Source organism: Stomoxys calcitrans, chromosome 5, assembly GCF_963082655.1.
Source record: "Stomoxys calcitrans chromosome 5, idStoCalc2.1, whole genome shotgun sequence".
Lineage (NCBI taxonomy): Eukaryota > Metazoa > Arthropoda > Insecta > Diptera > Muscidae > Stomoxys > Stomoxys calcitrans.
This window is the reverse complement of record NC_081556.1, coordinates 51,742,436-51,886,614: the sequence shown is the minus strand read 5'-3', so window position 1 is coordinate 51,886,614 and position 144,179 is coordinate 51,742,436. Positions and strand designations below refer to the sequence as shown.

At 39.3% G+C, this 144,179-nt stretch overlaps 1 protein-coding gene across 1 annotated transcript; it reads right to left on the bottom strand.

Annotated features, from left to right (window-relative positions):
• Positions 1 to 38,563: 38,563 nt before the first annotated feature.
• On the bottom strand, positions 38,564 to 132,083 carry LOC106087559 (protein CBFA2T2). The gene is made up of 8 exons (XM_013252642.2): positions 131,002 to 132,083; positions 90,649 to 90,739; positions 55,822 to 56,429; positions 55,376 to 55,753; positions 54,946 to 55,305; positions 54,699 to 54,878; positions 54,498 to 54,605; positions 38,564 to 40,053 (listed from the first exon to the last, which is right to left on the bottom strand). Exons 1-8 carry the CDS (start codon positions 131,968 to 131,970, stop codon positions 39,838 to 39,840), a joined length of 2,910 nt encoding a protein of 969 aa, XP_013108096.1. The 5' UTR covers positions 131,971 to 132,083; the 3' UTR covers positions 38,564 to 39,837.
• Positions 132,084 to 144,179: the final 12,096 nt, after the last annotated feature.

Here is a 144,179-nt window from a genome sequence, read left to right as displayed (position 1 = left end):
ACTGTCACAAACAAAATAATTCATTTTGATTTTAAAAAAATGTTTCTTGGAGTTCATAAATGTGATTTTATTAAAATCCTTAGCAATTTTTACATTCTAGACCGTATAGGTTAGGTTAAAAAGAGGGTGCATATATTAATCCGCCCCATGCTACTATGGATATACACCTAAGACTGTAATCGGCTAGTTGTGCGCTCTAAAAACTATAAAGTAACCTGTAGCATGGAATTCCTAACTTAAAATGTTCTCCTTAGACATTTTAAGTTAGGAATTCCATGCTACTTACAAAATCTTTAATTGTTTTCAATACCACTCTACTAAGTTGGTTCATGTCTGCTATTGTGCCCACACGCGAAAGCCGGGTAATGACATAGGAAATGCTCCAACGTCTCATCATCTTCCCCCCATGCTATCATTTGCCGCACCGATTTTACATAAGTGAGCTCGTAGTCCTATGTGTCCCGTTATGATACCAATAGCTATAATGACCTCCTTCTTACTTCCTTTCAGTAATAGCTTCGTCTTCTCACGATCTGGATCCCCCCATAGGATTTTCGACGTCCCACCGACCATTTCGCTGTTTGACAATGGTGCATGCGCATTCGCCGCTCACTCCCTTAACTCCGACTGCGTCTACCCGAAAGGCTTCAGGTTAACCAAGTTTATCGACAGGAAACCTCTTTCCTTCCTTTCAGGATTCCTATCGTCGCCTTGATTATACCGTGGTGGTATGAGCTGCTCCCATCCTCAATCCATTCTCCCACTGCCTTAAGTCTCATAACCGCAGAGGCTGCCTCACACTTAATCTGTATGTCAATGGGTCGGATATCTAGAATAGTCTCCAGTGCCATAGTGGGCGTGGTCCTCATCGCTCGGCCTATGTCCAGACAAGATGTTCTCTGAATCTGTTGTATGGTCCTTATGTTGCACTTTTTAACCATAGCAGTCCACCAAACTACTGAGACTTAAATATGTATTGCTCTAATCACGCTCCTGTAGAGCCGGTGGACTATCCTCGAATTCAGGCCCCATTTCGAGCCTTCTCAGTACGCTCCTGAATGTGACACTTCCAATTCAGCTCCCTGTCTAATATGGCACCTAAATATTTGACCTTGACAGATATCGAAATGATCGTATTGACGAAACGTGGTGCGTTAAATTGGCCCACCTTTGCCTTCCTCTTAAACAGGCATATTTCAGTCTTCTCTGGATTACATTGAGACCTCTGACTCTAGCCCAGTCATATGCCATATGCAAGACCCTTTAAACCCTTCTCCATAGCTCGTTCAGATCCTTACCCCTTAGAAGTATTGTAACATAGTCTTCGTAGCAGACGGGCTCTGTCCCTCAGTCGGCATCCGTAATCGGTCATTTATGGAGGTTTATCCAGTCTCTAAGGGCCGGGTCCACCCGGTACTGGTTTAAGGATTGGATCAGTGTGTCGGTCCGCACATTGTTAAAAGCCCCCTCGATTTCAATGCATACCGCCAGTGTGTACGTTTTGGATGTCCTGGATGTCCTACTCTTTATCATGGTGTCCACAATATGTTCCATGGTTTTGAGTAGAAAGGACGTAAGGCTTATAGGTCTGAAGGCCTTTGGTGTCGCATAACTTGCCCGGCATGGCTATAAATACCACATTTTTCTCCTGCCAGGCTTTCGGAGTGTATGCAAGTCTCAGACAGCCTATGAAAATATTGGCCAGGTGGGGCGCCAGATAGTCTGCCTCCTTCTGTAGTAACGCCGGAAATATTCCATCAGGTTCGGGTGATTTAAATAGTTTAAAGCTCCTCAAGGATTGTTTCACCATTAATTCTGTAATTATAAACCTTCGATCAACATCATAATTCCAACATTACATATCTGTAACACTGTATGTGTGCTGCATCTAAATATGAACTGATTTTTGCTAAAACTCCTTGCGCTTATGTTTTGGGCCAAAAAAAGTTGATATGTGAAAAATTTCGTTGAAAGGGATACGCGAACAGACGGACATGGCTTAGCCGAATCGGGAAAAATGTATGAGTCAAACCGTAAATTTTATCACAGCTATGCTAGTAATACAGGCTAAAATGATGTTGCTACCATGAAATTAATATTGGGTTGCCCAAAAAGTAATTGCGGATTTTTTAAAAGAAAGTAAATGCATTTTTAATAAATCTTAGAATGAACTTTAATCAAATATTGTTTTTTTTACACTTTTTTTCTAAAGCAAGCTAAAAGTAACAGCTGATAACTGACAGAAGAAAGAATGCAATTACAGAGTCACAAGCTGCGAAAAAATTTGTCAACGCCGACTATATGAAAAATCCGCAATTACTTTTTGGGCAACCCAATATAAATATGTATTTCATGCTATGACCTAAAATTCTCAACTGGTTCGCTTAGAAAGTCTTACAACAACTTTGGAAATCGTTTCGGCACGGGTTATTGTTATCCGATCGCAATTATATTTCGTATTTTGATTTTTTTGGCGTTTAAAGGAAAAAAATTTGGGGTCCTCCACCTTAGGATGGGGTATACAAATTTCGTCATTATGTTTATAATTCCTCGAAATATTCGTCTAAGACTCCATAATGTATATATGCTCTTGATCGTGATGTTTTGGTATCACTTCGAACAATTGTGCCAAGTATGGTCTAAATCGGTTGATAACCTGATATAGAGACCATATAAACCGACATGCGTCATTACTTCTTGAGCTTCTAGTCGGCTCAATTCTTATCCGATTTGGCTGAAATTTTGCATGAAGTGTTCTGGTATGACGCCCAACAACTGTGCCAAGCATGGTCTAAATCAGTTTGTAACCTCATATAGCCGCCATATAAACCGATCTCTTGATTAGACTTCTTGAGCCTCTAGAGGGCGCAATTCCTATCTGATTTGGCTGAAATTTTGTATGACGTGTTCCGTTATGACTTCCAATAACTGTACTAAGATTGGTTTAAATCGGTCTATAACCTGATATAGCTGACATATAAGCCGATCTTGTGTCTCGACTTCTGGAGCTTCTAGAGGGCGCAATTCTTATTCGATTTGGTCGAAATTTTGAATGAAGTGTTTTACTTTGACTTCTAACTACTGTGTTAAGTATGGTCTGTATCAGTCCATATCCTGATATGGCCGCCATATAAATCGATCTCCCGATTAGACTTCTTTGGCTTCTAGAAGGCGCAATTGTTATCCAACATGGTTGAAATGTTGCTTATGCCGTTAGGGTATGACTTCCAATAACTGTTCCAAGTATAATTTAAATCTGTACATAACCTAATATAGCTCCCAATTTGACCTTTTTGAGCCTTTGGAAAGGACAATGTTTACTCGATTTGATTGATATTTAAGAGTTGGTGTTTTTCTATGACTGATGTTTATACCCTACACCACCACTGTGGTACAGGGTATTATATGTTTGTGCATTTGTTTGCAACTCTAAGATGGAGAAGTGCTAGACCCATTGATAAGTATACCGATCGGCTTAGAATCACTTCCTGATTCGATTTAGCTATGTTCGTCTGTTCGTCTGTCTGTCTATGTATTCTTGTGATCAAGGTACAGGTCGCATTTATTGTCCGATTATCTTAAAATTTTGCACATATCGTTTGGCCCAAGGACGAACGCTTTTGATTTTGAGAACATTGGTTCAGATTTAGATATAGCTCCCATATATATCTTTCATCCGATATGGCTTTTTAAGGCTGTAGAAGCCACAATTTTGGTCCGATCTTTACAAAATTTGACATGGGGTGTTTCTTTCAATGTCTTCATATGTGTGCAAAATTTCATAAAAATCTAATCAGATTTAGATACAGCTTCCATAGGTATCTTTGATCCAATATGGACTTTTGAGGCTCTAGAAGCCATAATTTTAGTCCCATCTGTAAACGATTTGGCATGGAGTGTTTTTAGGTCTACATGTGTGTAGGAGGCCACCGTAGCGCAGAGGTTAGCATGTCCGCCTGGGTTCGAATCCTGGCAAGACCATCAGAAAAAATTTGTAGCGGTGGTTTTCCCCTCCTAATGCTGGCAACATTTGTGTGGTACTATGCTATGTAAAACTTCTCTCCAAAGAGGTGTCGCAATGTGGCACGACGTTCGGATTAGGCTATAAAAAAGGAGGCCCCTTATTATTTAGCTTAAAACTTAAATCGGACTGCACTCATTGATATGTGAGAAGTGGAATGTTCATGGGCAAAATGAATATTCGAATGAAAGGGCAGACGATTTGGCGGTGATGGCCGGAGGACTGCCGAAACTTGAAACTTGGTTAACCCGAAGCCTTTTGGGTCGACGCAGTCCGAGTTAAGGGAGTGGGCGACGAATGCGCATGCAACATTGTGGAACAGCGAAACGGTCGGTAGGACGGCGAAAATCCTATGGGGGGATCCACATCGTGAAAACACGAGGCTATTGCTGAAAGGAAGTGAGAAGGAGGTCAGTATAGCTATTGGTATCATAACGGGACACATAAGACTACGAGCTCACTTATATAAAATCGGTGCGGCAAGTGATAACATGTGTAGGGCATGCGGGGACGATGATGAGACGTTCAAGCATTTCCTTTGTCATTGTCCGGCTTTCGCGTCCAATAGATACCGGTACTTAGGTGGAGACACAATATCAGGCATAAACCAACTTAGGGGAGTGGTATTGAAAACAATTAAGGATTTTGTAAGTAGCACGCAATTCCTAACTCAAAATTTTCTTTTTAGAGGTTACTTTATAGTTTTAAGAGCGCACAACAAGCCAATTACTGGCTTATGTGTATGGCCATAGTGGCATGGGGCGGATTAATATCTGCACCCAATTTTCAACCTAACCTAATTTCATTGATGCTATGAAATATTTTCATAAATCGTATAATGTTTCTCCTTGGCTTGCAACTAAGATCGCAGAAAATGTCTTCCTTATCGTTTCTTACCAACTGCAGGGTATTCGTCCGTGCTCTAATTTTCCATCAAGTGGTGTATGAACTGTCATTCATTATTTGTAGTGGACGACGATGAGTAGTGCAAATCGCATAATCGTTGATGCACTTTCATGCATAATGTGCCAAACTCAATCTAACATACATGCATGTATACGAAGGCCAGCTATGGACAAACAGTGATAGTATTAGAATGCAATGAACTATATGCGGCAGAGTGAAATGGAATATTACAATGGTGTGGACTTTTGAACATTAGGGTGAACTTTGTATAACCGCGCTTGCTTGATTTGTTATACCCACCACCACCACCACCATTTATTCATTCCGTTTGCAACACATCGCAATATCAATTTCCGACCCTACAAAGTATATATATTTCAGATCGTCGTAAAATTCTAAGACAATTTAACGACGTCCGTGTGTCTGTCCGTCTATCCGTCCGTCTGTTGTAATCACTCTATAGCCATCAAAAATTTAGACATTGAGCAGAAATTTGACACAGATACATCTTTTTGATGTACGCTGATTGAGTTCTTGAGCGGGCCAAATCGGACCATATTTAGATATAGCTGCTATACAAACTGATTTTCCGATAAAGGGTCTAATGCCCATAAATGTTTTATTTTTCATCCAATTTCGCTGAAATTTGAAACAGTGAGTAGTTGTAAACCTCCCGACATCTGTCCCATATCGGACTATATTTAGATTTAGCTGCCATATAGACCGACCTGCCGATAAAAGGTCTGAAGCCCATAAAAGCTTTATTTTTTCCGATTTCGATGAAATTTGAAACAGTAAATAGTTTAAGGCCACCCGATATCCTACCAAAATATGGTAAAGATCGGACTCTTTTTAGATATAGCTGTCATATAGAGCGATGTGCCGATTAAGAGTCTGAAGCTCATAAAAGCTTTATCTATTACCCGATTTTGTTGAAATTTTAAATACAAAATTCAACAGTGACTTATATTTATTAGCTCACTCAATATCCGTGTCGAATTTGGGTGCATAAGTTATCCAATTTTCACTGGACTGTGCCGAAAGGCCTTTGGATACCCACCACCCGAGGTGGTTCACATAGTTACTACTTTTGACGTAGCAGCGACAAACAAGTAAAATTGTGCAAAGAACGGTCGGGCAGAATCTTAGGAACCTACCACCATGGATTCTGCCACATATTTCCACATATAAACTCAGTTGAACTGCATACTTTACGCGACAAATTTCTCCCAAATCAAGCAAAAATTGATTCTTTGAAAGCTTATCGGATAATCTGTTTATATAGGAGCTATATCTGATAATAAACCGATTTAGACAATGCTAGAGGTGAATATCGTAAGTCTGCAAAGTTCGAGCCAAATCGTACAACAATTGCAGCTTCTAGGGATCAAGAAGTAAAATCGGGAGATAGTCTGATTTGTCTGAAATTTTATTACCTCGGATAAAAATTGTGCCCTGTAGGAGCTCAGAAAATCAGCTCGGAGGATGTCAATTCAACTCCCATCGCTAAAAGTAGGCGTGGTATAGATCGCGTAGACTCCAAATTCTGTTAGTGTATCTTTGATGATCTTACAGAGTCCTAGCTGATCTCGGGAAGACTGTAATACATTTCTATACACATTCTGCATGACTATGCCTTCAAAACCAGAAAAGGAAGTGAAAACTGCGGAGGACATGAACATAATGGTCAAGCGGATCGCGAAGGTCCTAAATGACTCGCTTGTGTCAGAATGTCCTACAACCAAGTCAAGGTACAAACAGCGACCGCCATGGTGGATCTCGGAACTGGTTGGTCTAAGGAAGGGCTGCAGAAAACTTTTCAACAGGGCGAAAGCCAAAAGGGCATACCACGATTGCGACGCCTATAAGGCTGAACTAAGAAAGGCTCAGAACAAATTCTGGGCGGAGTTTTGCAGCTCCGTGGATAATACATTAGAGGCCTCTAAGCTAATGAAGATGCTATCCTCCAAACCTATTACGGTGAGTTTTGTTTAAAAGTCAGAGAATGTATGGACATTGCCCAGTGAGGAAACATTTGAACTACTCACACTTGGAACACATTTCCCGGGAAACTATTCAACGGACAGCATGGCGCCTGAAGAGGGTGACATCGAGGTTATTTGGGAAAATTGTGTCTGAGTCGAAAATCCTTTGGGCGATAACAAGAATTGCAAGCAATGTCCGATAAATACTAATTTACTTATTAAATATGCATTACGGCAAGCTTGAGAACTGTTGATCTAAAAAGATGGGTATAGGCAGCAGAAGAACAAATCATGGAGGTATACTATCTCCTCTTCTTTCGAATGTAGCCATTAACAATAAATTATTGTCTCTGAAAGAAAAGGGTATAAAGTGGTCGCGTATGTTGATGACACGTAGCTATTGCGGTTAGGGGAAAGTATCCCAGCAATCTTGGTGATGTACTTCAGTAAACTCTACGTACGGAAGCGAATTTGGCTACCGAAAGTGGCCTAGGCGTAAGTTCGTGTACACCAGAAATAGTTTTTTTCAGCAGGGGATACAAGTATCTACTATGGCACCTGTCTCCTCGGGAGGAGAGAATGTTCCATTTACTGAAAGCGCAAAACACTTGGGGGATTTGCTGGACAGGAAATTTAACTTATAATGCAGCATTTTGGAAATGGCAAGGAAGGCAAATTTTGCTGTATACACATGGTGGAATGGCTAAGATATAATATCATATCGACGATTGGCATAAATATCTTCTCAGACAGCCCTTAAACCATCTTCAAATGTCGCAGATCTCTCAACGAGATGGCTGAACAGTTTTAAATTCACCTGTTCTGGGTACCGGTCCACAGAGATATCTCAGAGAATTTTGAGCAGACAAACTTGTGAGAACAGGAATTACCTTACACACTCTAGGGAAACTGGAGTCTGTGGGTATGCCTCTAGCGAGTCTTCAGGATCAGGACCGAAGGGCAACGACTTATAGTTGGTTACAAAGGGGGGTTGTGAACATTCCAAAGTTATATGACCTTATCTAGACCGCTTTGCTGCCAGTGTTTAGAACGGACGTTTCTGAATTTGTGTCCGTCGTGACAGGTCACTTTCTGGTCGGAAAACACGCTGCCAGCAACGACTTTTGCCGAAGCTGTGAGGACGTCAAGGAAGAAGACACTATGGAACATCTGCTGTTTGTGTGTCCCACACTGACAGTCAGAAGGAGTTCCTCTGTAGGTTCTCATTTCTTAGAGAAGTTATCTGTTTTACCGGATGTGAACATTCGGGACGTATTGGGCTTTTTAAAGCGATCTGGATGAACTAGACGGCATCTAGACGGCTTCTCCTGTTTCTGTGGTAACACAACACTTAAACTTAAACACAGCTGCTTTCTGGGTTTTAACCCTTCATTGGCCCTTTGGTGCGCTGTCGTGATTTCGAAAGGCGAGTGGCTAGATCGATATACACTCAACGAATTTTGTCTGCTGAAAATGGGGAATCATACATTACTGCAGTTTCAGCAAACATAGGGCTGCGGTTTTAGCAAAAATGTTGGAATGTTATTCAACTAAAAAAAAAACAACTGTTTTTAATACAAAAATCTGCTAAAATATTGAGAACGTATTACTGCTGAACAGACATATTTTTATACCCACCACCGAAATATCCATTTCCGACCCTATAAGTATAAATATATTCTTGATCAGAGTAAAAATCTGAGACGATTTAGACATCACGCTACAGTTTTTAAAAATAGAGATATTGAGCTGAAACTTTGCACAGATTCTTTATTTTTTCAATAAGCAGGTTAAGTTCGAAGATGGGCTATATCTGACTATATATTGATATAGCTCCCATATAGAACGATCCGCCGATTTAGGGTCTTAGGCTGGTAAAAGCCACATTTATTATCCGATTTTGCTGAAATATGGGACAGTGAGTTGTGTTAGGAACTTTGACATCCTTCTTCAATTTGGCTCAGATCGGTCCAGATTTGGATATAGCTGCCATATGGACCGATCCTCCGATTTAGGGTCTTATGCCCATAAAAGCTACATTTATTACCCGATTTCGCTGAAATTTGGGACAGTGAGTTGTGTTAGGCCCTCCAACATCCTTCTTTAATTTGGCCTAGATCGGTCCAGATTTGGATATAACTGCCATATAGAACGATCTCTCGGTTTCAGGTTTTGGGGCCATAAAAGGCGCATTTATTGTCCAATATCGCTAAAATTTGGGACAGTGAGCTGTCTTAGACCCTTCGGTCCAGATTTGGATATAACTGCCATATAGACAGATCCTCCGATTTAGGGTCTTAGGCCCATAAAAGCTACATTTATTACCCGATTTTGCTGAAATTTGGGACAGTGAGTTGTGTTAGGCCCTTCAACATCCTTCTTCAATTTGGCCTAGATCGGTTCAGATTTGGATATACAATAGCTGCCATAAAGACCAATCTCTCGGTTTTAGGTTTTGGGGCCATAAAAGGCGCATTCATTGTCCGGCCATAAATTCAGCATAAATCGCTGAAATTTGAGACAGCGGTAGGCTCTTCGACGTCCTTCCTCAATTTGGCCCAGATTTTTCCAGATTTGAATAGAGCTGCCATATAGACCGATCCCTCCAGTTAAGGTTTTGGGCCCATAAAAGGCGCATTTATAATCCGATTTCACTGAAATTTGACACAGTGACTTATATGACTTATGTTATTATATAGTTAAGATCGGTTTATTTTTAGATATAGCTACTACAAGGACCAATATTTTGTTATACACAATTGAACAATAACTTGTACTGTTTTAATAACTCAAGACACTTTTTCATCTTTTTTGAAAAAATAATAACAAGAAAGAGCTGACGATTTGGTAGTGAAGGCCAGAGGACTGCCGTCAATAAACTTGGGTAACCCGAAGCCTTTCGGGTCAACGCAGTCTGAATTAAGGGCGCGGTCATATATCAGTAATGAAACTTCCTTAAATCTACCTGTGCCCACATTTATTCTTATATTGGACTATGCTGCATGAGCTCCATTACCCACTGGAACACATATCTCTGTTTGCGTATTGTTAAATATCTCATTTATGAAACTTTCTTAAATCTGCCTTTGCCAACTTTCATCCCATTTGGGGGCTACCTTTGTACGTATTTTCAACAGTAAGACAGCTGTTCCGAAATTGCAAACATATAGCTAGGAGCAAGACAGTAGAACTACTGCTTTAATAACAGAAAAATTAACTACCAAAACTGTCAGCAGATAGTGTTTGCTATTATTGGCATGCCTTTTGCTATAAATGTATTGGTTGCCAAAAAGTAATTGCGGATTCTTTAAAAGAAAGTAAATGCATTTTTAATAAAACTTAGAATGAATTTTAATCAAACATACTTTTTTACATTTTTTTCTAAGGCAAGCTAAAAGTAACAGTTGATAACTGACAGAAGAAAGAATGCAATTACAGAGTCACAAGCTGTGAAAAAATTTGTCAACGCTGACTACATGAAAAATCCGCAATTACTTTTTGGGCAACCCAATAGAATGTCAATACGATCAAGAACATATATAGTTTATCGGGTCGCAATTAATTATTTGGAGGTGATGAAAACGGAATGGCTAGGTTAGCTTGATCATTCGAAAATGATTTTAATTTTTCTTTAATTTCCCTATAACATGCTAATAGTGCACTGTCATTTTTAATCTCGAAATCTGCCCTGATGTACCCGTGATGTACTGACACATCCGTTTATGTAGATACACGTAAATGTTGATGGAAATGAGCGATTGTTTGTTTGCATTTTCCGCTAAATTCTACTAAATTTGATTTCGTAAATGTTTTGTGAGATTTGAAACACTTGTTTTCGTCAAAACAAATAAAGCGAATATTTTTCTTCACTGTTTGCAAAGGTTTCACAAAAATAAAACATTAAGGTGTTTTTTGCATTTTGAAAGAACTAACTACAAATGTTTTATACCAATTATGGAAAGGAACCACACCCAGAGAAATTTATGAGTAAAAACTGCAATAAGTTTGCAGTAACAACAGCAAATCTGCCGAAAATTAGACAGTAGTAATTTTTTGCTAAACCAGCAAACATTTTCGGCTGTTTTGAGATGGTAAATAGTTGAAATTATCCAAAATACTTAAAAAATGTGCTATTCATGTTATCAAAATTTTTCAAAATTTCTACAATGATTGTTACGACTTTTAAAGTTAAAATTTAAATAACAGAAAAATTAACTACTTAAAATCATATTTAAACGAAAAAAGAAAATCAATGCTTCAAGTCCCTAGGTACGAATACTGACCAGGCTCGGCCGAATTTATGTTTCAAGTTTTTTGCCTGTTAAGGCGAAGGTAATTTTATTTTACAATTCTCATTTTATTTCTCTTTCTAGGCGAGCTTAATGATCGAAGAATTTTTGCAATAGAAAAGTAAAGCCAGAAGATACCACCACACCAATCATGGTATGATATGATTGCATCTCTTGGTTAAGGAGGTCATTCATCAAAGGGTGATTTTTTTGTTATTATCTTTTTGGCAACACTGGTTTTAACAGCTCACGCACGTTTCGTGTTTGGTTTCACTTTCAAACATCTTCAGTTTGGTCTATAATTTAACCATGACTCGTCTTACAAACGAACAACGCTAGCAAAGTATTGAATTTTATTATCAAAATGCGTGCTCTGTTAAGAAAGTTCATTGTGCGCTTTTCCCATTGAGCGCAGAAGCTCATTTTTGGTACGTAGTTAAGCCGAGCTATCAATGCATCCAGAAAGAGTCACAGTTTGGTGCGGTTTATGGTCTGGTGGCATCATTGGACCGTACTTCTTCAAAGATGATGTGAATCGTAGAATAATTTGGATAGTTTTCCAGCGTTTTTCTTTTTATACCCACCAACGTAGGATATATTCATTTAGTCATTCCGTTTGCAATACATCGCAATATCAATTTCCGACCCTACAACGTACATATATTTCGGATCGTCATTCTAAGACGATTTAACGATGTCCGTGTGTCTGTCCGTCCGTCTGTTGTAATCACTCTGCAGCCTTCAAAAATTGAGATATTGAGCTGAAATTTGGTGCAGATACGCCTTTTTGATGCACGATGGTTGAGTTGTTTTTTTTAGGCCTCCCGACATTTGGCCCAAATATGGCCCATATCGGACTATATTTATATATAACTGCCATATATACCGATCTGCCGATAAAGGGTCTGAAGCCCATAAAAGCCTTATTTATTACCAGATTTCGCTCAAAATTTTAAACAGAGTGTTATCTTAAGTCTCCTGGTATCCCATCGGACTATATTTAGGTATAGCTGCCATATAGACCTATCTCCAGATAAAGGGTTTAAAGCCCATAAAAGCTTTATTTTTTAACCGATTTTGCTGAAATTTGAAACATTGAGTAGTTTTACGCCTCCTTACATAGAACCCAAATATGGTTCAGATCGGACTATATTTAGATATAGCTGTCATATTGACCGATCTGCCGATATAGGGTCTGAAACCCATAAAAGCTTTATTTTATACCCGATTTCGCTGAAATTTGAAACAGAGAGTTATCTTAAGCCTCCTGATATCCGACATAAATATTGATCAAATCGGACTATATTTAGGTATAGCTGCCATATAGACCGATCTCCAGATAAAGGGTTCAAAGCCCAAGAAAGCTTAATTTTTTAACCGATTTTGCTGAAATTTTAAACATTGATCCGTCCCAAATATGGTTCGGATCGGACTATATTTAGGTATAGCTGCCATATAGACTGATATCCCGATAACGAGTCTGAAGCGAATAACAGCTTTATTTTTTTATCCGATTTCGCTTAAATTTGAAACAGTAAGTAGTTTTAGGCCACCCGCTATCCGACCCAAATATGGTAAAGATCGGACTGTATTTAGATATAGCTGTCATATATATTTGAAATACAAAATTCAACAGTGACTTATATTTATTTGAATTTCTGTGCATAAGTTATCCAATTTTCACGGGATTGTGCCGAAAGGGGGTTTTCATATATACCCGAGGTGGTGGGTATCCAAAGTTCAGCCCGTCGGTCATGTCCGTCCCACTGTCAAGTTAGCAAAATTGCCCATGAACATACCCTTGAAGAGCATATCAATGAGTTCTGTTCGACACATGTTAAAGCTTATAATACAAATTAAAATACAATGCAATGAAAATTTGCCTATGAACATTCCATTAAGGAACAAGGACCAACTTCTCACATATGGGACTTCCTTCTTTGACTATTTCGAATGGCTTTCCGCGGAGCTGCACCACTTTAGTGTGGAAGTTTACACGGCTGATTGCCTTGGGTAAATAACTCACTAGGAGGGGATAACCACCTGGATTTTAACCCAGACATGCTAACCTCTGAGCTACGGTGGCCACCACTGTCGAATTTGCGTTTTGTAATTTAATTTTTAACAACGTAGTCTAGATTAGGTTAGACTAGGTCATGTTGTCAAAATTGATGAAAAAGCTCCAGCAAAAAAGTCTTTAGAAGGCAAACACGGCGGTGCACGCAAAGGGGGACGTCCAAAAGAGGTGGGAGACACCTCGAAACCTGGTGTCATAGATTATAGAAGGAGCGAAGAAGATCGAGGCGCTTGGAAGGCAATTCTGAGTTCGACTAATGGGAAAAACGTTCTGTCATAGCTATTTAAAGTAAAATAAAAAGTCTAGATTTCTGCGCTCAATTTTTTTTTCACGTAACCAGCACGCAGGGGATGTCCCCTGTATATGCACAGCATTGCGTTGGCAATTAGGAAAGTTAAGGGTTGGAGGGGGAAAGAGGGAGTAGTGTTTATTGATTTAAGTCTTACATTTCTGAACGCCAATGTCGATGGGATAGACATTAGCCGGAAGTCGATTCCACATACTAATGGTTCAAGCGAAAAATGAATTTTCTCGGTAATGCATGGTTCGGTCGACTGGCCATTCAATTACAAACGGATGTGAGTTCCTCGCAAGTCTTGTATTCTTAGCGAACATGGAACACACGCCATGAAAATAACGATAGAGCAATACAACGCTACCCACATTCCGAAGATGTTCAAGGGAAGCAATAGAGTTGGATACCCTACTGTTCGCAATCAACACCATCGCACTCCGGTCAAGTAGCTTCAAGAATGATTTTGGAGCCCCTGCCCAAATATGGGAGTTATATTCCATCCTCGGCCTGATGTAGGTAGTATAGATATTGAGAACATCAGAACAGCTGAAATATTTCTTGCACCGCTTAAGAAAGCCCAAACACTTGAATTCTTCTTTTGACACTTCGAATACGTGTTTTGACCAGCGTACACCACATTGTATCCTCGTGCCCAGAACATCAAGAGCATCTGACTGTTCAATATTTATACCGTCGATAGATATTGACGATTGAAGTGGGTCAGTGAATCGCTTGTGAGACAAAAACAGCACTGCGTCTTCTGTGCGTTAAAGTCTACTCTTTTCATTCTACCCCACTCGGAAATGGCCAACAAATCCTGGGAGAGCGTCTTATCCATAATGCGCTTCCTGTACACATTTTTTTAAAGATTGGGCCTATCGTCGAATGAATATGAATTACACAGACTACTGTCATCGGCAAATGAGTAGACTGGATTCGAAGTCTGACCCAATAGATCGTCAATGAAAATAAGAAAAAGGGAAGGGGAAAGGACAGAGCTTTGTGTCACACCTGCGGTCAATGTATACTCTTCTGATGAGAACCCATCTGCAACAACTCGTATAGTGCGATCTCAGAGAAAGCTCGATATAAATCGAACGAAGTTATTACCGAATCCAAAAGCGACAAGCTTTGATAAAAGTGCACCGTGCCAGACCCGATCAAATACCTTGGAGATATCCAGAGCCACGAATTTACTCTCACAAAACTGGTGGATAGAGCGACTCCATCGTTCCGACAAAAATGCCATTAGGTCTCCCATAGAGCATACTGTCTGTAGCTAAGAAGGCCATTGGACTCTAAGTATCTGACTAGATGATGGTTAACCATACTCTCTATAACCTTGGAGAGCGCGGAGCATATCGCAATTGGCGGGTAATTCGCAGGGTTGTTCGCCCCACCTTTTTTGGGGATGGGCTGAATGTTCGCAACCTTCCAACGCGTTGGGAAAAATCCCGCACGGCAAGCAAGGTTGGAAAGGTTGCGTGGTGGACGAGAAAGCGTCGAATAACACTTACAAAGGACATAGGGCCCGGAGATTTATTAACGTCGAGATCCGCAAGGACCCTTTTAACTCCACGCGTTCGAAAGAATTTCTGAGGCATCAAACTAGGTACACTATCAATCACGGGGAGTGGTTGATTGCTTAACGGGTCAGTGAATACCTGATCATCCTTAACAAGTGTTGGGATTGACGATGGGTTGCCCTTTACTCTTTTTACGAAAAACCAAAAGCTCCTGCTTCCCCTCGGAGAAGCAATAACTTTGGCACGAAGACGCTGTTCGTAAAGAAACTTTTTTTGTGTCTAAGTACTCTGGCACACGAAGTTCTTCCCTGTTTGCGCAGCATTTCGGTATTGGTATTTTTGTTCAGACGCCAAGTCCTAAATGCATCCTCTTTTGATCTGCCAGCATCTCTGCATGCCCGGTTAAACCAAATTTTATCTTTTGATTTAACAGATAAATTCTAAGTCGGAATGAACGATCTCATTCCTATTAATATTACTTCCTGCACCATATCGGCAGCAGCATTTACGTCACCGTTTAGAAAAGAAAGTTTCCGATTAAAATACTGGAAAAATTCGTTGAGCTCAGCCCAACGTGCTCTTTCGTATACAAAAAATATTTTTGAAGCCTTTTTACAAAACTTAAAAGTACTCTTTCGATCCCAAAAGTTCCTTTTTAGTATGATTTCAAAATTTGTATTTTCCATCCCTGCTGTGAATCCATGATTATGTGCCCAATTTAAATTTTAAGAGGTCTATCGATTTGTTGTCTTTGGATTGAAGAGATATCCCATACATCCATCTGGCAGAAAAACATGCTGATAGACTAAAGGTTACAAGTAACGATTTACTGAAGTTGTGAGAACATGTACGTCATTATAGAAAATTTTCTATATGCGTTTCTCGCAAAGATCACTCTAGATTTCATTTCTTTGGAGGCTTGTCTGAATTAGCCAATGTGAATAATTGCAAGTTATTGGGTTTTTTCAGGTGAGCTGGCTGGTTGACCCGTAGAAACTATGGCCCCATCTATACCCTTTAAAATCCACAAAATTGGAATTACTATCGTATATATCGACTATATCCAATGAAGGTCTTGCAAATAATTTCCAATTTTTTCTACCGTTTTAGGCTCAACTCATCATAACTCTCATTATCCTTGAAAAATATAGAATATAAGAGCACGACAGATAAAGCGTGCTTAGTGCTTACATTCATGTTTAAGCAATTCCAGCAAAAAGAAACATGGAACATTTGTTGCTTTTCCCAGAGTAATCTATCAACTACCTAACCAACCTTTTCCAACCAACGACCACAGTCGTCGATTCTTTGGTTCGAACGAACGGACGAGTGTCTTTTTCTCCTCGTCCTCTTGAAAAACTAAAAAAAAAAATACAAATCTTTTGTTCGCATCACCTGTATTGTTTGCTTGTGGGTGCGTTGTACGGCAATGGGAACATCAAATATGTGTGGGACGATGATGATAATCACCCACATCTACCTTGTTTGTACAAGACAACACATATCATTGCCAATGTGGTCCTGGCACAGTTCGTGAGTTCGGAACGGATGATGGTCTCTTTGGTATGGTGATGACAATGCTTGTTGTCAGCCATACGGTCACAATTCTCACAGGATATTCAAAGGGGACAATTTTGGCCAAGAACTACTGAAAATACATTCGGGTGAGTGATTTTGTTTGAGCATGGGTATATGGCCTTGTAGGGTGGGTGTGTGTGTGTGTGTGGATGGCTGTGTTTGTGACTGGCAACTTCGTTAGTTTATATCTTTTGTGGTTTTGCGCCAGCAGCTGTGTCTCTTCCGAATTCGTTTTTTTTTGTTTGGTTTTCGTTTTGTTTCCAGCTTCTTTTTTGAGATCCTTTGCTTTGAAACGTTGCTTGATGTCAATGTTGCTGCCGTAGTTGTTGTCGCTCCATTGTCATCATCATTCATGTATCCTGTTCATGTCGTTGACACAATGCTTCGTTATGTTATATTACCTGAGTAATTTTCTGCATGTTTGTTCATGTTGTTGTTGGTTTTTAATTCTGAAGAGAATATTTAAAAACTCATGGATTTTTTAACTATCTACCCATTGGTTGCTATAACACAGACTACAACATCAGATTTTTTTACATATATGTACTTCAACCATAGGGTTATCAGGATATACCATCACAGAACGCTTATATACACCACAGCGTAAATCCGGCAATACTAAAATATCAAAATCTAAACCGATTTTTATTGAATCATGCAGATGTCTTTAGATAAAAAAAAACTAGTTATAGTCCGATTCGGGGCTCAAGAAGCAAAATCGGGCGATCGGTTTATATGGGAGCTGTGTCAAGCTATAGATCGATTCAGACCATATTGCACACGTATGTTGAAGGCCATGGGAGAAGCCGTTGTACAAAATGTGTGCCAAATCGGATGAGAATTGCGCTCTCTAGAGGCTCAAGAAGTCAAGATCCCAGATCGGTTTATATGGCAGCTATATCAGGGTGTGAACCGATTTGGACCATACTTCGCATAAATGTGATACCAAAACACCACGTGCAAAATTACAGCCAAATCGGATAGGAATTGCGCCTTCTGAAAGCTTAAGAAATCAAGACCCAAGATCGGTTTATTTGGCAGCTATACCAGGTTATGGACCGATTTGAACCATACCACGCATAGTTGTCAAAGCACTATGTGCAAAATTTCAGTCAAATCGGATAAGAATTCCGCCTTAAAAAAGCTCAAGAAGTCAAGACCCAAAATCGGTTTCTTTGGCAGCTATACCAGGTTATGGACCGATTTGAACCATACTTAGCAATTGTTAGAATTGATATCAAAACACTATGTGTAAAATTTCAGTCAAATCGGACGAGAATTGCGCCCTCTAGAGGCTCAAGAAGTCAAGACCCAAGATCGGTTTAAATTGCAGCTTTATCTAACCATGGACCGATTTGGCCCATTTACAATCCCAACTGACCTACACCAATAAGAAGTATTTTGTAAAATTTCAAGAAGGTAGCTCTACTCTTTCAAAAGTTAGCGTGCTTTCGGCAGACAGACGGACGGACGGACATGGCTAGTTCGACATAAAATGTCACGACGATCAAGAATATATATACTTTATGGGGTCTTAGACGCATATTTCGAGGTGTTACAAACAGAATGACGAAATTAGTACACCCCCATCCTATGGTGGAGGATATAAAAACAATCTGTACACGCAAAAACAAATGCGTTTTATTGGAAAAGTGCTATTTTCATAGTAACTGTGCAATATTTTTCACCACTGTTGAACGTAATTCGTTAATTTGCCATATTTTTATGTAAAAGTAACTTCGACTATGGCAAAACTTTTACGAACTTTGTCTGTGGTCAAGGATAAGTCTTTTATGCGAAAACTCCAAACTTCGTTCAAGTCAAAAATGTTTCGTTTACTGCAAAAGATCGTTTGTTAGACAAAATTATGTTTCGTTTGGTTTATTTATATCTTGTGTCTCTCCCATTTGGCAAAGAGTGTAGCTCAAAAAATCACTAATTTTTCGTTTTCTCATTGAGTAAATCTCCGTCAGCCAGGAGTCATTATTGAAAGGATTTAAGATGTTCACTTTAGTGGAAAAAAACACTGGTACAGGGTACTGGTACAGCGCGAGAGAAACTTACGTATTTTAAACCAGTAAGGATAGGCAAAAGTCGGGCGCGTCCGATTTTATTATACTCTACACTACCGAGTCTACGAACTACTTTTAATACATGGAACCTATGTTGAAATCTAGTCAGACTTTAATTTTGCTTACCTTTTGCGCACATATTAGAACGTTAAATAAAACATCTCATGCAAAATTCATAAAGATCGGTCTGAAATTGTGGTTTCTCCAGTCTTAAAAGACTATATCGGATGAAAGATATGTATAAGAGAGTTGTAGATATTACAACTAATCCAATTTTTTAAAAAATAAATAGCGTTCGTCCTTGGACATAACAATTGGACAACAATTTCGACCTGTAACTTGATCACAAAAATACATGGACGAGGAGACGGATGGCAGATGGCTAAATCGAATCAGGAATTCTAAGCCGATCGTCAAAATTTCAGGCAAATCGGATAAGAATTGCGCCCTCTAGTGGCTCAAGAAGTCAAGATCTAAGATCGGTTTATATGGCAGTTATGTCAAAACATGGGCCGATATAGCCCATTTACAATCCCAACTGACCTACACTAATAGGAAGTATTTGTGCAAAATTTCAAGCGGTTAGTTTTACTCCATCGAGCGTTAGCGTGCTTTCGACAGACAGACTGACGTACGGACATGGCTAGATCGACATAAAATGTCATAACAATCATGAATATATGTTCTTTATGGGGTCTATTATGAATGTTTTGAGTAGTTACAAACAGAATGACGAAATTAGTATACCCTATACCCATACCCTATACCCTTATACCCATCCTATGGTGGAGAATATACAAATTTTGGATATATTTGTAGAACTTTTGAACGGATAAAAAAAATGAAGCCGTTCGATTTATAAATGATTGTTTAGCAAGCAATGCAAAATTTCCATACTCGAGGTGACCAACCTTTAAGCCCCATATATCAGCCTCTAGACCCACTTGGGTAACCGGAGATAAATGCATATGTTATACCCCACAGCTGCTATTTCGATATATGTTCCGATTTGGACCAAATACTAATAAGTACAAGCCATTGTTCAATTGTGCATAACAAAGTATTGGCCTGATCTGAAATATTTATGACACGGATGTCGAACAAGCTAACTGTGTCGAAAAAGTCACTGTGTTAAATTTCAGTGAAATTTGACAATAAATGCGCCTTTTATGGCTTCAAAACCTTAAATCGAGACATCGGTCTATATGGCAGCTATATCCAAATCTGGACTGATCTAGGCCAAATTGAAGAAGGATGTCGAAGGGTTTATCGCAACTCACTGTCCCAAATTTCGGTGACATCGGACCATAAATGCGCCTTTTATTGGCCCAAAACCTTAAATCGAGAGATCGGTCTATATGGAAGCTATATTCAAATCTGAACCAATCTGTACCAAATTTCATCGACATCGGACAATAAATGCGCCTTTTATGGGTCCAAAGCCTTAAATCGAAAGATCGGTCTATATGGCAGCTATATCCAAATTTGGACCGATTTGGGCCAAATTGACGAAGGATGTCGACTGGCTTAGCACAATTCACTGTCCCAAATTTCAGTAAAATCGGAAAATAAATCTGGCTTTTATGGGCCTAAGACCCTAAATCGGCCGATCGGTCTATGTGGGTGCTATTCAAGATATAGTCCGATATAGCCCATCTTCGAACTTAACCTGCTTATGGACAAAAAAAGAATCTGTGCAAAGTTTCATCTCAATTTTTAAAGACTGTAGCGCGATTTCAACAGACAGACGGACGGACATGGCTGGGCCGTCAGAGATTTTTACGCTGATCGAGAATATGTATACTTTATAGGGTCGGAAATGGATATTTCGATATGTTGCAAATGGAACGACAAAATGAATATACCCCCATCCTTCGGTGTTGTTTTGTTTGTCGTAAAAACTTACCAAACGTTTTATGTTTTTGCGTGCAGCATGTATAGGGCATGTGGGAAAGATTATGAGACGTTAGAGCATTTCTTATGCCAATGCCTGACTTTCGTGGATAACATACACCGGTACTTAGCTGGGGACACAATACCAGACATGAACCGACTTAGGGAAACAATTAGGGATTTTGTAAGTAGGATGAAATTCCTGACATAAATTTACCTTTCGAGGTTTTTTTTATACCTTCCACCATAGGATGTGGGTATACTAATTTCGTCATTCTGTTTGTAACACCTCGAAATATGCGTCTGAGACCCCATAAAGTATATATATTCTTGGTCGTCATGTCATTTTAAGTGGATCTAACCATTTCTGTCCGACCGTCCGTCCGTCCGTCTGCCTGTCGAAAGCACGCTAACTTACGAAGGAGTAAAGCTAGCCGCTTGAAATTTCGCACAAATACTTCTTACAAGTGTATTTCGGTTGGGATTGTAAAAGGGGGAAATCGTTCCATGTTTTGATATAGCTGCCATATAAACCGATATTGGGTCTTGACTTCTTGAGCCGCTAGAGGGCGCAATTCTTATCCGATTTGACTGAAATTTTGCACGTGGTGTTTTGGTTCACTTCCAACAACTGCGCTAAGTATGATTCAAATCGGTCCATGTTTTGATATAGCTGCCATATAAACCGATCTTGGGTCTTGAATTCTTGAGCCTGTAGAGGGCGTAATCTTCGTCCGATTTGACTGAAATTTTGCACGTAGTGTTTTGGTATCACTTCCAACAGTTGTGTTTAGCGCGCAATTCTCATCCGATTTGGCTGAAATTTCGCACGAAGTGTTTTGTTATGGCTTCCAATAACTATGCTAAGTATGGCACAAATCGGTACATAACCTGATACAGCTGCCATATAAACCGATCGGGGATATTGACTTCTTGAGCCTCCAGAGGGCGCAATTCCCATACACGGTTTGTACAACGGCGTCTCTCATGACCTTCATCATACATGTCTGAATCGATCAATAGCTGGATACAGCTCCCATATAAACCGATCTCTCGATTTTGCTTCTTGAGTCCCTACAAGGCGCAATACTTATCCGGATGAACTGAAATATTACACAATGACTTCTACAATGTTCAGCATTCATTTATGGTCCGAATCGGACTATAACTTGATATAGCTCCAATAGCATAACAGTTCTTGTTCAATATTCTTTGTTTGCCTAAAAAGAGATACTGCGCATAGAACTCGACAAATGCGATCCATGGTTGAGGGTGTATAAGATTCGACCAGGCCGAACTTAGCACGCTCTTACTTGTTTGGTATTTAAAGTGCACAATAGGTCGGTAAATGGCGTAGTGGACACACACCGCACCCTCTTTTCTTTTAAACCTAAACTAACTATACCAAAAAATTCTTTCCAATAAAACAGATAAATGTATGCAAACCTTTTTAATAATCCTATGCCCTGTTGTGGGTGAGTATTCATCATTGTTAACAATTTACATTGCATTTAACAAATGTTATCGCCTTGAGGACACGTTCCTTTTCTCACACATAACCATACCTACCACTTTAGGCAAAGTTATTGCATACTCCCATCTGAAATTACCGTTCTCATGAAGACGTACTGGATAGAATGGTCCCATCAACTATGTTCATTTCATCTCCCACATCTCAAAAGGTAACCAGCTACCAAGTTTGATTGTCAAAAATATATACATGTCCATTAGGGCGGATTGATTTGGATGGATGAAAAAAAAGTTAACAAGTAAAAGAATGCCGGGTCGAATCTTATATACCCTCCACCATGGATCGCATTTGTCGAGTTCTTTTCCCGGCATCTCTTCTTAGCAAAAAAGGATATAAGAAAAGATTTGCTCTACTATTAGAGCGATATCAAGATATGTCCGGACCACAATTAAATTATATGTTGGAGACCTGTGTAAAATGTCAGCCAATTCGAATAAGAATTGCGCCCTTTGGGTGCTCAAGAAGTAAAATAGGAAGATCGATTTATATGGGAGCTGTATCAGGCTATAGACCGATTCAGACCATAATAAACACGTATGTTGATGGTTATGTGAGGATCCGTCGTACAAAAATTTCAGGCAAATCGGATAATAATTGCGATCTCTAGAGGCTCAAGAAGTCCAGATCCCAGATCGGTTTATATGGTAGCTATATCAGGTTATGAACCGATTTTAACCATATATGGCATAGTTGTTGAAAGTCATAATAAAATACGTCATGCGAAATTTTAGCCAAATCGGATAGGAATTGCGTCCTATAGCTCAAGAAGTTAAGTCCCCAGATCGGTTTATATGGCAGCTATATCTGGTTATGGATCGATTTGAACCGATGATGACGATTATCAACCGATTTGAACCATACTTGGTTCAAATCGATATCATAGCAAAACACGTCGTGCAAAATTTTATTCCAATCGGATAAGAGTTGCGCACTCTTGAGGCTCAAAAATTAAGACCCAAGATCGGTTTATATGGCAGCTTTTTCAAAACATGGACTGATAAGGCCCATTTACAATCCCAACCGACCTATACTAATAAGAAGTATTTGTGCAAAATTTCAAGCGGCTAGCTTTACTCCTTCGAAAGTTAGCGTGCTTTCGACAGACAGACGGACGAACAGACAGGCGGACGGACAGACAGACAAACGGACATGGCTAGTTCGACTTAAAATGTTACGACGATCAAGAATATATATACTTTATGGGGTCTTAGACGCATATTTCGAGGTGTTATAAACAGAATGACGAAATTAGTATGGTGGAGGGTACAAAAGTTAAAAATTGTATGGCAAAAACGTAAACCACATCAAATTTGAGGAAAATTCTCCGCAGAAACCATGGATCCAAAATCAAATCTTAATCCGCGTCTCTCGACTTGGAAAAAGCTATTATTTCTAGTATTTATCAAGTCGAGAGGCGCGGATTAGGATTTTATTTTAGATACATGGTTTCTTCGGAGAAGTTTCTTAGAATTTTATGTAGTGTACGTTTTTGCTATACGATTAAAAGGAAAAACAAATAAAAACTTATTAAATTCGGCCTGGCCGAATATTATATACCCTCCACCATGGATCGCATTTGTTAAGCTCTTTGCCCGTCATCTCTTTATAGGCAGGCAATGGATAAGAATTGCTGTGCTATTGGAGCTATATCAGGTTATGGCCCAATTCGGGCTATACCTGGTTGGGATATTGGAGACCATAGCAGAAGTAATTTCATTCAAATCGAATAAGAATTGCATCCTCTAGGCGCTCATGAAGTGCAAGCGGGAGATCGGTTTACAATGGAGGCATGTATGTTGGAAGTCATAGCAGAAGTCACTGTGCAAAATTTCAGCCACATCGGATAATAATTGCGCCGTTTAGAGGTTCAAGGAATTAAATCTGCCGATCGGTTTATATGGGAGCTACATATATCAGGTTATGGACCTATTTGGACCATACTTGACACGGCTGCTGGAAGTCATAGCTAAACTTTATGTGCATTTTCAACCAAATCGGGTGGTAATTGCGCCTTATAGAGGCTCAAGAAGTCAAATCTGAAGATCGGTTTATATGGCAGCTATATCCGATTATGAACCGATTTAAACCATAACTAGCAAAATTGCAAATTTTGCTCATGAACATTCCACTAAGAAACAGGGGCCAACTTTTCACATATCAATGAGTACAGTCCTATTCAAGTTTAAGCTCATTGACAAGGGGCGTCCTTTTTACAGCCGAGTCTGAACGGCGTGCCACAGTGGGGCACCTCTTTGGAGTGAAGTTTTGCATGGCATAGGACCTCACAAATGTTGCCAGCATTAGGAGGGGAAAACAACCACAGAAAATTTTTTTCTGATGGTCTCGCCAGGATTCGAACTCAGGCGTTCAGCGTCATAGGCGGACATGCTAACCTCTGCGCTACAGTGGCCTCCAAAAAATAAAACCATAACTAGCACAGTTGTCAAAACAAAATACCTTGTTCAAAATTTCTGCCAAATCGTATAAAAATTGCACAAACAAGAGGCGCAAGAACACAAAATCCAAGATCGGTTTATATGTCAGCTATATCAGGTCATGAACCGATTTGAACTATATTTGGCAGCAGTGTTGGAAATCAGAGCAAAACGGCAATACTCAAATTTAAGTCAAATCGGTTAAGAATCCCAATCGACCTACACTAATAGGAAGTATTTGTACAAAATTTCAAGCGGCTAGTTTAATTCCTTCGAAAGTTAGCAGACATGGCTAAATCGACTAAGAATGCCAAGACGCTCAAGAATATGTAGTGTATATACATACTTTGTTGGGTCTCAGATCAATTTTTCGATGTGTTACAAACGGAATTGTGGATGGTATACAATTTGACCCGCCCTAATGTCCATGCATATACTCAAACATTTACTAACATCCCCTTAAACTTCTAACGTAACCACATTCAACGAGACAAGCTGTTGCTGTTGATAGGGGGAAATTGTTGTTGCTGTTTGCATGGTCGTTGATGTCCCCTTTGTTGTTTTTAGAATTGTTTTGTTTCAGAATAGCCCTGTACTGGATTCAGTGCGTGTACATGTATGAGTGCATATAATAGAGAGAGAGTGTGTGTGTGTGTGTGTGTGTGTATATAGTGGAAGTGTGGGTATGGTGTGCTTTTACTGTCTTTCCTCTTGTTGAAACTCTTCCTGCTGATGTTGCTTAAATGTTTTGATTTAATTCTGTATATGGCCCTCTTCATTATCTGACAGCCGAGAATGTTTTAAACATTTCTCAGATTTTCCATTAAAAATTGGCCCGCATATATACGAAACAGAAGGAAAACTGGGAAGGAGATTTTCTGTTTGTATTATTTGAGTTTTGCTTGAATGCATTTCGGTTAAAGTTTGTGGAGAGCAGGCCTTTCAATCACACCCGCATAAATTATTTTCAATAGCCATGCCACCACCTTGGATTCATAGCAGATAATGAAAATTCGTAGGCCACAATTGAATATTCACTCAAACAGGTATGACCTCCTTCTCCTATGTTCCATTTTTATGATAGTGTTGTAGCATAACCATTAACATTCAAACGATGCCTTAAAGCTTGAATTAAAGTCGTAATGAGTACCCTCCGAATGTCCTTTATATATAAACTCAACCACAACTGCCTATGGGCATAAAAAGAATCTGTTCAAAGTTTCAGCTCAATTTCTCTATTTTTAGAGACTGTAGCGTGATTTCAACTGATGGACGGACGGACGGACATGTCTAGATCGTCTTAGAGGGGCCTAACACAACTCACTGTTCCAAACTTCAGCGAAATTAGATTATAAATACGGCTTAAATCGGCAGGTCGGTCTATATTGGGGCAATATCAATATATAGTCCGATATAGCGCATCTTCGAACTTAACTTGCCCATGGACAAGAAATCTGTCCAAAATTTCAGCTCAATATCTCAATTTGTAAATACTGTAGCGTGATTTCAACACACATACGGACGGATATGTGTAGGTCGTCTTAGATATTTACGACGATTAAGAATAAACATACTTTATAGAATCGGAAATGCTTATTTCGATGTGTAACAAACGGAATGATAAAATGAATATACCCCCATCCTTAGGTGGTGGGTATAAAAAGTAAACATAACATGCGTTACGATCCAAAATAATAAAACCAATTGTAAGGGGTGATTTTTTAAGAGCTGTAGGAAACTTTTTCAAAAAGAAAAACGCATAAAATTCAGAAAAATGCGTGAAATCTTTATTTGAATCGATAGTACAGTCCACATAGTTTAATGTTTGAAGATTATTTCATGCAAGTGTTGACCGTGACTGCGCCTCAAATGGTCCATAATCTTGGTCCAATTTTGGCATACTCTTTCTAACATTTCTGCCGGTATCTCACAAATAAATGCATCAATATTGTCTTCCAATGCGTCAGTTGAAGCGGGCTTGTCTGTATAGACATGAGCTTCAACATAGCCTCACAAAAAATAGGCTAAAGGCGTTAAATCGCACGATCTAGGCGACCAATTGACCGGTCCCGAACGTGAAAAAAAATATTCACCGAACTCGCCTCTGAATAAGTCCATTGTTATGCATGCTATGTGGCATGAGGCACCGTCTTGTTGAAACCACGAGTCATGCAAGTCAAGCTCTTCCATATGGGACAAAAAAAGTTGGATATCATCTCACGATAGCGCTCATCATTCATAAGTAAGTTACGATTCGCATCATCTTTGAAGAAGTACGGTCCAATGATGGCACCAGCCCATATATCGCTCCAAACTTTTCATACCCTTCACCATAGGATGGGGGTATACAAATATCGTCATTCTATTTGTAACACCTCGAAATATACGTCTTAGACCCCATAAAGTATATAAATTCTTGATCGTCATGTCTTTTTAAGTCGATCTAGCCATATCCGTCCGTCTGTCTATCGAAAACACGTTAATTTTTGAAGGAGTAAAGCTAGCTGCTTGAAATTTTGCACAAATACTTTTTATTAGAGTAGGTCGGTTGGGATTGTAAATGGGCCAAATCGGTTCATGTTTTGATATAGCTGCCATATAAACCGATATTGGGTCTTGACTTCTTGAGCCTCTAGAGAGCGCAATTTTCGTCCGATTTGACTGAAATTTTACACGTGGTGTTTTGGTATCACTTCCAACAACTGTATGATGCCAACTAAGTATGATTCAAATCGGTTCATAATCTGGTATAGCTGTCAAATAAACCGATCTTGGATCTTGACTTCTTGAGCCAATAGAGCGCGCAATTCTCATCCGATTTGGCTGGAATTTTGCATGAGGTGTTTTGTTATGACTTTCAATAACTGTGCTGATATAGCTGCCATATAAAACGATCTGGGATCTTGACTTCTGGAGCCTCTAGAGGGCGCAATTCTTTGGCAGTAAATGGAGAAAAGACGAAAAAAAACCTTGCACAACCGAGCAGATAAAGAAAATGGAGAAAGTTTGGAACCATAACTTTGAGAAAGTCAGTAACTTTATCTACCTCGGCACCGCCGTAACCGAAACGAATGACACCAGTTTTGAGATTAAGCGAATAATAATACTGGCAAACAGATGCTACTTTGGACTAAGTAAGCAGTTAAAAAACAAGGCCACCTCTCGACAGACGAAGATTACACTATACAAGACACTGATACTACCCGTGCTGTTATATGGTTCTGAAGCATGGGTACTTGTGAAAGCAGATGAGGCAGTGCTTGGAGTATTTGAGAGAAAGATTCTTCGTAAAATATATGGACCAGTTTCCGTTAATGGAGAATATAGGCGACGTATGAACCACGAGCTGTATGAGCTTTATGTTACACGACGATAGCATAGTTACACGCATCAAAATACAACGGCTGCGTTGGCTAAGTCATGTTGTCAGAATGGATGAAGAAGCTTCAGCAAAGAAGTCTTTTGAAGGCAAACACGGTGGTACACGCAAACCGGGAAGACCAAAAGCCCGATGGAAAAATCAAGTTGTGGGAGACAACTCGAAACTTGATATCAGAGATATTAGAATGAGCGCAGAAGATCGAGGTGCTTGGAACGCTATTCTACGTTCGTCTAGTGGAACAAATATTCTGTCATAGCCAATTAAAGTAAAGTAAGTAAAACCAATCAGAGCCGTTGTTTGGTTTCCAACATCCCCAAGTTACGTTTAGCAGGTGAAATTGGTAACACCTCGTGCCAGCTTCCCTGTACGTAATTTCGCCATAAGACGTGTGCAAGCCTAACACAGGCAAAGACTGGACATCTTTGGTTCTACAACTACAATAGTCTGCTTGTACTCACCCGCAATAATCTTCCTCATTAAAGAAATGCACCACTCCATATTTGTTTTGAACATTTGATTTATTTTAGTGTAGTATTTGGGGTTTTATTTCGTAATTCATTTCTTTTATTTTAGTGTGTTCTTTGATTTTCAATATTAAATATTAAGAAAAATTAACATAATTTGTTTTATAGTAATCTAATTATGTGGTAATTAATTGATACATACGACCATATACAGACATTACAAATAATAATGACTTAAATATTATTGTAGTTAAATAAGGAATAAATACATAAATTATAATCCTAGTACAATAGTTGATATACACTAATGATCATATTCACAAAACTTAAACAGCTTTATGTTAAGTTTATTTGACAGATTATCGCTCACTGAATTGTCAAATAAACCTACTTTCAAGCTGCGTTAAGTTTTGTGAATACCGGTGTAAATGTTTTTTGTATATTATTTGAAATTACTTTCAATATTATATAAATCAATAATAGTGCTCCGTATTAATGATTAGCTTGGAACACTAAAAAAAGTCCCCAAAAAGATCCAGGAGAATTTATAGAATAACATATCCCTTTATTTCTTAAATAAAGTGATCTAAATAAAATTTTAAGCAAAAAAATCCTAAATATTGAAAAAAAAAAAAAAATGGACCAAAGAAATTACCACTTATGCAGAAGCTGTTAAGGCCTAAACAGAATGAGCGCATTGAGAAGAGTTGCGTTGAAAAATGCATCTCTTCAAACAAATGTCAAACCATCAACTCACAAAAGTTAAACAATTTATAACTTCGGCGACTAAAAACGCTTGGCAGCACAGAATGGCGCTCGCTTTCAAGTGTAAAAGTTGACAATTCTTTAACTTTTCAGCGTTGCTTTTGTGTGTGGATTTGTGTGCACAGTTGCATATTTGCAACGCGACTCACAAAAACCAAATTCAAGGCGCTTAGTTTGGTTTTAGCCTTTTCTTTTCTGACAGCCAACACGCAGGGGATGTCCCCTATGAATGCAGTTTATTGCATTGGTGGGAGGAAATTAGGAATTGGAGAGGGAAAAATGATGTAGAGCTTATTGACATTTGTCTTAAATCTTTGGATGTCAAAGTGGGTGGGAAAAACATTAGCTGGAAGTCGATTCCCCATACGAACGGTTCGGGCGAATTAAGAGTTCCTGGAATGTCAAGTATCCTTGACATACATCCTTACATCAGGAATAAGAAGACGAATATCAGACGAACACACACCATGAAATTACCAATAGAACAGCGCCAAACAACCCATACTGCGCTCTCCTCTGTACACAGTCCAGTAGCTCCAGGGATGATTTTGAAGCTCCAGCCCATACATGTAAGTTGTTCTCCATTTTCGGTCTTATGAAAGTGGTGTAGATGTTAAGAAGATCAGACGGAGTGAAGTAATTCTTATGACGTTTAAGGATGCCTACACACTTGAATGTTTCTTTCGACACTTCAAATACATGTTTAGCCCAACGGACATCACTTTGTATGAAGAGCTTCTGATTGCTCAACATCTACACCGTTGATGGACAAAGATGATCGTATTAGGTCAGCGAGTCGCTTGTATGTCAACAAGCAGCACTGAGTCTTCCGTGCATTAAAATCTACTCGATTTATTCGACCCCACTCAGAAATGGACAGTAAATCCTAGCAGAGTGTATCGTCCATAACCCGCCTCTTGTTCTCAATCACTCGATGGCTCGGCCTATGGTCGAATGAGTACGAACGACAGAGATTACTGTCATCCGCAAATGAGTAGATCGGATTCGATGTCTGACCCAATAGATCGTTGATAAAAATAAGAAAAAGAGTAGAAAACAGAGCCCTAGGGTACACCTGCTGTCAATTTGTGCTCATTGGATGAGAACCCATCTATAACGACTCAAATAGTGCGATCTCTGAGAAAACAAGAAATAAATCGAAGGAAGCCATTACCGACACGAAATGCGACAAGCTTTGATAGTAGTGCACCGTGCCAGACCCTATCAAATGCCTTGGAGAGTGTGGAGTCACAACCTTACTCTCACCAAAATGGATTGAGCGACTCCAACGTTCCGACAGAAGTGCCATGAGGTCGCCCGTAGAGCGATTTCTGCGGAACCCATACTGTTGGTCGCTAAGAAGGCCATTCGACTCTTAATACCTCAAAAGATGGTGATTAACTATGCTCTCCATGGCCTTCGAGAGAGCGGAGCATATCGCAATTGACCGATAATTCGCAGGGTTATTTGCCTCACCCTTCTTGGGTATTGGTTGAACGTTCGCAACCTTCCAACGCGCCGGGAAGACTCCCGCACGGTAGACAAGGTTGAAAAGGTTGCGTAATGGACGAGAGAGTATCGAAGAACACTTGCGTAAGACAAGTGTTGATATTCCCTCCGGGCCCGGGATTTATTTAAGCCGGTCAGCTGTCAAGCAAGATAAAGCTATAAAACATAAACACTGTTGCACATTATTACAATACACAATAAAATAAGCCCTAGGAAATAATGTTCAAATGTCATTGTAGTCTGTTGTGAGCGTGTCGCGCACTTACTATTGGAAGGAATTCCCATTTGGAATCTAATTTCTGGTGATGGTCACATTATATTGACGTAGTACTTCCCGCTGATAACCAAAGAATTGCCTGGAGATAGCCTAAAATTCCCTGCATATATAAATACAAGTTCCAAATGCCATCAACATGCAGGCTTGAAGCCATCATTCTACAACAGTCCGCATATGATATGGTCTTAAAACCTTTCGAAGTGTGTGGTATGGAAGATAGGTAGATGTTAAACATTGTCCGAAATTACCCCCCTTGGAGAATTATTTGTATGATTCTGATTACTTATGCCTAAATCTCACTTGCGACTAGCAGCCATACAAGTTAATAGAGGTTGGAGGCAGGTTTCAATGACTTGACAGGCCGTTTCGAAAGAGTTCAATAGATCTATAGTTTCGAGGACTTTCCTATGAATTGTACGGTTTGACCAGGCTAAGATCACAACTTATATGTGCGATAATATATACAGAAAAAAAAATAACTGGTAGACAAAACCAACTACCAAATTTGTATGTGAAACTTTGAATTCTCAACGATTTTTAGCATTGAACCGAAGACATTATTTGTTGAAGTACGTAAGTACTTCAAGTACTTCACTTTCAAGAAATTCTTTAGTTGAGGTAGTTGCAAAAATAGGCGTACTACCATGTAGAGCACAAAACTCCCATGCCATTCATGACTTGCAAAAGAAGGTTAGCGTCGGTCGGCAAAAAAAAAAATTTTTTTTTCATTAAAATAATTTTAGAAAATTTGGCATAAAAAATGAATTTCGAATTGAGAAAAAATTTTTAGATTGGTTTTTACCTTTTTTTTAATTTAATTAATTGAGACACTTATTACTGTGCAGCAGTACTTGTTGATTTATTTCATCATAAATGAGATGACGTCAGTTGGCTAGAAGATGCGTGTAAGACTACCAAACATGAGATAATGAGTTCAATACCAAAATTATAAAAAAATTGTTTTTTAAGGGTAATAGCTGAGAGAACGACAGAGGAGACCCCGAGAGTAGCAGTAGTAAAACGAAGGAGACAAAGCAGCGCGAGCCGAACAAAGAAAATGAAAACACCACCACCCGAAGCAAAGCACATGCAGCAGGCTGGTAAAGGGTGATTTTTTTGAGGTTAGGATTTTCATGCATTAGTATTTGACAGATCACGTGGTATTTCAGACATGGTGTCAAAGAGAAAGATGCTCAGTATGCTTTGACATTTCATCATGAATAGACTTACTAACTAGCAACGCTTGCAAATCATTGAATTTTATTACCAAAATCAGTGTTCGGTTCGAAATGTGTTCATTCACCGTAACGTTGCGTCCAACAGCATCTTTGAAAAAATACGGTCCAATGATTCCACCAGCGTACAAACCACACCAAACAGTGCATTTTTCGGGATGCATGGGCAGTTCTTGAACGGCTTCTGGTTGCTCTTCACTCCAAATGCGGCAATTTTGCTTATTTACGTAGCCATTCAACCAGAAATGAGCCTCATCGCTGAACGGTGAATGAACACATTTCGAACCGAACACTGATTTTGGTAATAAAATTCAATGATTTGCAAGCGTTGCTCGTTAGTAAGTCTATTCATGATGAAATGTCAAAGCATACTGAGCATCTTTCTCTTTGACACCATGTCTGAAATCCCACGTGATCTGTCAAATACTAATGCATGAAAATCCTAACCTCAAAAAAATCACCCTTTAGATGGTTTTTTGTCTTGCTTATGGATAATAGTTGTTGTTGTTATATGTTGGCTTGCAAAGAGTGACCTTCAACAACAAATTTGTACTTTGGGTCGTTGAGATTCAAAATAAGTTGTTGCAGGAAAATTAACAACTTTCGTACTTGTTTTTTCGACCAAAGTTGATGTTTTTAAAAATTATTTTTATCTGTGTAATATTTAGGATGATGCTCAGTGAAATTTTCCAATAAGGATCGCATGTAATTCTTGGCTTCGAGAAAAGGTAGATAGGTTTGTGCGAATATCCACTTAATCGAATACTCTCAGACTTTCTGTATACATGGATGGGTTTAAATAGGATAGAAACTATGCGGGAATCTTCATTAGGTTTCTTGGGGCTTCATAAGACACCTTATGACACCTAAATGTCGACTATCAACTAGTTGCTTATACGGAGGTGAACAATTTTAACACAAAGAATGCTCGCGGGAAAACTAAAAGATGCACCTGCACAGCAATTAAAAAAAATCCTAAAAGGTTCACTCTTTTCCGGTTTTGCTACAATTTGGGACAGTGATAACGTAATTTAATAGTATTTTACTGCAATGTGGGCCGGTTCCTCGAAAGAATTTCTTAAATTAAAGAAAAAAAAAAAAAACAAGTAAAAGAGTCCTAAGTTCGGCCGGGACGAAACTTGGCAACTATCAGCATGGATTCTGCTAAAAATTTTTACAAAATTTAGTTGAATGGCATAATTTTATTCTACATACTAAACTTCTGTCAAACCAGCAGAAATTAAAGCTTTTAGGAAGCGAACAACTATGATCGAAAGACCGGTTTACATGGAAGCTATAGCAGGTTAAAGACTGACTGGTATAAAAATTCGACTTTTCTAAAATTTAATAAAGTCGACTCGAAAATAGGAAGACGTCTAAAAGTCGAAAAATCGATTCTTTCAACTTTATATCACTTGAGATAATTTCGGCGATGGAGCGGTTTCCTGATATACACGGACAGTCAATCGGCGGTGAAGGCTCTGGCATTGGGACATGTGAGGTGGAGACTGGTAAGGGCTTCTTCTTCGAAGTGTGGAGAAGACTGTCATGCTCTGCTTGGTTCAGGCCATCAAGAGGTCCGTTAAGTGCTGTGCAATCTTCTTTGTGGAGTCTACGCTTTATACAATGACCATGCAAACGAGGAGTGTGCTGGTGCTGTCGGTTGCAGAGTGCCAAAGCGCTGTGGCCTATTAAATGCAAATTTGCTCATGAACATTCCATTAAGTAACATGGGCAAGCATCTCACATATCAATGAGTGCTGTCCGATTCAAGTTTAATCCCAATGATAATGGTCCTCCTTTTAAAGCCGAGTCTGAAAGGCGTGCGGCGTTGCGACAGCTCTTTGGGAAGTTTTTGCATGGCATAGTACCTCACAAATGTTCCTAGCATTAGGAGGAGATAACCATCGCTGATTTTGTTTTCTTTTGATGTTCTCGCCAGAATTCGAACCCAGGCGTTTCGCGTCATAGGCAGACATGCTTACCTCAGCGCTACAGTGGCATCCTGTTGCTTAGTAATTCATGAAAAAGGACGCCGCTTATCCTGGGGCTGAGGAAGCATGACTTCTGGAGGCATGAAGAAGGCTACTAGTTCTGCTTGGACCCGGGCCATCAAGTGGTGGCTGTTAACGAGGCGGTGATTAGGTTGGCCAGGAATGGATCGGATTTATGCGCTGTGCAATCTTCCTTGTAAGGTGTTTGCTTTATACGATGACAACCCTAACGAGGAGTTGTTTGTAATCCCCATGCTTGCTTTGGATTGCCGGGAGGCAATGGCCCTGTTACTGAGTCATTATCGAAAAAGAATGTCGTTTGGTTGATTGGTTACTCCTGAATCAGTTCTTTGACATCGCGCTGGGCACACACAGCGTGGGACTTCTGTAGGATGTGTGATCCCGTGCCGGGATAGCTGTGAGCACCACAAAGGTTGGGACATTGAGGTCCCATCTGTGTGGAGTTCATTGCTGTCACGAGAAGCTTAGCTTCGAGCTACCGGGCAGTTGCGGACAATCAGCGGTATCGACTAGAGAGTCTCAGTGAGAGGCCGGGCGACACCGGCTCTTGTACAAATACTGAGTGTCTATGATGCTCGATATTCCAAGGCGGGTTTTTGGCGCCTTTAAATAACCAATAGCCACACTGTTCCCGCGACGATCGGTCTTTTGGGCCAGAACGAGCTTGGTTACCCACAGAACCTTGACGAGGATCGTCACCTCCACATGAAAACGTGACTACAACAACATGACGAGGAAGAGTTGGAGTCGGTCGAGCGCTTTTTGTGTTACTGCCCCACAGGACATGAGGAGAAGATACAAAATAATGAGTTAACAATTCTTGTTTCTTTCCAGGCGCATAATCCTCTAGTCGCTGTTGAGTTCTGTTGAGGCTTTAATTGGATGATTGAACAATGCTCTCACCTGTGAGAATTTCTCCTTGGTCCGCAAAGTTCCATACTTTTTTGTCTTCTGCGTTGGTACTATCCATATTTTTTCTTTACGTCCTTGCGCGTATCACTGCTTTGTCGCCAAAGCTTAAATTCTCCATGCTGTTTCTCAAATTTGGAAATTTTCTTACAAGGCTCGTGGATTGACGGAACTATGGTATTGCCATCTGGAAGTTCATGCTACATAGATAGAAGTTGTTGCTATATGGATAGAAGACATAGTTGGACTGGGGGTCTACACTGAGAACCTAGAGACTGAGATCTGTTTCCGACTGCATGACCGTAATACGGTGCTGCAGGAAGAGATCCGGGCGATCTAGGAATGCATGAGGTGGTCTAGTGTAAATGCTACGACCTCGAATGTGAACAACTTTACGGACAGTAGCTGGTCATCAGAGCAACAACAACCAGGAGGGTAAGGTCACGAACTGTCTTGGAGTGTAAGGAGGGGACTAACGCCCTCTCTGAGGATATCACGGTCATTGTTTGGGTGCGCGCCATAACGGAGTGTGGGGGAATTATAGAGCAAACGATTTTGCAGTGAAGGCCTTATGATAGCCGTCAATAAATTTGTTAAGGGCGATATAAGGGATATTTCTCTCATATCAATGAGTGCAGTCCAATTAAAGTTTAAACTCAATGATAAGGGGGCTCCTTTTTAATGATGAGTCCGTGCGGTGTGCCGCATAGCGACACCATTCCCCAAATGTAGGCCTCATGTGTAAGGGGATAACCACCGCTGAAAATTTTTCGGATGCCAACATTTGCGCCACGATGGCCTCTCCTATCCCTGTTCCTTAATGGAATGTTCATGGAAAATTTTGTTAGTAGATCTTTGACCAACCCGCCAATCGTAAAGTTCACTTATTTTTGTGCTGCCGGGGTTGGCCAGGCGAAGCCCATCATGTTCCTCAGCCAATCTCACTGCTACGACCGGGAAATTTAGTCTGAAGGTCGGTATTCGACAGGCTGGGATGAAGCGGGCAGCTGCTGTCGTGATGATTGAGGGGAGAATACGTCTTCCATATGTTCTGAGTACCAGAGTGCAGGGTAGGCGTTGAAATCTCCCATGATTATTCGGTTCTCGACCATGAGCAATGCTCCAAAATCAGATTTGCGCTGACTATCATAATGACAGTGAGTGAGCTAGAGCAATTTGCCACGATTCTGATTTGGCGTCGTCGTTTATGCTGCAGAACAGTGAGTTATCTATACGTTTCGCCAGATGAGTGTCTCTCTCGTTTTTCACATGTTCTGAGTGCTAGAGGGCATAGTAAGCGTTGAAATCTCCCATGATTATATTGGGTTGCCCAAAAAGTAATTGCGGATTTTTCACATAGTCGGCGTTGACAAATTTTTGCACAACTTTTGACTCTGTCAGTTATCAGCTGTTACTTTTAGCTTGCTTTAGAAAGAAAGTGTAAAAAAAGTATATTTGATTAAAGTTCATTCTAAGTTTTATTAAAAATGCATTTACTTTCTTTTAAAAAATCCGCAATTACTTTTTGGGCAACCCAATATAGTACTCGACCATGAGCAATTCTCCAAAATTAGGGCGATAGCCGGACCAGTAAGAGAAAACTGGCGGAATATACACATTTAATAGTTTTGTCTCAGTATTACCTGCTTTGACGGCGATCACTTGCGATTCGAGATGTTCATCCTGTAACCTCCTGTCAGATTGGATCGATCTGTATTGCAATAATCGGAGGATTATAAACGAGTACTCCCAGCATAATTCTCACTTTATCTCTTCGTATGATGTTGTAGTCGTCACAGCTGCAAAGTCCGAAATTGCCGTTTAATTTTATTTACGGTCACAGCTGAATTGCATTCATTTTATGCTATCCTGAGTGGGCACGTTGACATGAAGTGCTAAATTAAGGCGTTGTGGTGGGACCTGTATTGGCAAGGCATTGGGCATTGGTTGTTGTGTTAGCCGAGGTGGTGAGTGTGCTGAGAAAAGATGGAGTGGGTAGAGAAGGTGGTGTAGGTGGCGGGGCAGTTCTTGACGCTACTAATGTAGGATGTATCCGCTCGCTGCATACTGCACAAAACGATGGCCCGGGGTTGAACTCTATTCCGGCTCGGACTTATAAAACTCGGAACAGGCCAGTCAGAAATTCTAGCTCCGAAACAGAAAAATGTAATTATGACTTCTGTGTGTAAGGGGGTTAGCGATTCCTGACCATCCTCTGGCGAAGTCTGGATCATTCCGGTTCATAAAATCGACCGCATTAGGTTGTAAACATTCAGTGTTTGTTTAGCTCATCCTTTGCTGGATCTTATGGATTATATCGTTGGCTTGGCTTTAGTTGGCGTTATGAACATTAATTCTAATACATTGATTTTTGCTAACTGTGGAGAGCAATTCTTAACATGTATATGAAGCTATAACTAAATTTGGTCCGATTTGGATGAAATTTAGCATTTTCAAAAGGGAGGCATGGCATGAAGTCTTATTCGCAAAATTTGGATGCATCATATAAAGATTGTGTCTAGCAGTGCATATAATATTAAATATATCATACCGATTTTCATCAAATTAGCATTAATCGTGGTTTGAAAAAAGTGACCTGCGCAAATATTGATGAAAGCCGCATAGCAATTTCTTCTTCTACAGACGTTTGTCGATTGGTATACTTAGTATCCCAATATATCTAGCTCTTTTCTTTTCAGTTTTCACTTCCCAAATTTATAATATACAGCTGCACAGTGGTGTTTCATGGTATAATGAGAGGAACGTGTCTTTGAGAAACGAATGTAACTGATATTTGAATTAAATCTTATTCCAATTGTCGTTTATTCTATTGATTCTTCTATGATAAACTGAATAGTTGTTATCGTATTTTTATGTGGAAGGGGGAGCATAAAAAAACAAAGGATAGTTATTCGTCATAGATTTTGATATTGTGATTGACAAAAGGAACTTTTTTTCTCGTTCACCTTTTTTGGAAATTGAATAAGTTCACACAAGAGTACTACAATCTTACCTAAACTATTGATTTTTCACAGGGAAAATGTTTCGATAAAATCGATAGTTTAGGTAATATTGGGTTGCCCAAAAAGTAATTGTCGGTAATATAGTAGTAATATAGTCAGCGTTGACAAATTTTTTCAACGGCTTGTGACTCTGTAATTGCATTCTTTCTTCTGTCAGTTATCAGCTGTTACTTTTAGATTGCTTTAGAAAAAAAGTGCGCGAAATTTTGTTTACATTTGTTTGTTTGGCATCAATTTTAATATGGGTACCACATGTATTGAAAGAAATTCATTCAACAAACCGAATCAACGCTTGTGATATGCACCTTAAACGCAATGAATTCAATCCGTGTTTAAAACGAATCATAACTGGAGATGAAAAATGGATTGTTTACAACAACGTTAGTCGAAAACGATCAGGGTCCAAGCATGGTGAACCAGCTCAAACCACTTCAAAGGCTGATATCCACCAAAAGAAGGTTATGCTGTCTGTTTGGTGGGATTGGAAGGGTGTGGTATATTTTGAGCTGCTTCCAAGGAACCAAACGATTAATTCGGATGTTTACTGTCAACAATTGGACAAATTGAAAACAGCCATCAAGGAGAAGCGACCAGAATCGGTCAATCGTAAAGGTGTCATATTCCACCAGGACAACGCTAGACAGCACACATCTTTGGTCACTCGCCAAAAACTGAGTGAGCTTGGCTGGGAACTTTTGATGCATCCACCTTGCACCATCAGACTACCATTTATTTCGATCTTTGCAGAACTCCTTAAATGGTAAAGCTTTCGGCAATGATGAGGCTATAAAATCGCACTTGGTTCAGTTTTTTGCAGATAAAGGCCAGAAGTTCTATGAGCGTGGAATACTAAATTTGCCAGGAAAATGGCAAAAGGTTATCGAACAAAATGGCAATTATATATTTGATTAAAGTTCATTCTAAGTTTTATTAAAAATGCATTTACTTTCTTTTAAAAAATCCGCAATTACTTTTTAGGCAACCCAATATTACCAAATGATTGTGAAAATGAGGCAATCCTTACTAAAATTAATAGTTTTCCTAGAATAAAATACATTAAAAGTGGTGAGGTGGAAGCTACAGTTGATTTCATTAGGCTTAGACTATTACGCGGTTCTATCCAAGTTGAGGCACCTATTTCCTCTCTCTATTAGCGAAAGAGAATGAAAAGGGCATGACTTCAATAAACACTAGTCCAACAAATTCAAAATCATCTGTATTACCATACTTTCGCATTTTATCCTCCCCCTTCTGCCTTCATTGTTTCTATGGTTGATGTGGATATTTCCGTGATTTGTATTTCTTTATTTTGTAGTATTTTTGGAATAATTTGAAATGTTTGTTTTTTTGTCAAGTTTAAAAATTTTTAATTTCTTTTTTATTTTTAATGTTCTAAGATCATTAATTGGGAGTTTTAGTTTTGTATCTTTCACAAATCTTCTTTTTTTTCATTATCATCTTTTTTAATGTGGTAATTATTTTTTATGTTTTGCGTAAGATATTTTTCCAAGGGGATAAGGAAGGGGGTGGGTCTTTTTTATGGGGTAGGAGGTGGTAGGATTGGAATAGGGCCATTAATTGTAATTATAGTAATAGGGTTTAATTTGACTAGCACATGTATTTCTTTTTGGGTTTCATCATGCGAATACGTCATTTAGAGCCAATGCCATTGGCTACCAATGAACTCGGCTGCGGTGCTGACGATGCGCTACTCGTGGCTTGACTCTGTGTATTGGGTCCATGACCAGATGTCTGCACGGGCGTAGGCGGCGAACGTGTTACTGCTCCTCGTATGGTTGCCGATAGGGGTATAACTTGCGATGGGTGTTTGGTGGAAAGATCTGTAGTACGAGTGGTGCCGCAAATCTGAAAGCAAGGAAAATAAATAAAATAAATTTCAATAAATACAGATTTTCCATAATTTGGATAGGAGAAAAGAAGAAAGGCAGCAGTCGCAACAAGACTTTATAAGTCGGAACAGAGTTATGGTGACGGCGATGCACAGTGGGATAGAATAGAAAAAAACAAGTAAAAAAGCATTAAGTTCGGCCGGGCCGAACTTTTGATAACCACCACCACCTCGGGTATATATGTAAACCCCATTTCGTCACAATCCGGTGAAAATTGGATAACTTAAGCACCCAAATTCGGCACGGACATTGAGTGATCTAATATATATGTCACTATTCAATTCTGTAGAACAAAATATTGGTCTTTATGGCAGATATATTCAATTATAAACTGATCTGAACCCTATTAAAGTCTAATATCGTGAGGCTCAGAAGAACTCACTGTTTCAAATTTTAGCGAAATCGGATAAAAATATAAAGCTTTTATGGCCTTCAGACCCTTTATCGGGAGATCGGTTTATATGGCAGCTATATCTAAATATAGTCCGATCTGAACCATATTTAGATCAGAGGTCGGGAGGCTTAAAATAACCCACTGCTTTAGTTTTCAGCAAAATCGGGTAATAAAAAAAGTCTTTATGGCCTTCAGACCCTTTATCGGGAGATCGGTCTATATGGCCGCTATATCTAAATATAGTCCGACCTGAACGTCAGATGTGGGGAGGCTTAAAATAACTCACTGTTGCAAATTTCAGCAAAATCGGGTAATAAATAAAGCTTTTATGTGCTTCAGACCCCTTTATCGGGAGATTGGTCTATATGACAGCTATATCTAAATATAGTCCGATCTAATCCATATTTAGGTCAGATGTTGGGAAGTAAACCACTGTTGCAAATTTAAGCGAAATCGGGTAAAAAATAAAGCTTTTAAGGGCTTCAGACCTTTTATCGGCAGATCGGTCTATATGACAGCTATATTTAAATACAGTCCGATCTGTATCATATTTGGGTCGGATGTTGAGAGGCTTAAAGCTGCGCACTATTCCAAATTTCAGCGAAATAGGATAAAAAATAAAGCTTTTAAAGCTTTCAGACCCTTTATTGGGAGATCGGTCTATATGGTAGCTATATCTAATTATAGTCCGATCTAAACCATATTTAGATCAGATTTCGGGAGGCTCTAAATAACCTATATTTTTAAATTGCAACGAAATCGAGTAATAAATAAAGCTTTTATGGCCTTCAGACCCTTTATCGGCAGATCGGTCTATATGGTAGCTATATCTAAATAAAGTCCGATCTGAACCAATTTGAGTCAGTTTTCGGGAAGCCTCAAATTACTCACTGTTTCAAATTTCAGCAAAATCGGATGAAAAATGAAGTTTTTATGGGCATTAGACCCCTCATCAGAAAATCGGCCTATATAGCAGCTATATCCAAATATGGCCCGTTCAAGAACTTAACCAGAGTGCATCAAAAAGACGTATCTGTGCCAAATTTCAACTTGTAAAGGCTCTCAAGTGATAACAACAGACGGACGGACAGACACACGGACTTCGTTAAATCATCTTAGAATTTGACGACGATCCGAAATATATATACTTTGCAGAGTCGGAAATTGATATTTCGATGTGTTGCAAACGGAATGACTAAATTAATATACCCCCTATCCCACGGTGGTGGGTATAACTAGTAAACATATGTCCTTTGAGAACGGAAATTGGTTTAAAATTTGAAATGGTTAGAGCTGAGGTTTCATCAAGATCATGTGCAAAATTTTAAGGCCCTCAGAGTCCGGGGGCCTCTTAGCAGAGTCCTAAAGTTGGTCATCCCGGAATTGCGAAAAATTGTTAAGGCTGCCAAATCTTCATTTGTGGTCCGATTTTCAAAATTATTTTTTTTTGCTGGATAGTGTTCAATAATCCCTATAAACAGATTGCTACAGGTACCCAATATCTTCATTAGTTTCGAGGATATTCAACTTTTTTATGTTGGTCGATATTACCTATTTTGTATTTTGCGATTACGAAAGCATTTGTGGTTCGAATTTAATTTTGACGCATGATTTGAATTGGTGACAAGATACAATGACTTTGCCCTTTTTCCTTAACGGAATGTTACACCATTTTTGATACACCATTTTATCCAATATAGAATGGACTTTGAATGTATGGTGGTAACAGACAAATCTGGATCTATCGATATTGCTGGTTAAGTTGATTTCCCATGCCGCTATGGACATACATCTGAGCCAGTTATCGGCTTATTGTGCTCTCTTAATACTAAAAAGGAGCATCGAAAATAAGAATACACGTCAGAAGCCTGTTCTACTAGCAAAAGCCCTAATTATTTTCTATACCACGTCCCAAAGTCGGTTAATGTCTGGCATTGTGTTCCCACGAAGTGCCGGTGTCTGTCCGCGAAAGCCGGCAATGGCATATAAATGCTCCAAAGCCTCATCATCTTCCCCACACGGCCACACATGCTATGTGAGCTCATAGTTCAATGTGTCGCGTTATGATATCGAAAGCTTTATTGGCATAAATACCTGGGTATTTACCCATACATAACCAAATGCTGGGTATTTATAATATTGCAGATATCTTATTTATATAAAACCTTTTGGAAACAATTTTGATGATTTCGTATTCTATGTATATAAACCTGATATTTTGATCTCGCAAAATCAGACTATAGTAATACATAACCGTTATATAGACCGATCTCCCGATATAAAGACTTCGGACAATAAACTGTTCATATACTATACGATTTCTATAAAATTTGGCACAGTGAGTTCTCGTAGACCCCTTATCACTTCTTTGAAATGTGGTCCGGATCGGACCATATTTGGATATAGCTGCCGCCCGATTTCCCGATATAGTATTAAGAACATATAAGATCCATTTATTATCCGATTTCGATTAAAATTTGGCACAGTATGTTCTGGAAGATTCCTACCCATTCCTGTCAGATCGGACCATATTTGGATTCAGCTGCAGCTAAAGACCGATTTTCCGATATAGAGTATTGATCCTATAAAAGAAGCATTTCTCATATGATTTCGATGAAATTTGGCACAGTGAGTTTTACACCTTTTTTTTGAATGTTGTCCAGATCGGACCATATTTAGATATATAGCTGCCATATAGTCTAATCTTCCGATATAGAGTATTGATTCTATTAAAGAAGCATTTTTCATTCGATTGAGATGAAATTTGGCTCAGTTAGTTTTAGTAGACTTCTTCACCTATTTGTTGAATGTTGTCCAGATCGGACCATATTTGGATAAAGCTGCCGTAAAGACCGATCTCCCGATAAAGAGTGTTGAGCCCATAAGAGGAGCAATTTTTCATCCAATTTCGATAAAATTTGTTACAGTAAGGGTCAACCAGAACTCATTGTGCCAATTGCCTCAAGACTTTAAATTTTGAGATCGGTCTATATAGTGGCTATATATAACTATAGTCCGATTTTATGAGATCAGAAAGTCCATTTTTTTTTTTTTAGATAGATAGATAGATAGATTTTATTTTGTTTTCTTTAAACATTACAATTCAAATTTCTATATACTGTTTGATTAAGATAACAAAATGTAAATGTAATTAGTTAATGACAATAACTTTAAATAGTTGTCTGTCAATACCATATTTGTTTTAATTTGTGCTGTTAAATAGCTAAATTTAGTATGTTTGCGTAACATTACGTTTAGATATATACATTTTATAAGCCATAAAGTTAACGTAAAATTTTATAAAGTGTAAAGTTAAGGAAAAAATTTACATATTCTTTTTTTTTTTTTTTTTTTTTTCAGTTGTACCCCCACACCTGGGCTGCATATGACTGTGTGGTTTTGCACACACTCTGGAAAATTTTCCATTTCGATATAAGGGATACATTTGAGTTATTGATCAGATTTTCCCAAGCTGCGTTTATACAAATCTTCGCTCGTTTGTTTCTTTGTTCTGCATGCTTAGTAAAACTCATTTTTGGAGTTAGAAGGACTCCAAGGTAGCAGTATTCGTTCACCACTTCAATTTCTTCATTGAGGTATTTCCATCTCTCCCTTGAAGATAACCGTCCTCCATTTCGAAACACCATTATCTTGGATTTTTGCAAATTTACCACCATATTCCATCTACTACAATAGTTTTCTAAATTCCATATCATTTTTCGAAATACTTCAATATCATCAGCTAGTATGACGATGTCATCAGCGTACAGTAGTACCCGAATATTTAATTCGTCTAGCACTAACCCTCCTTCCAACCAGTCGTGTATATCATTTAAATACAGAGTGAACAGTAAAGGCGACAGCAAACACCCTTGTCTAACTCCTGTATAAGTATTAAAATGTTGCGATACATTATCTCCAGTCCAAACTACCGATTTAGTGTTTTGGTATATGTTTTGTATTAAATAAACCATCTTTGTTGAGATTCCGATTTCATGCAATTTATAGATTAAAAGTTGCCTGGGTACCATATCAAATGCGGCTGAAAAATCGACGAAAAATGCGTACACTTTCTTTCTTTCAGATAACTTGCAGTGGACGATTGATGCCAGGTTGTAAACATTGTCTACGGTTGAGTATCCTGGTCTAAAGCCTGCTTGAAATTCTTTTAATATATTATAATCACTAATCCATTTCTTTAGTCTATTATTTACAATTCCCATAAAAATCTTGGCCATTGTATTCATAAAAGAGATGCCTCTATAATTACTTGGGGTGTTTATATCGCCCTTTTTGTATATAGGAAATATTACCGACTCTTGCATGATGTTATCTAGCTGTCCTGATTCATAAATTCGATTATATTGACGTGCTAGCTCTGTAAGAAATTGATGTGATGAATATTTCAAAAACTCATACGGCACCCTGTCCATTCCTGGCGCCTTATTTTCTTTCGTTTCGTTTAAAACATCTTGAATTTCACGTACATCTATTTCTCTATCCAGTTCAATATTTGTTCTTTTCAGTACGGCATATTCAATGTTATTTGCAAACTGTGGTTTATTTAATAGCATATTGAAATATATCTTAAAATCCTCAGCAGAAATACTGCTACCGATTTTATGTTTTTGTCCTCTTATCTGTTTTGCAAGTATCCACCATTGTTTTACATCTGTGGTGTTGCAGATTTTAGCTTCTAACTCTCTGGCATACTCCAATTTCCTTTCTTTACATGTTTTCTTGTACGTCTTAACCGCATTCAGATAAGTTTCTTTGTCTTGTAGAGTGCTACTTCTCCTGAACTTATTGAGGCATTCAAATGATTTTTTTCTTGCCCTCTCACATCGACTGTTGTACCAGTCTGCTTTGTATTTGTTGCATGTATTTTGTTTATTTGTTATTACGACCGACTTCTGAATTAAATTGGACAAATCTGATAGATTGTCTATACCATTCCCATTTATAGCTAAAAGAAGGTTTTGATTCAAGCTGTTCTGGTATCGCTCAGTTGTTGCCTTTTTCCAAATAAGTTTTGGCGGTAAATTTAATGGCTTTGCATTGATATCGATTTTATTTAATTTAATTTCTATTTTTAGTGGAAAATGATCAGACCAAACTTTTTCTTCAACTTCGAATTTTTTAATCATTTTCAGTCCATAATATGATATTGCTGCTAAATCGTTAACCGAACTGCCATTTTTGCTCACATACGTGTAATGCCCCTCTTCGTCTCCTTCGGTTCTGCCATTTAGAATTAACAGTCCATTATCCTCACAGAATTCCATATATTGTTTTCCTTTTGCATTTACAATTGAGTCTTTTGAGCGCCTGGTTTCCATTCCCGCTGTGAACTCAGTTTCCAGACCGCTTTCAAGATTTTGTTGGAGGTTACCAATTCGTACATTAACATCCCCTGCTAATATTATATGTCCGTCATCTATTTTTTCAAATATTTCTCTCATCGCCTCAAAATCACAGGCCCAATTCTCTCCACGTATATAAACAGGAACGAACGTAAAACATGATTCCAGTGTGCTTATTTTAATCATATTTAAATGGTTTTCTTTCACGAAACTATAATCAACTCCTTTTGTTTGAAGATCTTTTCTAACACCGCATACTATTCCACCACTTGCACGCCCATGTATACTTGATCTTTCTGCTTTCTGCCACATTAAATTGAAGTCCTTAAAATATTTCGACCAGTTTTCTGTTTGGGTTTCCATAACGTGCGTCTCAATTAATGCAAACATATCAAAGCCTCCAATGTATTCGAAAAACTCAGGGTACAAACATTTATTTTTTAAACCATTAATATTATATGAAAGTATTTTAAAAGTTGTTTCTGACAAAATATTCATTTCTTCTATTACTTGACTATATTCATTTTTATCACTTGGGAACTTCTTTAGTTTTTTAGATTTAAATCGTTTTTTAAAATATTATATTTAACATTTAAATTGAAATCTTCTCCATACAATTCCTTAAAAATATTAATTGCGCTAGTCATACCGCACACCAACTTTTTCTCAGAGTTCCACTTAAACCATTTATTTTCAATTTTTAGCTTATCATCCCTGACTTTTATTTTGTATTTTTTGCTGAAATCCATAAGTTTTCTCCGTAGTTGAAGCATAACTATTTTATCCAGCCTTCTTTCTGCGTTGAGATCTCGTTCGATGTAGATTTGTGTTCCTTTAAGAAAATTAGTTCGATGTAAAATATCCTCTACCTCATTTTCTGTCTCGAATTGAACTACTACCGCAGCTATTCCGTTTCTTTGATATAATGTTCTTGCTGATTTGGCGCGTATGTTGTTTGGGGTTCTCAGCACTTCTTGACAGAGTTTTTGTATCTCAAAAACGTTTGTCTGTTGGATCGACAAGCCTCTAAACACCAAGTTTTTTCCCTTTATATTTGTTTCCAAATCATTTAGACGTCGCTTGAGCATATTGTTTTCATCTTTAAGAAGGTTCATCTCGTGTACCAGCCCATCGTTAGCCATCTTTAGTTGTTCAACTTCTTCAGACAATGTTGATAATCGCCCCAAAATCTCTTCATTGCATTCCTTTATTATCGCCTTTAAGCTGGCCACACTAATATCCGAGACTCTTTGTTCGTTACTCATTTTGAATTGTTTCGTATTATTCTTCACTTCTCCTTCTGGAGATAAATTATGAGCTTTTCTCTTTTCCAGTTTGTGAATTTATTTTACTTTGAGCCACAGTAGAATTTAAATTTAACGGTCAAAAATACTATTGTGAATTATGCTTATTTTGTGTATAAGTACTCTGTTGAAAGTACTCTGTGTAAACGCGGCCGCACCTCAAAAAGACAACTGTGAACCAATCAGCTGTTTATGTTGTTTTGTTATGTTTACATTTATCTTCACTATCAAAGCAGCACCATGTCGTCCTCGGTCTTTTGCAATAGTTTTTTGGACCTAATTTTTCCTTTGGCCACCAAATTCACAACTTCGACGGGAGCTCACACAAAAGCGTACGTATTATTTAACAGCGAACTCTTTTATGACCAGAGTCCATTTTTTACACAAAGAATATGAAATTATTAGCAAAACATCTGAAAATTTGTAAATACCCACAATAGGTATTTGTTGGGTAAATACGCATTGGGAATTTACCCGTTAGAATGCGTTAATCTGCTTCTTACACTTTAATAATATTTGTGACCATATCGTCCAGGTTGTTGTTACCCTGATGACCAGTTTAATATTAGTAAAGGTGTTTACACTCAACGTTCACGCGTTAAAACCACATCACGCGTTCCGTGATCACCCGGATATGCACTTACAGGATCGTATTATGGTCAGGAAGTCGGAAACATATCTCCTCCTTTTCAATTCTTTTCCCAGGGCCCACTGTTTCTTCTAGCTTTGATCCATCTGTGTAGCATGATCTTGACCAGAGATCCTTCAATCCAAGAATGTGCCGTTGGCAGCAATGCCTTGCACTCGACCTCAAGAGTCGTCTCAGTTATCCGAGCGAAAACCTCTTCCCTTCCTTCCAGGTTTCCTATCGTCGCCTCGATTATACAGCGATGGTATGAGCTGTTCCCATCTTCAATCCATTCTCCCATCGCCTTAAGTCTTATAGCAGCAGTGGCTGCCTCACACTTAATCTGTATGTCAATGGGTCGGAATCTACAATAGTCTCCACTGCCCTAATGGGCGTGGTCCTAATCGCTCCGTCTATGCCAAGACAACATGTTCGCTGAACCCGTTGTATGGTCCTTATGTAGCACTTTTTCTCCATCGCAGACTATCAAACTTCTGAGGAGTAAGTAAGTATTGTTTTAATCACGCTCCTGTAGAGCCAGTGGACTATCCTCGTATTCAACTCCCATGTCAAGCCTACAGTCCATCTACATAGTGTCCAACATCTGTGAGCCATCACGGTACGCTCTTGAATGTGACACCTTCAATTCAGTTTCCTGTCCAAGATCGCTACTAAGTATTTGGCCCTGTCAGATATCGAAATCATTCTGTTCAGAAAACGTGGTGCATCAAATTGGCCCATCAAATAGCTGATTCGAATCCTTACCCCTTTAAAGTATTGTAACATCGAATGTATAACCGACGTTTTCAAATCCCTTCTCATTCGCCATCTATAATAAGTTTTTTATGGTGGTCATCCATAGGAGTGGCAATAAAATTTCACCTGTGGCATGCCCTGTGCCACATTCTTCATTTTATTTCAGTCATGGGATCCATAATCTATCCACCTGTTCCTTAGAATATGGTTCATCCAGTCCCTAAGGATACGGTCTACCCAGTAATGGTCTAAGGATTGAATCAGTGTGTCGGTCGGTCAGTGTTAAAAGGCCCACGAATGCAGGCCGCCAATGTGTACGCCTTGGTATCGAAGTATTCTCCTATTTTATGCACATCCTCCACCGACCTTCACTTCACAAGGCATGCCGTTTGTACTTAAGCAGTTTCACCGACCTTCCTTTGACGTAGGCATGCTGTTAGTACTTAAGTAGTTCACTGGATGTCCGGCTCTTTATCATGGTGTCAACAATACGTTCTTTGATTTTGAGTAGAAAGGAGGAGAGGTTTATAGGTCTGTAGGCTTTTGGTGTCTTATAAATTGTCTGTCCGGGCGTGGGTATAAATTCCACCTTTGCCTCCTGCCAGGCTTTCGATTATATGAAAGTTCTAGGCAAACTGTGAAAATAGTGGCCAGATAGTCGGCCTCACTCGTAACGCCGAAATATTCCATCAGGTACGGGTGACTTTAATGGTTGGAAGCTCCTCAAGGCTTCCTTAACCATAAATCCGTAATTATAGTCCTTAGATCAACCTCATTATTCCAAGATTCTTGTGTTTCCTTTAGTCCCGTCGTATCTTTTTTAAAATGCGTTTTCATCAATAGCCTCAACATGTCGTCCGTTGACTCTGCTTTAACTCTCATGTCGTCTACTAACGTTTCAGTGTGGACATGTGTTTTTGAGAGACGCTCTTTCATCTTGGCGGAATTATAAACGCCATTGACCTGTTCGCAGAAAAGCTTCCAGGAGCCACGTTCTGCCTTTCTGGTGATCTTATTATATTTCTTGAGCCATGTGTAATAAACATCCTTCTAATCTTCCGCTTTTTTACGAAGTGCTATGTTTTAAAGTCTCCGAATCTCGTTTCCAATGTTGCGAATCCCGGTCTTCCAAGGTCTTTCTCGAAGATGACAACTATCGAAAGATCCCACTATTCCTGTTGACATTATCGTCAATGACTTCTATGTTGGGATAATCTTAATTATCTTGCCCAAGTCTTCTTCTCATTAGTCTTTCAAATTTTGTCCAGTTGGTTTTCAACTTATTTCGGAAGCTTATCGGATTCGGCGCTGGCCGTGCTATTCTAAATCTAATATAGTGATGGTCAGAGAAGTAGTGTTCCATGGAGACACTCCAATCGTGAACCTCATCCAATAAATTTTCTGAACATATCGTCACTTCTAATACCTTCTCTCTAATCCTATTAACAAAGGTAGCAGTGTTAGTATTGAAAAATTCTGCCAGAGCTTGGCTCCGCTTATTAGTGTTGGTACTACCTCACGAAATGTGGTGAGAGTTTGCATCGCACCCTATTAGTACCTCATTTCCTGTCTGTTTTAGTTTCCTCGCCAACCGTTGCAGCTCCGACGTGGGTGGCGGTGTCGGAGAGTCGAAATGCAGATATCACTTTATCTGCTTTTCGACTCTCCAGGCATGTTCCTTATCTCATCACTGTTGTATTCTACGTTGAAAACTCTGGAGAAAATATACAATTTAAATTTTAATGACAAATAAAGCAGGTCTACGACCGAGTGCTACCGTCAGCATAGAATAATTGGTAGTTGAAACTTTGTTCCCGAATAACAGTCCAGAAACTTTGTTCCCGGTCGTCCATGGCTAATGAATTATGACAATATGGATCTCGCCGTTACCGATTTTTTCCTTCAGAGTGTGTGTAGCGGTTTCGCTCAGGTGGAGGTTTATCTGGATGACTTCAGTCATTAAGCCTCTTGTAAATGGGCTTCTTGGAAGGGGGTGCCTGACTCATCGTCTGCTCACTGTTCTTTAGCCTGTATTCTGTTTCCTGTCACTGCACTGCTTGATGTCTTAATATTAGGATCTTTGCCTATCCTAGGATCTTTGCCTATCCGAATATTTAGAAAGTCGGTAATGTGTCCATCGTCGTCTCTCTGTTCGTTAGGCTGTACAGAGCCTTGCGTCCCTACACTGCATGATATTCCAATATTAGGATCTTCGCCAGTCGTCGTCTACCATATCTTGAGTAAATGAGATTGTCGGGAATAGGTGATGTTCTCATCGCTGGCTCCCTGTTCGCTAGGCTGCATTGAGTTTCCTGTCACTACACTGCCTGACGCACAGTGGGCGAAAAAAAAAATAAATAATAATAAAAAAGTAAACAATTCTAAGACAAAAACTTTTAAAGGTATACTAACAATAATTTTTGTATTTTGCAGATAAGTGTCCTTAAAAAAACTAAAAATTATTTCTGGCCCAATTTTTATACTAATAGCCAAAATACGCTTTTCGGGCAAATATAGTTTCAAAAAAGCATTTTTTAGTAAATTTGCTGTGGATGCTAAAATATTGTAAGGAGCAAAAAAAAATTTTTGTTATGAGGACTTACAGAACATTCTGGACTTTGGAATTTGAGAACTCGAGGAGTTTTTCCAATTTTTTAATACAAAATTGAAATTTTGAATTTCCAAAATGTATAACATTCAAAGGAATGATCAGATGTGGACAGTTTTTGCGGCAAAGTCATTGTAAATCTTGTCACAATCCAAATCATGTTAGTGCCTTAGTAACTTGCAAAATACGAAGCCAATCTTTGCCAAAATTTCAACAAATAAAGATTAAAATTCGTATACCCCCGAAACCAGTAGATATATTGTATACCTCAAGCAAACTTTTTATTCCCACCACCGAAGGAGGGGGTATATTCATTTTGTCATTCCGTTTGCAACACATCGAAATATCCATTTCCGACCCTATAAAGTATATATATTCTTGATCAGCGTAAAAATCTAAGACGATCTAGCCATGTCCGTCCGTCTGTCCGTTTGTCAGTTGAAATCACGCTACAGTCTTTAAAAATAAAGATATTGAGCTGAAACTTTGCACAGATTCTTTTTCCATAAGCAGGCTAAGTTCGAAGATGGGCTATACCGGACTATATCTTGATATAGCCCCCATATAGACCGATCCGCCGATTTAGGGTCTTTGGCCCATAAAGGCCACATTTATTATCCGATATTGCTGAAATTGGGGACAGTGAGTTGTGTTAGGCCCTTCGACATCCTTCTTCAATTTATCCTTGATCGGTCCAAATTTGGATATAGCTGCCATATAGACCGATCCGCCGATTTAGGATCTTAGACCCATAGAAGCCGCATTTATTATCCGATTCTGCCAAAATTTGGGATAGTGACATCCTTCTTTAATATGACCCAGACCTGTCCAGATTTGGATATAGCTGCTATATAAACAGATCTCTCGATTTAAGGCTTTGGGCCCATAAAAGGCGCATTTGTCCGATGTTGCCGAAAGTTGCGACAGTGAGTTTCGTTAGGCCCCTCGAAATACTTCTGCAATATGACATAAATCGGTCCGGATTTGGATATAGCTGCCATATAGACTGATCTCTCGATTTAATGTTATGGGACCATAAAAGGCGTATTTATTGTAGGATTTCGCCGAAATTTGGGTCAGTGAGTTGTGTTAGGCTCTTCGACATTTTTCTGCAACTTGACCCAAATCGGTCCAGATTTGCATATAGCTGCCATATAAACCGATATCACGATTTAAAGTCTTGGCCCCACATTTATAATCCGATTTTGTTAGGCTTTTAGACATCCTTGTCCTATATGGTTCAGATCGGTTTATTTTTTGATATGGCTACTAAAAAGACCAATATTCCTTTTATACACAATTGAATAATGACTTGTACTTATTAGTATTTGGTCCAAGTTGGAACAAATTTCAATATAGCTGCTATGGGTCATAAGGTATGTATTTTTCACCGGAGTTTGACGAAAGGTGGTTTACATATATACCCGAGGTGGTGGGTATTCAAAGTTTGGCCCGGCCGAACCTAATGCCTTTTTATTTGTTGTTGGGATATTTGATCACTATCCAGCAATTTTTGAATTTAAAATTTTCAAATTTTAAAAATTGATCACAAATGAAGATTCGGCAGCCCGAACAATTTTTCGAAACCTAAGGTGACCAACTTTAGGGGCCTGCAAAGAGGCGCCCGGACAACCTAGGGTCTGGAAGTTTAGCCGAGGCGCTAGCATCTCGGCTCTTACCATTTCAAATTTCACATAGATATCTGTACCATTTCTCACACGGCATATTTTTTTTTAGTTTTTATTTCGATTTTCTCCCTCTGTGTGACGTCTCAGTATTAGGAACTTTATCTGTACTAGTCTTCCGAACCATTAGAGGGTTGGTTTTGGTTCCATCGTCTTTTTCGTTAGGCTGTATTGAATTTCCAGTCTCCGCAATGTCTGATGTTCCACTATTAGCATTTTTGCCTATCCTAGTCTTCCAAATCTTGAGTAAATGGGCTTCTTGGGAGTGGGTGATGGTCTCATCGTCGGCTCCCTATTCGTTGGGCTGCACTGAGTCTCCTGTCACTGCATTGCCTGATGTTTCAATATTATGATTTTTGCCTATCCCTTGAGAAAGTCGTTGATGGTTCCATTTTTGGGTCCCTGGTCGTTAGGCTGTATTGAGTTTATCGTTCTTGCACTGCCTAATGCTTTTATATAAAGATATTTGCTTATCCTGGTCCTTCCAATATTGAGGAAGTCGGTGATGGATTAGCCGTCGTCGTGTGCTTTCATCGTGAACAATGTCAGCCATCTGTTTGAGAAATATGCGACAGTAGAGGACAGTTCTTGAATTCAAAATTCAATGCATCAGATGGTGTCATGCTCTGTGATGCACAAACAAACCATCCTTTGGAGCCGACTGAGTATTGAAAAGTAGATGGATTTTTGAAGCGCCGTCCACCAAAGCCCAACACCACATAGCATTATAGACCTGACTACTGCAGTTTATACCCAGTGCATGACACGCTGTTTAGATCCCAAATTGTTCCAATGGCTCTCTTGCAGATATATTGGACAAGAGTTGCCTTTCTTGCCCTTTCTAAAATATTTGATTTAAAGTTCTCTAAGAGTGTTGGGAAACTTTCGACTAACCGCAATAGCCACGTCATCAGCATCGGCGAGCATTTTTTTTAATCTAGACACAATAAAAAATTGTTGATGGCTCTATTCCAAAGAGGAGGAGTTAGCTTCCCTCCTTGAGGTTTTCCTCTGCTGACCCATATTTTTAGATCTACAGGTCCCAAGCCTGGCGTAATTCATCTGACGTTGGTTTTACATTTTTGAAAGCACCCTGAATGTTAAAAAGTGCTACCATTGTATATTCCTTGACTGTGAGAGAACCCTACATGTAGCCGACGAGATCATGTAGGGCTGTTTCAGTGGACTTGTCCCTATTATATGCATGCTGTTGTCGAGACAGCGATCTCAAGGGATCTTGGCCTAGATTCATCAGCTTAAAAGATGGCAGACTTATAGATCGAAAATTGTTCGTCTTCGTGTTTAGGTTTTCGAAATGAAAATGTCTTTTGTGTCTCTTCATTCCGCAGGTATACGAGTATACGAGTATACGACATGCTGATATCGTATATGCAGAGTATATCTCCCTAAGCCAATGAATGTCACAAAGTCCAAAATTTGGGTTTGGATTTTGTGACAAATTAACATTCCAATATGTCATAATATTCAAAAATACCTGTGTCACTTAACCCAAATTTATTTATGCAATAACACCAACATCGCTGAGCTCTTAAATTTGACTGATGAATGATAAATTTGTTGTCCAATTTAAACGTTTCAATAACTTTGAATTTTTTTAACATCGAACCTAAACTGATAAAAAGACATTGAATTTTGACTTACCTGATGATGATGTTCCCAATCCTTATGTTGGCAAAATGCACCACAATATCTGGCCAAATTACAACCGGAACATGTTTCTGTTGCTTTGCGTCCACAATTCCAACATGCCTGCCAGAAAGAAAGAAAAAAAAAGAGACAACAAATAAAAAAACGCCAAACAAAGAAACCACTGAGTCTAGAAGGTCTTAGCCTGGAACTTACATTCTGACTAGCACCAATGGAAGGCGATTTGTTGTCTAATTCTCGTTCGCTTCCCGAATGCCGGCTCATTTCTACAAAGAATTTCTCCATGCGCAAACGTTCTTGGGCCATTACCTCAGCGGCTCTGGTCTCGGCAGCAACAACGGCTCTTTGAATTTCAATGACTGCTTGCCGTTTTACCTGCAAAATGCAGAATGAAGAAGAGATTAGCATTTTTTTACTTATGTCTAAGTATTGTCACACTTACTTGATTGACTGCATCTTCTGCATTTCTCTTGAACTCTGCCACCTTTTCCTCGGTTTGCCGCCTGATTTCCATCAACGTTGCAGGTGTTACTTCTCCAAAATTAGGCTGTTGAGGTTCTACACCTCGCTGTTGCAGTATGGTAATGGCTCGTTTGGTTTTATCCACCATGGCGGAAATGCAGTTCAACATTGTGTGTATATTCTTCCATTCCTCTTCGCCTTGCATGGGCCCCGAACCTCCAGGGGCACCACCACCAGGACCGCTACTGGCAGATGGCATAACAGTTCGGGGCAAAGTTCGATGAGCGGCTGGTTCATTTGAGACAGAGGAACGCATATCCCGCTCTTCTCGATGGTTGGACTGAATTTACGAAAAAAAAGAAAACATGAGGTTATGACTAATTTTTGAGGGTGGGAGCAGTTTGGTTTACCTTCTCCATTAAATTGTTGAAGGTGCCCTCGGATTGTGTGGCTGCTACACCCGAGGTGGAATAATCGAATATGGTGGGTTGAGCAGAAGAGAAGGGTATACGAGATTCTGGCGCTGGCGCATGTGGGTTATGGGCATGCAAACGCTTGGGCGGTGGATAGGCAGCCATGTAATCACTCCACTCTTGGGCTCCATTGTGTCCATGGGGATCCATTAAAGTGTCGGAAGGCCTTCGCTTAAAAACTAAACTCGTGGGCCCACCGCCATTGGATGATTGCCCATCAAGTTGTACAAAAATGTCACTGTATTCTGCAGGGGGTCCATGGGGTGAGAATTCCATGACTGAGTTTTCATTGGTGGTTACATATTGGAGTGTAGTCTAAAAGGCAAACATGGCCAAGGTAAGCAAGTAAACCTGCGGCACAGTTTCAATTTCTCAAAACTCACCTGATTTGTTGCTCGTGCCAGTGCGGCGATTTCCCTCTGCAGCAGAGAGATGTGATTCTTTAACAATGGAATGACATAAGGCCTTAGAGGCAAATTAATGGCCTCCTGCAGGGCCATACGGAATTCATCGATACTAATGCCACCACTGCCCAGGGAAATGACCAACGCCCTCACCCGATCACTGACCTCCGGGTGAACATCCTGCGCCAGTTGCACCAGGGACCCTAGGAATTTTCGTATTTTACCCAAAAGACGGGCCTGTTCAACATGGGCGGCGGCTGCAGCAGCAGCTGCCACAGCGGCCTGTGCCGTTTGTGCGCTGGATTGTGGTGGTGGCGGTGGCGTTGTCGTTGCTCCATTGATTACCGGTGAAGCGCTAGCATTACGATTCGGTCGTGGCGGCGGTGCTAAACTGGAGTGATGCTGATGCAATTGCGGAGACATTGGAGAACGTGGCGCTATGGCTCTGGCAGATTCCGGTGAATCTGGAGTGCGGCACGATCGCGAGTTCGTCGAAGATCCGTTGGGATTTGTGGCTGAATTGGAATTGCTGCCGTTTGAGTTGGTTGTAGTGGAATCTTTACTGCTGCTGGAAGAGTTTGATGTGGCTGTAAATGAATAGAAAACCGACATAAGTTTTATTTACACAGGACTCCTCTACGAAAGGTTAAATCTGATTTTGAATTAAGTTTCAAATTGATTTCCTCTTTTGTTTTTCAACTACTACACAGTAACATATTTTTACAATGCTCATGACACATTCATTCAATAGAGAAAGAGAGACTTGCATCATGCCCTTGGCCGGAAATTAAAGACATCAACACAATGTCCATGCTCATTTCGAAACATATCCTGAAAATTTTCTCTGTCACAAAAATTTCACTTGAACTGACCATGTAATCTCGGAAGACCAGCCGACCAAACGACCAACAACATCAAGTGCAAGAGCAACTGCATTGGCAGCACTACCAACATCATAAAGCAATTTGTACAAAATGTTGCTAATTTATATGCCATGTTCGTTGTACACACAAAAGTGCTGACCATGTTTCTGCCGATGTTGCTCATGTTGCTGTTGCTGTTGCTCTTGGTGGTTATTGTCGGTTGCTGCTGCCTGCAGCAACATCAACGAGGCAAACGACAGCTGTTGTTTGCTTCCTGGGGGCCTAGCAGTCACCACTGGACGCTGGTCATCGATGGGTTTTCTTTGTGCGTCAGCCTAACAAAGGAATTGCATTAAGGCTTTACTCAAGCTATGCCTGTCCCGTCATAACCACCCAAACAGCTAACCAACCAGGCCGAATTACACATGACATGGCCTGTAGGGATGCTTGATTGTTGAACATCTTTTGTGTGGGTGTGAGTGAGCATATCTTACTGCAGTTGCTGTTGGTGGTGGTTGGGCTGTGAATAATTTTTCGTTATGTTGTTGTTGTTGTAGTTGTCATTGTTGAACTAATGCATTTATGATGTGTGTAGGACAGATGTTGTCCATAGTGTAGGGGGTTTGTGTGCTCTACGGCAGCTTAGGCACATGTGCGAGTGTGTTTGTGGTAGACATATCCTTTTAGTTGCTAACAAGCACTTCACCATTAGACAAATGCATGTTTATCCTTTGGTCAAACATCAGCAGTAACATGGTCAACCAAGCAGCTCAACCAAAAGACTGACTCTCTTCTGGCTACAATTAAAGCAAACTAAATATTTTATGAGTGGATGGGTGTGTGATCTAGAGATGTGTGCGTGGGTTATATTTCACGATGTTGACTCAAAAGACAAAAATTTTTTACCCACGCACCACTTACGAGGAAATCACGACTCATGAAACACTTAAGAGACATTCTTTACACACGATGCACTCCCGAGAAAATCACGACTCACGAGTCACGATTAAACAAACATTTTTTGATATCCGAAGGGGGTCGGACCCTCCTTACCACCATTTTCGAAAACACCATATCTCGGAGGTGGGTGCACTGATTTAAGCGAAATTTTGTATGTCACCTTATGGCAGCCCAAAAATACGAAATTGGTATTAAATTTTTGGGTCAAATAAACTGGGAGGACGCTCCATCCCAAAACCCAATCTGTCTGTACGGTTCCCCCGATTGGGACAAAAGGGGTATCAAATGAAAGGTATTTAAGAGTAGAAAACCGTATCTGCTATCCAATTGTCCCATTGCCACCCCGACCCCATAACCCCTCCCATATAGGACGTATTTGCTGACCATTCCAATATGGGGCTGTAATAGGAAGTATTTTGGAATAAAACACGAATCTGATATATATTTTCAGGGCCAAGTCATTGAACGGCCGTCCCATCCCCCAAAACCGGTCATGTTTGCCGACTATGGAAATAAGGGGCTCAGATGAAAGGTTTTTGGAGTAGACCACGAATCTGATATCAACATTCGCGTTTTTAGGGCTCATACTCTAAACCAGACTTATTTCCTGACTTTTGCAATAAGGGGTTTAAATGAAATATATTTGAGATTAGAAAACGAATTTGATATCCAATTTTGAGGCCAATGACAATATGGGTTTCAAATAAATATTATTTTAGAGTAGAGCACGATGCGGATATATTTTCAAGGCTAAGTGTTTGGGGGGACCACCCCTTTTCCCTAAAACACCCCTAAATCGGCCATATATACTAACCACGTCAATGTGGGGCTCAAATAAAAGGTATTGGGGGTCTACCCCTTCCCCAAAAAAACTCACAAACAGCAATTATTAACTGACCATCGCAACATGGGGCTCAAATAAAGGTATTTGGGAGTAGAGTATCCAAATGTGGGACCATGCATTTGGGACACCGCCTCTTTCCCACAACACCCCCAAAGAGTACACATTTTGGGGCCAAATGTTTGAGGACGCCTCATCCCATAAACTCCTCTTAAACCAATGGCAATATGGGGTTTGAATAAATGGTATTTGAGAGAAGAGCACCATGCCGATATATTTTTCTGGGCCAAGAGTCTAAGGGACCACCTCACCCCCGAAAACACCCCTAAATCGGACATCATGGCAATATCGAGGTGAAATAAAAACTTTTAATAATGCAGTATATATAACACCCACCCAAACATTAATGACCCCAAACCCTGCGAACGAATTCATAGACCAGTAAAGATCATATGGGATTCAGTTAAAGGCATTTATATTGTTATGTTTTTGCGATATACATATATTATTTTCGTAGCAAGGTATTTCACTAAAAGCTCTTGAATTGTCGAAAATAAATATTCAAAGGTTAATTTTGTTCCATATAAAGTAAAAGAAGGTGCAGCGGAGAGGGCCCGGTTCAGCTAGTATGGGTATAAAAGAAAAGTATTTAAAAGTGGTGTCTGTAAGGCCTCCCCATCCCCGAAAACCCCAGCAGGACTCAAATGAAAAAATATGTGAAGTTTAATGTGAATATGGTATTAAAAATTGGGTCAAAGTACCTCGGAATTCGTCCCCAGCCCAAATCCGCCCCAAAAATATCGCCAAAAATCAAATGAAAGGTTTTTGGGTGTAGAATACGAATATGGTGTCAAAAATTGAATCCATGTAACCATGCCGTCGCCTAAGAGTACCGCCCAAAATAAAAAGTGGATCGATTGGGACAATACAGGACTGCAATGAGTGTTATTCAGGAGTAGAGTATGAATATAATATTAAAAATTTGATTCAAGAACCTAGGGATTAGTCCAAGCCCAAAACCGCCCCAAAAGTAAAACTCAAAATCAGTGTGGACCGATCATGACAATATGGGACTCAAATGAAAGGTATTCAAAAATAGAATACGAATATGATGTCATAAATTTAATCTAAGTACCTAGGGCGCGGTCCCAAGTCCGAAACTACACCCAAAGTACCGCCCAAAATGAAGAGCGGACCGATCGGGACAATATTGGAATCCAATGAACGTAATTTAGAGTAGAGTTCCAATATGATTATCGAATTTTAACAAGTAAAAATGTGTTAAATCTGGACCGATCTGAGTGAAGTTGAAGAAGGATGTCGAAGGGCCTAACACAACTCACTGTCCCAAATTGCGGCGACATCGAACAATAAATGCGCTTTTTATAGCCCCAAAACCTAAAACCGAGAGATCGGTCTATATGGCAGCTATATCCAAATCTGGACCGATCTGTCCCATAATGAAGAAGTATGTGAAGGGACTTAACTTAACTCACTGTCCCAAATTTCGGCGACATCGGACTATAAATGCTTTTATGGGCCTAAGACCTTAAATCGGAAGATCGGTCTATATGGTAGCTATATCCAAATCTGAGCTAAGTTGACGAAGGATGTCGAAGGACATAACACAACTCACTGTCCCAAATTTTAGCAAAATCAGATAATAAATGTGGCCTTTATTGGCCTAAGACCCTAAATCGGCGGATGGGTCTATATGTGGGCTATATCAAGAAATAGTCTGATATTGCCCATCATCGAACTCAACCAGCTTATGGACAAAAAAGAATCTGTGTAAAGTTTCAGCTAAATATCTCTTTTTTTGAAGACTGTAGCGTGATTTCAACAGATAGATGGACAGACGGACTGACATGACTAAATCGTCTTAGATTTTTACGCTGATCAAGAATATATGTACTTTATAGGGTCGGAAATGGATATTTCGATGTGTTGCAAACGGAATGACAAAATTAATATACCCCCATCCTTCGGTGGTGGCCATAGCAGGTAAAGTTCGAAGATGGGTTATATCGGACTATATCTTGATATAGCCCCCATATAAACCGATCCGCCGATTTAGGGTCTTAGGCCCATAAAAGACACATTTATTATCCGATTTTGCTGAAATTTGGGACAGTGAGTTGCGTTAGGCCCTTCGACATCTTTTTTTGAATTTGGCCCTGATCGGATCACATTTGGATATTGCTGCCCAATAGACCGATCCCTCGTTTTAAGGTTTTGGGCTCATAAAAGGCGCATTTATTGTTCGATGTCGCCGAAATTTGGGACATTTAGTTGTGTTAGGCCCTTCGACATCCTTCTTCAATTTGACTCAGATCGGTCCAGATTTGAATGTAGCTGTCATATAGACCGATCTCTCGAGTTAATGTGTTAGGCCCATAAAAGGCGCATTTATTATCCGATGTTGCCGAAATTTGGGACAGAGAGTTAAGTTACGCCCCTCCACATATTTCTGCAATTTGGTAGATCGATGAAGATTTGCATAAATCTGCCATATGGTCCGATATCTCGATTTAAAGTCTTGGCCCCAAATAAGGAGCATTTATAATCCGATTTAACTGAAATTTGGCACATTAACTTATGTTAGGCTATTCGACATAAGTCGAATATATATATATATACACAACTGAACAATGACTTGTACTTATTGGTATTTGGTCCAAATCGGATCATATTTCGATATAACTTCTATGGGACATAAGGTATGCAATTTTCAATGGATTTTGATGAAAGGTGTTTTACATATATACCCGAGGGGGTGGGTATCCAAAGTTCGGCCCGGCCGAACTGAACGCATTTTTACTTGTTGGTTTTGTTTTTTTTTAAACCTTATTTAGTAATTTTTGGTGAATCGTGAGTGTCCCGTTAGTCGTGAGTGTCTCGTTAGTCGTGAGCGTCTCGTGAGTCATGTGTTAGGAATTATACAGAATTGGTGGTCCACCATCCATTTTTAAACCATAAATGGTTTTTGAAGCTTTCGACGGACGGATATCACTAGACCATTTAAATTGTCATGGATATCAACAAAATATATACTTTACGAGGCCTTAGAGCAATATTTGTGGCGTTACAAATAAAGTAACGAAATTAGTTTACTCCCATCTTATGGTGGAGGTTATAATAATGATTAAATTTCGAAATTATGAAAATTGAGTATATTATTTCATACTTTTCATAACACTTGTATAGTGGAGCAAAATGTTTGTGAATATAGTATGTGTGGTAAAATTAATTGTTGGCTCAACTGCTTATTTACTGGAGGAGAAAACACTTGTGCAAATTTTAAAATAATCCGTTTGTCACCTATAAAATCGCTTAATTATGAATAAATATGCTCAAATAAGTTTATATATAGACGCGCAATAAAACTACATTTTATGCAGGTGTTTTTATCGGAAAAAGAGAACAAATCGAAAGGTTTAAGTTTCTTATACAACATCTTGCGAAGCTATTGCAATGCTGAAAACAATCAAAATTTTCAATTTGAACATCTGAGGCACACCAGTTTTAACATGCGTCTGTAATACCTCATAGACCAAGACAACAGAATATTGCTATTCCAAATGGATACATGTGCTCTTAACCCAACCATTTCCTTGCTTCCTTCCTTCAGTTTTCTTGCTATGCTACAAAATTCGAAATTTGCAACACACAAGACTTGTGGCCGGAGATAACGTAGGTCTGAAACACAAAATTGAATGGACCTTGAAATGATGATGTACTTATGTACATCAATAAAATATTCATGATATGATCCATCATATTCCTATATGATGGCAGGGAAAGGCTGACATATTCATGTACTCATTTAGGCAGCTGACAGGTTGTAGGTAGTACGAGTATGAAGCTGGATAAGTCTAATGAAATAACATGTTTGCATTCAATTTAAAACGACTTCATCTGAGAGTAAAAATAGATTTGGAAAGAAAAACAATCACAGTGAAATAAAAAGTGCTGTTGTTAGAGAACTAAATCGTGGCCAATAATTTCTTCTTGTTGGCATAAGACTGGACTAGACCTAGAGTTTTAAACGTCAACCCATTAAAGACTCATGTCTGCATGTTTAAGAGGAAAAAATATATGATAGAATGATCTTGATATCTGACAAGTTCGACTTGTTGGGAGATCTTCGATAGAAAGTTAATCAAGGAGAACCATTAAGGATATTGTGTGTAGCACGAAACTCCTAACTTAGATTTTCTTTTTCAAGTTTTTTTTTTAGTATTTAAAGCGCACAAAAAGCAAATTACTGGCTTAGGTGTATGTCCATGGGAAGGATTAATCTGCACCCTTTTTACAACCTTACCCAGCTTCTTTCAGATGTGAACCAATTTTTGCATCGGTAATCTGAAAAACAAGTAAAAAGGCCTTAAATTCGGCCGGGCAGAACTTTGGATACCCACCACCTCAGGTCTATATGTAAACCCCCATTCGTCACAATCCGGTGAAAATTGGATAACTTATGCACCCAAAAAGTGGGCTAATAAATATAAATGACTGTTGAATTTTGTATTTCAAATTTCAACAAAATCGGGTAATAAATAAAGCTATTATGACCTTCAGAACATTAACCGTCATATCGGTTTATATGACAGCTATATCTCAATACAGTGTGATCTTTTTCATATTTGGGTCGGATAGCGGATGGCCTAAAACTACTCACTGTTTCAAATTTCAACGAAATCGGATAAAAAATCAAGCTTTTATGGGCTTCAGGCCCTTTATCGGCAGATCGGTCTATATGGCAGCAATGTCTAAATATAGTCTAATCTGATCCATATTTAGGTCAGATGTCGGGAGACTTAAAACTACCCACTGTTTCGAATTTCAGTGAAATCGGGTAACAAATACGGCTTTTAGGGGCTTCAGACCCTTTATCGGTTGATCGGTCTATATGGCAGATATATCCAAATATAGTCCAACCTGAACCATGTTTGGGTAGAATGTCGGGAAGTCTTAAACTACTCTCTGCTTCAAATTTCAGCGAAATCGGATAAAAAATAAAGCATTTATGGGCATTAGACCCTTTGTCGGCAGATCGGTCTATATAGCAGCTATATCCAAATATGGTCCGATTTGGCACGTTCAACAACTTAACTAGCGTGCATTAAAAAGACGTATCTGTGCCAAATTTCAGCTCAATATCTTGATTTTTGAAGGCCGTAGAGTACAATAATTTCAACAGACAAACGGACAGACACACGGACATCGTTAAATCGTCTTAGAATTTTACGACGATCCGAAATATATATATTGTGTAGGGTCGGAAAATGATATTTCGATGTGTTGCAAACTGAATGACTAAATGAATATACACCATATCCTACGGTGGTGGGTATAACAAGTAAAAACACAAAATTTACACAAAATAAATTTAGTTGAAGGCGTTATTTTTACTCAACGTACCTGGTTTGACAGCAAAAATTAAAGCTTATGGGAGTCAAATATGGATAATCAAGAGACCGGTTTATATGGGAGCTGTGACAGGTTATAGGTCGATTTGGACCTTACTCATTTTTGGAAGTCATAACAGAACACTACTATCAAAATGTTTGCCAAATCGGACAAAAATTGCGACTCCGGGGTTCAAGTTCTCAAATCTGAAGATTAGTTTATATGGGAGCTTTATAATGATATGGGCCGATTCTGGTCACACTTGAAACGTATATTGAAGGTCATAGGAGAAATCATTATGCAACATTTTAGTCAAATCGGATAATAATTTTCCTTCTAAAGATTTAAAAAACATATTCGGGAGATCACTCTTCCGAAAGTTTGCTTTCCACAGACAGACGGACGGACATGGCTAGATCGACATAAAGTGTGATGGGGATAAATAACATACATTTATACTTTATGGGATCTTTGACTAACAATTCGATGTGTAACAAACGGAATGACGATGTAAGTATACCTCCATCCTATGGTGGAGGGTATATGTTTTCAATACCCTCCACCATAGGATAATAGACGACACTAAAGTTCGTGTGCAAAACACTGACGCCTTGTACACAATCTTATATGGATGGATTTCTGGTAGTTTATGCTGTACGGGGGGGTTAAAACTAGGGGATAAAATAAAATTGGGTGTCTACAGTGAAGTTCGTTTCAGTGTGATAACAAAGTGACCATTATTTCGAGATTTTACCAAAGATTTAAAGATACCCCCTACTCCATGGTTAACCCCCACCCTAAGGTAATTGTGCCTTTTTCCCTTTATTTCGACATAAGCTAAAATTTTATCTTGCTGTGAGAATCCAAACACCTTGATTTACGGCAAAATACAGTATCCCTCTTTGTACTCGCATGTGTTAGCAAAAGCTCTTATGGGCATTTGAAAGACTAAACGTTGATTGTTTGTGAAAGGCCTGAAATTTTTTTTGCAGTCTTAATAAATACAAACATAATAATAATCCTTTGTGTAAGCACAGAAAACGGAAACAATGAATAATAATGGACAACTTCTTTGGAGTGATGACGAATACAAGTATAATCGAAATATGAGTGAAAAAAAACTCCCTTTCTGCTGCATATGACCGAAAAACACATACGACATATACACATATTTTTGTAGACCAATTAATGTAAGGTTGTTCTAAATTTATGAAACATGAGGCAAATAAATAATAAGTAAAGTAAGTATGTTATTAAATAACAAACAAATCATAATTATAGATATAAAAAAAATAAAACAAAACATTTTTATAAATATATAAAAATCAATTTGTGTTTGTTTATAGATTTGTTTGTTTGTATGTTTGTGTGTTCCTTATAGACTCAGAAACGGCTGAACCGATTTTCTTGAAATTTCCACAGATGGTGCATAATGATGGGCCATCCCACCCCCACAACACCACCCAACCCCCAAAACACCCCTAAATCGGACAAATTTACCGATCATGGCAATATGGTATAAAATAAAATAAAATAAAATAAAATAAAATAAAATAAAATAAAATAAAATAAAATAAAATAAAATAAAATAAAATAAAATAAAATAAAATAAAATAAAATAAAATAAAATAAAATAAAATAAAATAAAATAAAATAAAATAAAATAAAATAAAATAAAATAAAATAAAATAAAATAAAATAAAATAAAATAAAATAAAATAAAATAAAATAAAATAAAATAAAATAAAATAAAATAAAATAAAATAAAATAAAATGAAATAAAATAAAATAAAATAAAATAAAATAAAATAAAATAAAATAAAATAAAATAAAATAAAATAAAATATTAACAAGTAAAAGCGTGCTAAGGACGGGCGAATCTAATATATCTTCTAATATGGATCGCATTTGTCAAGTTATTTGCCCGATATCTCTTAAAAGACAGGCAAAGGATAATGGATTAGAATTGCTATGCTATTGGAGCTACATCAGGCTATGGAACGATTCGGATAATACTTGTTTTGGATGTTGAAGACCATTGTTTTGGATGAAGAAGTCATTATGCAAAATTTCTAATGCGATAAGAAGTAAAATCGGAGATCGGTTTATATGGGAGCTATATCAAGTTAAAACCCGATTCAGACGATATTAAGCATATTTGGAATAATAGAAGAAGTCGTTGTACAAAATTTCAACCATATCGGATAAAAATTGCGTCCTTCAGAGGCTCAAGTCAATACAAAAATCCTCATTGAAAATTTCAGGGAAATCGGATAAAACCTGCTCCCTCTAGATGCTCAAGAAGTCAAGATCCGAGATCGGTTTATATGCCAGCCAGAATTACAAACGTAAAGTATAGATACATATACCTTCAGACCATTTTTTCCAGTCAAGCCTAGAATTCGTCTCCCTCTTGAGGTAATCTTTAGCATGCCCATATTTTTTGAATGAGATTGGAAATCGCCATCTACTATGCAGGGCCCATCTAAATTTCGCATTGTATATTCGATCTCATGAAGTTTCTCTAGGAAGGATTTGATGCTGTCGTTGGATGTGAGATAATGGCTTAACAATGTGGAGTGATCTGGCTACACCCAGTTGTATCCGTTTCCATTTGTGCTGAATATAGGTTAGGTCAGGTTAAAGTGGCAGTTTGCCATCAGACTCACTTAGACATTTTCGTCCATTGTGATATAATAAAAACAGGAGAAGGAAGATGCCTTCTAGTTTCTACCGTTGAACCACCCAACAACTTGCAAATTTTAAAAAAATTGCAAATTTGCCCATGAACATTTCATTAAATAACAGTGGCAAACTTTTTACTGACAAAGGTACACACACCACTTTGGGAAGAAGTTTTTACATGGACATATACCGCCAGCATAAAGAGGGCAAAACACCGCTGACATTTTTTTCTGATGTTCGCGCCGGGATTCGAACCCAGGCGTTCAGGGTAATGTTTAGCTCTGTGCTACGATGGCCTGTGAATTTTCACATCGGCTAAATCGGACAAGTTTTCAAAGAAATTAGATCCTAAACCTAGAATCAATTTTCAGCAAAATGGGATAATAAATGTGGCTTTTATGGGCCTAAGACCCCAAATCAGTGGATCGGTCTATATGGCAGCTATATCCAAAACTGGACAGATCTGTGCCACATTGAAGAAAGATGTCGAAGGGCCTAACACAACTCACTGTTCCAAATTTCAGCAAAATCAGATAATAAATGTGGCTTTTATGGGCCTAAGACCCTAAATCGGTGGATCGGTCTATATGGGGGCAATATCAGGATGTGGTCTGATATAGCCCATGTTCGAACTTAACCTGATTATGGACAAAAAAAAAAAACAATTTGTGCAAAGTTTCGACTTAATATCTCTATTTTTGAAGACTGAAGCGTGATTTCAACAGACAGACAGACGGACGGACGGACCATATACTTTATATGGTCGGGAATGGATATTTCGATGTGTTGCAAAGGGAATGACAAAATGAATATACCCCCATCCTTCGGTGGTGGGTATAAAAATGTTTTTCGAAAGTGGAAGTGTTTTGGGGGAAGAAACACGCAATTGATAAATGTTTGCATACAAATCATATTAAAAGATGTATTCTCCGGCTACATTTAACTGTATGTATAAGAGTGAGGGAAAATTAACATTAACCACTTGTATAAATAAAATCTCTTTGCTTTATGGTAGAATATTTGGTTCTTTTGCGTGAGTGTTGTCATATCCTTCAAAAATACAGCTGGATCAATGATGTACATAGTAGCCATTATAAGGAAACATGGAGACTTTGAATGTATTACTAAAGCAAAGAGCAAAATAGGAGTGTGTGAGAATACTTTTCATTCTTGGCATTCCTCTAGTGCTTTGTTGTTGTATTTGATTTAAGTTGAAAATAGGTTAAAAGGAATTTTATGCATGAATTGCTGAGAAAACATCCATGCAGCTGTATCCACAGATATTATCACAAAGATAAACTTGGACAAATCTCCATAAAGCAGAGCGGAGGTGGATACATTTTGGGCATAACAATAACAGGGTCAGTATTAACAGAAAGACAGACAAGCGATAATATTAAACACGCGATTGGAAATAGTTGATTTGATTTTTTTTATGATGTTTTATGTTGTGACAAATGTTTTTAAACATACTTGAAATGCCATCATAGCATATTATTACTATGCAGTTATGTGACGCGGATTACTGCTGAACCGCTGTTTGTGCAAAAAGTCGCCCCAGACATTTGACCAAGGAATTTGGTTTGTATTCTACTCCCATACTTCTTTCATTAAACACTTAACATATCTAAGGTTCGTAAACACGTCCTGTACGGCGTACTGCTTTTCATTGAGGAAATCTTGAATCGGACAGCACTCATTGATATGAGCAATTTTTATACCCACCACCGAAGGATGTGGGTATAACCCATTTGCACCCATTGACATACAGATTAAGTGTGAGGCAGTCACTGCGGCTATGAGACTTAAGGCGATGGGAGAATGGATTGAGAATGGGAGCAGCTCATACCATCGTGGTATAACCGAGGCGACGATAGGAAACCTGGAAGGCAGGGAAGAGGTTTCGGATCGGATACCTGAAATGAACCATGAAGTCGAGTGCGAGGCACTGCTGCCAACGGCACAGTCTTGGATTGACGGAATCCTAGTATTGCCATCAGGAAGATCATGTTACACGGATGGATCAAAGCTAGAGAACAGAGTGGGCCTGGGGGTTTACATTGAGAATCCAGGGACTGAGATCTGTTTTAGACTGCCTGACCATAATACGGTCGTGCAGGCGGAGATCCGGGCGATCACGAAATGCGTGAAGTGGTGTGGTGCTAACATGAGGACGTCTAATGTGAACATCTTCCCAGACAGTAAAATTGCCATGAGGGCAATAACAACCAGGACGGTAAGATCACGAACAATGTAAAGGAGATTAATGCCTTCTCTGAGGATGGGAAAATCCGCATCGTTTGGGTGCCGGGCCATAACGGAGTAAGGGGAAATAAAAGGGCGGACGATTTGGAGGTGAAGGCTAGAGAACTGCCGTCAACAAACTTGGTTAACCCGAAGCCTTTCGGGTCGAGGCAGTCCGTGTTAAGGGTGAGGGCGACGAATGCGCATGCAACATTGTGGTACAGCGAAACGGTCGGTAGGACGGCGAAAATCCTATGGGGGGATCCAGATCGTGAAATGACGAGGCTATTACTGAAAGGAAGCAAGAAGGTGGTCAGTATAGCTATTGGTATCATAACGGGACACATAGGACTACGAGCTCACTTATGTAAAATGGGTGCAGCAAGTGATAGCATGTGTAGGGCATGCGTGGAAGATGATGAGACGTTGGAGTATTTTATATGTCATTACCCGGCTTTCGCGCCTAACAGATACAGGCACTTAGGTGGAGACACAATACCAGACATGAACCAACTTAGGGAGTGGTACTAAAAACAATTAAGGATTTTGTAAGTAGCACGGAATTCCTAACTTAAAATGTTCTTTTTAGAGGTTACTTTATAGATTTTAGACCGCACAACAAGCCGATTACTGGCTTAGGTGTATGTCCATAGTGGCATGGGGCGGATTAATATCTGCACCCTCTTCTCAACCTAACCTAACCTGATCAGCCTATATATCTAAGACGATCTAGCCATGTCCGTCCGTCTGTGTGTTGAATCACGCTACAGTCTTTAAAAATAGAGATATTGAGCTGAAACTTGGCACAGATTCTTTTTTGTCCATAAGCAGGTTAAGTTCGAAGATGGGCCATATCAGACTATATCTTGATATAGCCCCCATATAGACCGATCCCCCGATTTAGGGTCTTAGGCCACATTTATTATATGATTTTGATGAAATTTGGGACAGTGAGTTGCGATAGGCCACTCGAAATCCGTCTTAAAATTAGCCCAGATCGGTCTAGATTTGGATGTAGCTGCCATACAGACCGATCTCTCGATTTAAGGTCTTGGGTCCATAAAAGGCGCATTCATTGTCCAATTTTGCCAAAATTTGGGACAGTGAGTTGTTTCAGGCCCTTCAACATCTTCCTTTTATTTGGCCTAGATCGGTACAGATTTAGATATAGCTGCCATATACACCGATCTCTCGATATAAGGTTTTGGACCCATGAAAGGCGCATTTATTGTCCGATGTCGCTGAAATGTAGGACAGGGAGTTAAGTTAAGCCCCTCGACATATTTCTGCCATTTGGCCTAGATCGATCAAGATTTGCATATAGCTGCCATATGGACCGATCTCTCGATTTAAGGTTTTTGGCCCATAAAAGCGCATTTATTCCGATTTCGCCGAAATTTGGGACAGTGAGTTGTGAGGGTCCCTTCGTCAGCCCTCTTCTCTTTGGCCCAGATCGGTTCAGATTTGGATGTAGCTGTCATATAGACCGATCTCTCGATTGAAGTCTTGGCCCCATAAAACGCACATTTATAATCCGATTTCGCTCAAATTTGACACAGGCTTTTCGGCTTTTTGTTAGGCTTTTCGACATCTGTGTCGAACATGATTCAGATCGGTCTATATTTGGATATGGCTTCCAAAAAGACCAGTATTTTGTTCTGCAAATTTGAACAATGACTTATTAGACCACTCAATATCCCTGTCCAATTTGGTCCAAATCGGACCATATTTCGATGAACCTGTTATGGGGACATAAATTATGCGTTTTTCATTTCCCGGCTGAACTTAACACCGTTTTGCTTTGTTTACTCTGTTTACTGTTAAAAAGCTTTTCCCTTGATATGCCCTTTAAAATTTGCTTCGAATTTATAAAGTAAAATGTTTGTAACAAATTTGATATAATTTCGCTATATTTTCTTTTTATACCCACCACTATAGGATGGGGGTATACTGATCTAGTCATTCCGTTTGTAAAATCTCGAAATATTCGTCTAAGACCCCATAAAGTATATATGTTCTTGATTGTCTCGCCATTCTGACTCGATTTAGTCATGTCCGTCCGTCCTTCAGTCGAAATCACGATACCGGTCGAGTGCGTAAAGATAGCCGCTTCAACTTTTGCACAGATACTTAATATTGATGTTGGTCGTTGAGCTTTCTCTCGATCATCCTTGTTCGGTTCCTAGAAGTTTTCATTTTTGCTGGTTTGACAGAAGTTTGGTATGTTGAATAAAATAATCCCCTTCAACTAAATTTAGTTTGTATAAATTTTTAGCAGAATCAATGGTGGTGGGTTCCCAAGATTCGGCCCGGCCGAACTTACCACTTTTTTATTTGTTTTTTATTTGGCCATGACATTTGCCCGGTCAAGAAGCCTCCAAAAATTCAAGAACTTCAAGCGATTACTTTACCATTCATTTGAGTTTTAGGCAAGGCAAACATTGAATGCAACGCCAAAACACATGGTGCTCAATAAATTTCAATGGAAAATTCCCAAAACCAAAATTTGCCAAATATTGGGGCAATGCGAAAGGATTTAAGCTTATGCAACATCAGCTGCCCCTACATCTCCCAATGGGCCACAAGGCAAGATAGAGAAGATGAAGAAGAAAAAAAAAGCACGAAGGCAACAACTATCATCAAAGGCTTAAAACAACAGCTGGTGATGGCGATGCCAAGGACATTGGCAAACAAAACAATGCCGAACCCAGAGTGGCTGGGAAGAAAATAGGCAGTCCAGATTAAAGTCGTCTGTCGGTTCAAATGATTGTTTGTTTTCGGAAAACTAAACAAAAACTATGGACGACTGACTGGTCACTGCATCTGCCAACCCCATACCCAGTTCAGTTGGAAAAGTTTATAAGCCCAGCAGTGGGGCAGACACTCTCTCCTTCTGATGATTACGAGGCCAGGCAGTGGACTCTAATGCTTAAGCATCACCCAAAGAACACTGGGGACCCATGGACAAGTGCGCTATGGCTCTTTCTTTTTAGAAGTTGTGAGTTTTGTTGACAATTCCCATATTTTGTGAAACATGATGTTGACCATTATGGCTGGTGGGCAACTGGAAACTGGCATGAAAATAAACATAACCAAGTGTCCCCATGTTTTCTGGTGGCTTTTAGGGGCAATGTGTTGCTGTGGTTGCTTTGTGGTAGGGTTTATAGGGTATATACATACGTAGTTATGTATGCTTCCGTTTGGGGTTAATTGAGCTATAATGGCAAATATTTTTAAAACAATTTAAAATTTCTAAAAATCGAAAAACTATTTCTCTTAAGACATGGAGTCTATTTAAGGAAGAAAAAAAATGTAACCACATCAAATAGTTTTGATTTATCATCCAAAGCACACAGGTTAAAATCTTATTCAATCTTCATAGAGAAAGGATTTCAAAAACATAAAGCAAATACGAATGCAAATTATTCTACGAGAGGGGATTGTTTGTTTTTAACCTTGCGCGGTTAAACACAAACAAAAGCGGAAAACGAAGAAGCAACCGTTCTTTAGACCAGCATATAAGTATAGATGAAAATAGGCCTTATTCATTAAAATGTGATTTGCTTTGATGAACATTCCAAATTCCACTGATCGGAAAATCCTTATCAGATTTTGGAAGTCATATAAGAATATAACATGCAAAGTTTTGGATCGTATAGTCGGCTTTTATGGTCGATTTGTACCAAACTTAAGTTGAGGGTCCTAACAGAGCATCACATCTAAATTTCTAGGTGCTCAGGTGCATATGACTATTGTCAATGTGATGGTAATCAACTTGAAGCAGACCGCACTCATTGATATATGAGAAAGTTTCCCCTGCAAATTGCAATCTTACATTCAGAAGCCGAATAAGGTATGGACAATGTCTAGAGAGGAGACACTGGAACAACTCGTGGATACACATTTGGGTTAGATTCGAGGATTATTTGGTTTCGCTGGGTTAACATATAAAGGGCGGAGGCCACCGTGGCGCAGAGGTTAGCATGTCCGCCTATGACGCTGAACGCCTGGGTTCGAATCCTGGCGAGACTATCAGAAGTGTTTTTCCCCTCCTAATGCTGGCAACATTTGTGAGGTACTATACCATGCAAAACTTCTATCCCAATAGATGTCGCACTAGGGCATATTGTTCGGATTCGGCCATAAAAAGGAGGCCCCTTTTAAAAAAATAGCACATACAATTCAGAAAAATGAATGAAATCTTTATTTGAAATGATAGTACGGTCCATACAATTTAATGTTTGAAGATTATTGTATGCAAATGTGGACCGTGACTGCGCCTCAAATGGTTCATTCGCTTAGTCCAATTTTGGCATACTCTTTCCAACATTCCGGCCGATATCTTTTGAATAAACGCTTCAATATTGTCTTCCAATGCATCAATTCAAGCTCGCTTGTTTGTATAGACATGACCTTTAACATAGCAACACAAAAATAGTCTAAAGGTGTTAAATCGCACGATCTAGGCGGCCAGTTGACCGTTCCCGAACGTGAAATAAAATGTTCACCGAACTCGCCTCTCAAAAAGTCCATTGTTATGAGTGCTGTGTGGCATGTGGCAACGTCTTCTAGAAACCACATGTCATGCAAGTCAAGCTCTTGCATTTTGGGCAAAAAAAGAGGTGGATATAATCTCACGATAGCGCTCACCATTTACAGTTACGTTACGATTCACAACATCTTTGAGGAAGTACGGTCCAATGATGCCACCGCACCAAACTGTGCAGTGGCCATGGAAACCGATCTTGGATCTTGATTTCTTGAGCCACTAGGGGGCACAATTCTTATTCGATTTGGCTGAAATTTTGCAAGAAGTATTTTACTACGACTTTCAACAACTGTGCTGAGTATAGTTCAAATGGGTCCATAACCTGATATAGATGTCATTTAAACCTATGTGGGTTCTTGACTTTTTGAGCGTCTAGAGAGCACAATTCCTATCCGATTTGGATGAAATTTTGAACTACGTGTTTTGGTACGACTTCCAACAACTGTGCTAAGTATGACTAAATCGGTCCATAACCTGATATAGCTGCCATATAATCCGCTCTTGAATCTTGACTTCTTGAGCCACTAGAGGGCGCAATTCTTATCCGATTTGGTCTCAATTTCACATGACGTGTTTTGTTATGACTTAATAACTGCGCTAAATATGCTTCAAATCGATTCATAACCTAATATAGATGTCATAGAAACAAATCTAGGATCTTGACTTCTCCAGGGGAAGTAACTATTATCCGATTTGGCTGAAATTTTGTACAACGGCTTCTCCCATTCAACATACCTGTTAAATATGGTGAGAATCGGTCTATAACCTGATACAGCTCCTATATAAACCGAACTCTCTATTTTACTTCTTGAGCCCCTTAAGGGCGCAATTCTTACTCGAAATTTTATACAATGACTTCTACTATGGTCTCCAACATTCAAATCAATTATGGTCCGTATCGGACCATAACTTGATATAGCGTATAGACCGATCTGCGATTTAAGGTTTTGGACCCATAAAAGGCGCATTTATTGTCCTATGTCGTAGAAATTGGCAACAGTGAGTTGTGTTAGGACCATCGACGTCCTTCTTCAATTTGGCCCAGATCGGTCCAGATTTGGATATAGCTGCCATATAGACCGATCCTCCGATTTAAGGTCTTGGGCCCATAAAAGACGCGTTTACTTTCCGATTTCGCCAAAATTTAGGTTATTTATTGCCCGATTTCGCTGAAACTTGGAAGAGTGAATTGTGTTAATTCCCTCTATATCTTTCTGGAATTTGGCCCAAATCGTTATAGATGTTTATATAGCTGCCATATAGACCGTTCTGGTATTTAGGGTTTTGGACCCATAAAAGGCGCATTTATTGTCCGATTTTGCCCAAATTTGGAACAGTGAGTTGTGTTAGGCCCTTCAACATTATTTTTATACCCTCCACCATAAGATGGGGGTATACTAATTTCGTCATTCTGTTTGTAACTACTCGAAATATTCGTCTGAGACCCCATAAAGTATATATATTCTTGATCGTCGCGACATTTTATGTCGATCTAGCCATGTCCGTCCGTCCGTCCGTCCGTCTGTCTGTCGAAAGCACGCTAACTTCCGAGTAAAGCTAGCCGCTTGAAATTTTGCACAAATTCTTCTTATTAGTGTAGGTCGGTTGGTATTGTAAATGGGCCATATCGGTCCATGTTTTGATATAGCTGCCATATAAACCGATCTTGGGTCTTGACTTCTTGAGCCTCTAGAGTGCGCAATTCTTATCCGATTGGAATGAAATTTTGCACGACGTGTTTTGCTATGATATCCAACAACTGTGCCAAGTATAGTTCAAATCGGTCCATAACCTGATATTGCTGCCATATAAACCGATCTTGGGTCTTGACTTCTAGCGTGCGCAATTCTTACCCGATCAGAATGAAATTTTGCACGACGTGTTTTATTATGATATCCAACAACTGTGCCAAGTATGGTTTAAATCGGTCCATAACCTGATATAGCTGCCATATAAATCGATCTTGGGTCTTGACTTCTTGAGCCTCTAGAGTGCGCAATTCTTATCCGATTGGAATGAAATTTTGCACAACGTGTTTTGTTATTATATCCAACAACTGTGCCAAGTATGGCTTAAATCGGTCCATAACCTGATATAGCTGCCATATAAACCGATCTTGGGTCTTGATTTCTTGAGCATCTAGAGGGCGCAATTACTATCCGATTGGAATGGAATTTCGCACGACGTGTTTTGTTATAATATCCAACAACTGTGCCAAGTATGGTTTAAATTGGTCCATAACCTGATATAGCTGCCATATAAATCGATCTTGGGTCTTGACTTCTTGAGCCTCTAGAGTGCGCAATTCTTATCCGATTGAAATGAAATTTTGCACGACGTGTTTTGTTATTATATCCAACAAGTGTGCCAAGTATGGTTTAAATCGGTCCATAACCTGATATAGCTGCCATATAAACCGATCTTGGATCTTGACTTCTTGAGCCTCTAGAGGGCACAATTCTTATCCGATATGAATGAATTTTTGCACGAAGTATTTCGTTATGATATCCAACAACTGTGCCTAGTATGGTTGAAATCGGTCCATAACCTGATATAGCTGTCATATAAACAGATCTGGGGATTTGACTTCTTGAGCTTCTAGAGGGCGCAATTCCTATCCGATTTGGCTAAAATTTTGCAAGACGTATTTTATTTTTACTTTCAACAACTGTGTCAAATAAGGTTCAAATCGGTTCATAGCCTGATTTAGCTGCCATATAAACCGATCTGGGATCTTGACTTCTTGAGCCTTTAGAGGTCGCAATTATTATCCGATTTGCCTGAAATTATGTACTACGGATCCTCTCATGACCATCAACAAACGTGTTTATTATGGTCTGAATCGGTCTATAGCCCGATACAGATCCCATATAAATCGTTCTCTCTATTTTACTTCGTGAGCCTAATGGGCGCAATTCTTATACGAATTGGCTGAAATTTTTTCTCCAAAATATAATTTAATTGTGGTCCGAACCGGACCATATCTTGATATCGTTTTAATAGCAGAGCAACTCGTTTCTTATATCCTTTTTTGCCTAAGAAGAGATGCCGGAAAAAGGACTCGACAAATGCGATCCATGGTGGAGGGTATATAAGATTCGGCCCGGCCGAACTTAGCACGCTTTTACTTGTACAATTTGGATAGGTACAGATTTGAATATAGCTGTCATATAGACCGATCGCTCGATTGAAAGTCTTGGCCTCCTAAATGGCCCATTTATATTTCGATTTCGATGAGATTTGACACAGTAACTTATGTTAGGCTTTTCGACATCCGTGTCGTATATGGTTTAGAATGGTCTGTATTTGGATATAGCTACCAAAAAGACCAATATTTTGTTCTACAAAATTGAACAATGATTTGAACTTAGACCACTCTATGTCCGTGCAGAATTTGGTCCAAATCGGACCATATTTCGATATAGCTGCTATGTGGATATAGATTTTGCATTTTTTACGGGATTATGACGAAATGTGATTTATATATGTACCCGAGGAGTTGGGTATCCAAAGTTCGTCTCGGCCGAACTTAACGCCTTTTTACTTGTTTGACTTCCAAGCTGTAAAACTTCTAACTGAATTATTAGATGTAGACACGTTGTATGGCAAAGTCGTTGTAGATTTTGTTGCAAATCTAATTCATGCTTAAAAGTAAAAATCGAGACACAAATGCATTCGCTAGTTATAAAATACGATGTCAATCTCGGCCAAAATTTTAAGCAAAAAATAATTTTGAAATTAGGACCACAAATGAAGATTCGGCAGTCCGAACAATTATTCGAAATATGGAGGTGACTAACTTTAGGGGCCTTCCCAAAAGCTCTCGGAAAACCTGGGTACTTGAAATTTTACACGCAATCTCGCTAGAACCTCAGCTCTAATCTATTCAAATTTCAAAGATATTTCTCTACCCGCTCCACACGGCTAATTTTTTTACAATTTTTTTTCGATTTTCTCCCACTGTGCTTTGCTCTATTTAACCACCCATTTAAACCATAGAATGACAAAGAATAAATTTGTTTTGTGTTATCTTTGTGTTATTTCAAAGAATTTTGCATTGTGAAAATATTTACACCTGTATAAATTCACACACTACCTACAATCAAAACAAGGCTAAAGGATCTCGAACACAAAAGGATACAACGATAACGCAATGGTAAAAAACATAAATTTGAACCCCAAAACTAAAGGACAACAAAAATACGAAATTTCACTGCTAGCATATTATAATGCAGAGGCAAAAGAAAATCCAGAATTCACAAATGAATGGGACACAAATACCTCTGCGGCATGCAGTAGTTAGATACACTCAAAGAAAAATTGTTCCAAATTGGAAGACAATCGGATGAAAGTTGCTGCCTGTACTTTGTACACAAATTAACATGGACGGACATAGTTAAACTAAATCAGAAAATGTTTTTGAATCGATCAGTGAATGGATATGTCTCTCTTCCTTCTGGGTGACACAAACAAATGCACAAAGTTATAATACACGGTATCATGGTGATGGTGTAGGGTATAGCTAAGGTTAGGTTAAGTTGAAAAGAGGGTGCAGATATAAATCCTCACCATACCACTATGGCATACACCTAAGCCAGTAATCGGCTTATTGTGCGCTCTAAATACAAAAGAAAGCAACATTGAAAAGGAGAATCTAAGTTAGGAATTCCTTGCTACTTACAAAATCCTTATTTGTTTCCATACCATGTTTCCCCTAGGTTAGTTCATGTCTGGTGTAGTATCTCCACCTAAGTGCCGGTATAAGTTAGACGCGAAAGCCATAGGACATGTACCAACATCTCATCACTTGCCGCACCGATTTAACATAGGTGAGCTCGTAGTCCTATGGGTCTCGTCATGATACCAATAGCTATACTGACCTCCTTCTTACTTTCTTTCAGTAAAATCCTCGTCTTCTCACTATCTGCATCACCCCATAGTATTTTCGCCGCCCTAGTGACCGTTTCGCTGTTTCACAGTGTCGCATGTACATTCTTCACCCACACCCTTGTCGACCCGAAAGGCTTCGGGTTAACCAAGTTTATTGACGGCTGTCCTCTGGCCTTCATTTGCCTTTTCATTCCCCCCTACTCCCTTATGGCCCGGCACCCAAATGATGCCGTCCACCTGCCATCTTCAGAGAAGGCCTTAATCTCCTCCTTACACTCCAACACTCTTCGTGGCCTTACCGTCCTGGTTGTTATTGCCCTTATGGCAATTTTACTGTCGGTAAAGATGTTCACACCCGACGTCTTCGCGTTAGCACCACACTCCTTCACGCATTTCGCGATCGCCTGGATCTCCGCCTGCAGGACCGTTTTATGGGCAGGCAGTCTAAAACAGATCTCAATCCCTGGGTTCTCAATGTAGACCCCCAGGCCCACTTTGTCCTCTAGCTTTGATCCATCCGTGTAACATGATCTTCCACATGGCAATACTAAAGTTCCGTCAATCCAAGACTGTGCCGATGGCAGCAGTGCGTCGCACTCGACCTCAAGGTATCCGATCGGAAACCTCTTCCCTTCCTTCCAGGTTTCCTATCGTCGCTTTGATTATACCGCGTTGGTATGATCACCTCCCATCCTCAATCCATTCTCCAATCGCCTTAAGTGGCTGCCTCACACTTAATCTGTCTATCAATGGGTCGGATATCTATAATAGTCTCCAGTGCCCTAGTGGGCGTCGTCCTCATCGCTCCGCCTATCCCAAGACAACATGTTCGCTGAACCAGTTGTATGGTCCTTATGTTGCACTTTTTCTCCATAGCAGTCCACCAAACTACTGAGGCGTAAGTAAGTATTGGTCTAATCACGCTCCTGTAGAGCCAGTGGACTATACTCACATTCAGGCCCCATTCGAGCCTTCGGCCCGTCTACATATGAATGTGACACTTCCAATTCAGTTTCCTGTCCAATATCACACCTAAGTATTTCACCCTGTAAGTTATCGAAATCGTCTGGTGTAGAGTATAAAAATCGAATCCCCTCCCCAGTGCCGGTATCTGTTAGCTGCAAAAGCTGGGCAATGGCATAGGAAATGCTCAAAAGCTATCACTAGCCGCATCTCATCTACATAAGTGAGCTCATAGTCATATGTGTCTCATTATGGTACCGAAAGTTATACTGATCTCCTTTTCACTTCTTTTCAGTTTAAGTTAAACGAAATCACGTTCCTGATCCCCATAGGATTTTCGTCGTCCTACCGACCGTTTTACTGTACCACAGTGCTTATTTCGCGTTTGTCGCCATCGCTCTTAATTCGGACTGCGTCGAATGCTTCGGATTCACCAAGTTTACTGTTGTCAGTCCTCTGGCGTTTATGGCCAAATTGTCTGACCTAACATTCCACCTGCCATCCTCAGAGAAGGCGTTAATCGAAAACAGGTCTAAGTTCCTGGGTCCTTATTGTGGGCCGCCAGGTCTATTTGGCCCACATCCATCCGTGTAGCATGAACTACCAGATGAAAATACCAGAATTGCTTCAATCCAAGACCGTGTCGCTGGCATCCTTGGACTCAGGACCCATTTCCATCTAAATAGTGCTCAAAATCTGTGAGCCTTCTCTACACTCCCGAATGTGACACTTCCGTTTCAGTTTCCTGTCCAAGATCAATCCAAAATATTATACCTTGTCGGATATCAAAATCGTGCCGTTGAGGAAACGTCGTGAACCTCATGAATAGGCAGATTTTGGATTTCTTTGTAGTAGTTTCGCAGCAGTATGCCATCTGCAAGACCCTTTCGGTCTTTCTGCATAGCTGATTCGGATCCTTACCCCAAATCCGCGTTCAAATCCCTCTTCAGTCAGCATCCGTAATAGGTTATTTATGGTGGTCAGCCAAAGTAGTGGCGGAAAAATGCCCCTCTTGTGGCGTGCCCAGTGCCACTTCTCCCTTATCTTTAAGTCATGGTACCCACAATTTATCCATCTGTTGTTTTGCATATGGTTTATCCCGTCTCAAAAGAGCTGGTCCACCCGGTACAGGTCTATGGGTTGGATCAGTGCCTCGGTCCGCCAATGTATACGTCTTGGCATCGGTTTCCACCGATTTTTCCTTCATATTGGCGTGCTGCTTGTATCTGAGCAATTCGATGAATGCAAATTTAAGTTTAGGCTCAATGAAAGTCAATCTGGTGATGTCCGTAAATCCACCTCTCTGTCAAAGATATTACATTGCTCAAATATATTTAATGGGTGTAAGGTGTTTTGCAATCCTGTAATAGTTTTCCCTTTCATTTGTTTTGTCATTTTGAGCATCTGGAAATCGAAATGACTTTGATTTTAAAGAAAAACAAGTAAAAGCGTGCTAAGTTCGGCCGGGCCGAATCTTATATACCCTCCACCATGGATCGCATTTGTCGAGTTCTTTTCCCGGTTCTCTTCTTAGGCAAAGCAGGATATAAGAAGATTTGCTCTGCTATTAGAGCGATATCAAGATATGGTCCGCTATGGACCACAATTAAATTATATGTTGGAGATCTGTGTAAAATGTCAGCCAATTCGAATAAGAATTGCGCTCTTTGTGAGCTCAAAAAGCAAAATAGAGAGATCGATTTATATGGGAGCTGTATCGGGCTATGGACCGATTCAGACCATAATAAACGCGTAAGTTGATGGTCATGAAAGAATCCGTTGTACAAAAAAATGCGACCTCTAGAGGCTCAAGAAGTCGAGATCCCAGATCGGTTTATATGGCAGCTATTGTGTTGCCCAAAAAGTAATTGCGGATTTTTCATATAGTCGGCGTTGACAAATTTTTCACAGCTTGTGACTCTGTAATTGCATTCTTTCTTCTGTCAGTTATCAGCTGTTACTTTTAGCTTGCTTTAGAAAAAAAGTGTAAAAAAAGTATATTTGATTAAAGTTAATTCTAAGTTTTATTAAAAATGCATTTACTTTCTTTTAAAAAATCCGCAATTACTTTTTGGGCAACCTAAACCCAATATATCAGGTTATTAACCGACTTGTATTTTATTTGACATAGTTGTTGAAAGTAACAATAAAAAACGTCTTGCGAAATTTCAGCCAAATCGGATAGGAATTGCGCCCTCTAGAAGCTCAAGAAGTCAAGTCCCCAGATCTGTTTATATGACAGCTATATCAGGTTATGATCCGATTTGAACCATATTTGGCACAGTTGTTGGATATCATAACAAAATACTACGTGCCAAAATTCATTCAAATTGGATAAGAATTGCGCCCTCTAGAGGCTCAAGAAGTCAAGACCCAAGATCGGTTTATATGACAGCTATATCAGGTTATGCACCGATTTGGACCATACTTAGCACAGTTGTTGGATATAATAACAAAACACGTCGTGCAAAATTTCATTCCAATTGGATAATAATTGCGCACTCTAGAGGCTCAAGAAGTCAAGACCCAAGATCGGTTTATATGGCAGCTATATCAGGTTATGGACCGATTTGAACCATACTTCGCACAGTTATTGGATATAATAACAAAACACGTCGTGCAAAATTTCATTCCAATTGGATAATAATTGCGCACTCTAGAGGCTCAAGAAGTCAAGACCCGAGATCGGTTTATATGGCAGCTATATCAGGTTATGAATCGATTTGAACCATACTTGGCACAATTGTTGGATATCGTAACAAAACACGTCGTGCAAAATTTCATCCCAATCGGATAAGAATTGCGCACTCTAGACGCTCAAGAAGTCAAGACCCAAGATTGGTTTATATGGCAGCTATATCAGGTTATGGACCGATTTGAACCATACTTCGCACAGTTATTGGATATCATAACAAAACACGTCGTGCAAAATTTCATCCCAATCGGATAAGAATTGCGCACTCTAGAGGCTCAAGAAGTCAAGACCCAAGATCGGTTTATATGGCAGCTATATCAAAACATGGACCGATATGGCCCATTTACAATACCAACCGACCTACACTAATAAGAAGTATTTGTGCAAAATTTCAAGCGGCTAGCTCTACTCCTTCGGAAGTTAGCGTGCTTTCGACAGACAGACGGACGGACGGACGGACGGACAGACGGACGGACATGGCTAGATCGAAATAAAATTTCACGACGATCAAGAATATATATACTTTATGGGGTCTCAGACGAATATTTCGAGTAGTTACAAACAGAATGACGAAATTAGTATACCCCCCATCTTATGGTGGAGGGTATAAAAAAAAAAACACTGGAGAAGAGCAGTCACATCTGTTATGGTAGAGAAATGTGCCATAACAATCTCTTAGTATGGGGGGTAATAGTATCAATCCTTAAATATACATCCTTCAAGATGAGAGTCCATGTGTAATGTCTGGCTCTTTGGATTTCTAGCTAAAGAGAAAGGAATGAGTCAGGCAATTGAACACATGCAACTGATGCAGCAGTAAACGAAGCTAAAAAACAAATAAAATCGTGCTAAGTTTAGAATTTTATATACCCTCTACCATGGAGGGTAGTTTTTTGTTCTTTACCCGGTATCTCTTTATAGGAAAACAAAGGATAATGGCTAAGAATTGCTATGCTATTGAAGCTTTATCAGGTTGTGGACCGATTCGGGCCATACATGGTTGGGATGATGGAGACAATAGTAGAGTCACTGTGGAAAATTCCAAGATAACCCTATAGGAGATCAACAAGTAAAATCGAGAGATCGTTTATAAAGGAGTTATATCAGGTTAAAGACCGATTCAGACCATACTTGGCACGTCGAATTCATAGAAGAAGTCGTTGTGGAAAACTTCGGCCAAATAAGACAATAACTGCGCCCTCTAGCGGCTCAAGAAATTTAATCGAAAGATCGGTTTATATGAAAACTATATCAGGTTCAAGTCTGATTCAGGTCATACTTGGCACGTATGTGGTTGAGGCCATAAAAGGAGTCGTTGAGCAAATTTCATCCAAATCGGATAAGATTTGTGACCGCTAGAGATTTAAGGATTATAGTAGGGAGATCGATTTAGGTTTATTTATTTATTGACATTACTAGTTCAACAATATGAAAAATCTAATAATTGACTGTAAAAGAGTTAAAAGTGAATTGGAGTTAAAAGTGAACACATCGGGCCGACCTTTGGATACCCAATGCATGATAATGATAATGCATACCTTATGCCCCATAGCAGCTATATCGAAATATTTTCCGATTTGGACCAAATACTATTAAGTAAAAATCATTGTTCAATTGTGTATAACAAAATATTGGTTTTTTAGTAGCTTCATCTAAAAATAAATCGATCGGAACCATATACGACACGGATGTCGAAAAGCCTGACATAAGTCACTGTGTCAAATTTCAGTGAAATCGGATTATAAATGCGCCTTTTATGGGACCAAGACTTTTAATCTAGATATCGGCCTATATGGCAGCTATATCCAAATCTGGATTTATTTAGACCAAGTTGCAGAAAAATGACGAAGAGCCTAACACAACTCACTGTCCCAAATATCGGCGGCCAATAAATGCTCCTTTTATGGCCTCAAAACCTTATATCGAGAGATCGGTCTATATGGCAGCTATATCCAAATCTGGACTGATGTGAGCTACATTGCAGAAAATTGTAGAAGGGCCTAACACAGCCCACTGCTTCAAATTTCGGCGATATCGGACAATAAATGCGCTTTTTATGGGCCCAAAACATTAAACCGAGAGATCGGTCTATATGGCGATATAAGCAAATCTTGATCGATCTAGGCCAAATTGCCGCAATATGTCTAGGGGCATAACTTTACTCACTGTCCCAAATTTCGGCAAGATCTGACAATAAATGCGCCTTTTATGGGCCCAAAACCTTAAATCGAGAGATCGGTCTATATGGCAGCTATGTCCAAATCTGGACCGATCTGACCCAAATTGAAGAACGATGTCGAAGGACCTAACACAACTCACCGACTCAAATATTGGCAAAATTGGACAATAAATGGGCCTTTTATGGGCGCAAGACCCTAAATCTAGAGATCGGTCTATATGGCAGCTATATTCGAATCTGGACCGATCGAGGCCAAATTGAAGAAAGATGTCGAAGGGCCCAGATTTCAACAAAATCGGATAATAAAAGTGGCTTTTATGGGCCTAAGATCCTAAATGGGCGGATCGGTCTACATTGCAGCTACAATCGGTCTATATGGCTAAGAAATTACCAAAAATAATTGATCTATAAAATTAAGTATTTTTATACCCACCACCGAAGGATGGGGGTATATTCATTTTGTCATTTCGTTTGCTACACACCGACATATCCATTTCCGACCATATAAAGTATATATATTCTCGATCAGCGTTAAAATCTTAGACAATCTAGCCATGTCCGTCCGTCCATCCGTCTGTCTGTTGAAATCACGCTACAGCCTTTAAAAATAGAGATATTGAGTTGCAATTATGCACAGATTCTTTTTTTTGTCCATAAGCAGATTAAGTTCGAAGATGGGCAATATCGGACTCATATATCTTCATATAGACCGATCCGCCGATTTAGGGTCTTAGGCTCATAAAAGCTACATTTATTATCCGATGTTGCTGAAATTTGGGACAGGGGGTTGTGCTAGGCTACTCAATAATTTTCTTTAAATTGCCCCAGATCGGTACAGATTTGGATATAGCTGCCATAAAGACCGATCTCTCGATTTAAGGTTTTGGGACAATATAAGGCGCATTTATTGTCCAATGTCGTCGAAATTTAGGACAGTGAGTTGTGTTAGGCTCTTCGACATTCTTCTTCAATTTGGCTGAGATCGGTCCAAATTTGGATATAGCTGCCATATAGACCGATCTCTCGATTTAAGGTTTTGGGGCCATGAAAGGCGCATTTATTGTCCGATGTCGACGAAATCTATGATAATGAGTTAAATAAAGCCCCTCTACATACTTTTGAAATTTAGCCCAGATCGTTTTAGTATGGATATAGCTGCCATATTGACCGATGCACCGATTTAGGTTCTTAGGCCCATAAAAGCCACATTTATTATCCGATTTTGCTGAGATTTGGGACAGTGAGTTGTGTTAGGCCACTCAACATCCTTCATCAATTTGGCCCAAAACGGTCCAGATTTTGATATAGCTGCCATATACACTGATCTCTCGATTTAAAATCTTGTCCACATAAAAGAGGCATTTATAATCCGATTTCACTGAAATTTGACACAGTGACTTATGTTAGACTTTTCGACTTCCGTGTCGTAAGTGGTTCAGAACAGTTAATTTTTAGATGTAGCTTCTCAAAAGATCAATAGTATATACACAATCAATAAAGATTATACACAATTGAACAATGACTTGTACTTATTAGTATTTGGTCCAAATCGGAAAATATTTCGATATAGCTCCTATGGGGCATAAGGTGTTCATTTTTGACCGGATTTTGACGAAAGGTGGTTTACATATATACCTGAGGTGGTGGGTATCCAAAGTTCGGCCCTGCCGAACTTAGAGCCTTTTTACTTGTTTATTCTCAAGAAACGTTTTTATTTGGGAACTTAACAGGTTTTCCAAAACTTTCGATAGAAAGGGTAAAATTCATGGTTTATATGGGAGAAATATCACATTTGGTGAATATCATATAAAACGTCAAAGTACACAAATTCAGCCAAATCGTATAATAATTGCGTCCTCTAGAAGCTCAAGATGTCAAATAGGGCGATCGGTTTATATGACAGCTGTATAAAATCCCAACCAACCTACAGTCATACAAAGTATTTGTGCAAAATTTCAAGCACTTCGCTTTACTCTTTCGAAAGTTAGCGTGTTTTCGACAGTCAGACGGACGGACATAAAAATCTTTTCCAAAATTCTTCTAAATATTAAGGACTCTAATCTTTGCAGTTATGAGACACACATTTGGAACACCCATTAAGTTTTAAGCAAATATAAATTTTTCTGAGCGTAAAACATTTTTATTTATACCATTCGAAATGTGTATGGTTTAAATGTTATCAAAATATGCAGCAAAATATTCTCGTTTCGTGTCGTTGCCGTTCATACCGTAAACACACACAAGGATTATTTTCTAAAGCAACATTGCAATGTTTTAATTGTTAAACATTTAAATTGGTTTCTGTTCAGCAATATTTAATTAAAAGTACAAGAGCACACTCTAACTAAAAGGATATCTGTCGTTTGCGACATTTCATATGGCTGTGTGTCTTCTACGTCAGTATTTGCAAGGATCTGCTTTTTTTTTTTTTCAAATAATAATGTTGAGCTTTATTTAAACAAATTGTTTTCCTAACAGGACATGCATTCTATCTTATGTATGGATAGAAACTAATATTTGAATTGAAAAATATGTTTTAATTTGTTGTCAGCTTGTGTCCGTATTTGAAAATCATAAATAATGTTCTAATAGAATGGGAAGGACAAAAATATGTACTTTTTTATTTATTAACGACAATAATTGTACTTGTAAAATGTTTAGAGTTTTTTTTTGTATGAAATGTTTTACATGATGAAGTAACTCAAAAATGTAGATATTTTTAAAATATTTACAATTTGTAAAATTGAGGTTTAAATAAGACATTTTCAAATGGAAAAATAACTCTCCCAGGTGGCAATTAGTTACAATAGAAATACTGCTCATGATGTTTACTTATGTTTAAATCCCGTCAAGGCTGAGACAACTTGGTAGGTATGGAATTCCAGCAGATATTGAATCCATTTATGAGTCATTAGGTTAGGTTAGGGGTAAGTGGCAGTCTGCCATCAGATTCACTTATACGTTTTCGTCCATTGTGATACTACAGGAACATGAGAAGGAAGATGCCTTCTAGTTCTTACCGTTGAACCAGCCCAATAACTTGCGAATGTTGACATCCGCTTAATCAGACTGATTCTCAAAGAAATGAGAACCTAATGTGGAACTCCCTCTTACTGCTAGTGCGGGACACAAACACAGAAGGCGTTCAATAGTCTCTTCTTCTTCGATATCCTCACAGCTTCTGCAAAAGTCGTTACTGGCAACCTTCAGTCTGTCAGCATGTTTTCCGATTAGACAGTGACCGGTCATGACGGACACAATGACTGAGACGTCTGTTCTAGCCAATGACAGCAAAGCAGTAGATCCCTTCAAATCTATATTAGGCCACATAGTTTTGGAATGCACACAAGCCTTCTGTTGTGAACATCAATAGTTCTTTTCCCTTCGGCCCTAATCTTGAAGAAGTAGCTTACATATCGCTAGATGCACACCCACATATTCCTGTTCCCCTGGAATGTGTAAGAAAGTTCCTAGTCTTTCAAGCTCATCCGCTTTACAATTCCCTGGAATATCTTTGAGGCTCGGCACCCACAATAGATGCATAGTTCCATACTATAGGTTTATGTAACCTATATTACCAGGGATGTCGTAATTCCAATCGATTATATCAGGAATAGTGGTACAGTACTTTTTGTCAAAAAGCGGCTCAGGCAGGGTGTAATCCTCACTACCTGGGCAGGAAATTGAACTTCAAAGCCAACATTTTGGAAAGGGCAGGAAAAGCAACTAAATTACACTGCCTTACTGCCTGGCACATCGGATATTGTATCAAGAATAACGCAGTGTCCGTAGTCGCTACATGATCAAAGAGAAAGCTCCTTAGCCTCACAGCAATGATGGCTGCAATTTGTTTCTCCACAATATCTTGGATCTGGTTGAGTATTGATCAGTAGGTGACCAGACCACAGCAAGCCTGCCGTAATGCATCTTTTAGTAAGTAAGTTATTAATAAACTTTCTTAGGGTAGTGTTGATGCCTATAAAGTCCATCCTCTTCATAATTGACGTCGGTTTTACATTATTGAAAGGATTTTCAATGTCAAGAAATGCTACTACTGAGTATTCCTTGACAGCGAGATTCCTTGACAGCTGTTTCAGTGGACTTGCCTTTACTGTATGCATGTTGCTGCCGCGGCAGGCGATCTCCAGGGATTTTTGTCCTAAGATATGTTTCTATCAACCACTCAGGAGTCTGCAGGCTAAAGAATGACAGACTTATACTTTAGTGCTCGTATGGTAAGATTTTGCTGTTTTTGGAATGAAAATTACCACCATCCCACAGGTATATACGACATGCTTATACAAGCAGAATATATCTTCCTAAGCCTAGGAGTCGGTCTATTGGACACAGTTTGTAAATTCAAACGTTGATACATAATTAGGGCTTGGCGACGTAAATGAATCCAAACTTTTTATCGCCCAAAGGATTTTCAACACAGGCACCAGCTCTCCAACAGCCTCCGATGAATGCATATCAATGGCAACTTACTCTGGCACCATGGTGCCCGTTGGAGGGTATCCCGGGAAATGTGTATCAACGAGAATCTGTAGTGTTTCCTCACAAGACTTTGTCCATACATTCTCTGACTTCTGAATATATCCCACGGTAATTGGTTTCAAGGATAAGGTCTTCCTTAGCCTAGAGGCCTCAAATGTATTCTCCACGGAGCTGCAGAATTCCATCCAGGATTTGTTCTGAGCCTCTTGTATTTTGCTAGCTCAGCTTGTGAAAGGTGTATAACCGAACAGAATGAGCCGCGCTTTTGAACGACTCCAAGATTAAACCAGTAAGGAAAGGCAAAAGTCGGGCGGTGACGACTTTATAATACCCCATACCTACCCTATAAATACATATATGTATATGTTCAAAATGTAATAGCTACAGTCGACAAACAAAAAAAAAAATCCCAAAATGTGACGAAGATATACATGGGAGCTATATCTAAATCTGAACCGATTTCTATGAAGTTCACCAGTAATATCGAGAGTAATAAGAAAATCCTTCCTGCCAAATTTCGAGAGAATCGGTTAACAAATGACTATTTTATTGCTGTATTATTGCAAATCGAACGAACATATATATGGAAGCTATATCCAAATCTGAATCGATTTCTATAAAATTCACCACTAATATCTAGAGTCGTAAGAAAATCATTCCTGCTAAATTTCGAGAGAATCGGTTAACCAATGACCATTTTATTGCTGTATTACTCCAAATCGGACGAACATATATATGGGAGCTATATCCAAATCTGAACCAATTTTTTTCCAATTCATCTCTGGGACGAAAAACATTCCCATGCCAAATTTGTAGACGATCGAATGAAAATTGCGACCTGTTCGTATACAAATTAACATGGACAGACGGACATAGCCAAATCGAATAAGAAAGTGATTCTGAGTCGATCGGTATACTTATCAATGGGTCTATCTCTCTTCCTTTTGGGCGCTACAAACAAATGCACTAAGTTATAATACCCTGTACCACAGTAGTGGTGAAGGGTATAAAAAAAGATATTACTTATAATACATTCGCATTCATTATATTGTCGTTGTCTATAATATGTTATTTGTATACCCTCCACCATATACTCCATATACTAATTTCGTCATTTTGTTTGTAACTCCTCGAAATATTCGTCTCAGACCCCATAAAGTATATATATTCTTGATCGTCATGACATTTTATGTCCGTCCGTCTGTCTGTTTGTCGAAGCACGCTAACTTTCGAAAGAGTAAAGCTAGCCGCTTGAAATTTTGCACACATACTTCTTATAGGTGTAGGTCGATTGGGATTGTAAATGGACCATATCGGACCATGTTTTGATATAGCTGCCATATAAACCGATTTTGGATCTTGACTTCTTAAGCCACTACAGGGCGCAATTTTTATCCATTTTGGCTGAAATTTTGAATGAGGTGATTTTTTATGATTTTCAACAACTGTTTTAAGTATGGATGAAATCGGTCCCTAATCTGATATAGCTGTCATATAAACCGATCTGGGGTCTTGACTTCTTGAGCCACTACAGGGCGCAATTGTTATATGATTTGGGTTAAATTTAGTACAACGGCTTCTTCCATGACCTTTAACATACGTGTCAAATACGGTCTGAATCGGTCTATAACCTAATACAGCTCCCCTATAAAACGATCTCCCTATTTTTTTTTGAACCCCTAAAGGGCGAAATCCTTATTCCATTTGGCTGAAATTTTTCACAATGACTTCTACTGTGGTCTCCAACATTCATTCTATTATGGTCCGAATCGGACCATAACTTGATATAGCTCCAATAGCATAGCAATTTTTTTTTTTATTCTTTCCTTTCCTTTGTTTGCCTAAAAAGAGACACCGGGAAAAGAATCGACAAATGCGATCCTTGGTCGAGGGTATATAAGTTTCGGCCCGGCCGAACTTGGCACGCTTTTACTTGTTGTTATTTACACTAGGCATTTGCTTTGAAGGTTTTTTGCGTATTTGCCAACCCAAGTAGGGTTCCAATTGTTGATACAAAGAATGGCTTACCTTTATTTCTCCGTGTAGAATTTGCTGATGCCTCATAGGCGTCTTTATCGGTGATTTCTTCTTTGATAATCGTTTTACCGTCGAGAGCCATCTGTAAATGAAGAAAATAAAATTTCAAATTTAGTTTTATTCTGTTTGTGGTTTTTGCCAAAATAATCAGTGTCAAATAACAAGTGAGGCACATCAGTCAGAGTGGCCCTCGCTGATGGATGGCATTCTTGCTCGAATTCAATCGGCAAGTGATAAATTTCTCACATTATTAAAACCCCTTTAGGGTAGCTGTTGTTGATGGGGTGTTGTTTTGCTTACAGCGACATTTAAATTTATTTGTGCACAAAATTACTGTCTGGCATGCAAGGCTTTAACTGAAAATCCTGGCCATAAAATAGTTTCTGGGCAGGATTGTGCAGCAACAAAATGAAACTATAAAATTAGATGATAACATCGCCAACGTACTCGTATTTACAGTGCATATTTGTCCGTCCGTCGGTTTGTTTTGATAGCTGAGTTGCAACAACAACAACCAATTTTAAGGTTGATGTTGTCAACATGTATATCGACAATAAGGCAAAATCATGAAGTTTGGCATTGCATGTGCTAAAGTTGTCAAAAGTCTAAATTAAATGTGAGAATTGAATAGCTTATATTGCCTGCGAGCCCGTCGCTGCATTTTTGGGTTTTCTGCGAACTTATATCGAGGGAAATAATAGCCCCAAAGCAGGAACCGAACAGAACAGCACAGAAAAGAACAGATTCATTGGCAATAACCACCAACAGTCAATGTGGAGAACAGCTGCAGCTGCTAAAAATCCCTTAATCTATGTAGGAATGAAAGAGAGAGGTGGGCAGAATGCCAGAATTTTTGAGTTACAGCCATAAATCGAAACCAAACGAGCGACCGACCGACTGGCAGACTAATCAAATAAGCAACACTTGCTACCACATTTAGAACACAGGCTGTGCAAATTGCCACCACTAACTGTCTAACTGCCTGATTGAAGGCAATAAAATCGAGCATAGCTGTGAACTACAAAGGGCTGCCAGAAGGAGAAAGAGTGAGAGAGAGAGAGTGTACAAATCATTTACAACTCCATTAATACAAAATACAAAGAAATTCAACTTCGTTCGATGGTTGCGTGCACATTGTGCACAAACAGATGGTGAAAGTTTCCAAAGATTGCTGATTATAATTGCACATGTTAGCAGATTTTGATTGAAGGCTATACGCTCGAGCAAAGAAATGTTTCCTTAAATAAATCTGTTACATTAAAAAATGTATATGGCAACTCTACTTTTGTATTGATGGGGATCAAAGTTCAATTTCACAAAATTTGTTAAAGCTTCTTTCACACGATATGTAGTGTCTTTTGTATTTTCAAAGATAGCAACTCTGAAAGTTGAAAGATGAAGATTCTGGTCAGCTATACTCAAAGAAACCCACCTTTATTACCAGGAAGAGGCTAGACAAATGCTTCAGCCTTGGAGAAAATACTGCAGGAGTAGTCCTTGAGTTAAACATAGTAATAATGGCCTATTGGCATATGTTTCGGATCACGTTCTTCACGGCTTTCCCGAAAAGGAAATTGAAACTGCAAAGGAATTTGATTTTATGGTCAAGCGGATCACGAAAGCTTGGAATGACTTGCTCAAGTCTGCATGACCTAAAGCCAATCCCCAGAACTGTTTGTAAAGGGTGATTTTTTTGAGGTTAGGATTTTCATGCATTAGTATTTGACAGATCACGTGGGATTTCAGACATGGTGTCAAAGAGAAAGATGCTCAGTATGCTTTGACATTTCATCATGAATAGACTTACTAACGAGCAACGCTTGCAAATCATTGAATTTTATTACCAAAATCAGTGTTCGGTTCGAAATGTGTTCAAATTTTGACAAATTTTGTTCAGCGATGAGGCTCATTTCTGGTTGAATGGCTACGTAAATAAGCAAAATTGCCGCATTTGGAGTGAAAAGCAACCAGAAGCCGTTCAAGAACTGCCCATGCATCCCGAAAAATGCACTGTTTGGTGTGGTTTGTACGCTGGTGGAATCATTGGACCGTATTTTTTCAAAGATGCTGTTGGACGCAACGTTACGGTGAATGAACACATTTCGAACCGAACACTGATTTTGGTAATAAAATTCAATGATTTGCAAGCGTTGCTCGTTAGTAAGTCTATTCATGATGAAATGTCAAAGCATACTGAGCATCTTTCTCTTTGACACCATGTCTGAAATCCCACGTGATTTGTCAACTACTAATGCATGAAAATCCTAACCTCAAAAAAATCACCCTTTATAAAAATGGTTGTAAAAAACTCTTCAATTGGGTGAAAGTAATCACGACACAACATGATTGGGACGACTATAAGGTTGAGCTAAGATAATATGAGGGTGAACTGAAAAAGAAGCGTCATAACTATGGGCCCCAAACAAATACACCCCGAATTGACAAAGAAAATAAACTAACCCAAAACAAATACACCCCAAAGTATGCAAATGCATCCCAAAAGTAAATGCAATTTGTGTTCCAATATTAAATTTCGGTAGTATGAAGTTTGGACTCAGGAAATTACTCCCCAAATCCAAAATGTATATATGCCCCAAAAAGTAATATGGAGAACAACAGCTATTGGAACCAAATATGGTAAATCAGATTTTCTCCTATTAAATTGTGGTGTACATAACATTGGGGAATAGTTTCTGTTTACTTTGGGGTCTAGTTTCACCATTGTGGCTCAAATGTATTTATTTTACTACAAAAATAACAATTTCAGTTACATTTTGTTGAAACCCATTATTCAATTTGAAGAAAAATTTAATAATGGGTTTCAACAAAACCAAAAAAGATAATCTGAGCTAAGATAATATGAGGGGAACTGAAAAAGGGGCGTCATAACTATGGGCCCAAATAAATACACCCCAAATTGACAAAGAAAATAGTCCCCAAATTTGGGGTGCTTTTGCATTTTGGAAAACTAACCCAAAACAAATAAACTCCAGAGTATTCAAATGCATCCCAAACGTAAAAGCAATTTGTGTTCCAATATTGAATCGGGGTCAAATTTCGGTAGTATGAAGCTTGGACTCAGGAAATTACTCCCCAAATCCAAAATGTAAATGTGCTCCAAACAGGAATGGAGATGGTGTTGTTACATGGTGTTGTGGTGTGGAGGACGGCGCTCCAAAAATTCACCAACAGTTCTATGCTCAGCTGGGTTCCATGAAAGACTTTTTTGTGAATCGCAGTTTCCTAGAAGACTACACCATCTGATGCATTGAATTTAAGACTATACTAAATGCCTCTTGTTGTTGTGGCTAGTCAAATTATTGCAACCATTGACGTGGGGATAAGGTAGCTTTCATTGTGGTAGAGCCACTAACATTTCTATGCTCAGCTGGGTCCAAAGGACGACTTGTTTGTGAATCGCAGTTTCCTAGAAGACTACACCATCTGATGCATTGAATTTAATGCTATACTAAATGCCTCTTCATGTTGTGGTTAGTCAAATTGTTGCAACCATTGACGTGGGGATAAGGGAGCTTTCATTGTGGTAGTGCTAGTTGGAGCTACAAAATTCCTGTTAATAAAAGCAATATATTTATATAAAGGGTGATTTTTTAAGAGCTATAGGAAAGTTAAAAAAACACATTAAATTCAGAAAAAAGCATGAAATCTTTATTTGAATCGATAGTAAGGTCCATAAAATTTTATATTTGAAGATTATTTCATGCAAATGTTGACCTGGCTGCGCCTCAAATGGCCCATCCGCTTTGTCCAATTTGTTCATACTCTTTCCAATATTTCGGCTGGTATCTCACGAATAAATGCTTCAATGTTTTCTTCCAATACGTTAATTAAGGCATGTTATCTGTATAGACATGGACTTTAACAGAGATACACAAAAAATAGTCTAATGGCGTTAAATCGCACGATCTAGACGGCCAATTTACCGATCCCTATGGTGAAATAATATGTTCTCCTCTCAATAAGTCCATTGTTACACTTGCTGTGTGGCATGTGCACCGTCTTGTTAAATCCACATGCCATGCAAGACAAGTTCTTGCATTTTGGGCAAAAAAAAAGTTGGATATTATCTGACGGTAGCACTCACCATTCACAGTTACGTTACGATTCGCATCATCTTTGAAGAAGTACAGTCCAATGATGCCACCAGCCCACAAACCGCACCAAACGGTGACTTTTTCTGGATGCATTTGGTAGCTCTTGCAATGCTTCCGGCTGATCTTCACTTTAAAATCGACAATTCTGCTTATTTACGTACCCATTGAGCTAAAAATGAGATTCGTCGATAGAGTGGGAGAAGCGCGCTATGAACTTTCTAAACAGAGCACGCATTTTGATAATAAAATTCAATAATTTGTTGGCGTTGTTCGTTTGTTAGACTATTCATGGTTAAATTATTGACCAAGTGGAAGATGTTTGACAGTGAACTAAAACACAAAACGTGCGTGAGCTGTTTAAACCAGTGTTGCCTAAAAGATAATAGTTAAAAAATCATCCACAGGAAAATCATCAGGAAGCCACTTTGGGCACAGTGGTTAGCGTATGTGCCTTTGAGTATGAACGCTTGGGCGCAAACCCTTGCGAAAACATCTGAAAAAGTTTTCAGCGGTGGTTATCCCCTACCAACGCTGGTGACATTTGTGAGGTACCGTAGGACTTGGTATCGTTTGTTCTTTTGGTTGCATCTGTTTGCAGGACATATTTGCCTTTGAAATTCAAAATTAAATCTACACTTAAACAAGTTTTTCACTTGCACGAATGCATATTGTTCAAATTACTTACTTGAAAAATTGGATTGGAATGACTGATTTTCGCGTTTATGAACATTTTTTTTGTTCCAATAAAGTTTCATCTATAAATCATTCTCATTTTTTTAATATTCTATCCCCAAATTTTAATGAAACACTTTTTACTTTTCTCAGAAATTTTAAAAGTTAATCCACTTCACTTTTATTTTGTTTTAGATTTAACAGCAATGCTCCCATTTTCCAAAAAAAAAATGTTTTCTTTTACTTGCCGATGAGGAAATAAATTTCACTTTGTTTTGTGGGCATCGGTGCGATGTACTAAGAATTTTTGGGGTATCTGCAGAATGTTTCTAATCATAACACTCCGTCTGACGTCTACGAAATGATGTAGCGCAGCAGCAGCGGCATAAGCGATTTTCGCACATTTATGGCGGCCAAAGAAAGGAAAGAAATTTTGAAATACAAAACCAGCACAACAAGCACCTGCATTCATAAATTTGTAGCCGCTCTAACAATTGACAGAAACAACAGCGTCGTAGAACCGAACATCTGAACAAGTGAATTATGCCATTTAAAGCAGCGTGATTGAATCTCAATGAATGCACGCTGGCAATATAAATTGACAGCCATTGGGCCAGCTGTTCAATATTGGTGGCGTTTGTTGTGCCTAACAAGTGTATAGACCAGATTCTAAGTGTGAATGGGCACCATGGGCGATAATTTGGGTACTTGAGCTTAAAAAACAAAAAAAAAAAAAAAAAAACTAGTAAAAAGGCATTAAGTTCATAAAGTTCATCAAAATTCGGTGAAAATTGCATACCTTATGTCCCATAGCAATTATATCGAAATATGTTCCGATTTGGACCAAACACTAATAAGTACAAGTTAATGTTCAATTGTGTATAACAAAATATTGGTCTTTTTAGTAGCTATGTCTAAAAATCAACCGATCTGAACAATATACGACACTTACTGTCCCAAATTTCGGCGTTACCGGACAATAAATGCGCCTTTTATGGGTCCAAAACTTTAAATCGAGAGATCGGTCTATATGGCAGTTACAATTAAATTTGAACCGACCAGGGCCAAATTGAAAAAGAATGTCGAGGGGCCTAAGACAACTTACTGTCCCGAATTGCAGCAAAATCGGATAGTAAATGTGGCTTTTATGGGCCTCAGACCCTAAATCGGATGGATCGATCTGGGCAATATTGACAAAAGATGTCGAGGGGTCTAACACAACTCACTGTCCCAAATTTCAGCAAAATCGGATAATAAATGTGGCTTTTATGAGCGCAAGACCCTAAATCGGAGGATCGGTCTATATGGCAGCTATAACCAAATCTGTACCGATCTGTGCTATATTGCAGAAGTATGTCAAGAGACTTAACTTAACTCAACGTCCCAAAATTTGGCAAAATTGGACAATAAATGCGCCTTTTATGGGTCCAAAGCCTTAAGTCGAGAGATCGGTCTGTATGGCAGCTATATCCAAATCTGAACCGATCAAGGCCAAATTAAAGAAATATATTGAAGGGCCTAAGATAACTGACTGCCCCGAATTTCAGCAAAATCGGATTATAAATGTGGCTTTTAAGGGCCTCAGACCCTAAATCGGAGGATCAATCTGTATGGGGGCTATATCAAAATATAGTCCGATATAACCCATCTCCGAACTTAATCTGTTCATGGGAAAAAAAAGAATCTCTGGAAAGTTCCAGCCCAATATCTCTATTTTTAAAGACTTTCAACTGACTGACGGACAGTCGGACGGACATGTCTAGATCGCCTTAGATTTATACTCTGATCAAGAATATATACTTATAGGGTCGGAATGGATATTTCGATGTGTTGCAAACGGAATGACAAAAAGAATATGCCCCCATCCTTCGGTGGTAGGTATAAAACAAGTAAAAAGGCATTAAGTTCGGCTGGGCCGAACTTTGGATACTCCCCATCTCGGGTATATATGTAAATCCCATTTCGTCACAATCCGGTGAAAATTTGATAACTTAAGCACTCAAATTTGGCACGGACATTGAGTGGTCTAATTTATATGTCACAATTCAATTTTGATGTATCCAATTATAAACCGATCTGAACCATATTATATCGGATATCGTGAGGCTCAGAAAAATCACTGTTTAAATAAAGCTTTTATTGGCTTCAGACCCCTTATCGGCAGATCGATCTATATGGCAGCTATATCTAAATATAGTCCGATTTGAACCTTATTTAGGTCGGATATCAGGAGGCTAAAAATAACCCACTGTTTTAAGTTTCAGCGAAATCGGATAATAAATAAAGCTTTTATGGACTTCAGACCCTTTACCGGGAGATCGGTCTATATGATAGATATACCTAAATATGGAATATGTTGGATATCCTACTTCTTCGGCTGCCAGTATGCGTATATTTAGGGTACATTTCTGAACTCGACATTGTATCATATGGTTCATAATCCCTAAAAGCATATCGATTGTGAGTGCTAAAGCCTAGCGACCTTTCTAAGCATCGTGGTGGCCTCTAGCATATGACGCCCAGTTCCTTGGAGAAACACCCCAGCGGGCTGTAATCTCTCCACTGATCTAGGTCCTTGTGGAAGACGGTCTTCTCAATTAATTTAGGGAAGCGATGCCCGGCCTTTTATGGTAGCGTTGATGGCAAGTCACACTTATTCTTATTCTCTTTGTTTCAGTCGTTATTGGGACAGAAACGAATGAACATCCCCTGCGCATGTTCATTCGTTTCTGTCCCAATAACGACTGAAACAAAGAGAATAAGAATAAGTGTAATAAATATACCCATCGTTTCTCCATTTTTATTTTAAAAACAATGATTTTTATTAATTACACGGTCCATTTCGGACTATAATTGAATTGAATATTGGAGACCGTAGTAAAAGTCATTGTGTAAAATTTCAGCCAAATCTAGTAAGAATTGCGCGCTTTAGGAGCTGAAGAAGTAAAATAGGGAGATCGATTTATAAGGGAGCTGTATTGCTCCCATATTCGAGAGGTATGCTAAAGGTCATGGAGGAAGCCGTTGTACAAAATTTCAGCCAAATCGGAAAAAACATGACGCCTGTAGAAGTTCAAGAAGTCAAGATCCCATCTCGGTTTTTATGGTAGCTATATCAGGTTATGGATCGATTTGAACTATTCTTAGAACAGTTGTTGGAAGTCATAACCAAACACCTCATGCAAAATTTCAGTTAAATCGGATAATAATTGCGCCCTCTAATGGCTCAAGATGCCAAGACCCTAGATCGGTTTATATGGCTGCTATATCAGGTTATGGACCGATTTGAACCATTCTTAATACAGTTATTGGCAGTCATATGCAAACACCTCATGCAAAATTTCAGCTAAATCGGGTAATAATTGCATCCTCTAGTGGCTCAAGAAGTCAAAACCCCAGATCGGTTTATATGGCAGCTATGCCAGGATATGGACCGATTGAAACCATACTTAGCACATCTGTGGAAAGTCACAACAAAATACTCATTCAATATTTTAGCTAAATTGGATAATAATTGTGCCCTCTAGTAGCTCAAGAAGTCAAGACGCCAGATCGGTTTATATGTCAGCTATATCAGGTTATGGACCGATATAAACCATTCTTAATACAGTAGTTGGAAGTCACAATAAAACACCTCAAGCGAAATTTCAGCTATATCGGATGATAATTGTGCTCTCTAGTGGGTCAGGAAGTCAAGACCCCAGATCGGTTTATATGGCACCTATATCAAAACGTGGACCGATTTGAACTATTCTTAGCACAGTTGTTGAAAGTCATAACGAAACATGTCATGCAAAATGTCAGCCAAAGTGGATAGGAATTGCTCCCTGTAGAGGTTCAAGAAGTCAAGACCCCAGATCGGTTTATATGGCAGCTTTACCAGGATATCGACCGATTTGAACAATACTTAGCACATCTGTTGAAAGTCACAACAAAATACCTCATGTAATATTCCAGGTAAATCGGATAATAATTGAGCCCTCTAGTGGCTCAAGAAGTCAAGACCCCAGATCGTTTTTTATGGCAGCTATATCAAAACGTAGACTGATTTGAACTATTCTTAGCACAGTTGATGGAAGTCATAGCAAAACACCTCATGCAAAATTTCAGCTCAATCGGATAATAATTGCGCCCTCTGGTGGCTCAAGAAGTTAAGACCCTAGATCGGTTTGTATGGCAGCTATATCAAAACATGGGCCGAGTTGGCCCATTTACAATCCTAACCGATCTACGGTTAGGATTGTACGGACGGACAGACGGACGGATATGGCTAGATCGACTTAAAATGTCATGACAATCAAGAATATATATACTTTATGGGGTCTTAGATAAGCAGAATGACGAAATTGATATACCCCCATCCTATGGTGGAGGGTATAAAAATGCTCAAAGAGAGTATTTCACACATACATACAACATTTTCATTTCTGGCTTCACCGAATTAGGGTTGTAAGGTTTGTACGTCCACGAACCACATGTTTATGCTCGTTTTACCCCAAGGTCAAAGGTGCCTAGCTATATTAACGATGGGTTGTGGCTTCAGAGAGAATGTGAGGAATACAAAATTATTTCTTAGGCAGCCAATCCGGATTTTAATGGAAGAGAATATACACGTACATCTGAAAGGAAATTATAGCCAAATCAATAGCCGGATTTCCTTGTTACCTCTCGCTTACCATTTCCCCTACTGTGGCTAATAGTGTAGTTACAGCTTTGAGCGAACTACACTCACTGGCAGGGCAAGTGTACCAATCTGTTGTGTTTTGTGTTTTTTTTAACGCAAATTGTAATTTTACCTTAACGTGCGGTCCGTCTATCAATCGTTTAACCAGTGTATCCAATTGTCTGTCTGTCTCTGTTCGCCTAACCATCCCATTTGGCCATTTATGTATATCCGATGCGATATACCTATCGGGTGTTGCTTGGCTCAAATGTTTATGGCACATTTGCTTTCGTTTCATGTGTGCGCGCTTTCATTCACCTGTCAAAGAGCACCAGATTGGGTCTGCATTTTGTTTCCTTTGGCGGTGTTCTGTTTTGTTTTGCCTCTTTCAAAACGCTTTTCTGTTTGTCCATGGAATTTCTGTTGTTGTTCTGGGCGGAATTGAAATTTATTTGGTAAGTGAGTGAATGGCAATTGGATGATGCTGGTATTTGTGCAGATTTCGTATGGGTTTCTTTTTTTGTACATTTCATTTAATGAATGGGAAATTATTTTTGGTCTACAAATGCTCATTGAAATACCTACATATGTGCGTCATTAGTTGGTATTGGCGACCTCGATTCGCACTTCTTCTCTAGTGTGATAAGCAACAGATCAGCATATTGACATAGTTTTCTCAAGGCAGCTTATCTTGGAGGATTCAATTTCCATGCTGCCATCGAATACTTAATTTTCTCTGAGTGTACTAGCAAGAGTAGAACATTATCTAATAACACCAGCAGTCCGTCATACTGGGCACAGCTGTTTAACATCAATTTTAAAAGCATTACTTACGTTTCGTTCATAACAGCCAGCAGCCCCATAGCGAAATGGCACAACACAACATTCATCAATACTTGCGCGCAATATGGAAAACAATAAGCTGAGTGGAGCATAGGAGCTATGGAATGCCTCGGTTATTGCGAAAGAATTCGAATTGCGTTTGTGGGAAACTACCTCAAATCGGGAATATAGACGTCCGCCTGCCAACAGACATGGTTGCGCTGGTATGGCTTATAACTACTATAGCCTTGCCCGACCGACCCACCTCAGCCCCAACATGCGAACACAAATGTTTTTTGTTTTCGGAAAACTGTTTCATCTCCAGAGAAATCCGTTTGAAATTCATTGAATAACGAATGGACTGGTAAAAATAGACTGAGGCGAAAAAAGAACAACGACAACAAAATCCAACACAATGGGGAAACTAACAAAGACCAGACACTGAAATTGAAAACAAAAACAGAACCCGCAACACATCATCATATTGAAAATGAATGTTTTAATAACAAATTTCATTGTTTTGTTTAGAAACACTTAAGCAAAGGAAGTTAATTAAAAAATGCGAGTGCCCATAAACAAATACACTCGAATAAATGCACAACGCTTTCATTTAGGCCGGCTAACAGTGAATGTCGATGACACATGGGGGTGGCGGAACTATGGGAATTTGGCAGATGTTTGAAGTTACAAGGGGGGCTTCAAAATGATAGAATTGAAAAATTTGGAAAACAACAACAAGTGCAGTGTGTTGTTGTATGTTTATGAAATTCAAGTTATCGTTTTTATACCCTCCACCATAGGATGGGGGTATACTAATTTCGTCATTCTGTTTGTAACATCTCGAAATATGCGCCTGAGATCCAATAAAGTATATATATTCTTGATCGTCATGTCATTTAAAGTCGATCTAGCCATGTCCGTTCCTCTGTCCGTCCTTCCATTCGTCCGTCTGTCTGTCGAAAGCACGCTAACTTCTGAAGTAGTAAAGCTAGGCGATTTTACACAAATATATCTTATTAGTTTAGGTCGGCTGGGATTGTAAATGGGCCAAATCGGTCTATGTTTCGATATAGCTGCCATATAAACCGATCTGGGGTCTTGACTTCTTGAGCCTCTAGAGGGCACAATTCTCATCCGATTTGAGTGAAATCTTGCACGTGGTGTTTTGGTTTCATTTCTAACAACTGTGTTAAGAATGATTCAAATCGGTTCATAATCTGGTATAGCTGTCATATAAACCGATTTGGGATCTTGACTTCTTGAGCCAATAGAGAGCGCAATTTTCATCCGATTTGGCTGAAATACTGCATGAGGTGTTTTGTAATGACTTTCAATAACTGTGCTAAGTATGGCTCAAATCGGTACATAACCTAATATAGTTGGCATATAAACCGATCTGGGATCTTGAGCCTCTAGAGGGCGCAATTGTTATCCAATTTGAAGTTTGCTAACTAGTCTGTTGCGATTCTCTACAACCTATGGTTTTTATACCCTGCACCACCACTGTGGTACATTTCATGACATTTTCAGTCGATAACGAGCAGCACCAGATTTCAACATTAAATTCCCAAAGCCACATGGCTGTCCTGAGACCAAAAAGTAAGGAACCAAATCAATCACATTGTATAAGATGGAAGGTATTCATCTAGCGTGTTAGGTTAGGTTGAAAAGAGGGTGCAGATATTGGTCCGCCCCATGCCACTTTGTACATACACCTCAGCCAGTAATCGGGTTGTTGTGCGCTCTAAATACAACAAGTAAGATCGTGCTAAGTTCGGCCGGGCCGAATCTTATATACCCTCCACCATGGATCGCATTTGTCGAATTCTATGCGCGGTATCTCTTTTTAGGCAAACAAATAGTATTGAAAAGAACTGTTATGCTATTGGAGCTATATCAAGTTATAGTCCGATTCGGACGATAAATGAATGCTAAATATTGTAGAAGTCATTGTGTAATATTTCAGTTCATTCGGATAAGAATTACGCCTTGTAGGGGCTCAAGAAGCAAAATCGAGAGATAGGTTTATATGGGAAAAGCCCCTGAAAGCCGCAATTCTTATTCGACTTGGATGAAATTCACCTTTGTTTGTCTAAAAAGAGATACCGGGAAAGAACTCGACAAATGCGATCCATGGTGGAAGGTATATATCGAAATGATCCTATCCTATAAATGATGGCCGATCAGCCGATTGCTTTAAAAACTATCGAACCAAGTGCAAGCATTAGCTATGGTTAATCATGAAACTTGGTGCATTTGCTTTCTTATCTACCAAACAAAATGGTGCTAAAACATCTAATGGCACATCTTCAGTTTAATGTTTTTCATCGTCCAGTCAGTGCTCTGCTTGATGTCTTTGTGAGGGCTTTAAAAATAACAAATGTGCTGCTTTCAACAAGTGTTGTCAAGTATCATCAGCAGCAACATCGTACAGAGTCAAATGCAGTAACAGCATGAGAGCCTCTTTGCAGTTGGCGCTGATGATACTTGGGATGATGGTGTTGGTGCGTCTTTCTTCTTGTTTTTGGGATAATTTGCAGTTAAGGCAACAGTGAAGAATATTATTGAACGAGTTTCCGTCTCCTTTTATAGCAAAACTCAGAAAAGGAGATGACAATTTTTTCTGTAAAGTCCCCTTTGGTAGACATTCTCCAGTTAAGTGAAATATTATCAAAAAGCTGGACTTCAATAAGTTAGACAAACATACAGAAGCACACAATCACAGACATTGTGGGCTGAGTGCCCATACTCAAAGGACTTGGCAGCCAAAGCAAGGAAAAGCAGAAAATGTTTTATGGCAACGCCTGCTTTCCCTCTGCTTTAGCACCAGGCGCCCAACAATGTCTCACAATTTGGGGCTGTCAGCAATTGGATTGGAGTGCGCCTTTGTGCGAGTGGTAAGTGTGCATGCGAGTGAGTCTCTGGTGGCAGGCAGTCAGCTGTTGTTGACATTTTTAGAATGGCAAATATAATTTTTCGCCCAATACTGCCGCAGCATGCTGAGAGTGAATGAGAGTGTGGTTGTGTGTGTGTGTCTGTGTGTGTGTGTAACTGTATGTGTTCAAGCAAAATCGTCAGCGTGCGTATGCCACAAAGTCTCTGGCAGTGTGAGTGTGTTTGCCAAGAAACATGTGGATGCCACTTGCTGTCTTATTTTTAGTCGAGAGGAAACCCTTAGCATTTGTTGGCCCCACACACACACACACACATACACCTAAATGACGAATGAAGCAAATGTCAGCAACAGCTGTTAGCATACACACACACACACACACCCCTTGCGCACACACAACATTTGCTGCAGCAATAGCAACAGCCACAGTCATAGCCAAACAGCAACAGCAGTACTTAGAACATTTAATTTGTCTTTGAAAAAAAAGCATTTCTGCTGATTGTTTTCTTTGCTTGACTCACGTTTTGAGTGGTGGCGATGATGTTGACACTGAAAAAGGGGTTTGAGGACCCAAAAAGAAAATAAAACAAAAACGAAATCTGGCAAATGTAAGTGCTGCTTCAAGAAGTCGCAAGAAAATATCTGCTTCATTTCAACAATTTAACAAATTCACAGCATTGGCAACCCATCATTCTCATCATCATCATCATCATCATCAACACTAGCAGCCCCAGCATCTGCAATAGCAATGCTATTGCCTTGCTTTCAACGGAGTTTATTAATGGAGCGTAAACTTTTGCAGACAGCATAGTGTTCATTGTCAATTTCCCAAGAATTTATGTAAACTTTAGGAATCGATTGCGCTTACGAATTAAGTTTAAAAAGTTCGACTCGATGGCCACTATTAAGTTAACCGAGCTGGAGATGCGTGTGTTTTTTGCATATAAAAAGATTTATGGACCAAATTCTATATAGAATGAAAGTTATATCAGGAAATCCCTATATATCGATCAAAATGGGAGGGGAAGGCCATGAGAAGGAACCCAAGACCTATGAGTAATTGAGTTGGATTAGGGTCAAGGTATGCGCTGGCCGTAAAGGAGGGAATTTAGAAGGCAACAGCTAGGGAGCAACTAAGGGGGACTCGCCCAACGCCGCCAGGTTGCTTAAAGGAGCTCTTTATGGGAAGATCAAATATGCCAAGATAAAAAACTTCTCTACGGAGACGTGTCGGTTAGAGGCAAGCCCTTTGGACTAGGCATAAGGAATAGGGTACTTTCTCACTGAGCTTAAACTTTATTCGACCTGTACTCATTGATATAAGAGAAGCATCCCCTGTTCCATTAGTGAATGCTCATGGTAAATTTAATATTTATTTATGGCATGAAGAAGTGGAGATGTACAGTCTGTTTCCTTCTAAAGAGTAGATAAATCACACTTCCCTCAATATGACATAAGATTTGGCAATGCCGCTGCCAAACCTCAATGCAGATCAATGTTATGGGAAAACAAGTAAAAGCGTGCTAAGTTCGGCCGAGTCGAATCCTGGGAACCCACCACCATGGATTTAGCAAAAAATTTTTACAAAATAAATTTAGTTGCAGGGCTCAACTTTATTCTACATACCAAACTTCTGTCAAACCAGCAATAATTAAAACCTCAAGGAACCAAACAAGGATGTTTGAGAGACCGGGAGCTATATAAGGTTAAAGATTTGAGCCGTATTTGGCACAGTTGTTGGAAGTCATAACAGAACACTGCATGCAAAATTTCAGCCATATCGGACAAAAATTGCAGCTTGCAACGGCTCAAGAAGTCAAATCTGGAAATCGGTTTATATGGGATCTATATTTGGTTATAGATCGATTCAGACCGTACTTGGCACAGTTATTTGAAGTCGTAACAGAACGCTACGTGCAAAATTTCAGCCAAATCGGACAAATATTGCGGCTTGTAACGACTCAAGAAGTCAAATCGGGAGATCGGTTTATATGGGAGTTATATCAGGTTAAAGACCGTTTCCGACCGTACTCGGCACAGTTGTTGAAAGTCATAACAAAAAATATCTGCAAAATTTCAGCCAAATCCGACAAAAATTGCGATTTACAGCGGCACAGTTGTTGAAAGTCATAACAGAATACTACATTAAAAATTTAAGCCAAATCGGAAAAAAAATTGCGGCTTATAAGGGCTCAAGAAGTCAAATCGGGAAATCGGTTAATATGGGAGCTATGTCTCAATCTGAACCGATATGGCCCATTTGCAATACCCAATGATCTACATAAATATTAAGTATCTTTGCAAAATTTCAAGCGAATAACTTTACGCGTTCAACCGTTATCGTGATTTCGACAGACGGACGGACGGATGGAAATGGCTAGATCGACTCAGTACGTCGAGACGATCAAGAATATATATACTTTATGGTGTCTAAGACGAATATTTTGAGGTGTTACAAACTGAATGACTAGATTATTATACCCCCATCGTGTAGTTGTTGGTACAACAAGTAAAAACGTACAGAACAATACTTGTACAATTTCAGCCCATTCGGATAACCATTGCGGCTTCTAGGGTCTCAGGATGATAGATGATAGACCAATTCAGACCATGCTTGGCACGATTGTTGGAAGTCGTAACAGAATACTACGAAGAGCGTTGCTTCGGAAGTGGTTGCCATAGGTATATATTTGTCTGGGATTGTTGAGATAATTGTGTGTGAGTCATAAATTCTTTGGGATATCAACAATTTGGACTCATTTATGTAACAAAGCCCAGATAATGTTAAAAAACGCTGTTAAATTTCAAGCTGTATCTGAAAGACTGGCTCTCTGGAATATGGAGATATCCTCTGCTTGCATCGACATGACATATACAAGGGCGAACCTAAAAGTAGCCAACCTGTCATGTAGATGGCGGTGGTATACTGGCGGTAGGCGATATATATATACTTTTATGAAAAATGGCAACCTTCTTCAATATATATTTGGAGTTTCAAGCCGATACGGTGTTTAGTTTTTATACCCTCCGCCATAAGATGAGGTTGTACTTATTTCGCCATTCCTTTTGTAACTCATTGGAATATTAATCTGAAACTTAACAAAGTATATATATTATTGACGTTCTAATTTACCCTTGTCCGTGCGTCTGTTCGTCTGTCCGTCCGTCTGTCGAAGGCACGCTAACTTTCGAAGGAGTAAACCTAGACGGTCCAAATTTTACACAAATACTTTTTATTGGTGCAGGTTATTTTGGATTGTAAAAGGGCCAAATATACCTATATATATTTGGCCCACCTATATATAATTGGCCCACCTATATATAATTGGCCCACCTATATATAATTGGCCCACCTATATATAATTGGCCCACCTATATATAATTGGCCCACCTATATATAATTGGCCCACCTATATATATTTGGCCATATAAACTTATCTTGACTTGTATAACCTCTAGAGGGCGCAATTTTTATCCGAATTGGAAATGACGTTTTGTTATGACTTCCAACAACTGTGCTAAGTGTGGTTCAAATCGGTTCATAATATGATATATGTAACTGCCGCATGAATCGATCTCAGGTCTTAACTTCTTGAGCCATTACAGTGCGAAATTGTCATCGATATGGCTATGGAGAGAGGTGTTTTGTTATGACTTCGAACAACTATGCCAAGTGTGGTATAAATCGGTTTATAACTTGATAAAGCCCCCTTAAAAACCCCCCTCTCGATTCTTACCCAATTTGGCCGAAGTTTTGTTCAATGACTTCCACTATGGTCTCCAACATCAAAACCAAGTATGGTCTGAATCGGTACATAACCTTATTTAGCTTTAATAGCATGGCAAATTTTATCCTTTGTATTTTTGTTTGCCTATAAAGAGATACCAGGCAAAGAATTTGATAAATGCGATCCATGGTGGAGGCTATATAAGATTCGGCCCGTCAGAACTTAGTACGGTTTAACTTGTTATACCCACCACCGAAGGATTGGTGGGTATAACAGGTTCTTTTTTTTTGTCCATTAGCAGATTGAGTTCGGGCTATCGGACTATATCTCGATATAGCCCCCATATAGACCGATACGCCGATTTAAGGTCTGAGGCCCTTAAAAGCCACATTTATTATCCGATTTTGCTGAAATTTGGGACAGTGAGTTGTGTTAGGCCCTTCCACACCCTTCTTTAATATGGCCCAGATCGGTGTATATTTGGATATAGCTGCCATATAGACAGTTCCGCCGATTTAAGGTCTTGGGCCCATGAAAGGCGCATTTATTATCCGATTTTGATGGGATTTGGGACAGCGTTATGCCCTTCCACATCCTTCTTCAACTTGGCCCAGATCAGTTCAAATTTGGATATAGCTGCCATATAGACCGATTTTTCAACTTATGGTTTTGGGACCATAAAAGGCTCATTTATTGTCGAATGCCGCCGATATTTGGGACAGTGAGTTTTGTAAGGGCTTTCGACATCCTTCTTCAATTTGGCCCAGATTGGTTCAGATTTGAATATAGCTGCCATATAGACCGATTTCTCGATTTAAAGTCTTGGGCCCATAAAAGGCGCTTTTATTGTGAAATTTGGGACAGTGAGTTGTGTTAGGCTTTTCGACATCCGTGTCGTCTATGCTTCAGATCGGTCTTGACTTGGATAAAACTACCTGAAAGACTAATATGGGGGAATATATTACGCATTTTTCACTGGATTATGACGAAAGGTGGATTACATATACATCCGAGGTGGTGGGTATGCAAAGATCGGCCCGGACTTAACGCCTTTTTACTTGCTTTTTTTATTTTTGGAGCATTCAAAATTGAACGATCTCAGTGATTTTGTAAATGTGAAAAAAATTATCACCATTTTACAAATCAACCATTGCAATGGGAAAGATCAATGAATTTGTATTCGAATTGCTTCAGCACGCAACTGTTTTGACAATTTATCTCCCAATGCTTATTTTTTGTTTCCAAATTTAAAACAAGTAAGAACGTATTAAGTTCGGCGGTGTCGAACTTTGGATACCCACCACCATGGATATATTCAACATCCTTTTTTATTATAATAAGCGCTGGTCTGTATCATATTGGACTCAGGTACCGAAACCCCTTATACAAGTCACAGTTTCCGAAATCGGGCAATAAATCCGCTTTTTATGGATTAAGTCGTTAAATTGGAATATCGGTCGGGAGTCTTAAATTAACTCAATGTTCCTAATTTCAGCGAAATCGGTTTATAAATGCGGCTTTTATAGGCTAAATACCGTAAAACGGCAGATCGGTCTATGTTGCAGCTGTATCAAAATAGCCTCCGATCTAGAACATTGTCAGGAGGAGAGTCCTAGTACAACTCAGTGTTTCAAATTCCAGTGAAATTGGATAATAAATGCGTCTTGTACGGACCTTAGACCCTAAATCGCCAGATCGATCTATAAGGCAGCTATATCCAAATATGGTCTAATTTCGCCCGTTCCATAGCTTAAGGTACAGATCGGTGCCAGATTTCAGTTGTATATCTAAATTTATACGGACTTAGGGTGATTGCAGCTGACGGGCGGCAAGACGGACAGACAGGCAGACATAGGATCATCGTTAAATGTTCTTCGAATTTTACGACGACCAAATTCGATGTGTTGCAAACGGAATAACTAAACTAATAACCCCCTATCCTATGATGGTGGGTATAAAAACACTATAACGCCTTGACTTTTTATATCCAACATATTTATGGCTTGGAAATAACCGAAGCGCTGAGGTTATCATGTCAGTCTATGGCGGTGAACGCTTGGGTTAAAAGAACCAATGCTGGCGAGAACCAATGCTGGCGACATTTGTGAGGTACTATACCATGTAAAAAGTTCTCCCCATAGAGGTGTCGAAGTGCAGAACGGCATTGAGACTCGACTATGAAGAGGATAGCATTTCTAGATGTGTGAGCAGTTTGTCTCTGTTTCAGGGGTATATTTGCATTTTTATGACTTTGGTTGTTTTTTTATTTAATCAAAACAATGCATTCTGTTGTCAAAAACTACCCTCAAAATTTCGATTAAATTTGATTTCAATTCTCATGGTCTTGTCCACAATGCACAATGGATTCCGGTTAACATTGACAACACCCGCTGTCCCATAGCCTGAACACACCATTCACAAACAGTTGATGGCAATAGCTGTGAAAATAATTGCTTTGCCTTGTGCGACTCTCTCACGCATCACAACACAGTTGGGGTTGGTAGTGGTGCTGTGATTGTTGGTGGCCATTGTTAGCATTGTTTTTTGACGCTTCAAGCATGGCCCTTCTTTTCTCTCAAGTGGAATGTTAAGCACAAAATAGAGTGGTAATTGGGTCTGTGTGCATGTGTGTGTGTGCGTAATCCTTTGAATGTGAGCACGAATATGCCGTCCCTTATCAGACATTAAACATGAATGTCTGATGAAAATTCAAGCATAGTATCGCAAGCAAAGACTATGCTATCTCCCGGCCGCTAAAAAAATCCTCAAATACTGCATGTGACATATCCTTGGAACATATTCATCAGATACGTACTCACATACACATGTACGCATAGGGAAAGTGTTGCCAAACTATTAAGCGCACAATTGCCGCCAACTGTTTGCTGTTTGCCTGCCACTTTTAATATGAGAATCTCTACAAATACAACTAAGTGCACAGACACATGCTATCAGTCCCCTTGAAAAATCAGAGAGATGTATGGAAACTCAGAGTGGCATAGAAATGAGCCGGAGAACAGTGCTGCCAGATGATCAACTAACGCTAAATGAACTAGGCGGACTAAAGAGGAGCTCTCAAAGGTAACACCTTGATCAACCACTTCAGGTAGTCCACCACAGTAGTCTACAATAACAAGGGGGATAAGGGATTCGTCACCTCAGACCCTACGGAAGACCGCCTCTCCCTGTGCCCCAAAATAAATAATGCGAAACACTCGGCAACAGCACCATGGCTACCCTACAACCCACGGCGTCAGTGATTGTGATTGAAAGGTTAACGGCTAAGCCAATATAATTGAAATTTCCACAGATTGTGTGTGAAGGTCTTGGAGGAATATAGGCTTTAATATATTTTGATGTCGGAAGGTGGATGGACGGCCATTCTCAATAAACAAAAACTATCTGAAAAGTCTACCACTTAGGACAATATGGAACTTAAATGAAAAGTATTTGGGAGTAGAATGCGAACTTGATATCAAAATTGGCAGCCAAGGATAGGGCCTGCCCTTCACCAAGAAACATACAAACGGATGCGATGCAGTACTGGACTCAAACGGTATTGGAATCAAATAACAAACATTAGAGAGTAGAATATGATATTAAAATTTGGCAACAAGCAACAAGGCCTCTTCCCCATAAACTTCCACACGACAAAGTAGTCCGATAGGGGTAATATAGAAATCATTTGGAATCTTATCTTATATATAAAAATCAATTTGTGTTTGTAGGTTTGGTTGTTTATTTGTGTGTTCTTAATAGACTCAGATATAGCTGAACCGATTTTCTTTGAAATTTTCACAGATGGTGCATAATGATCCCGTGGTGAAAATAGGGTACTACATTTTTTGATATCTGAAGGGGTGGCGGTCCATCCCCCTTACCCTCATTTTCAGAAACGCCAGATCTCGGAGATGGGTGGTGCGATTTAAGCGAAATTTTGTGTGCCCTCATATAGTACCCAAAAAATAAAAACTAGGTATCCAAATTTCGGATAGGGTACCTAGGGGGGGCCGCCCCACCCTAAAACCTACCAAACATATATTTAGACCAATCATGACAATATGGGACTCAAAAGAAAGGTATTTAGGATAAGAAAACGTACCTGATATCCAAATATCGGACCAAATGTTAGGGGGACCACCCCGAAGTCCGAAATACCCCTAAATCGGACATATTTACCGACCATGGCAATATGGGACTCAAATGAAAGGTATTTGCGAGTAGAATACGAATCTAATATCCAAATGTGGAACCACGTTTCTGGGGGTCCACCCCTTTCCGAAAACACCCCCCAAACAGGACTTATTTACTGACCACGGCAATATGGGGCTTAAATAAAAGGTATTTATGCATAGAATTCGAATCTGGTATCCAAATATGGGACCAAGTGTTGGGGGCCGCCTCTCCACAAAAACATTCCCCAAAGGGGACAAATTTGCGACAATAGCAATATAGGCTCAAATCAAAGGTCTTTGGCAGTAAAGCACGAATCTGATATCAATATCCGGGAAAAGTGTCTATGGGGCCACCCCACCCCCACAACACCGCCCAAATAGGAAGTATTTGCTGATTATTGCAATATGAGATTCAAATGAGAGGATTTTTAGAGTATAACACGAATCCGATATATATTTTCAAGGCCATCTCACTGAGTAGCCGCCCATCCCCCAAAACACCCCCCAAGCCGGTCATTTTTGCCGAGTATGGAAATATGGGGCTCAAATTAAAGGTATTTGGGAGTAGACTACGTATCTGATAACAACATTAGGGACAAACTGTCTAGGAGACGTCCCACCACCATAACAACCCCCAAATAGGACGTATTTGCTAACCAAGACAATTTGGGTCTTAAAGAGAGTGGAACTAAATATTCATAGTTTTTAGGACCAATACCCCAAACCGGACATATTTGCTGACTTTTGCAATAAGGAGTTTAAATGAGATTAGAAAATGAATTTGATATAAAATTTTGAGGCCAATGACAATATGGGGTTCAAATAAATGATATATAGATATATGAGAATACAGCACGTTGCTGATATATTTTCCGGGCTTAGTGTTTGGGGGACCAATCGCCAAAACACCCCTAAATCGGGCATATTTACCAACCATGTCAATGTGGAGCTTAAATGAAAGGTATTGGGGGTAGAGCAAGAATTCCGGGACAAATTTTCCCTAAATACCCCACAAACAGCAATTTTTTACTGACCATCGCAATATGGGGCTCTAATAAAGGTATTTGGGAGTAGAATACGAATTTCATATCCAAATGTAAGACCATGAACTTAAGGCATCACCTCTTCCCCAAAACACCCCCCAAAGGTAAAACATGCCAATATGTAACTCAAATAAAGGGTATTTGAGATTAGAAAACGAATTTGGACCATGTGTTTGGGGGACGCCTTATCCTGTGAACTCCCCTCAAAACCAATGGCAACATGGGGTTTAAATAAATGATATTTGAGAGAAGAGCACGATGCTGATATTTTTTCAGGGCCAAGAGTCTGGGGGACCACCTCACCCCCGAAAACAGCCCTAAATCAGACATCATGAGAGTACTGGGTTGAAATAAAGTATTTTAAGAATGGAGTACACCTTACATTTAAACTTAAATTCGTAGACCAATAAAGATCGTATGGGATTCAGATAAAGGCACTTATATTGTTAAACTGTTAGTCACGCGATGTACTATTTTCGTAGCACGGGATTTCACTAAAAGATCTTTAATTGTCGAAAATAAATATTCCAAGGAAATTGTTGTTCCATATAAACTAAAAGAAAATGCAGCGGAGCGGGCCCGAGTCATCTAGTAATGCTATAAAGATGGGTTCATTTATAGCCTGGAACGGCCTATTGACTCATTTTCTCTTCTATGGTCCCGGAAACTATCACTTTCAAACAGTCTTCAAGAAATTTGTAACAGAATGTTTTATTAATCATCCGTCGATCTCCTTCATATATTAATATCAGGATGGGTTCAGATTTGGATATGGCTCCCATGTTAATTAGGTTAGGTTAAAAAAAGGGGATGCGGATATTAATCCGCCCCAAGCCACTATGGAACTACACCTAGGCCAGTAATCGTCTTGTTGTGCGCTCTAAATCAATTAGGTGTGAAATTCAGCAGGCATTATTTTATTATCCTCGTGAATATCTAACACTATCGGTTCTGATTGAGTTATTCTATAGTCGGCACTACTCGATGATTTTCTTCCCTTACTTGTTGTTCTCTTATTAAGTAGATGTTACATAAGAACAGGTAACATTTTCCCTCTTTAATTTTTGAAATTAGAAATTTGCAAATCTGGCAATTCTATTCGCACATATATTCACTCTAAAAGAAAAACGGTGGCCAAAAACAACTACTAATCTAAACACTTCATACAATCTCTCTCACACACACACTCACAGTCATTCAAAAGGATTTTGTTGAAGTTGGCCCCTGATTCTGACACTTTTCATTGCTTTCCTTCTTGCCAGACTTCAATGTTGGGTTTGTTCTTGGCTCTGCATCTGTACAATCAGCAAACTGGGTATCGGCAGAGGGGTGGAAGTTGTGTTATGATTTTTCCTGTAATTTGTGTGTGGTGTTTTTGCCCTTGTTTTGCCAGGGCGTTTGTTTTCGTTCTCTTTTTCTCGTGTTTTGAATTTCACAAATATCTGTTGCCGACAGCCTCCAAAAATTCTGCAATCCAGCACTGTGTGAACACAATGTAAACTATGGTACATAGTTGCGGGTGTTCTCAATGGACAACAAACAAGGAGGTGGTTGGCAGCAATGCATGTGAAAGCTCTTTAGGAGAAAACAAATTATAATTTCAATTTTCAATTTTGCATTAATTGTAGATTGAATGTTTTTGACATATTCCCACAAGGAGGCTAAGAAAAATCAAAGTTTGTTTTGCGAATGGCTGCCGGGCATTTCAGAAACTATGGTTGGGGATAAATAAAAGTTAGTAAAGGTAAAGAAATTTGTTGTAATGAAAGCACTGGAATGGTTGAGGCAGCAGCATTGGGATATATAAACCAATAGAGAAAAATTATAAAGAGTGTTATTATGGTACTCGTTAAGGGAAGGGTATTGCATATAAAACACTGAAATTTAGGAGACACATAAAGATATACATGTATTGGGTTGCCCAAAAAGTAATTGCGGATTTTTTTAAAAGAAAGTAAATGCATTTTTAATAAAACTTAGAATGAACTTTAATCAAATATAATTTTTTTACACTTTTTTTCTAAAGCAAGCTAAAAGTAACAGCTGATAACTGACAGAAGAAAGAACGCAATTATAGAGTCACAAGCTGTGAAAAAATTTGTCAACGCCGACTATATGAAAAATCCGCAATTACTTTTTGGGCAACCCAATAGTATGTATGCATATAAAGACATTTAAAATATTCGGATTTAAACTCTTGAGTATCAAAAATTCTAAAATTTTTGTCCATTTGGCTGAAATGTATGTTTAAATGACATTTATGCCCTTCGGAATACATAACAAATACTTTTGATTAGTTTTATAGATGGGCTTCATTTTATTCTGTATTAAAGCACTTGTATCTTTTTTACTTATGCTGTTTAAATACAAAGCCAACAATATCTTCTGCCAGTACACCAAAGCAGTTGGGTCTACAAAAATCTGGCCTGTTATGCCTGTCACATCGTCTACAAAATCACAGCTGTAATTAAATCTGAAATGAAACAATAACAAAGGAGGCAGAAAGCAAGGCACTGAACACATGACAAGACCATAAAAGCGGTGGCGGCGGTATTCTCTCCAAAACCTATTTAACCGCAAATATATCATGTTGCATGCAACAAACACGTTCTCTACATGGAACACGTGCCACATGTGTACCATGCCAAAAAGGTTGCGAAAAGTGTTGAAAAAAGGCAAAATAACAAGTTTAACCAGAATAGTTGTAGTGAAAGTATACAAGCTCAACCAAGGATAGAAAGACTTTATTAAGCGAGGCACAGCAGACCGTCCAATGCTATAAAGGGGAAATTTTTGTGCAAATATACTATACGCATACTCTCCATTTTTATCCTCTTGATCCCAAAAAGAAATACGAAATATTATGACAATCAGTTGGCTAACGATAACCCGTGCCGACTCGACGTCCAAAGTTGAATGTAATGCTTTCTTAGGAATCCAGTGGAAATTGCTAAAGTAAGTATACATGCATATGGAATTTATTGTAAAAACATAAACTGTATCTTGCACCGCTGACGTGGCTGTGGTCAAATGTATAGTTCGACCCAGAAATTCCTGCTGATACAGCTTAGCCATGTCCGCCTGTCCTAATCTCCTTTTTGTGCTGATAGTCCGTCTGTCGTTTTTATACCCACCACCGAAGGATGGGGGTATATTCATTTTGTCATTCTGTTTGCAACACATCGAGATATCCATTTCGACCCTATAAAGTATTTATATTCTTGATCAGCGTAAAAATTTAAGACGATGTACCCATATCAGTCCGTCTGTCTGTTGAAATTGAGCTGAAACATTGCACAGATTCTTTTTTTTTTGTCCATAAGCAGGTTAAATTCGAAGATAGGTTGTATCGGACTAAATCTTGATATAGCCCCATATAGACCGATCGGCCGATTTAGGGTCTTAGGCCCATAAAAGCCACTTTTATTATCCGATTTTGATGAAATTTGGGACAGTGAGTTGTGTTAGGCAACTCGATATACTTCTTTAATTTAATTCAGATCGGTTCAGATTTGGATATAGCTGTCATATTGACCGATCTCTCGATTTAAGGTTTTGGGCCCATAAAAGGCCCTTTTGTTGTCCGATGTCGCCGAAATTTGGGACGGTGAGTTGTGTTAGGCCCTTTAATATCTTTTTGCAATGGCACAGATCGGTTCAGATTTGGATATAGCTGCCATATAGACCGATCTCCCGATTTGAGCTCTTGGCCTCATAAAAGGCGCATTTAATGTCCGATCTGTGAGTTGAGTTAGGCCCTTCAATATTCTTTTTCAATTTGGCTCAGATCGGTCCAGAATTCGATATAGCTGCCATATAGACCGATCTCTCGATGTAAGGTTTTGGGCCCAAAAAATCGCTTTATTGTCCGATTTCGTCGAAATTTGGAACAGTGAGTTGCGTTAGGTTCTTCGATAACTTTTTGCAATTTAACTTAGATTGGTCCAGATTTGGATATAGCTGCCATATAGACCGATATCTCAATTTAAGGTTTTGGGCCCATAAAAGGCACATTTATTGACATATATATGGGACAGTGAATCCCTATGTCAGCTCTCTTCAATTTGGCCCAGATCGTTCTATATTTGGATATAGCTGCCATATAATCCGATCACTCGATGTAAACTCTTGGACCCATAAAAGGCACATTTATAATCCGATTTCGCTGCAATTTGACACAGTTATTTATGTTAGGCTTTTCGACATCCGTATCGTATATGGTTTAGATCGGTCTTTATTTGGATATGGCTCCAAAAAAGACCAATATTTTGTTCCACAAGATTGAACAATGACTTGTACTTAATATACTCAATATCCGTTTCGAATTTGATCCTAATCGGATCATATTTCGATAAAGCTGCTATGGGGGCATAAACTAGGGATTTTTCACCGGATTACGACGAAAGGTGGTTTGCATATATACTCGAGGTGGAGGGTATCCAAAGTTCGGCCCGGCCCCTTTTTACTGGGCTGTGATCGAGTAGAAGATCGAAACTATTTGGACATTTTTATACTTACTACCATAGGAAGGGGTTGTACTAATTTCGTCATTCCGTTTGTAACACATCGAAATATTGATGTGAAACCTAATAAAGTAAATACACAAGTATATATTCTTGATCGTCTTGTATATCTGAGTGGATTTAGCTCCGTCCATACGTCCGTCTATCGAAAGAACGCTATCTTTCGAAGTAATAAATCTAGACGCTTAAATCTGCATAAATATTTCCTATAAGTGTGAGTCGGTTGGGATTGTATCGGGCTATATCGGTTCATGTTTTGATATAGCTCCCATATAAACCAATCTCCGATCTTGACTTTTCGAACCGCTAGAGGCCGAAATTATTATCCGAATTGGCAGACATTTTGCACGAAATGTTTTGGTGTGACCATCAACAACTGTTCCAAGTATGGTCTAAATCGGTTCATAACATGATGTAGCTGCCATATAAACTGATTTCGGATCTTGACTTTTTGAGCCGCTAGAGGGCGCAATTATTAATTGATTTCGCTGAAATTTTATATGAAGTGATTTGTTTTGATTTCCAATTATTATCTTTTATTACCTTTAACATGCGTGTTAAATATGGTTCGAATCGGTCTATAACCTGTTATTTCTCCCATCTCCCGACTTTATGTCTTGAGCAACTATAGGGCGCAATTCTTAACTGATTTGGCTGAAATATTGCACAATGAAATACTGAAAATACAGCCAATCCAAGCATAGCCCCAATATGTTTATAACATGGAATAGCTCAAATAGCAAAACCATTCTTATCCGTTATATTCTGTTTGCCTATTAGGTGATATTGGCAAAAGATCTCGACACTTGACTTGTGATCCATGATGGAGATTATATAAGATTCGACCCGGCCGAACTTAACACACTTTTACTTGTTCACGTGTCACTTTTTTTTAATTCAAAGATAAATCGGATTATATTAAGGTATAGCTCCCACATTCCAATTAATATAAATCGCCCAAATTACTCTTAAATGGACGAAGTTACTACGATTTTCTATCGAATTGAATGTGATATTACCCATCTGAAAACATGGCGGCACAGGTTATCGTTGCAAATGCAAATTTTGCCCATGAACTTTCCACTAAGGAACAGGGGCAAACTTCTCACCTTTCAATGAGTGCAGTCCGATTCAATTTAAGCTAAATGATAATGGGGTCTCTTTTTTATAGCCGAGTCCGAACGGCGAGCCGCAGTGCTGCACCTCTTTATTGTACATGGCATAGTACCTCACAAATATTACCAGCATTAGCAGGGGAAAGCCACCGCTGAAAATTTTTTTCTGATGGTCTCGCCAAGATTCGAACCCAGGCCTTCAGTGTCATAGGCGGACATTCTAACCTCTGCGCTACGTGGTTATAGATAGGTTAGGTTATAAAGCGGGTACGAATATTAATCTGCCCAATGCCACCATTGACATATTTCTAAGCCAGAAATCGGTTTGTTGTGCGCTCTAAATACTAAAAAGAAAGCTCAAAAATAAATCTAAGTCAAGAATTCATTGCTACTTATCAGATTCCTAATCGTCTTCCATAAAAAGATGGGTCAGTAGAGGAACACCTCAAGGATGTGTACTGGCTCCTCTACTTTGCAATATAGCCATTAACAATATATTATTGTCTCTGGAAGAAAAAGGCTTAACAGTGGTCGCGTATGCTGATGACGTGGCAATTGCGGTTAGGGGGAAGTTTTCCAGCACTCAAAGAGATATGCTTCAGGAAGCTCTACGTGTAACAGCACAGTGGGCTACCGAAAGTGGTCTAGATATAAATCCGTGAAAGACAGAAGTAGTTCTTATTAGCAGGAGATATAAGTTACCTACAGTGGAACCTGTCTCCTTGGGTGGAGAAAATGTTTCATTTACAGAAAGTGCAAAATACCTGGGTGTTTTGCTGGACAGGAAATAGAATTTCAAATTCAACATTTCGGAAAGGGCAAGAAAGGCTCTTGCCCTATACACCTGCAAGAGAGCCATTGGCAAAAGTTGGGGGTTTAGACCGCGTGTCATGCATTGGGTATATACTGCAGTTGCTATATGGTGTTGTGGCCTGGTGGACGGCGCTTCAAAAGTCCACCTACTGCTCAATACTAAACCGGATCCAAAGGATGGATTGTTTGTGCATCACAGCCTAAGGGCGACACCATCTGATGCACTGAATTTAATGCTACATCTTATGCCTATGAACATTGTGGCTACCCATATTGCAACGACCACTGCCGTGAGGTTAAGGGAGCTTTCTGATTGGTCATGTGTTATCCTACGGGCACTGTGTTATCCTTGATACAATATCCGATGTTACAGGTAGTGTGAATTACACTCTACCTGAGACGTTTTTTGCAATTAAGGAAGTTGTTGAATGGCTAAGACATAATGTCATTACGACGATTGGCATAAATATCTTCTCAGACAGCCATTAAATCCTTGGAGAACGTATTTCTGAACATAAGAACCGCCCTCGACTGTCGCAGATCTCTCAACGAGATGGCTGAACAGTTTAAAATTCACCTGTTCTGGGTGCTGGGCCACAGAGATATTCCAGGGGATTGTAAGGCGGATGAGCTTGCGAGACTAGGAACTACCCTACACATTCCAGGGATCCTGGAATCTGTGGGTATGCCTCTAGCGACATGTAAGCTAAGTTTTCAGGACCAGGCACGAAGGACAATAAATGATAGATGGTCAAAAAGAGGGGACTGTGGGGATTTCAAAACTATGTGGCCTCATTTAGACTTGAAGAAGGTTACTGCTTTTTTGTCATTGGCTGGAACAGACGTCTCAGTCATTGTGTCCGTCATGACAGGTAACTGTCTAATCAGAAAAAATTCTGACAGACTGAAGGTTACAGCAACGACTTTTGCAGAAGCTGTGGGGACATCGAAGAACTAGAGACTATAGAACACCTTCTGTGTGTGTGTCCCGAACTGGCATTCAGAAGAAGTTCCACTTTAGGTTCTCATTTCTTTGAGAACCTGTCTGATTCAGCGGATGTGAACATTCGCAAGTTATTGGGCTTTTTAAAGCGATCTGGATGGTTCAACGGTAGGAACTAGAAGCCATCTTCCTTCTTCTATTCTTGTGGTAGCACAATGAACGAAAACGTCTAAGTGAGTCTGATGGCAGACTACCACATAAACCTAACCTAACCTAACTTGTTGTGTCCACAGCTAAATGCCGTTGTTTGTTAGCCGCGAAAGTCGGGCAATGTAATAGGAAATACAAAATCTACCCCGCATGCCCTACACATGCTATCACTTGCGCCGATTTGTGCCGCTATAATACCGAAAGCTATACTGAGGCCACAGTAGAGCAGAGTATAGCATATCCGCCTATAACGTTGAACGGCTGAGTTCGAATCACGTCGTGACCATCGTAAAAAATTTTCAGTGGTGGTTTTCCCCACCTAATGCTGTCAACATTTGTGAGGTGCTATGCCATGTAAAACTCCTCCCCAAAGAGGTGTCGCACTGTGGCATGCCGTTCGGACTCGTCTATAAAAAGGAGACCCGCTATCATTGAACTTAAACTTGAATCGGACTGCACTCATTGATGTGTGAGAAGTTTACCCCTGTTCCTTAGTGGAATGTTCATGGGCAAAATTTGGATGTGCATACTGACCTCCGTCTTACTTCCTTTCTTTTCTCCATAGGATATTCGTCGTCCTACCGACCGTTTCGCTGTTCCACAATGTTGCATTCGCATTCGTCGCCCACTCCCTTAACTCGGTCTGCGTCGCCCCGAAAGGCTTTCCTCGAACTCCTTTCATTCCTCCCCACTCCGCTATGGCCCGGCACATAAACGATGCGTAACGTTCGATTCTTAGATAAGACGTTTATCTCTTCTTAGACTCCAAGATTGTTCGTGACCCTACCGTCCTGGTGAATGGTCTAGATCGGACTATATTTGCTGCTATATATACCCATTTTCGGGTTGAAGGTCTTGGGTCATGAAAGGTGAATTAATTACCAAATTTTGCTGAAATTTCTGAAATTTTGCACAGTGAGTTATGCTTAGATCCTCAACATCCGTACCGAGTAAGGTTCAGATCGGACTATATTTGGATATAGTTGCCATAAAATACCTAAGTATTACCAGATCTTGCTGAAATTCGGCACAGTGATTTATGTCAGACCCCTTGCCAGCGGTATCGAGTTTGGCCTAAATCGGAACATATTTCTACGTAATTGTTATGGGCTTATAGATAGTGTATTTGTCACCGGATTTTTATGAAAAAAGTTTTATATATATATATATATATATATATATATATATATATATATATATATATATATATATATATATATATATATATATATATATATATATATATATATATATATATATATATATATATATATATATATATATATATATATATGTCGGAGGTGGTGGGAACCCAAATTTGGACCCGGTCGAATTTAATGCGTTTTACTTGTTTTATATGGTGTGGAAAGAATCTACAAAAATGTGGCCTCTAAGGGAACAAGAAGAAATAAAGGGGGATAGATTTAGTGGAATCTATATGCAAATCTGAACCGCTGTGGCATTTTTGAATGTCTATAAGAATTATGGGGCCACCGTAGCGCAGAGGTTAGCATGTCCGCCTATGACGCTGATCGCCTGGGTCCGAATTCTGGCGAGACCATGAGAAAAAATTGTCAACGGTGGTTTTTCCCTCCTAATGCTGGCAACATTTGTGAGGTACTATGCCATGTAAAACTTCTCTCTAAAAAGGTGTCGCACTGCGGCACGCCGTTCGGACTCGGCTATAAAAAAGGAGGCCCCTTATCATTGAGCTTAAAACTTGAATCGGACTGCACTCATTGATATGTGAGAAGTTTGCCCCTGTTCCTTAGTGGAATGTTCATGGGCAAAATTTCCAATAAGAATTATGGTGACAATTTCAAGCGGATTGCTTAGTCGATTAAACGTTAACATGATTTCGGATGAAGGCTGTAAAGACATGGCTGTATTGTCGAGAATTGTAAGGCAATTCAGACTACATATACTTCATATGGCCACAGATTGCTGCTGAAAGTTGTCTAGATTAACGTACTCCATCATCCAATGTCAAGAAATAGCATTTTTCCTTGCTTAAAGTCCAAAATTTGGCTTAAATTTTAAAAATTTACTAAAGGTTCAAAAAAAACTCTCCAATTTCGCATGGATATGTGGTGTGAGCATGATGCACATGCTGCCTGTGTATTGTAACAGAAACAACAAAAAACAGGTGTTGGCGACAGCTATGCGCCACTTGTTTCACCAAAATGAATCGAATGATTTGGATGATCATCAGAAGATAGGAAGGGAGTTGCTGCGGCACGGCAAGCTGTGGCAGAGGTTTACTTACAATGCCATGAAAAGAGATGAATGAATTGCTTGCCACAAAGTCTGTTGTGTGCTTTTAGGTGTTTTATGTTTGGGGTGAGTCGGCGATTAAGTGTGTGTGAGGGTATGTGTAAGCAAGTGTTTGTGAAATACGCCGGCTGCTAGAGCCTGGGCACAAGTGCAACTTTAATAAAAACAGTGATTATAGCAAAAGCAACAAACAAACACAACCAAACCAACACACACAATGAAACTAGAGCTATGGGATTTGCTTTTGCTTGTGTGTATATCTCTTGTGTAAAAATCATTGAGAGTGTGTGCTTGCAGCAGCAACATGTTTTTCTGTTCTGTTCGCTTAAAAATAGGATAAAAGGATAAAAACGAGATGTTTTTATTTTACGATGGCAACATAAACACTTGTGCACCACCATAGTCATTGTGCAGTTGAAATGATTGTCGCTGCTTTTCCCATTGCGCTCCTTTCGAGTCACACGCACACACACACTCATACACTAATCCAATGACTAACGCTCTTCTGCAAATGTCCTTGTGCGCTATATTGGCCACAGCTGAGGCTGTTTTACAACATTCAGTTCGTAGATTTGGGTCCTTATTTTCGAAGATTTTTTCAACTGCACTTCAATCTACCGAAAATCGAAAAGAAGCCTTTAAAAAGGTTTGTGATTTTTTTTTTAGCATTTTAGAAGTGTTAAGTTTGGCATGACTGAATCTTATATACCCTCCACCATGGATCGCATGTAACAAGTTGTTTGATTGAATTTTTCAAATATCTGAGAGCAATATCATGAGGCCACCGTAGCGCAGAGGTTAGCATATCCACCTATGACGCTGGGGTTCGAATCCTGGCGAGACCATCAGAAAAAACTGTTCAGCGGTGGTTTCCCCCTCCTAATGCTGACAACATTTGTGAGGTACTATCCCATGTAAAACTTCTTTCCAAAAAGGTGTCGCATTGCGGCACGCCGTTCAAGCTTAAACTTGAATCGGACTGCACTTATTGATATGTGAGAAGTTTGGAAATACACCTAAACCAGTAATCGGCTTACTGCTCGCTCTTAATACTCAAAAGTAAATTCCAAAAAGACAATCAAAGTCAGGAATTCCGTGCTACTTACAAAATCCCCAATTGTTTTCCATAACGAGCCTCTTGCCTCATGCTTAGTATTGTTTTCCACCTAAGCGCCGGTGTGTGTTAGCCTCGAAAGCCAGGCAAGACGTAGGAAATGCAACAACGTCTCAGCATCCTCCCCACATGCTATCACTTGCCGCACCAATTTTTCATAAGTGAGCTTGTTGTCCTATGGTATGATACCTAAAGCTATACTGATCTCCTTCTTACTTCCTTTCAGTATTAGCCTAGTCTTCTCATGATCCGCACCATCCTATAGGATTTTCGTCGTCCTACCTACTGTTTCGCTGTTTCTCAGTGTAACGTGCGCATTCTTCGTCCACGCACTTAACTCGAACTACCGAGGAAGGTTTCGAGTTAATCAAGTTTGTTGTCGGAAGTTCTTTGACCTTCACTGCCAAATCGTCTGGTCTTTCATTCCCCCTAACTCCACTATGACCCGGCAACCAGACAATGCGAAAGTGCCACCCTCAAAAATCTCCTTCTTACTCTCCAAGACTGTTCGTGACCTTACCGTGCAGGTTGTTATCATCCTAATGGTCAGTTTACTGTCTATATAGATGTTCACACTTGACGTCCTAGAGTTAACACCACACCACACAACCTCACGCATTTCGTGATTGCCCGGATCTCCGCCTGCAGGGCCGTATTATGGTCAGGCAGGCGAAAGCAAATCTCGGTTCCTGAGTTCTGTCTATCCAAGACAGTGCATATGGCAGCAGTTCCTCGTACCCGACCTTACGTGTCAACACAGGTATCCGATCGGAAACCTCTTCAACTTCATCCAAGTTTTCTATCGTCTCCTCGATTATACCGAGATGGTATGATCAGCTCCTATGCTCTAACCATTCTTCCAACGCCTTAAAATCACATAACTGTAGTAGCTGCATCATACTTGCAAATTGCAAATTTTGCTACTGCCATCATCCCGTTGTCCATATCTCCCGATTCGGCTGCGATGACTGTTTGATTGACACAGTCGCTGTCTGAATCTGAATTGAAAGCAGCACCTTTACTGAAAGGCTGGGGACGAACTGCACATCCCTCTGGCTTATCTGTCTCTTCCTCATTTGTTAATCTAACGACTGGTTGTGCACTTGAAGCAATACTCGCGATTATAGGTGTCATGGCACCCACACCTATAGTAGGGGCGGACAACATACTATGGTCTGATGCCACCACCGCAGATGTTGGGCCTTTGGAGTCCATTTTGAGCCTACTCCTGAAAGGCTTTACAATGTTTGCGGTAGTATACAGAAAAAATTACTCTTAGAAAAAACTAACTACCAAATTCGTATGTGAAACTTTAAATTCTTAACAAATTTTCGAATTGAATCGAAGACATTTTTTGTTGAAGTACCTAAGTAATTCTCTATAAGAGACTTTACTGACAAAAATATTTTGTTGATTTTCAAAAAATTCTTTAGTTGAGGTAGTTGTAAAAATAGGGGTACTACCATGTAGAGCACAAAACTCCCATGCCATTCATGACTTGAGACACTTATTACTATACACTGGATGCATATGCAAGACTACCACATATGAAATCATGAGTTCATTACTATGCGGCACCAAAATTATTAAAATTAGTTTTAAAGGGTAATAGTAGAGAGTGACAGAGAAAAACCCGAGACCAGCAGAAATACGAACGAGACAAAGCAGCGCGAGCCGAACAAAGAGAACAAAAACACCACCACCCGAAGCAAAGCACATGCGTTGACTGGTTAGATGGTTTTTTGGCTTGCTTATTGATATATTGTTGTTGTTGTTATATGTTGGCTTGCACAGAGTGCCTTTCAACAACAAATTTGTACTTTGGGTCGTTTCAAAATAAATTGTTGCAGGAAAATTAACAACTTTCGTAGTAGTTGTTTTGACCAAAGTTGTTGTCTTTCAAAATTACTTTTATCTGTGTACCTATTCCGAGATACAGATATTTTTTTGAGGAGCCAAATGAAAACATGTCCGATTCGACAGACGGACGGACGGCCGAGACTTATGGAGAATATGTATACTTTATGGGGTCTTAGACGAATATTTCGAAGTGTTACAAACGGTGTTACACTAAAATTGCACTACTTCTTATTTGTGTAGGTCGATTGGGATTGTAAATGGGCCAAGTCAGTCCATGTCTTGATATAGCTCTCATATAAGCCGATCTCCAGATTATAGCTCTTGACATGCTATTATTTGCTTGTTTCCATATACATAGCACGGTAGGTGGTCCAAAAGGCTAGGGACCCAAAATGGGGTCTGTAAACACTCAAAGATCATGTGGCCCAATCGATACTTGAACAGCTTTGACCAAAGGCAACGCGAAGCCGTTAAAAAAAAACTTTCAAAGAAATTCCATTATCAAAAATAAAAAATTTTAAAATTCTCACTTTGACTTATTCCTAGAACAACTGAACACACAAACCGTCCCATTTACTCTCAACGAAGTAGTATTGAACAGCCTTTCTATTTGCGTAAGGGACTGACTAGCGATTGGATGGTTATACACCGATGAGGAAGGCCAAATGTGCATTTGGCTGAGGAAAGATTGCAGGGATCATTGGTTTGCTAATTCTGTTATGGCATAAGTTCGCCAGGAATTGGCTGTAAAGACTTTTGAGAAAGTTACATATTGTTACAGCTGAAATTGGCTGCAGATGTCCCATCGTTGCACATATAGATATCGGATTTTTTCTGCTCATTTATGTGTGTTGTTTTTCCGCAATTTTATAGAACAAAACAAGTAAGAGCGGCCGGGCCGAATCTTATATACCCTCCACCATGGATCGCATTTGTCGAGTTCTATGCGCGGTATCTCTTTTTAGGCAAACAACGAATATTGAATAATAACTCTTATGCTAATGGAGCTATATCAAGTTATAGTCCGATTCGCACCATTAATGAATGCTGAATATTGTAGAAGTCATTGTGTAATATTTCAGTTCATTCGGATAAGAATTGCGCCTTGTAGGGGCTCAAGAAGCAAAATCGGGAGATAGGTTTATATGGAAGCTGTATCAAGCTATTGATCGATTCAGACCATATTGGACACGTATGTTGAAGGTCATGAGAGAAGCCGTTGTACAAAATTTCTACCAAATCGGATGAGAATTGCGCCCTCTAGAGGCCCAAGAAGTCAAGATCTCGGATCGGTTTATATGGCAGCTATATCAGGTTATGAACCGATTTACACCGTACTTTGCATAGTTGTTGGACGTCACTACGAAACACCACATGCGAAATTTCAGCCAAATCGGATAGGAATTGCGTCCTCTGGAGGCTCCAGAAATCAAGACCCCAGATAGGTTTATATGACAGCTATATCAGGTTATGAACCGATTTGAACCATAATTAGCACAGTTGTTGGAAGTATACCAAAACACCACGTGCAAAATTTCATGTGGATTTGTGGATTTTTGATTGGTCGTTAGTAAAGTTTGTCTCCAGCTTTACTCCGATGGATGAGAGGCTAGCCACAATCCGCATAAAAGCCAAATTGTTCAACATAAGTCTAATTTGTGCCCATGCCCCAATGGAAAACAAGGACGAACAGATATTTTTTTGTAGGAAATTAACGATGGCATCGATAGTATCGATGTTTATTATTAAAACTATCGAAAATATCGAATGTTGCGATTATCGATAGTTTGCTAGCTCTAATTTCCACGGCCACATGGTTGTCACCCGATCAAAGCACAATATCAAAGCACAAATTGATCATGTTGTAGTAGATGGAAGGCATTCATCCAGCGATCGATCCGAGGAGCGAAAGAAGATTTGCATCATTGCCTTGTTGCAGCACATGTTCGCACCTGTCCGAGCATGGCGAGATATTATGATTTGACATTGCAAGGAAGCTGGACAATGAAAAGCTGCAAATACAACAGATGGCAACGGCATACTCCACTCGACTGACCCAACTCCTTGATGAAAGCACTTCTTGTCCCGATGATACAACGGCGGAGTGGCAAACCATTGACCCCTCCTTGAAAAATGCCGCAAAATCCGTACTTGGTACCGGGAGCCTCACCCAAGAAACCTATGGTACGATCAAGTGTGTCGAGATGCTACTGAAGCCAAAAATGCGACATACAGAGCAGCTTTGCAATCAGTAGCAACGTGCCATATAAAGGAGAGGTATCGGGAAAAAAGGAGAGAGAAAGAAGAAGGAAATGATAAGAGGTGAGAGCGAGCGAATTGAGATGTACCGGAGTCAGAATGAAATCCGGAAATTCTACCAAAGAATCAAACATCAAACCGATGGCTTTGGTACAGGCACATCCTCCTGCAGAGGCAAAGAAGGAAATCTGGTAAGTGATACAGATAGTGTGCTGAGAATATGCAAAGAATATTTTACCAAGCTGCTAGTGTCCGACGATAGCCGCCGAGAGGATATCGCAGAACCAATCCTTGAGTATGGTATAGAATATTTACCTCCTAGTCGGAATAAGGTCCAAGTAGCTGTGACCCGACTGAAGAACAACAAGGCTGCAGGGGACGACGGGTTTCCCGCTGAATTGTTTAGTACCAGAGGCGACACGCTATTAAGGCGTATGAATCAGCTTGTCTGCACAATCTAGCTAGAAGAACGCATACCCGATGATTGGAACCTCAGCATACTATGTCCCGTACACAAGAAAGGAGACAAGACGGAATGTGCCAAATACAGAGGAATAAATCTCCTCTCCATCGCATACAAGATACTCTCGAGCGTACTGTAAGAAAGATTAAAACCTAAAGTCAATGAGATATTGGGCCCTATCAATGCGGCTTTAGACCTGGCAAATCCTCCCTAGACCAGATAATCACTCTGTGCCAAATCCTGGAAATGGCCCGAGAAGGACAAATCAACACCTACCATCTCTTTGTTGACTACAAAGCCGCTTTCGATTCTCCTTTACGTTCAAAGGTATTTCAAGCCATGTCTGAGTTTGGTATCCCTGCAAAATTAATAAGACTTTGCGGGATGGCACTTGTTGGTACACATTCCTCAGTTAGAATTGGCAAAAAAGAATCTCTCTGGACCATTCAATACCAAACGAAGTTTCAGGCAAGGCGAGAGCCTATCACGTGATTTCTTTAATATCTTGGTGGAGAAGATTATACGAGATGGAGATGTAAATAGATGTGGCACACTTATCACAAGAGAACACATGCTACTCTACTATGCCGATGACATCGACATCATTGGTCTGTCACCGGAAGTAGTTACTGCACCCTTTGAAAGAATTGAAAGAAAGTCAATGAAAACCAATGACACCAGTTTTAAAATAAAGCAAAAAAATAATACTGGCAAATAAATAGATGCTACTTGGGACTAAGTTAGCAGTTTAGAAACAAGGCCACCTTTCGACAGACGAAGATTACGCTATACAAGACACTGATGCTACCCGTGTTTTTATATGGTTCTGAGGCATGGGTACTTGTGAAAGCAGACGAGGCAGTACTTGAAGTGTATGAGAGAAAGATTCTTCGTAAAATATATGGACCAGTTTGCGTTAATGGAGAATATAGGCGTCGTATGAACCACGAGCTGTATGACGACGATAGCATAGTTACATGTATCAAAATACAACGGCTGCGTTGGCTAGGTCATGTTGTCAGAAAGTATAAAGAAGTTCCAGCAAAGAAGTCTTTAAAAAGAAAACACGGTGGTACACACAAACCGGGACGACCAAAAGCCAGATGGAAAGATCATGTGGTGGGATACACCTCGAAACTTGGTGTAGTGGATTATAGAGGGAGCGCAGAAGATCAAGGCGCTTGGAGGCTATTCTGAGTTCGGATAATGGGATAAACGTTGTGTCATAGAAAAAAACAAGTAAAAAGGCGTTAAGTTCGACCGGGCCGAACTTTGGATACCCACCACCTCGGTTATATATGTAAACCACCTTTCATCAAAATTAGATGAAAATTTCATACCCTATGCCCCACATCAGTTATATCAAAATATGTTCCGATTTGGACCAAATACTAATAAGTACAGTAGCTATATCTAAAAATAAACCGATCTGAACCATATACGACACGGATGTCGAAAAGCCTAACATAAGTCACTGTGTCAAATTTCAGTGAAATCGGATTATAAATGCGCTTTTTATGGGGCCAAGACTTTAAATCGAGATATCGGTCTACATGGTAGCTATATCCAAATCTGGACCGATTTGGGCCAAGTTGCATAAAAATGTCGAAGAGCCTAACACAAAGCACTGTCCCAAATTTCGGCGAAATCGGACAATAAATGCCTCTTTAATGGGCCCAAAACCTTAAATCGAGAAATCGGTCTATATGGCAGCTATATTCAAATCTGGACCGATCTGGGCAAAATTGAAGAAGAACATCGAAGAGCCTAACTGAACTCACTATCTCAAATTTCAGCGACATCGGATAATAAATGCGCCTTTTATGGGCCCAAAACCTTAAATCAGGTCCAAATCTGGACCGATCTGGGCCAAATTGAAGAAAAATGTCGAAGGGTCTAACACAACTCCCAAATCCCAAATTTCAGCAAAATCGGATAATAAATGTGGCGTTTATGGGCCTAACACCATAAATCGGAGGATCGGTCTATATGACAGTTATATCCGAATCTGAACCGATCTGGGATGTCGATGGGCCTAACACAATTCACTGTTCAAAATTTCAGCAAAATTGGATAATAATTGTGGCTTTTATGGGCCTAAGACCCTAAATCGGCGGATCGGTCAATATGGCAGCTATATCCAAATATGGACCGATCTGAGCCAAATTGACGAAGGATGTCGAAGGGCCTAAACAGCTCTCTGTTCAAAATTTCAGCAAAATTGGATAATAATTGTGGCTTTTATGGGCCTAAGACCCTAAATCGGCGGATCGGTCTATATGGGGGCTATATAAAGATATTGTCGATATAGCCCATCTTCGAACTTCACCTGCTTATGGACAAAAAAAAGAATCTGTGCAAAATTTCAGCTCAAAATCTCTATTTTTAAAGACTGTAGCGTGATTTCAACAGACAGGCGGACGGACATGGCTAGATCGTCTTAGATTTTTACGGTGATAAAGAATATATGTACTTTATAGGGTCGGAAATGGATATTTCGATGTGTTGCAAACGGAATGACAAAATGAATATACCCCCATCTTTCGATGGTGGGTTATAAAAACATATTCTATTAACATCCAAATGACCACCGTTTTGATAAACAATTTAGACCCCTACCAATACCTTGGTAGCAAATAACGAAAAATTTACTCCTTACCTCTTCCATTATTGGCCAAACATCCCAATTATCCGTAAAGGTATCTGCTGAAGAAGCTGGCAATTGGATGCCGTCGATAGATTTTGTTGGAATTTCCACAACGTGCTCAGGCAGCTTCTGATCTGTTTCATTTGAAATGGATTTCTTCTGGGTTCCGTTTTCAAGACAAGTTGTTGATGAAATCTCCTCTCTATTGGAAATAGATGCATGTGCCATTAAAGTGCCTGGTTGAGAAGCTAACGCAGTTAAGCCTCTCGCTGCAGTTTGAGACTCTGTGGGGTTCAGAACTTCATTGGATTCCTGAAGAAAATGGTTTTGTGGTATAACTTCTTGCCGAACCGGCTCGTGGGAATATGTGGATGAACTCTCTTCGCTTGAAACCGATACCCATGACATGGAGCTATGCAGCCCCTGTGGAACGTTCAGGGGGTTATCTTGTCCATTGCCCTCCATAAGGAAATTGTTTTGTAGCGCTATTGGCCTGATATTTTCCACACTTCTATCGATAAGTTCTCTTTGCCGTACTTGAATTTCCATAAAATTGTTTTCAGGTGCTGGCCATGAACGAAGATTTCTAAAATTTCCAACAAAACTCTCTAATGAACGTATTTCACTATGACTGATTGATGATTCAACGTCCTGTTGGTCTCTGGGGTTGGCAGCCGATGACACTCGTCTTGAAGGGTAGTTACTTGTGGTTGCCGTATAGGATTTTAATTGTTTGGCCAAATTATTTGTAGCTCTATGAGGCTTACGTTTGGCTGATTGTGTAGCTGTCATCTTTTTAGCAGTTTTCATTTTAATTTCAGCTTCATACAATTCCGGATGGAAGTGTTGTTTATGATCTTTTGCATCCCATGTATTTTTGAGCAGCTTGTTGCAAAATTGGCAATGCTTCTCTAGATGAATCATTGCCGCCCCGGCCCCAGAGAACTTTGCGTGACATTTTGGACAATTATACGATGACATTGTGCAATTTGCAATTTGGATACAAAAGGCGCGATAAAATAATGGTTTGGTGTATAATCAACGAACGGTCAACACAGACTAACCAAAGGCAGATCAAAATTGTAGGATGTTTTCCTTGGCAAACTCTAGCGGCAAATTTGTTTTTCGTGCATGTCATAAATTAAAATTAATATGAATCAATACCTGATCCTGAAAACTAATTGGTGACAGGTAGAAGGATTTTTTCTCTACCCTAAAATCTTTTTTTTAATTTTCAGCCGTTTTTCCACAGATACTATCTCACATGAAGAGCGAGCATAATAAAAGTTCAAGGCAGACAAGCGACTATTGTTGGATTTAAATGTATGAAAGAGAATTCCAACAGTTAAAGTCCCATTTGGTAATTAACATATGTGTATTTAATATGACAACTTTTACCTGGCGCCTATTCTAATTGCTATCAGGTGGATTAAGTGTTTTCTTGCATTAGTACAACCCAATATGTGACCGCCCTATACATAACATGACTGGTCGTTTTGCAATAATTGGTTCTGGTGAGACTGAAATGTGGAAATTTTTAGGCATGAGAAATTTGTAGCAAAAACCTTCAATATTTTGCTTTTGGCTAAATTCCATAAATTTCATTTCTATAAACCACGATCAGTGGTTCGGTATGGAAGTCCAACAGACAAAAACATATCAGTTTGATTTTAAACAACCTAATCGTTCTGCAAATAGCCGACTGAAACTATGGACCTTTCTTTGAGTCAAGGTTTCAGGCATAGTGGAAGATATATGAAAACAAGTAAGAGTGTGCTAAGATCGGCCGGGCCGAATCTTATATACCCTCCACCATGAAACGCATTTGTCTAGTTCTTTGCGCAATATCTCTTTTTAGGCAAACAAGGAAAAAAAGGATACGAATTGTTTTACAATTGGAGATATATCAAGTAATAGTATGATTCCGATAGTAGTAGCCATCGGGTAATAATTCAGTCCATTCGGATAAGAATTGAGCCTTTTAAGGGATCAAGAAGCATAATGGGGAGATTTGTTCATATGGGAGCTATATCAGGCTTTAAATTGATTAATCCCATATTGAACGTGTATGTTGAAGGTCATGAGAGAAGCCGTTGTACAAAATTTCTGACAAATCGGATAAGAATTGGGGCCTCTAGAGGCTTAAGAAGTCAAGATCCCAGATCGGTCTTTATGAGAGCTATATCAGGTTATGTACCGATTTGTATACTTGGCACAGTTGTTGGAAATTATCACAAACAAGTTCATGCAAACCAAATTGGACGAGAATTGCACCCCCTACTGGCTCAAGAAGTCAAGATCCAAGATCGGTGTATATGGCAGCCAAATCAGGTTATCGACCGATTTGAACCATATTGAGCACAGTTTGAACCATACTTGGCACAGTTGTTGGAAGTCATAACAAAAAAACTTTATCCAAAATTTCAGCCAAATCGGATAAGAATTGCGCCCTCTATTGGCTCAAGAAGTCAAGATCCAAGATAGGTTTATATCGCAGCTATATAAGGTTATGCGTCGATTTGAACCATACTTGCCACAGTTGTTGGAAGTCATAACGCATAACTGTTTGCAAAATTTCAGCTAAATCGGATGAAAATTGCACCCTCTACTGGCTCAAGAAGTTAAGATCCAAGATCGGAAGTCATAACAAAATACTTCATCCAAAATTTCAGCCAAATCGGATGATTTGAGCCCTCTAGATGCTCAAGAAGTCAAAACCCCAGATCGGTTAATATGGCAGCTATATCAAAACATGGGGCGATTTGGTCCATTTGCAATCTCAACCGACCTACGTTAATAAGATATATTTGTGCAAGCGTCTAGCTTCATCCTTCGAAAGTAAGCGTGCTTTCGACAGACGGTTTGTTTGATTGCTCCGTATAGACTCAAAAAACGGCTGAACCGATTACCTTGAAATTTTCACAGATTGTGTAGGATGGTCTGGAAGGAAACATAGGCTATATAATTTTTTGATATCAGGAGGGAGCGGACCCTCCCCTTTAACCCAAAAGTAAAAATAAAAGGGGACCGATCGGGCCAATATGGGATTCAAATAAAAGGTATTCAAGAGTAGAGTACGAATTTTATAAAAAAAAGTTGGGTCCAAATACCTGAGGGGCCGCCCCATCCCCAAAACCCCTTAAAATAGGTTTATTTGACGATCGTGACAATATGGGATTTAAATTAAAGGTATTCGGGAGTAGATTACGAATATGGTCAGAAAGTTGGAATAGGCTTTATAATTTATTGATAACAAAAGGGAGCGAACCCTCGACTGTTACCACAAAAACACCACCCAAAATCAAAAGTGGACCCATAAGGACACTATTGGTATCAAATGAAAAGTATGCGGGAGTAGATAACGAATCTGGCATACAAATTCATGTGGAAGAATAGGGGGCAACCCCACACCCACAAAACGCCCAAAATGGTCACATTAGCCAATCACGGATATATGGGACTCGATTTGTTTGTGCCGTATAGACTGAAAAACGGCAGAACCTATTTTCTCGAAATGTTCGCATATTGTGTAGGTTGGTCTGGAAGGATACATAGGCCATGTAATTTTTCGGTATCGGAAGGGGGAACGATTCATTTCTTAAAATAAAATGTTAATATCTCTATTAGAACGGCCATATTGTTCAGTCCCGTAATCCCGCGAAAAATTAAAAATTGCACAGTCTTTAAAAAGCGGGAATTTCCGAGATTTTGCATATCTGAAATTCCCTTTGCATAACCCTATAAACAAGCCATCATTTGGATCATGGTGAGTATTGAACAGCAAGTTGAATTTTGAAGCACCGTCCACCAGACCATATAGCATGATAGGTTATATACAGGGAAAAAGTTTCCTTTTTATTATTTAAAGTTCAATTTCAGTGTTTGTCTATGTGTCTCTTAAATGAACGTGCTTCGGTGAACGTTTCTGGGCAGTGTGGACATAAATGATGGGGCATTGTAAAAATTTATTACCCTTATATGTCATATGTGAGAAGTTTGCCCCTGTTGCTTAGTGGAATGTTCATAGGCAAAATTTGCATTTGCATATGTCAAATTCTTACCTATATCTATAAAATATTGGAATCGTAAAGGCTGGTATCCATGAAATGATGTTTAACTAAGGAACCCTTAACACAGACTAACCGCAAAAGACACATATGTATGGATTTTTCTTCTGCAATATTCATGTGACAAATATATTACCTGTGGCTTGTCATATGACTTATAGGATTGCCTTGCTACCTGTGAGCCTTTTTAGCCGAGTTACAACAGGTATATGGATTTATTTTCTTCAGAATGAGAATACCTTTCAACAATGATACATTCCCAATTGTGTCAATGTCATAAGTTTGGCGTTAAATACAAAAAAAAAAAGGTTTTATAACCATAACTATAAGGATTTCCATATATTGAGAATTTTATTGGCTAGGAGGGATTTGAAACATGCATGGGTAATTAAAGATTATTGGAAATTTTCTGTTTTATGCCTATCATATATCGAGTGAGAGTACTATAAGAATATTTATTACTTCTAGAATGAAAGAAACAAGTTTAAAGACCGACAGAATTTTTAATATCTCTCATCATGCACTTGACAAGGACTCGTTAAAACGTAGAAATATAGGTTAGGTTGAAAAGAGGTTGAGTATATTAATCTGGCCCATACCAAACACCTAAGCCAGTAATCGGCTTGTTGTGCGCTCTTAATACTAAAAAGTAACCTCAGAAAAGAAAATCTATTTAAGGAGATCCGTGCTACAATTTCTAATTGTTTTCCTTACCACGCCCCTAAGTTGTTTCATGTCTTGTATTGTATCCCCACCTAAGTGCCGGTGTCTTTAGACCGCGAAAGGCCAGGCAATGTGATAAAAAACAAGTAAAAGCGTGCTAAGTTCGGAGGGTATATAAGCTGTATCTTATATACCCTCCACCATGGATCGCATTTGTCGAGTTCTTTTCCTGGCATCTCTTCTTAGGCAAAAAAAGGATATAAGAAAAGATTTGCTCTGCTATAATAGCGATATCAAGATATGGTCCGGTTCGAACCACAATTTAATTTAATTTAATTATATGTTGGAGACCTGTGTAAAATGTCAGCCAATTCGGATAAGAATTGCGCCCTTTGGGGCTCAAGTAGTAAAATAGAGAGATCAATTTATATGGGAGCTGTATCAGGCAATAGAGGAGGATTCGTCGTACAAAATTTCAGGCAAATCGGATAATAATTGCGACGTCTAGAGAAGTCAAGATCCCAGATCGGTTTATAACAGGTTATGAACCAATTTGAACCTTATTTGGCACAGCTGTTAAATGTCATAATAAAATACGTCAAACTAAATTTCAGCCAAATCGGATTGGAATTGCATTGCATCAAAACATGGACCGGTATGGCCTATCCCATACAATCCCAACCGACCTACACTTATAAGAAGTATTTGAACAAAATTTCAAGCGGCTAAGTTTACTCCTTCGAAAGTTAGCGTGCTTTCGACAGACAGACGGACGGACGGACATGGCTAGATCGACATTAAATGTCACGACGATCAAGAATATATATACTTAATGGGGTCTCAGACGAATATTTCGAGTAGTTACAAACAGAATGAAGATAAAGGGTGATTTTTTTGAGGTTAGGATTTTCATGCATTAGTATTTGACAGATCACGTGGGATTTCAGACATGGTGTCAAAGAGAAAGATGCTCAGTATGCTTTGACATTTCATCATGAATAGACTTACTAACGAGCAACGCTTGCAAATCATTGAATTTTATTACCAAAATCAGTGTTCGGTTCGAAATGTGTTCATTCACCGTAACGTTGCGTCCAACAGCATCTTTGAAAAAATACGGTCCAATGATTCCACCAGCGTACAAACCACACCAAACAGTGCATTTTTCGGGATGCATGGGCAGTTCTTGAACGGCTTCTGGTTGCTCTTCACTCCAAATGCGGCAATTTTGCTTATTTACGTAGCCATTCAACCAGAAATGAGCCTCATCGCTGAACAAAATTTGTCAAAATTTGAACACATTTCGAACCGAACACTGATTTTGGTAATAAAATTCAATGATTTGCAAGCGTTGCTCGTTAGTAAGTCTATTCATGATGAAATGTCAAAGCATACTGAGCATCTTTCTCTTTGACACCATGTCTGAAATCCCACGTGATCTGTCAAATACTAATGCATGAAAATCCTAACCTCAAAAAAATCACCCTTTATTAGTATACTCCCATCGTATGGTGGAGGGTATAAAAATGTTGACTTTATTTTACATTTTGACCTATTCAGCATGGCCGAAGGCCTGTTATCCGACTATATAATACCCTACACCACCGACCCTATATACTACTTTTAATATATGGAACCTATGTTGAAATCTAGTCAGACGTTAATTTTGCATCCCCATTGAAAGATTTCTTACGATATGACCTAAATTGTGGCTACTACAGCCTTATATCGGATGAAATATATACACGGGAGCTATGTATTAATCTGGAACAAGTTTAATGAAATTTAGCATACGTCTAGAACTTTAAATGAAATACTTTACGCTAAGTTATATAAAGATCGAACCAAAATTGTAGCATCCATAACATTAAAAGGCCATATAGAATGAAAGATTTGTACAGGTATTGGTACGTCAAATAGAACATTCGTGTTAAATTTTCCTTGATCACAAGAATTCATGGACAGACAGACGGACATACCTAAATAGAATTAGGAATTGATTGTATTTGAAGTACAGTTTAAGCTCCTTTATAGAGAAGTTTCGATTTGTCTTTAGGTAAGCGATTCGTCAGTCGCTGAAGTTATTCGATATTCGTTCCTCAGCTTACCTTCAGGTTGATCAGTTTTTCCACTATTTTCAGTAAAAACGTTGACAGATTGATGGGCCTATAGTCCTTCGTCGTACTGTGGTCTATTTTGCCCACTTTTGGGATAAGAACCATCCTGTCTTCTCTGCATGCCTTCGGTATGTAAAGCACCAATTAAAGTTCCGCTATGTTTTAGTCCGGTCTGGTCGACTGAAAAGAGCGCGTACCGTCTGCACTATTGTTTCTCGGAGACAATCTACCCGATTAGTTCTTCCGTGCCTTCTTTTATAAGTTCTATTGTTTCTTAGCTTGGTAACGTCTCATCTTCTCATCAACTCCTTTTTATACTTAAGGCTTCTTTGTATGTTTAAAATTGTAAATTTCCTTAACGATAACGTTGGTAGAAAAGAGGGTATTTCATAAACTTTTGTCTTTAAATTACCAAAGATCTGAATGGGTGGTTTTAAATTGAAGTCTATGACTCAAATCCATTAAAAATAACTTATTTTGTTGATATACCTATTGCAATGCAAAGGTGATATTCAATTTCAACGACATTAAATGTTGCATACCGTCTGTGTTCATTTTCATTCCATGCCATATGTGGCCGTGGTGGTTAGGCCACAGAAAAAGCATTACACGCCAGCAGGCATGCGGAAAAGGGGACCAGAAGAGATGGAGGCTGTATTGTCCCCAAATTGATATTGACAAATGTTGCAGTAGGAGTGTCCACAAATTTCATGAAATTGAACATTTGTTTTCATTGCTACTATACTTTGTTGCCTTTTCCTTTATATGATATTTGTATGTGTGTATGTATGAAAGACCCTGTAAGACACATTCTGTGACCACATCACGTATGAAATGGGAATACCAAAATCAAGCAACAAAAAGTGCCAAAAATAAAAAAAACAAAAACGACGAATAAAACAAAACGTTTTTATTCAGCTTCAGAAACACGTGCAGCACAACTGATGTTATTTTAAGTGTTTTTTAATATACGAATGCAACTTCGGTGGAAAATAATGCAAAGTTCCATCCAACAGTAGCTGGCAGGGGTATAGTAACGGAAAGTAAAGGTTAAAGAGTTAGCGATCATATGCTGTAGTTTGTTATATATATTCTTCTTCTTTTCTTCTAAAAGTTTATAACCGAGTTCATCTAATTTCTTGCCATAAACAATCGGGGATAAGTATAGAAACAGTCCTATAGGAAATGGGACAGACCCCAAACCTGTCATGGAATAGGTCCTCTGGTGATTGGGACCAATCCCAGTTAAAAAACCTATCACTTTTATAAGGGTTTGTCGACATGACGAATTGCCACCATTCTAACACCGTAGGGTAGGTCCTTGGACAGTTCGAAAAGGATGAGTATTATCATCCAAAACGCAGGGGATGTCCCCTATGAATGCAGTGCATTGTGTTGGCGAGAGGAAATTAGGAATTGGAGGTGGGGAAAAGGATGTAGTGCTTATTGACATTTGTCTTAAATCTTTGGATGTCAAAGTGGGTGGGAAAAAACATTAGCCATAAGTCGATTCCACATACGAACGGTTCGGGCGAAATAAGAATTCTCTCTATAATGCATTGTGATGTCCGCTGGCCAATGAATTACAAACGGGTGTGAGTTCCTGGAATTTCTAGTATCCCTGACATACATCCTTATATCAGGAATTAGAAGACGAATATCTCACGAACACACAACATGAATTTACCAATAGAACAGCGCCAACAAACCCACAATGCGACGATGATGAAAGGAGGCAATAAAGTTGGATACTCCACTGTCCCCAATTAACGCCATCGCTCTCCTCTGTATACGGTCAGTAGCTCCAGGGATGATTTTGAAGCTTCAGCCCATACATGTGAGTTGTACTCCATTTTCGCTCTTATGAAAGTGGTGTAGATGTTAAGAAGATCAGACGGAGTGAAGTAATTTCTACACCGTTTAAGGAAGCCTAAACGCTTGAATGCTTCTTTCGACACTTTAAATACATGTTTGGCCCAACGAACATCATTTGTATTTTCATGTCCAGAACATCAAGAGCTTCTGATTGCTCAACATCTACACCGTTGATAGACAAAGATGATCGTAATGGGTCAGCTAATCGTTTATGTGACAACAAGCAGCATTGAGTCTTTCGTGCATTAAAATCTACTCGATTCAATCGACCCCACTCAGAAATGGACAGCAAATCCTGGCAGAGTGTATCCTACATAACCCGCCTCTTGTCCTCAATCTCTCGAAGAATCGGCCTATGGTCGAATGAGTACAAATGAGCAGATCGGATTCAATGTCTGACACAACAGATCGTTGATGAAAATAAGAAAAAGAGAAGGAGAAAGAACAGAGCCCTGGGGTACACCTGCGGTCAATTTGTGATTTGTTTTTACAATAATTAAGCGACTTTTTAAAAAATAATTAAGAATCAAAAGTTATGACAATTGAAACTTATATACCATCTACCATTGATCGCAATTGTCAAGTTCATTGAAAGACTTTTTCAAAAATATATGAGTTGCGTCAAGTAAATTGGACCTTACTTATCTCACAAAGCTCACATGGCTGTCACCCGATCAAAACACGAGGAAGCAAATTGATCACGTTGTGATAGATGGAAGGCATTCATCTAGCGTGTTAGATGTACGACCAATCCGTGGAGCGAATATAGATTCGGATCTTTACCTTGTTGCAGGAAAGGGACGCACCCGTTTGAACATGGCGAGGAAAGTAATATCTGACACCATAGAAGCTGGACATTGAAAAGCGGCAAAATACAGCATATGGCAGCGGCATACTCCACTCGACTGACCCAACTGCTTGATGAAAACACTCCTTGTCCCGATGACATAATGGAGCAATGGCAAACTATTGCCCACTCCATGGAAATTCCACAAAATCCTTACTTGGGTACCGGAAGCCTCCTCCAAGAAACCCATGGTACGACGAAGAGTGTCGAGATGCTACTGAAGCCAAGTATGCGGCATATAGAGCAACCCTGCAAACAGTAGCAGATGAAGGAGAGGTATCTTTCGTCTATTCCGCAGAAAGAAAAAAGAAATGGAAAGACGTGAGTGCGAGCGAATTGAGATGTACTGGAGTCAGAATGAAGTCCGGAAATTCTACCAAAGAAGTAAACACCAAACCGATGGCTTTGGTGCAGGCACATCCTCCTGCAGAGACAAAGAAGGAAATCTGGTAACTGACACAGACAGAATGCTGAGGATATGGAAAGAACATTTTACCCAACTGCTAGTGTCCGCTGTTGGCGGCGAGGAGGATACCGCAGAACCAATCCCTGATGATGGTATAGAACGTTTACCTCCTAGTCAGAATGAGGTCCAAGTAGCAGTAACCCGACTAAAGAACAACAACGCAGCAGGAGCTGACGGGTTACCCGCTAAACTATTTAAGACCGGAGGCGACACGCTGATAAGGGTATGCATCAGCTTCTCTGCGCAATCTGGCTAGAAGAACGCAATCTCGATGATTGGAACCTCAGCATACTATGTCCCGTAAGTCTCCTCCCCATCGAAAACAAGATACTCTCGAGCGTACTGTGTGAAAGATTAAAATCTAAAGGAAATGAGATAATTGGGCCCTATCAATGCGACTTTAGACCTGGTAAATCCACCTTGGACCAGATATTCACACTGCGCCAAATCCTGGAAAAGACCCGAGAACGACAAATCAACACCTACCATCACTTTGTTGACTACAAAGCCGATTTTGATTCTCCTTTACGTTCAAATGTCTGAGTTTGGTATCCCTGCAAAACTAAAACTCGGCAGGATGACACTTGCTGATACGCACTCCTAGGATAGGAAGCAATCTTTCCGAACCATTTAATACCAAACGAGCTTTCAGACAAGGAGACAGCCTATCTTGTGGTCTCTCTAATATCTTGCTGGAGAAGATCATATGAGGCACACTACTCATAAGATAACACATGCTACTCGCCTATGCTGACGACATCGACATCATAGGTCGGTCACGCGAAGTAATAACTGCTGCCTTTAAAAGATTCGAAAGAGAGTCGGTGAAAATGTGAGTGGCAGTAAATGGAGATAAGACGAAATGGATCGTTTCAACTCCCAAAAAGCCTTGCACAACCGAGCATATAACGAAAATGGAGAAAGTTGGGAACCACAACTTTGAGATAGTCAGTAACTTTATCTGCTTCGGCACCGCTGTAGCCGAAACGAATGACACCAGTTTTGAGAAGCGAGTACTGGTAAACAGATTCTACTTTGGACTAAGGAAGCAGTGTAGAAACAAGGCCATCTCTCGACAGACGAAGATTATACTATACAAGACACTGATACTACCAGTGCTATTATATGGTTCTGAGGCATGGGTACTTGTGAAAGCAGACGTGACAGTGCTTGGAGTATTTGAGAGAAAGATTCTTCGTAAAGTATATGGACCAGTTACCGTTAATGGAGAATATAGGCGACTTATGAACCACGAGCTGTGTGAGCTGTACGACGACAATAGCTTAGTTACACGCATCAAAATACAACGGCTGTGCTGGCTAGGTCATGTTGTCGGAAGAAGCTTCAGCAAAGAAGTCTTTTTAAGGCAAACCCGGTTTTACACGCAAACCGGGAAGACCAAAAGCCCGATGGAAAGATCAAGTTGTGGGAGACACTTCGAAGCTTGGTGTCAGAGATTATAGAGGGAGCGCAGAAGATCGAGGCGCTTGGGACGCTTTTCTACGTTCGGAACGAACGAATGTTCTGTCGTAGCCAATTAAAGAAGAAGAAGGACCTTACTTATCACGGCTGTCAGAGAAAAACACCACCCCCAAAATGTCAGGCACGTCGAGTAATAATTGCGTCCTCCAGAGGCGCAGAACCATACCTGAAACAATTGTTGGAAGTCATAAACGACATATGGAAAATTTCAGCCAAATTGGATAAAGAATGTGCTCTCTAGATGTTCAAGAAATCTAATCGGGAGATCAGTTTATATGGCGGCTATATCAGGTTATGGACTAATTTAGACCATACTAAGCACAGTTGTTGGAAGTCATACCAAAAATATTTGTGCAAAATTTCAGCCAAATCGGATAAGAATTGGGCTCTCTAGAAGGCAAGACCCAAAATCGGTTTATATGGCAGTTATATCAAAACATGGACCAATTTGGGTCATTTACAATCTCAACTGACCTACACTAATAAAAAGTATTTGTTCAAAATTCAAGCGCCTAGCTTTACTCCTTCGAAAGTTAGCGTGCTTTCGACAGACAGCCGGACGGACATGGCTACATCGACTTAAAATGTCATGACGACCAAGAATATATATACTATATGGGGTCTTAGACTTTTATTTCAATGTGTAACAAACGGAATGACGAAATTAGTATACCCCCATCCTATGGTGGAGGGTATAAAAAGAATTAAAACAATAACTGCATTACTTTTGATATTATTGACCTTTCAAATAATTAAGTTTCTCTGGCGGAACCTGTATAACTTAGCAATAAAAATTCCTCCTAATTTGTTCAAACAATTAGTCAAACACAAGGAATAAAATTTTGATTAGATTGAAACTCAGGTCATAAGTTATGATACCAGCACTGTAGTATGTCTAATGGGCCGATGGCAAAGCTTGAATGAAAAGTAAAAAAGGTAGGTGGCACAAATAATGGTAGCTTTTCAATACTAAAGTATCTTCGAACAACAATGCAATTTCAAAAAATCAAAAAAAAAAAAAATAAAATAAAACATCTGCAACGCGTTGCTTCGGGTGGATACAAACTTTTTGCAATGATAAAATTACACAAAACGCCCACCGATTGCTTTTAAATGGGGAAATGCAAGCGAGGTACCAAATCGAAAGCACACAGATGATAACGGTGGCAATAGCCAATATCCTAATGATGATGATGATGATGACGTTGCCTGCATACCATTCTTTTGGGGCGTAGGTTGCACATGCAACTCGCTTCGATTCGAGCCAGAGATTTGTACAATGCCATAATGGTGGTTAGTAGGCAAATGCGCGCGTAAATTTCTGGACACGTTTCTGCCAGAGGACACTTGTGTCTAGCATGCGACAAAAGCCATCACCCGTTTAATGCTCCTTTTTGTGTGGTGGTGTGATTTTGTGTAAATCACATTTAATGCAAACTGGCAAAACAAACTCCAAATGGTTATGGCCCACCTCTCGCTCCCCACAGCTAGCAATCTGGCATCTCTGTTTGACATTTACCTTTCTGCTTGCTTGGGGCCATAAAAGTGACAAAATTACAAATTACATTGCATAGCAAGCTGCTGCTATTGGCGCTGCCACTCCCGCTGCCAAGGCATTTCATATTCGCCGCATCACAGGCTCCATAGACTGTGCCAGACTGGGTGAAATTCCA

Bases quoted from the DNA above. Each gene is read 5' to 3' on its own strand.
- LOC106087559 (XM_013252642.2), bottom strand. From the start codon at position 131,970: ATGTCATCGTATAATTGTCCAAAATGTCACGCAAAGTTCTCTGGGGCC. The intron at 55,754-55,821 runs GTGAGTTTTGAG...TTTGCCTTTTAG, and splicing joins TGGCACGAGCAACAAATCAG to ACTACACTCCAATATGTAAC. The intron at 54,879-54,945 runs GTAAGTGTGACA...TGCATTTTGCAG, and splicing joins CAGAAGATGCAGTCAATCAA to GTAAAACGGCAAGCAGTCAT.